At 40.9% G+C, this 144,179-nt stretch overlaps 5 protein-coding genes across 8 annotated transcripts in view; 2 read left to right on the top strand and 3 right to left on the bottom strand.

Annotated features, from left to right (window-relative positions):
* The first annotated feature begins 51,238 nt into the window (after positions 1–51,238).
* On the top strand, positions 51,239–53,112 carry svbp (small vasohibin binding protein). 2 transcript variants are annotated; one of them, XM_029432057.1, is made up of 3 exons: positions 51,239–51,355; positions 51,894–52,031; positions 52,159–53,112. In XM_029432057.1, exons 2-3 carry the CDS (start codon positions 51,918–51,920, stop codon positions 52,243–52,245), a joined length of 201 nt encoding a protein of 66 aa, XP_029287917.1. In that variant the 5' UTR covers positions 51,239–51,355; positions 51,894–51,917; the 3' UTR covers positions 52,246–53,112. The 2 variants fall into 2 exon arrangements, with proteins under 2 accessions (XP_029287917.1, XP_029287916.1); XM_029432056.1 differs by having other exon boundaries at positions 51,290–51,445.
* Positions 53,113–53,655: 543 nt separating this feature from the next.
* fbxo2 (F-box protein 2) lies at positions 53,656–62,762 on the bottom strand. The gene is made up of 6 exons (XM_029432046.1): positions 62,667–62,762; positions 61,706–61,771; positions 60,299–60,425; positions 55,409–55,501; positions 55,192–55,330; positions 53,656–54,245 (listed from the first exon to the last, which is right to left on the bottom strand). Exons 2-6 carry the CDS (start codon positions 61,740–61,742, stop codon positions 54,111–54,113), a joined length of 531 nt encoding a protein of 176 aa, XP_029287906.1. The 5' UTR covers positions 61,743–61,771; positions 62,667–62,762; the 3' UTR covers positions 53,656–54,110.
* Positions 62,763–65,352: 2,590 nt separating this feature from the next.
* Positions 65,353–122,975, bottom strand: LOC115008732 (integrin alpha-5-like). Its single transcript, XM_029432504.1, is given in 32 exon segments — positions 65,353–66,148; positions 66,820–66,942; positions 67,048–67,149; positions 68,333–68,404; positions 68,406–68,447; positions 70,954–71,061; positions 71,237–71,395; positions 72,388–72,493; positions 72,600–72,680; positions 73,329–73,408; positions 73,895–73,987; positions 75,009–75,110; positions 75,112–75,160; positions 80,560–80,627; positions 85,734–85,871; positions 87,572–87,729; positions 88,299–88,354; positions 90,214–90,327; positions 90,414–90,459; positions 90,667–90,858; positions 92,039–92,247; positions 93,646–93,698; positions 98,036–98,092; positions 98,208–98,251; positions 98,513–98,557; positions 100,860–100,985; positions 101,181–101,226; positions 101,396–101,457; positions 102,443–102,566; positions 107,147–107,247; positions 113,146–113,270; positions 122,523–122,975. Coding segments are annotated over 32 exon segments (3,165 nt in total). The 5' UTR covers positions 122,723–122,975; the 3' UTR covers positions 65,353–66,064.
* Positions 122,976–131,280: 8,305 nt separating this feature from the next.
* bin2b (bridging integrator 2b) lies at positions 131,281–140,098 on the bottom strand. 2 transcript variants are annotated; one of them, XM_029432763.1, is made up of 13 exons: positions 140,012–140,098; positions 139,449–139,623; positions 137,563–137,643; positions 136,615–136,669; positions 136,073–136,167; positions 135,238–135,333; positions 135,005–135,112; positions 134,810–134,895; positions 134,445–134,520; positions 134,226–134,308; positions 133,426–134,095; positions 132,568–132,660; positions 131,281–131,765 (listed from the first exon to the last, which is right to left on the bottom strand). In XM_029432763.1, the coding sequence occupies exons 2-13, from the start codon at positions 139,539–139,541 to the stop codon at positions 131,652–131,654; spliced, it is 1,650 nt and encodes a 549-aa protein (XP_029288623.1). In that variant the 5' UTR covers positions 139,542–139,623; positions 140,012–140,098; the 3' UTR covers positions 131,281–131,651. The 2 variants fall into 2 exon arrangements, with proteins under 2 accessions (XP_029288623.1, XP_029288624.1); XM_029432764.1 differs by lacking the exon at positions 140,012–140,098 and having other exon boundaries at positions 131,281–131,762; positions 139,449–140,004.
* A 2,544-nt stretch (positions 140,099–142,642) lies between these two features.
* Positions 142,643–144,179, top strand: part of txnrd3 (thioredoxin reductase 3) — a 15,264-nt gene continuing 13,727 nt past the window's right edge. Inside the window, exons 1-2 of one of the 2 annotated variants that reach the window (XM_029431645.1) lie at positions 142,643–143,003; positions 143,603–143,663. In XM_029431645.1, coding sequence (XP_029287505.1) covers positions 142,887–143,003; positions 143,603–143,663 — 178 coding nt within the window. In that variant the 5' untranslated portion in view covers positions 142,643–142,886. The remainder of the gene's footprint in view (positions 143,004–143,602; positions 143,664–144,179) is intronic. The other variant, XM_029431646.1, reaches the window with a different exon arrangement.

Genomic DNA, 144,179 nt, shown 5'->3' with positions numbered 1-144,179 from the left:
GAAAGTGTAATAAAAATATTGTGTCGCTAAAATCAATGAATAATCGTGATAAATAATCATGATCTCCATATTTATCGAAATAATTGGGATTTCTATTTTGGCTATAATTATGCAGACAAATGAAGTTCAGCTTGGCACGCTGTGAATTTAAATGACACATGTTGACTGTGACTTAACACTTTGAAATGTGGAAATAGAGGCTTTTGAATACTCTTACTCGTACACATGTACACAGCACAGCACACACAGTGAAATTAGACTCTGCATTCAACCCATCCTAGTATTAGTTTGCTCAAAGGTGCCTCGGCAGTGCCCAGGAAACGAAATGGCACCCCTCCGGTTCAAGTCCCCAAATGAACCCTTCGGTTCCCAACTCAAGTCCCTATGAACAGAGCTGCTGCCACCACTGTTAAAGTGATCATTGCACTAAAGGTAATTAAAGAGTGTTTTGATATGCAACACTAACGCCATGTAACTGGCTTAATTATTACGTGTACATATCAGGCTATAATTCTGCTATTGTATCTGCTATTGTATCTGCTATTTTATCTGCTATTCTATCTGCTATTTTATCTGCTATTTTATCTGCTATTTTATCTGCTATTCTATCTGCTATTTTATCTGCTATTCTATCTGCTATTTTATCTGCTATTTCATCTGCTATTCTATCTGCTATTTTATCTGCTATTCTATCTGCTATTTTATCTGCTATTTTATCTGCTATTTTATCTGCTATTCTATCTGCTATTCTATCTGCTATTCTATCTGCTATTCTATCTGCTATTCTATCTGCTATTTTATCTGCTATTCTATCTGCTATTTTATCTGCTATTCTATCTGCTATTTTATCTGCTATTCTATCTGCTATTTTATCTGCTATTCTATCTGCTATTTTATCTGCTATTTTATCTGCTATTCTATCTGCTATTCTATCTGCTATTCTATCTGCTATTTTATCTGCTATTTTATCTGCTATTTTATCTGCTATTCTATCTGCTATTCTATCTGCTATTTTATCTGCTATTTTATCTGCTATTTTATCTGCTATTATATACTATTTTAATTCGGCTATTTTTATAATGGTACTTCAGACTCATTTACATCAACACTGTGATTATTGTACTGTAAATATTCGGTCTATTTTTGTACTAATTGTTGTGTTTTTGCTGTGAAGCACTTTGGGCTGCAATTCTTGTATGAAAGGTGCTATACAAATAATGCTTATTATTATTATTATTATTATTATTATTATTATTATTATTATTATTATTATTATTATAACATCATCTGATCTAATCAACAGCTGTGGCAGCGACGCTGGTTTTCACCTTGTCAGTCTGTGTGTCTGTTGTAGCGGGAACTACCACAGAGGCGGTTTTGAGTACTTTGCCAGGTTTATATCTCTGTCTGGATGTGGACAGATTTTGTCGACGCAATAGTGTCGCAACCGTGCTCGATGCAGTCACAAAACTTGAAAGTCAAGTTCGAAGATGGCTCCTGAGCAAGTAGTAGTAGCAGAGCAGGGGCGCAGTAGTTGATCAAGACGAAGGCCGAGTATGAAGATGGGTGTGGTCCATGTGAGGGCGCCGGAAGTAGATGTCTCGTGTGATCCCATCGCAAGATGGTGTCTAGTTCCTCTTCATATTTGTTATTTGGAATATGGGGTTGGGCGAATATGAAAATGGAATACATTTAAACTCTGTGGTTATGCTCTGCATCTTTAAAAAGCCCTCAAAGTCCAATAAATAAAACCAGTCCATATGCAAAATATCAATACTTATTAATTCATTCCTTTTTTATGATTAAACAAATGGGGTATGGAGAAGCACACAAGGTCAAAGCTAAATCCATGTGTCTGTGGAAAGATTTAAATAATGAATGAAGGAGCGCTGGATTTTGTAGAGTTCTGAGGTCTCTGATCTTCTGCCAAGGTGGTCTGAGGCGGAGGAAACACAGCTGAACATAATCCACTGAAAACATTGAGGGTGCTTCTGCCTGGAATAAAGAAGTCCTCTAACTGTATCTGTAATCACTCATTTTAAATATCCATATATCTCACAGCTGTTGTCATTTACCTGTATTTATTCTTGATTTTGTCAGGACTATAAAATAATGATTTGCAGCAGCGCAGCAGCAAGCTGTAAATACCTATGTGATTCCGAGATGCCTGATAAATTCTGTCTGGGCTAAAATTCAGTTATCTTTTTTTTCTCCTTTTTTCTTCATCTCTAGTGTAGGCTTTCATATTTCAGCGAGTTGGAGGGTTTTACACACAATGTGATTGTTTTCTTAGTCATGTATTTTACTTTGTTGTAAATTAAATGATTAAAATGTGTTCCATTCTAAGCAAATGTTCACAGTTGAGGATTCGTCCACATAAATGTTTAAATCCACCCCCCAAAAAAAGCTTCTGCGACAAAATAACATTTTTGTAAAAATGTAAAATCCTGCCCTGCTGAGTAAGAAATCTATAAAAAGCTTTTATTTAATGATCATGAAGTTGTCTGACAAATGAAACAGTGAGTTAATACCAGCAGCTGTACTGTGTGATCAGAGACGTTCACAGAGAAGTTATCAGTGTGCGCCACCATCATTGTGAGCATATGTTAGAGAGAAGACGAACCTCTGTTGTGAGAATACAGAGATTCATTCAAACCATCCCTCAGACATTCTCTACAGGCGGTGAACATTTCCAAGACAAAAGAGAGGCTCCAGGTGTGAATGTGAGTCTCTTTGTCCCTGATGGTGCGGACGCACTCTCACAGTTTCTTCATGAATAAACACTTCCCACTACTTTTGCGTCAGATTCCAGGATGCAGATTAAAGCCCATGTAAGACATATAAACCAGCGACCCCGATGTTGAACTCAGAAGTCAACCACAGTCTGGAGCGACCACGCACCAATCCGACAAATGAGACCGCACATTCGAATACAGTAACACACAACAATCACAGTGAAATGCTATCATTCAATCGACCCAGCTCACCACATGTGCCGGTTGTTTGTGGCTCTGAGTGTAATCTGCACTCTTCCCCTCAGACCTTTTCTACTTTTCTTCTCAGCTGTCAAACTCTAAGCTCCTTTCAGATGTCAGGGCGGACATCTGACACCCTAGCAAGGAAATCCTTTTGTTTATGTATACACATTGTCATTTCTTTGGTCGCGTAAAGGTTTAAGCATAGGTTCATCTTCTCTAAGGCTCCCTTTTTTTCCAGAGTCTGTTACAACACCCACATTACTGGAGAGGCCCCACCAACCCATCTGCCCATTTCATGCAGCATGATGCCTTCACATGTTAATAACATATCCACATACTTGAACTTCTTTACTTGGGGCAGTAACTCACTTTCCAGCAGAGTACCGTACGATAGCCTCAGACATAGAGGTGCAAGCTCATTCATGTTAGAGTAACACTGAGGTTTAATACATTGCAACACTATGACTTTCATTAAAATATGGGAGACTTGAAAACATGGCCTATTTCTTGGTAACATGTTCATTACCAGGCCCAGTCCACCCCTAGCTGAGTAGCCTTGATTTAGGAAGGTAATAAAATGCATGCCAATCATTGTGACATTGTTTCCTTTATCTATTCCAGGACATGCTCTGTATTTGCTGCCCCCTCCACTTACATTTTAAACTGAGCGTCTCTGCCAGGTACAACTTCGGATCACTCCATCACATCACACAAACATATGGCTTACCATCTGACTCACTCAGACTTTAATTACTTTTTCAGGAGTCCCGAAGGTTGATGAGCTTGCAAACCACATACTCTGTATATCTTTAGCAAATACAGACGATAACGATGACTCTTTTATATCTTTGGAAGAGGTTAGTGTAATATGCCGGGCTGTAATATGTCAGGTTATCACCATTAACAAGGTTGTAAAACACTATCATGATCCTATCATGCCGCTTCTAAATCATTGCATGGGAGTCATGAGAGGAGTTGGAGAGAGATGGACTGACTCAACCCAAAAAACAATTAAAAGTTGGAGAACGAGAGCGAAGAAAAATAATTCTGTCATCTGAATGTGCGTGTGTAAAAATGATTCACCTCCCTTTAACAACTGGCCCATGTTTAGTACCTTTGTGCATTAGCTTGATTATAGCAAAGTAGTCCTTTTCCAATGCACATAGAAATGTTATATAAAATGTGAACACTTTTATAGTTCAGGAAAATATGCAAAAAGTCAGAAGAGGATTACCAAAGGCTGGGATAGTAGTTGCAGTTTTATGGTACATCCTCTGGGAACCATGAATATCTGTACAAAATGTCACGGCAGATATTTCAGCCTGGACCAAAGTGGTGGACTGAATGACAGATAGACCAAACGGCAGACTGACATTGGCTTCCCCAAAGCTTTTCTGGCTAAAAGTCTTTCAAGATCTTCAGTGATGTCCACTGCACACATTGTCCAATGTGTCCAACATGATGCCTTAAAGATGTCAGAGGCAAGGCATGTTTATCTGTAATAACACAGATGTCTATATCTTGTATTTAATAAAATAAAATCTCTGATTTAATTTAGAATAAAGTGGTTATGTGTTTACTGTCAACCATTTCTCATCCTATGAGGTCATGCCTTTATGTGGTTAACGTTATGCTCTCTGTAGACCTGCATCAGTCAAAACCTCTCCCGATTACAGATCAACATTTAACCAGCGCCACATGCAGTAACCACATCAGCCCTATTTTAAGATGTTTATGTTAGTTATTACAGAGAGCACAGATTGAAGTCAAGTCAAATGATGCTGTCTAACATCACATGGCAAGGCTGTTCTTTCCAAAAAGTATTCTGCACATTTGTTTGACCTTAAGGATAAAAGAACGGTTAGCAGCTAATGAAGCATGAAGTTTGTCTCCATGTAAATATAACAAGCGACAATCTCTGGGTCTGAAAAGTGAACCTTTTCCTGGATTCATCCAAACTTTCTCTTTTTCAACACAACATCATTCTCTGTCAAATGTTGTATTTGTACTATGTTGTTTATCCTGTACACACGACATCTATTACAGTCTGTCCGTCCTGGGAGAGGGATCCCTCCTCAGTCTCTCCCTGAGGTTTCTTCCATTTTCCCCCTTTAATTATGGGGTTTCTTTTAGGAAGTTTTTCTTTGTGCGATGCGAGGGTCTAAGGACAGAGGGTTTACAGAGGGTGTCGTAACCTGTACAATCTGTAAAGCACACTGAGACAAATGTATAATTTGTGATATTGGGCTATATAAATACATTTGATTTGATTGATTTGATTTGAAGCCAAGTTTAAGTGCCTTAAACTTGCATTCTTTCTAATGGCCAGGAGGGGACGATTCCAACAGTTGCAAAAAGAATAGAAGCCTAAGAGAAAATGACCCTACTTCTCACTGGATTTATTACCTCAATAAACATTTATTAGTTAATGGTCTCATTTGCTAGTTTCACGTGGTGGTCATTTAGTAAATGATGGTCCCATTTAGAGTAAAATAGATGATGGTATTCTTTAGGTCCAGGCTACCTTGTGATTGACAGGTTGCTACCACAGTGTTGTCAGATGTGGGTGTTGTCCAGGTTTTTGTTTTAGAACTTTAACTCTTTATACCGTTTGTTTTCATTTCATGAAAGTTAATTGTAACATTTTGGTTGCCTAAATATGTAGTGTTTGGATGTACTTAGTTTCACCCTCTCGTCCAAATATTATTACTTCTGGTTCCAGAAAACTAAGATGCAAAACCAGAGAATACAAAATTGGAGTCAACAAGCCAATGGGAGATGTGAAGGTGGCTACGTCCACTTCTTCAATGTACAATAAAGATGAAGGCCTGTTTCCTTTTTGTAAACGCGTAGGAAAAAGAAATGTATGGTTTAGAAGGGATAACTGCTCTGTTCAATTTAAGCCCACATATTGCAAAATGCACAGGGCTCATAATTCTTAACTACTCCCCTGCTGCTAATGCCACCAACAGTATGTTTAGTTTTTTTGTTTTAAAACTCAACTTCTAATATCTGGTGATATTACACTGCACGAGGCACCATCTACTAAACCCCTGGATAAACTCGACCTAAAATAATATGTGACCACAACTGCTAACACAGCTAGCAGGCAGCTCATAATTCAATAGCCTAATGTTTGTCATGGCTGCCTGCTTAGTTTAGACATACAGAGACCTGATCCCCCTGGGACGTAACAGTAAAGTTACACACAGGCACACACATGCTCGCAGTCATATCTTAGCAGAGGTGGCATGGGTTTGCATGCAACTCAAGACAGATGATTTTAAATGATCCTCATAAATACCTCTGTACCTCAGATGATTTTAAATGATCCTCATAAATACCTCTGTGCTCGTCCCCGCGTGCACACACACACACACACACACACACACACACACACACACACACACACACACACACACACACACACACACACACACACACACGCACACACACACCCAGAGCCTGACAAGGTGAGAGAGAGAGAGAGAGAGACATTCCAAGTATAAGTGTGTGTGTATGTGGGTAACTCCTGCAGGAGTCCCACTTTAAATCAGGCCTTACTAAAACAGCCTTATTTCAGCCACATTCAACCACTGCTGGACTCCCAGGTTATCACAATAACAATAAATCCCATTCACTCTCTGCCTCTACAGACGGCTGTGTGTGTGGGCGTGTGTGTGTAAGTGATATAGTGTCTCTGGCTGTGGAAACTCATTAGGAGTTTCCCAATGCTGTCCACTGGAGGGAGGTGAATAGGGTTGCCACAGCAACAAGTCATTTGGAGACTGGAACCAGTGATCTATCCCATCGTGAGACTGTGTGTCTTAAGTATTGATCATCTACTCTCAGATGTCCATTGGGCCTCATCACAATCAAAAGCTGCCCTGAACAGCTTGGTGGTCATTATATAAGTTTGTAACAAGCAGAATCACAAACGTGTCTTATTACATAAAAATAATCAAAAAGGAAACTTAGCTAGTTTTTGGTAAAAAGCTTAGCATACATTCAGTAGAAGATATTAACGTCAGCCTGCTCACATGCTGACAGTGACAATGCTTACATGGTGTATGTCAAGCAGGTATAATGTTTATTATGTTCACCATATTTGTTTAGCACAATGCATTGCTGATAAGGATAATTTTGACCTGATGGTGGCGCATAGTTATTACAATTCATCTAAATGGGAACATGAACCATGGATATCTATAGCACAGTTTGTGCCAATCTATCCAACAGATATTTCACAGGATAATTAAATATGATCTATTAGTTAACCTGCTGACTAAAATACTATGGCAATCCATCTGAAAGTTGAGATGAGTCTGGTCATCATACAGTCATCATACAGTGCCTACATACTGTACATGAAATTATTTATTTTTTGAAATCACGATATTCAGAAGTGGCATATTTATGAATAACATAAGGCAAGTAGGAGCCAGTTGAGGTGGTTCGGGCATCTAGTAAGGATGCCACCTTACTGGGAGCCTCCCTAGGTCGGTGTTCCAGGCACGTTCAGCTGGGAGGAGACCGTCCTCGGTAGAGAGATTATATCTCCTCACTGGCCTGGGAAAGCCTCGGGATCCCCCAGTCGGAGCTGGCAGATGTTGCTTGGAAAAGGGAAGTTTAGAGTTTCTTACTGGAGCTGCTGCCCCCGCGACCCGACCCCGGATAAGCGGTAGACGATGGATGGATGGATGGATGGATAAGCCAAGTGTAACATAAATTGATAATTTATGGTAATAATAATATATAAATGTATTGTTAAGTCACGTACGATATGAATAAATGATTGCTCTTTCAGCCATTCAGCCCCAGATACATACACCAATGTTTCCATGGGACTGGACGAGCACAGGAGTGGGTTTCTTATCTTACACCTCTTGTCACTACTGACCAAAGGTCTGTTCTGGCACCTGTTGCACACCATCAATTCTGTTTGTCACAAAAGTGTTATCTTCCATCGGGTTCTCAGGTTGGTGGAGCATGTTCGGCTAGACCAGGGGTCGGAAATCTGCGGCTCAGGAGCCACATGCGGCTCTTTAATCCATCTGCAGTGGCTCCCTGAAGCTTTGATAAAAAAAAGAGTTTAATTCTGCGTGGACAGATACATTTACTTTTACTGCCAACGATGCTGACTTACCTGTCTGCTTGATATGTGGCGAGAAATTAGCTAACAACAAAAAATGTAATGTCGAAAGAAATTTCAAGAACAGACACATGAGTATTTGCCGGAAAGTACCAAACTGGAGATGCGCGAAAAAAAGCGATTTCTGAACTTCTGCTGAAAGCGGAGCAGAGCAGATATTCTTTCAAGAAATGGATGAAATCTTCAAACTCATCTACTGCTGCTAGTTTTGTGGCCTCTCAGGAGATAGTACAGCGTGGAAAGCCGTTCAGATGGAGAATACATGAAAGAAGCATAAAAATATCAGAACATATATTTTCGGACTTCAAAAACAAAGATGAAATTGTTCAGAAAATTATAGATGTCTCTCTCTGCAAAAACCGTCAAAGACCGGGCCATTTAAATGGCAACAGACATCACCAGACAGCAAATTGAGGACATCAATTCAGCTGAAGCATATTCAATCGCCTGTGATGAGTCAAGTGATGTAAATGATGTTGAACAGACAGCGCTGTTATGCAGGTATGTGAACTCTGATGGGGTGCAGGAAGAAATAATTGAGTTGATACCGCTAAAAGAGTTTGGTGTTGTCCTAATAACAATATAATCTCAACAGTTTCCTTTGTATTTCTGTAATTTAATAAATGCAACAAATATAGTATAACTATATATAGTATTTACAACTTAAGCTGTGTTGTGAAATATGTGTTGCGGCTCCAGACACATTTTATTTGGTGGAAGAGGTGGCAAAATGGCTCTTTTGATAGTAAAGGTTGCCGACCCCTGGGTTAGACTCAAGAAGGTAGCATAGGCCTAGCTCACCAGAGCTGTACATTGGTGTCTGTTTTGGTTGACAGTAACGGGCAGGCTGAGCACCGGCAAGGTAACAAGAGACAAAGTAAACAAACTTGCGCTGTAGCCTGCATGTCGTGGGCAGACAGTGTGTTGTTAGTAGTATTGAAGAGTAGGGAGCAAACCAGCATATAACCAGACCCAAGTGACTTATGCAGGTGCTGAATGTGCTGCAGCAGAGCAGCTAGCTAGCTATCTAGCCTGCAAACTGACATTGGCAGTGCACTTTTCCGAGGTGAATGTTTGTTTGATGGCTGTTGTGGGATTCTGTTTCTATACCAATGTACAGTATATACATGAACATGTGTGAATGGGTTCACATGTGTGTTTCCACATAGCCTATGTGTGTCATGTGCTAGCCCATGTGATTTTGTATATGTGATCACATGCATGTGTGTGTGCCTGTGTGTGTGTCTGTGTATGTCTGTGTGTCTGTGTGTCTGTCTGTGTGTCTGTCTGTCTGTCTGTCTGTCCGTCCGTCCGTCCAATCTATTTCAGAATCAGTGTCCATTGTTCCGTCTGGAGCTAATTAAATAACCTGAACGTAGCACAGACACAATGTTTTGATACAGACAAGCTCTGTCCTTTTGGTGTCAATGATGATATTCCTGAAGAATGTACACCCACACACACACACACGAAAAGGCACATGATTATAAATTCCTCATAACTCTGTCGCTAAATCATACTATCATTCTGTCACGCATCAACCCTCTTTGTCCTGATCCACCCATACACACACACACAGACATATAAATGTGGTGTTGGCGTAGGTACTGATGATGTTATTTGACAGAGTTCTGATCTGTGTCTGCCACACGCAAACGTCTGTGGTCCAAATCAAATAATGTATCAAACATGTGTCCAGAGCAGAGAAGAAGGCCCCTCACGTACACACACACACACACACACACACACACACACACACACGCACCACAGTCCTAAGCATAGATGATATCAATCACTTCATTGGCATTCTTACTCTATAAAATACTCTCCCACAATAAAACTCTATGTGCGGCTGACCACAGATTCTGTTGGCCAGAGACTCAGAGGAATGTGACAATATCCCAGGGAAATGCATTCAGGCCTGAACACATAGCCAGCGACCGACTCTAGTTAACCCTCCTATTATGTTACAGGTCAAGTTGACCCATTTTTGTTTTTCACTTGTCTCAAATACGGGTACATTTTTATTTTATTCTCCGTTATCCTTTGACTTTTTTCTTAATTTGAGGTCATGACCTTATATGTAAAATGTGGACACACATGTTGTGACTTTGAATACGATGATAATGTTGTGGATCAATTTGACCCCGATGCCTTTCTGTACGTAAACAGTTGGACAGATACAAATTAAAATTAATTTTGTTTCTATGATTGGTTTTATTGTTTTGACTGGTTCTGATTGACCTGTCAGACCAGAATGAGATGTCTCACACCCTTCACTGCTGCAACACAGTTCGCCAAAGCCAGAGGCTTAACAATGCTCCCAGAGGCTGAAGGCTGAGACACACATTATGAAAATGTGCTATGTGGGGGGTTGTTTGGATGTTGTTGGCTGTTTATTCTACACTGTTTTAAAAAGGATGGATGAAATCATTTCCAAAATTCATAACATGTTTTTATCTAACAAGATATTCTGCTTCAATCCATATTTCAAGCAGGTAGGGTGACTACTGTGATTTGTGTTACCTGGCGTTTGGGTGCTGCTTTTTATTTTCACTCTCCGCTGTCAGCTTTAAACACTTGCTATGCTCCGCTGGGTTCTTCTTGCGTCCTTCAAGTGCCTTATTTCATTTTGTGTTGAATTATATAACTTGCTTGCCCCACAAGATATTTTATCCCGGCATACGCTGCAGATGTTCCACACCGCTGACTGCTGCAAAAATGATGAGCACGTGTTTTTTAAAAGCAGATTATTAGTAAATAAAATCATGTAGCATCAGTAAAGAGAAACACATTATCTTGTTGCACATTATCTGATGTTGAATAATTCTGTTATTATATAATCAGACACTAACACGCACTCAAAAACACACACACTTGTATCTGTGTGTGCAGATACATGATTACACACGTATGCGCAATCATGCACGCACAGATGCGAGTATTCACCCCGAGAAAATTGCAACTGCTCGCTCACGTCAGAGGTGTTTATGCTGGCATGATTGGTGCCCGCAGAGCCGCAGGCCCTTACTGCTGTTTCTCCACCCAATAAAACACAGATCTGTTGACATGGATCAGGACTTAAGTGCCCCAATGGAATGTATACAGACAAACTATATACAGTATACATGGAGACCACAGTAGTTTCTGTTTAATATTTCTATATGCAAACAGACTATAGTTTAGTAGAATCTGTAAGAAAATACATTTATTGATGTGTTCAGTGTTTGGACAAAATGTGTCATTCATAATATTAATTTAATGAGTTAACATATTATTCCTTATTAATGTCGATATTTATTTTTCTTTCTCATCACTTTATTCAACCAATAGTTCCTCAACCTAATAGCCACAAAACAAAGAGTTAACAGTTTTAGGAAGGTCTTTCCGGACAAAAGGACAAAGTATTTCCTCAATGTTGGTTTGTTTGAACACCAGAGGCTGTTAGCTGTTAGCATGATCAGTTAGCGTCAGCAGCGTAAGCCAACACACTCAAACTCCAAATTTCATCAACACAAAATCCAAAGAAAGAGATGACACAATTGACACAACACATTTGAGGTGAGCAGTGAGCACTGATGAGATGTGACACTTTCACAGAAGAGCAGTTGTAGTTGCAATGATTTAGTTTTCTTGGTTTAGTACCATATTAATTATCTCATTATCAGAAAGTAGCAAAGTTGTTTTCTCCTTATTACGAGGTAACTATCCTGTTATCTCAAGAAGAGAATTACCACATTTTATTTCATCATAGAAAATTGTATTGCCCTTTTGCAAAATTCAGTTTTTATTTCACTATACCATGTTTCCCCATAACACTTTGATTTGAATGCCACTTTTTATTATTTCGTAATGTCACTTTTCATGACAGTTGTGTTGTCACCTTTCAGACAATCACTCGCCTCAAGCAAGCTGGCTCTACAACTGCTACCAGAATGAACTAGTTAGCTCCTGTTAGGTGGAACCACAACAAAGTCACAATAAAAACACTACACAGAAACCAACATCTACTTTTATTTATTTAGCTTAACAAAAGTATATTTTAATTTAGTTTATTTTTTATTTACTTTGAAAAATAAGCATAACCTATGAACTTTATGTATCATCAATGCCAAACGTGATCCTTCCTCTGAAACGAATCCAACGTGTTTCCGAGGTAGTACTCCCTCCATGGCTAATGGTTGTCATGGGGACAAGAGTACCAGCCTGCCTGAGACTGACTGACACCCCGACGCACACACACCAGCTCTTGCAGCTATTGCCAGCCAGCCATCTGAGGAGATTCAGATAGCCGCTGGCCTGTCCTGGTTTCCCATGGTTTAGTGTTTTTTACGAGCAACTGGAAGCCATTATGGAGATGAGGTTGCTGAGCAGAGCGGAGTGGTCCTCTCCCAGTGATGACAGGACTCTCAGTCTGGGTCCCCTTCCCTCCCAACGTAAATTAAACACAAATGGCCTCTGTGCTGTCACACATACATTCTCTGTACACAGTTATGTGCACATATATTCACACACGAAACATGCACAGTGCCACATTACCAGGCACACACTCCGTCCACATGTACTGTAAGCAGATCTACAGCGCCCATACGGATTTCCTCAACAACTTTTAATTATTGCATTTACATTATGTTAGGTTTCACTGGTGGTTTGTCTGCCAAGTAACCATGGTCGGTTCAACATTACTGTCCTGCCGGAGCGCATCAGTATGAGGAGAACTCATATACATTTGTTTAGGTGCTGGAAGATCCAATCATCACTAAAGCGTATGACATGCAATTAAGCCAATACATTTTTTGTCATTTGTCATTTTGATATTTAATGTGTGTTTATTGAGTCACAACGTAAACTCATTGTAGCTGCCGGTAGCCTTGAATTAAATAATTGTTCTCCTTGCCTGTACCTAGCTAACTGCCACCAAAACTTTAAAAGAAAATTGGAACAGCCTTACGGTAAAAGTTTACGATGATGTAACGTTAGTTAAACAATGATAAAACCAGGCCCACCCTGGGCTAGCCGATGGCTTCTAATGCTAGCTAGCTAACTAGCATTCATGACCATAACGTAGGCACAGTTCAAGGACAAACTGCATCTGAAAATTAGTGGAGGTGCACTACTAGCATAACAAGACGTAAAATAGACGTCCTGAACGATACCATTCACCTATATTGCTTAATGCCACGCTAATTCCAACCTACATCCATGCTATCGCTATATACTACTTACTACCTAGCTAAATGTTTGGCTGACTCCTGCGTAATATTCTCCCCCTTCGGCCAGGAGCAGAGCTTTGCCTATAGTAGCTGCTACGTCCGGTCCCGGCTGAACACTTCCCCACTCAGTCCTGGTTCTGGTTCTCCCTTCCTTGGAGTCGTTTACTTATGTAGGTCATTGAGAGGTATCAGTCTTGCATTGAGATGGACGCCTGGCTAATCCTCACACTTGAATGCTACACAGGGTTATTCTTGTCAAGAAAAGCAGTGGGATTCATAATTACGCTGCTTTGACCCTTGGGTTCTGACTGGAAGTCACCTAAAATATTTCTAGAGAGAAGGCACAAGTTTAGTTACGGAGCGCAAAATTTTCTCGATGGAAAGCAAAAGTATTTACTTATTTCTTTGACTCAATCTATTATTTTCTTTTTAATTTCTTTCCAACCTTCTATCTTTTTCCCTCGAAGTCCCTCAGTATAAACCAAAGCATTGGAAATGTTTACATTTTGACCTGATGATGTCGCCAGATGAAACTAATCACAAAGTTGTTGTCTTGTATAGATGAGCTATCCACGTCCATTGATGGTGAACTTCTATACTGCCATCATTGAGTCCAGCAAAGGACCAGGGCAGGCTGCAGCGTGCCAGTGAGTGTGTCCTGCACTCACACAGTTAGAAATGAAGGAAGGAGAGAGTTTGAGTGCAAACAAACTTTTAATGCTTATTAGCCTTCCAGGTATTCCAGGCAGCATCCGCCACAACTTAAAGTGCCCGTCTGCTGCTCTGCTCACACCGACTGTGTCGACTGGACCCAGCCTACTGCAAGAGACCAGAACCAGGTTACCACCATGCTTATATCTTTTGACTGATTACCTGATTCTGTCAAGCTGTCTGATCCCCAGCTGAGACACTCCCACTCCTCACGCCTCCCTACCACAGCATCATTCTCTCTGCAGAAGAAGGTGATTGGTTGCAAACTGCTGTCCCTCCAGGTCCCGTATGTCTCCAGGACCCTGAGGTGGGCAGGAAAGATCGTGTCTGTCCCCGCCCACCCTGGACTCAAACTGTTTGAATTGCTCCCCTCTGGCAGGAGGCTGCGGTCCATCAGGACCAAAACCTCACGCCACAAAAACGGTTTCTTCCCGTCAGCTACTGGCCCAGGACCCCCCCTGATAGACTCTTATCTGCTCCCATAGAGACTACATGTTACACTAATGTATGCGTTACATTGCGATCTTTGTGATCATACATCTGTACTCGACAAACTCTTTGCACATTCCTCTGACTATTTTGCACCTTTCTGCTACCACGACTACTGCACAGTAATTGTCATATTCTTATTGTATTTCCATTTTTGTATATTTATATTTCTTGTTCACAATTTTTATTTTATAAAAGCTTATTTTTATAATATTTTTGTATGTGCTCTTATTTTTCATTTTAATTTCTCCTACTGTGTTTATGTATGCACCATTATTCACCAAGGCAAATTCCTTCCGTATGTGAAAACCAAATTCTAATTCTGATTCTGATGTCATACAGTAAGTAGGAAATATCCCCTGGGTGCACAGAAAGCTGCGTGCTCAAAGAGGTATGATATTTGTATTTATTTGATTGAAGTCTCTCAGAGCCTCTGACTCTGGAACAGGAGGATTCACACCACTTACATGTCTGCCATACAGACAGATTCATTTGATTATTTTATTTTTTACTCGAAAACCCAAACTATTCCGGCTGTTTTACAGGCATCTAGCCTCTGGGTGGAAATATCCCACGGCGGAACATAAATCTACCAGTACTTCATTATGTCCTTTATATACTTGGAAAGCATTATGGCTGTCCAAAATGCACTCTTCTTAACTCTGATGTGTTACTGGGCTGTCGCGAAGCCCAACGAAGCTGAGTCCATCCTGCCATCAGTAAAACATCAGTATACATCTGAGAACAGCTGTAGTCATGTTGGCTGCTGAAGATAGTTACAGCCTTACATACAGCACTATGAAGTGGTTTCAATGTTACATACATGCCAAACCTATAACTGCGAAATATTTGATAGGATAGGGGAGAAGACGAGGAAATTAGAGAGGAAGTGGCAGGACAAGAAGAAAGCAAAGGAAAGGAGAGGAGAGGTGAAGGGAAAAGGGAGGAGAGAAAATAGAAGAAGAGGGGAGGAGAGAAGACAGAACAGGAGAAAGATGAAGGGATGAGAGGAGAAGACATAAAAGAAGTTGAGAAAAGTGGGGTGTAGAGGAGATAAAAGAAGAGGGCACAGGAGAAGAGATGAGAGAAGGAGAGAGGAGGAAGTGACAGAACAAGAGGAGTGGAAAGAAGAAGGGATGGAGAGAGATAAGACTAAGAGAAGAAGACAGGAGGAGAGTAGATACATATGAGCAGCAAGAGGGGACAAACAGAGAAATAGGCCGAGAGAGGACAAAAAAAGGTAAAACGCTGCACAAAGGAAGGAGTGAGTAAGTAAGAAGAAGGTTGGACATTTGAAAGAAATCTTATAAACAAAGTAAAGCTGCTCCTTCAGTCATTGTTCAAACAAGCAGCATCGCGGCTGCTGCCTCCAGTCCTGCTGTGCTAAAACATGTTGAGGTGTTCCAGACCTCTTTAATATCCTGCCTGAAAGAGGCAATGGGCACTACGCCACACACACACTTCTTATTACTCCTCACGCACACTCAGAGTCAGTTTTATTAGCACCTTCTTAAGGAGATAAGGCATTCCAGGCTGAAGAGCAGGAGTGAGGAGACGAGGGGGAGGACAGGGCTGTATGCTAATAAAGATGTTTCTCGTGTCTCGTGATGGATTATGCAGGAATGTTCAGCTATTCTGGTTTAAAAAAGCAAACAGAATCTGCTCGGTGATGAATAATCAGGACGCAGACATCAAATGTTCCCTTCAAACCACCTCTGCGATGTCTCAGCTGTCCTGGAAGTCTGTACTGCCCCGACTTCATGACTTTATTTAAGTTCAGACCTGTGGACTGTGCGTCTCATTCACTGTCCTTTATAGGTGTGACTCAGCTCATCACTACAACACATAAAGAATAATGGAGACTTTTCTTATTAATACAAATGTAATGTTTGCACAGTTTCTGCTTCTCAGATTTCAAGCTTAAAGCTGCAGGTATCAATATATTGATATTACAAATCATTATGTGTAATGTGAAAGATGCCACTCATATTGCCATCACAGAATTATCACCCGACTGCACTTTCTCTCAGCTCGACAGTGTTTTAGCGTTTTTAAGCTCATTGATTTGGATTTCTACTTTGCTCTTCACTGCTCTTATCAAACTTCACTGTCATCATGAAGCAAGAAGCTGCTGAATCCACTGTGTGCATATGCCCTGCATCAACTGCAAGACAAAGTGAGCAGCTTAGTGGTTAAGAAAGTTGAACATATATCGCGGTTCATCACCAGAAACACATGTCTTAATGAATGCTAATGTGCCTCTGTAGTGGATGTGTAGATAAGAAGTAGTTTGACAGTGTTTTATCTACCGTAATTTTCGGACTATAAGACGCACCTGAATATAAGCCGCAGAAGCTAAATTGACTGATGTGTACATATATAAACCGCACTGGACTATAAGCCGCAGGTTTTTTAATATTTAATTACCATATGTAAGGGTTTGTGCACAGAGGGGATGCTTCTTCCTGCGTACTAAAACCACCAAAGTCCTCATCTTCAGTGTCGGAAACGAACAGGCTCAGGGTGGCTTCGTCAGCCACTCGCCTCTCTCTTTCGATGTCGCTCTCAAAACCAACAAACTCCTCTTCGTCACTGTCGGAATCGAACAGCCTCTGAAAGGCCTCAGCTTGTGGCTTTGTGTCTCACAAACTGTCTCGCTCTCGTAATGTCCGTCTGTCTCTCGTACCACTCGCGGTTCCACTTTTAATTTTGCGCGCTCTTTTCCGGCATCCGGTGGACTGTAACCTGTAAAATCCATAGATTTAGGAATTCCCCTAGTGGCCGTTAGCTGTAAAAGTCCATAGATTAGCCGCACCGTTATATAAACCGCAGGGTCGAAAAATGGGGAAAAAGTTGCGGTTTATAGTCCGTAAATTACGGTAATTAATTCAGCTCTAATGTAGATATAGGAATGTTGTATTGTTACAAAACCTTTCATTTATATGTCACTTGCATTATAGAAACCCTCTCTAATCTTTAACATTCACATAACAGTAGTGGATGGAAACGCACATTATTTCACATTGTCTATTAAGATTTTCTGTAAATTTAGAAACATGATTCAATCTATGTTATGATGATCTAAACCGTTGCTACAAAACTCATTATTGCAAACCAAAAATGAAGTAATGTGTGTGTTTGCACGTATAGTTGAACTTCTCTATTTAAAAAAAAAAATGAAATCAATTATATATAAATAAGTGCTAAATGCTGCAACTTAATCAAACTAGTATCAACGTGTAGTTCACATTTAACAGTGTAACACATTTGCTTGATAAGGGAAATAACTACAACTTACTTACAGAAGTACAATACGGATGAGAGTAAAAAGTGTCTCAGAGAAACCATATCGCTGTGTCACTATGTTTTCCAGGCACTGAGAGGCAGATGTGAATAAAGATAGAAAATGAGATGAAATAAAAGACAAAAACAAGTGATGAAAGGATGGATGTTGGACAGTATCATGAAAGACCCTGCGTGTCATGGTCCCAAAGCGTGGTGAATTTAACCCAGCAGGGAAAGTAAACGCTGGCTTCGATTCCACTGTGAAGCAACAGAGCCACATGTTGCAAAACATCGAGTCAGAACAAAAACAAACTACTGTGTAGATCTGACGGTTTACAGAGCAGAAATTAAAAGTTTTAAATATTTTTTTACCTGGAAGACTATGTGTGTACGTGTTTAAACCCAATTTACGACCTCTTAAGGGCCACACACAGTCGGGCCTGCACTTTCCTCAGACAGAACTGAGTACTGCGTGTATATCTGCGTCTGTGCATGTGATGTGACATTCGGAGCCCATTAAGCTTGTCATCGCATCCCATTCATCTCTCTGCGTCCGTGTGATTCTTTCTCTCCGCAGCATGACCTACTGTCATCATGGATGGAGCTGTGATTGGACAGAGACCAGGAAGTCCTCGGGAAGGTCATTAGTGAAACGATGTTCATGGGAACTTATTAAAATGAGCGTGGTGCCGTGAGATCTGCAAAACCTCACTGGAACCAGTTTCAACCCGTCCGCACGAGTGTTCCCAAAGTCTCTGTGATTTGTTATTCATCCTGCATCTCTGCTGCCTGCAATGATGACGAGAGAGGCCACAGTGAGGAGGACAAATAATCCAAGACGACAAGAACCGCACACACACACACATAATGGCATACTGCACACACACACACACACACACACACACACAAACACACACACACGCACACACGCGCACACACACACACACACACACGCACACAAACACACACACACTAAGGCTTTGCATTTATACACACAACTCAGCATGAAGCCTCAGTTCATTGTGTGGATTCAATGTAGTGTAATGTACTGTAGCTTTCTTCTGCAAACACGTATGAAAACAGGAGGTCAGTCAATGTGAACAGGCCTAAAGCATGAGACCAGCATGAGGGGAAAAAGCTCTGATTGCTACTTATTCTGGCTGCACGACATCCAGGGTGAAACAACCTTGCTACATTTGCTACATTTGCTACATAAACTATGAAATTAGAGAGTGACAATCTGATGTGTTAACTTCTGAGTGAAAATATTATCAACGGCAAATTTGCTAGCGAATAAAAAAAGGTGTTTAGGTAAAAGTAGTAATACTAGCGTGCACACAAGTCCTGCATTCAAAACTAGTGTAAGTAAAAGTACAAAAGTATGAGCATCAAAATATACTTAAAGAGCAAAAAGTAAAAGTACTCATTATGGACAACTGCACATTTCCGAATAATATATGTTATATTATTGGATTGTAAATGATTAATGCTAAAATTAACTTTCATGAACTGAACACACAAGGATTAAAGTTCTGAGAAGAAAACATTGACAAAACCCAAACCGGACCACACTGTGGTAGCAACCTGTCAATCACAAGGTAGCCCCACCCTAAAGCATACTCTGCTTTATCGTCTATTTAACTCTAAATGGGAACATAATTTACTAAATGAATATCATGCTGTATTGAAGAAGACTTGAAATTAGCGATTGAGACGTAAACTCATCAGGAAAATGTTTACTGAGGTAATAAATCAAGTGGTCGGGTCATTCTCTCATAGACTTAGAACTCTATTATATGAGAGTGATCAATATTCTCATCTAACTCTTGGCAAGAAAACTATTATGCTCATTTCACAAAAACAATTTACCCTCTAAAGTTGATTTTAGAAGTAGCATTTGGACACTTTAGATGTCTGGCATAATCTGTTTGTGTTGCATGTTTTTTTCTAAGGGACTTTGAGTCTGACAATAAAGATGAACCGAAGTGAAAGCAACTGCAACAGTTGTGACATTGAGATGCCGTGTCTATAACTAGAGGAGATATGAACATATGCTGTAAATAAACACATTGCAGGAGCAGATGATGGATCACACCACCCCCAGTGCTGCAGGCTACAGGAGGCTCTTCTTGATCCCGGCCCAGCTGTGTAGGCGAGATGTTTTATAAACTGATAATCCTCTTATCTGGGTCATCTACTGTGCTGCTATGCTCTCTTCACGCTACCCTACACCTGAGATACACACACGCCTCACCTGTGTAGAAACGTGCACCCTCCAGCACCTCTGTTATCTGATGGTGCTGCGCTTTCTCTCTGTCCTTGACACACAGGTGGTGAGGAACCCTAGTATGTGAGTAAGTATGTCTACATATCATACCTTAGTCCAAATAGAAAAATGTACCAAACGATCAAAATTATTTTTTGTTCTTTTTGTGCCTAAAATGGAAAGCAAAGATCAAGTAAGATACCCGTACATTTGACATGGACTGCATGCTAAAACTTCAGTACTGGAAACATTTGCTCAAGTACTGTACATTTTTGTACTTGAGTTACTCCATTTTGTGGTACTTTATACGTCAACTGCAATACATTTTAGGGAGAATTATTGTACTCTTTACCCCAGAACTTGTATTTAACAGCTACGTTGCCGTGTGAGATAGTTACTTTGATAATACATACAAAACATATACTCTCAAACGGACGCATACACGGACAGCTGCATACACCACGGAGGCGTATTAGTTCTGTTTATACATCAGCTATGTGAACATACACAGCAGACAGCTTTTCTACCACTTGAGGCGTAGTGGCTGTGCGGACAGTCCGATGAAATTTACGTCACGCCGACCCAAGTGGGCTTTCCGCATACTCGCAGATGCGGAAAGCATAACTTGGACTTAGATTTTTTTCACCAGTTGTTCTGTTAAAGCTAAGATCCTAGTTGATGACTTTGAATTATTGTTTTGTTATCTATCCTGTTAAGTTACCCTCTTCAAGTGCGACCTATGTTTATTTTTTCTTGACAAGAGACCTCTTGAGGTCTTGTGAATAATGACGGTGCTCTCTTAAAGGCAAAGGTGGAATTAACCTGACTTTTTATATCTGAGGGAGAGGAGTTGTGGTGCATGCTTTCTTCACCCAACCAACAGTCACCAATTGTTGTTTTTAACCATGAATGGATTATTTTCCTTTACCAGGACAGACAGCATTTTCTTGACCATAACCATTAGTTTTAGTAACGTAAAAGTAACCATATTATTACTGAACTCCATTTGTAGTCACACTCACATCTGAATGAAGCAATCTTCTTTAAGGCGTCGGGTAAAATACAGCGGCAAGCTTAGGGATGAAATTCCCTCTTTCAGGCAGAAATGGGAACTGTTGTAACTTTTCATAACCATGGTTTCGAATCAGCTTCTTCAGAAGAGGCAACCTGAGCATTTGGAGAAAAATAAAACTCCCAAGCTTTTTCTCTAATGTTTATGAGCTGCTTGGTTTTTGCAACATGTAAACATACAACACTTAACAGTCAAACGTAGTGAAAGTCTGTTGAAGGAGGGTGTAGGGACTGGACTGGAATTGTGCCAGAGATGTCATTAGTTTTGAAGATGTTTGGTATCAAAGTATGGAACAATTTAAAACTTTGATCTAACGCAGGTGATCCAACTGATTACAATTCATGCTGAGAACTAAATTTCATGGCAATCCATGAAATAGTTTTACACAAAACCACAAATGTCAAACTCATGGTGGCGCCAGCGGGGATCACTAAAGTCATTGGGATTCTTTTTTTGGAGGATCATGATTGTCTGAACAAGATTTCATAGGAATCCATCCAAAAGATGTTGAGATATTCAGCAAAAATTAAAATGTTAACCAGCTGGTGACAGTAGAGGAATAGTCAGGGGACAAAGTTGTTAGGCTTCATTGTCTTGGGACCATGAATGTATAACAGTTTTTTTTCAATCCATCCACTAGTTATATTTTGTGTCTGGAGAAAAGTGATGAATAAAAGGTGATAATACCCACTATGCATAACGGCAAGCAAGTTTTCATGTTGATGCTGACAGTACAATGATCCAAGAGCTTCCTTGTCATGTAGAGATAAATATTATAGCATATATATATATATAACATATAGCCGGCTAATCACAGAGTGATAAGAAAATAGGCCTGATTAAACCACCTGACTTTGCTTTTGTGAGGAGATGCACATGTAATTAAAGGGACGTCATGGTGTAAATATCTTAGGCGGTACATAAGAAGTGGATGTAGTAACTGTGACGTCACCCATTGGTTTGAAGTGACAGGAAAGGGCGGAGCAAAGAAAAACCAAACGCTGAACAAGACATTTTTAGGTAACCAAAATGTTAAATCAAACTTTCATGAACTGAAAACACACTGCGGAAGAGTTAAAGCTCTAAGATGAAAACACGGACAACACCCAAACAGGACAACACCGTGGTAGATGCCTGTCAATCACAAAGTAGCCACGCCCTAAAGCATACGCTGCTATCGAAGAAGACTTGAAACTAGCGATTGAGACCATAAACTTAGGTTGACGATGTTTACTTAGATAATAAATCAAGTGAGAAGTCGGGTCATTTTCTCATAGACTTCTATACAATCAGACTTCTTTTTGCAACCGTAGGAGTCGCCCCCTTCTGGCCATTACAAAGAATGCAAGTTTAAGGCACTTCTGCATTAACTTTACTTTTTAGAACCGGAGGTTGCGGATTGGTAAAAACATCTAACATTAAATTTCAGGAATATTTTGGACCAATGAGAGATGTACTCATGGCAGGGAAAGTATGGGGAAATGTTTTGGATGTTTTGAATGTTTTATGATGGAGCTTCGGGGAAAAGTGAAGAAATTCCCAAGGAACCTTGGACTAATGGCATCAAACTGTTGCTCCTTCATCGCTGTTGTGAAGAGTGAAGGATCAGAGCTGTGAAATGTCAGTGTCTGACCTGGATGTGCAGTTCTTCACCTGCTCAGTGAAGAAATGACAAGTGAAAGGAGAGGTGAAAGGCCCTGCAGCTCTTTGCATTATCACACTCATCAGATGCTCTATGATTTGAAGTGGAGAATGTAGCCCTCATGTTGAATATCGCCTTACTGTAAACTACATGATAAATGCACAGGAGAGCAGAGGGGGGGAGCACCACTTTATTCAGAACAGGTGGTCATGCGTGCTCAGGTCCAAATGACAAGCAGCTGTGCTAGTGTGCTTGCGCCAACTCACACATGCACACACTTTCTCCTGAAATCCCAACACGATTGTCTGTCAGCATTTTTCTGGCTTTCGAGATGCTCAGACTCTTTTTATCCAGCCAGCATATCGCTCAACCCTGCAGGACACAGACTGGAATCTGCAGTTGTCACTCTCATCAACAAATTGTCCACAAACTGCATCAGTGTGTAAATATCATAGAATAAATGAATAATGCTAATCCAGTGAAGTCTGCCTGCTTGTACAAATTGGTAAAATAGAGACAATATTATTGGTTCATGAAAATTTTTAACGCACAATATGTAACTTTCTGCTGATCATTGTTCAGGAGGTTTTTACCCGGAGCCTTTACAAAATATTTAACATAGGGCTAGTCGTTTTTAGACGCGGAGTTCTGCATCAAAATGAAACAGATTTGAGAAGCTGGTTTCAGAGAGCTGAATCTCCCCACGGCTCTACAGAGCTCTGTAGTGAGTTTCAGCTCATTGTTTGGCCCACAACTTTATTGTTTTGGTTCAGTCTCACCGCTCTCACAGCGTCTATTTTAGCCACAGCAGGCAACTGTTTTTTCAGAGAAAATGTCTAGTGTACATACACTACCTGCACAGCAGCAAACAGCAGACAGATACAGTTAGAGGCCAGCTGGTCAATATAGTGGAGCATTTCTCAGCTAAAGAGCAACATATTTCCCTCAGGAGTTGGGTTGGAGAGAACTTTGCCAGTGAACCTCATTATGCTTCATCGAAATGTATTTGGCAAAACAAATCAGCAGTTCAGAAACATATTTTGAAGGAGATAGGGTTGCTGAGTTAATAGGATGCTCTGCAAAAATAATATAGCAACTGCATAAGCAGCACTCACACAGCACAGACAAATCTCTCAACAATCTGGTCTAAGTCTGCCAAAAAAATAGGTCAACTAAGGCCAGAGTACTGAGAGATGTTTGTGCTTTGGAGTGCTACTATCCTCCTATGAAACCAACTGTCTTCACCAAATCTCTCAAGGGGCTAAGACTGCTCAAGACTCTCTGTGGTGTCTTTGTTGGGAGTTTTGTATATATCTTTTTGGTGTACATTTTTGTGTGTCTTATGCTTGTATACGCTGTTGATTAAGTGACTGATATCCCCTACACTGAGCCAAGCAGGCCCCATGTTGCAGTCACCTATGGTTTTTGGAGATCTGAGAGCTCTTATCTCTTGCAGCTAGAGCATGACACTAGGGGCTAAGGGCACAGATTGATGCCAAGTCGCCCTCTCTTTTCCCACCACCCTGAACCTGTATGAGTGTGTGTGTGTTTATGAATTTCAGATTGAATGAGTGGCATGCCTGTCTCGCACGAAGGACCTCCGAGTGCCAGTTTCACGCTAAAGCCCTATTCCAACATCAATTCACTCGGTCAGTCAATTTGCTTAATGGACCCCCTCACCTTTGATGTCGAGTTGTTTATCTGGCTCTCGCCCAGCCATCTCTGTTCTTCCATGGCCTAGAGAAGCAGACAGCCAGCAGAAAGTCCCACATATAAACTGCTTAGAAAAGTTATGGGTACACTGCAAATGATAAGCTTTCATCTGTATCTACATCACATCTTTATTCATAATTATGTTTTCCACCTGGTACTGAAAATCAACAGCTGGTCATGTCAATAAACCCTTTTCAGTAAATACGCACATAGATAGACAGGCAGAGACAAATAAACCATCAGCTTTGTGAATGCATGTCCAAAGACTTGATATCCGGCTCGTGTCCTGAACTTTCAATCAGGTCTCTGGTCCAGTCTGAAGCCGGGCCAAGAGTAACTCTCTGTGGCTGCTCTGAGGAAGCCGGGCCGTGACTAACATGAACCACCGTCACCATCACTAAGCTGCCAGCCAGGAAACAAATACAGCTGGACAGGGCCGTGGACCAACACGTCCCAGGTGAACCTTCACAGAACGGGGAGCAAGTAGATCAACACAAAAACTTCTGACAGGCTTTTAGAGAGGGTGACAAAATCTCAAACACATTATATCACTCAGCGACTGTATGTTAACATAACTAGAAAAATAATTGTGTTATGAAACTTGCAGACGCATGTAATCAGTCAAATCAGCTTCTGACACAACAGAACAGAGTAACATCGAGCCAGCTGCTGTCACTCAGAACAAGCAATGACTCATCTTTCTTTGCTATAAACTTCATAATGCAGCAGAAATACCATAAGACACACCATGAAGACAAATCTATACATTATGAGGAGTCCTGCTGACCTCGTGAGAACAAGTGTATAATGTCTTCTGCGGCTCTAGAAGAGCTTTGCAGAGTTTGAGAAAATAACCATAGTGATGTCATCGGGGTTACTTCGGCTTGAAGACTGCACGTGCGTGTGTTATAAACTAAGGGGTGTTGAGTTCAAGGACATGGACAAAAAAATTAAACAGTATTGCATTGTGGGAATTTTTCACTACAGGTCAGCATTTTATGCCTCCACTGTAACAAATGTGTTTTTTTTGTGAATCAAATCCTCAGGGTGTGTATCTATCATTGTTAAATAATTCAGTTCCTACAACATGCATTATGTCTGTTGCCACTGTGTCTGTTGTTGTATCATGAGTGAGTCAGAAATCTGTACGATGTCATTATATGATGCCTTGTGATGTTTGAATTGTAAAAAAATATATCTTTTAATAAAAAGTCAAATAAGTATTTAGTTTGACAATAACAAACTGAATAAAATGGTAGCTGCATGTTATTGCTGTTCTAGGTTGTAATGTTAACTTTAGTTGTTGTGGCTAGATGGATGGATGCTAACAGGAGTTTTGGTAACAATACATTAAACATCTGTATTTTACACATTTTAACCACCTGCCATTCACGAAGGTTTGCTATGCCATGGGCACCCCGCACTAGTTCCGTGTCCCACCCAAGACAAAATGTCCTGGATACGCCTCTGCCTACTGGGCCTGTTGCCAAAAGAGCAGCTCAAACCCAGTTGATCACACATTTGCATTTCTTCCTGTCAATCATGAAAAAATAGTAAGAACTAGAACAGTACTAGTGCAGGTCTCAGCCAGGTGTGTCTCCCTCTCCCCTTCCAAACAAACAATAGTTGAATCTCACTCAAATGTCCCTCCCGGCTGCCTTACAGTCAAGATGCTGTAGTTCAAAATGAGACAAACAACCCTAACCTTTTTCAGTTTTTGAGTTACGAAAAAGTCCAAAAGTAATTCTTTTTTTTGCCTAGTTGATTGCCATAAATGCCATCTGCTACTGAAGCAGTTGTTGCTCATGTGCAGCCCCTACCTGTCGGTTAAGAAGAGTGAGGAGTCAGCAGTTAATGATGGAATATAACAGTCAATAAAATAGTTTATTTCTAAAATTGTGAATCACCACAACCACATCAGGTCCTTGAGCGTCATAAATGTGCACAAAAAATATTAGCGTGAAGGGTCCAGCTGTGTGCGAGATTAGTTGCGGACAGACGGATACACACACACACACACACACGATAGAACGCATGATCCCCTCCAAACTAACTGGTATAATAATTATAGAATTACTGTATATTTATAAATCCAACAAAAAAATGTGTGAAAGTTAAGAATAGATGCAAACGTTCTGCAGGACATTTACAATATACAATCCATGGCAGCATCTGTAGCCACATTGGGAAGGAGCCCCTCTCATCCACGGCCCATTTGATCTGCGTGGTGGAACCGTGCAGCCCGGGCCTGTGTAACTGTAGTGCTGTTGTGACCCATGTCCCGTTCTCTGTGGGCAGAGGAGAGGCATTCCAGCAGCTGTCACGCTCCCATCCTTAAGTAAACCCTGCTGGCGTAATCGTCCGAGGGAAGCAGCCAGAGGAGTTGCTAAAACTCTGGAATCACGCACTCACTTAACAGTGCCCGCATTGAGCGAGGCTTAGCGAGCAAGACGGCCCAGAGCAGATCTGCAACACCTGCAACACCTGCCAAATTTAACGCGCCATTCACGTCATGTGGGAGAGACAGCAGATATGACATTCCTGCTTGAAGAAGCTGCTCACATTAGATTTCAGCCAAGAAATATCTTTGAACTCAGTTTTCTGGAGGGAACTATAACAAGTTGGATCTGGCAGTGGGCCCACACCGCTCTGATTTAACACATTTGAACGTGACCTACTGTAGGTGAAGGGAAGGATCTGCAGGGTGTGTTCACTTCAAATAAACCAAAGATGGACAGCTTTCATCACACATGCATGGTATTCTATCTGCAAGTCACACTACAAATGTAAACTGGATTTATTGCACCATATAACAAAACAGTTACATCTTTTGTTCAGATTTTCATTTTAACATTTGGTTATATATGAAAGAGCTGACGAGGAATCACAGCATATGTTTTGTAAATGTGTGGATTAAGGCAGAAAGTAGTTCCAGTGAAAGCTGTCATCAGTGGAGTCTGTGGATTAATCCAGACTAATCTGGACGTTCTTTCTGACACATCTGTGTTGATTTTTTATTTTCTATTGCATTTTTCAATGCTTTGATCATCATGAATGACATTCCATTCAGCGCATTTGTATTTGGGTGGAGGCAGAAATCATCATTAGTATGTTTCGTACGGGCCGTCCATCATCAAGAACGCCTGGAGGGAATTTCTTCAAATTTGGACTCAAGGAGGAACTGATTACGGTGATCATAGGTCAAAGTCACTGTGACCTCTTTGTTGACCATAACTAAATAATTGATATGCTAATTATGACCAAGAGACGTGCATGTAAACTGTAACATGACTGGTTGGTGGAGGCATACAACTGTAAGGTTTAAAACCATGAGATGTGAATGGAAGTTTTGGAAAAGTTATTGTAAATCGACCTTTAAATTATGACTATTTCACTCCACCATGTTTCCTTTTCTTTTCTTTTTTTTGCATTATATATGAAGGCCCACTCACATACAGTTTGTACACACTCCCTGGCTTTCATTATAAGTTACAGAGCATGATGCATAGCCGATATTGCATGCCATTCAAATCCCAATAGATTAGTGAAATGCTGGTATCTGGAGGCTGTCATAGAGAACAGTGAATGCTTACACTTCATTTGGCTTCTTGACATCATTAAATTGCCACAAAAAGGGCAGAAAGGGCCACTGATGCATTTGCCCCTGTGTTATTTGCCTCTGCAGGTCTGCTGTGTTCTTCTCGTTCCTTACCTCCTTGTCTAACTCACACTTTCTCCCTCTCTCTCTGACACACACACACACACAGAGGAGGGCCTGTAAGCGTCCTCCTCAATTAGGAGTGTTTAGCTTTAACAGTGCGCCGGCGTCGGCTAAGCCAAGGCTCCCTGGAGACCAAGCCGCCAATCTCACTGAGTCAACACACGCGTACATACAGTACCCTGACTGCCCTACGAAAAGAGTCAGAAACACACGCACACACACACACACACACACACACAGAATCTCACACACAATTTGCTACTAGCTGTAATTGGTCTACCTAGTAGTTTGCTACTTCAACACAGACAGCGCCCCCTCTTGAGGCCACTCTACATACATACACAATGCTGATACACAGTTCAGGTCATCAGCCTCACCTGTCTGAGCTGTGGTTATATGCTGAATTAGTGTGACAGTGTGTATGTGTACAGGTGGTATACACTACATTCATTCATACAGAGACACCTGGTTGTCTTGGAGTGCATATTTCTTTGTGTGTGTGTTTTGACAGCTGGGTGTAACCAGGCTGCGCAGTGTCCTCAGACGTCCCACAGAAACCTTAACCCTTTGACCTGGCACCTCAATTGCCACCACATGCCACCATCGACACACTGCTGCTCAATTCAACTGCAGCAACATTTATTCAGTGCCAGAGTCCTGTTCAGAAAACTCTGTTTTGACAGTTTACAGACCAGCTGGTTTCAGAGCGCTATCACTGAAAATGCACTTTTTGTTTTGCATTAGAAAAGCTGCATGGAAACGGAGAAATGTGATAAAACTTCCTCAATTGCGCAAAAAGGGTTTTACGCTGGCTGGATGGTTTTTCCATTTGCTCAAAAAAGAGTTGACGCACTAATTCGGAATTGGAAATCCCTTTGTTTGATAGGTCTGACATAGCAAATATTTAACTCCTATGACTGATCAGCTGTCTTCGTCTCCGGACAGCATGAAAAATGGACGATACATGCTGACATGAAAGAGCAAGTAAAACGTACCCAATTGAAACAGATTCCTGACGACATCTCCTCACTTTTTCTCTCGTACAGTAGGTTAGATGGACAAGGCCATTTCCTGTTCGCAACCTCTACTTCTTCTACTCTGTTTACTGGCTGATTACAGCCATGCTTAAAGCGTAGCCTTTACTGCCAACTTCTGGCAAAACTACGTGCGTAGCAGCTTATTCGCTCCAAACTAGTTGATGGTAATGCAGCTAATTCGTGTTTCTTTTCAGCAAGATATAAAAAGTTTGCCTAAAATGAGCTTTACAATTAAATAATTTAAATAAGTTTATAGACATCTGACTCTGAAGCTGTTTTCACACCATTAATAATAGGATATATGTATACATAATAATGTAATACCCATTGGCCCTTTGTTACTGCTAAAGTAGTTGCGTTGTGAATATTCTGCTGACACATTATCATCTGTGACAGCTGAGTGGCAAACACATTTCTTGCCCTTTATTTGGAGAAGCATTCATATAAAATCCAAACTGTCCATTTATAACGTGAGAAAGAGAAGCTACATATAAATGCAATAACAGTAACAGATACATATCATCAAGATATTATAGAACAGCGAAGCTGGAGGTTGTAACTGTATATTAGTAAAAAGAAAAAGAAAAGAAAATCCTAAAGGGTTGTAATTCTAATAGCAAGTGCTTTAGTAGGTACTCGTTTATTTTAGAATATGGATATTAAACCCAATGAATACGTTTAATTATTTCAGAGAGGCAGATTTAGGAAATTCTTTACGAGAGTTTGCATTGAGTTACCAAGGCAGAGTGTCAGGACTTTGGTTCTTGCCGTTAAGAACAAAACACTGTGTCATAGTTGATACATTCATCCAACATTGACTGAGAATCGAAATGTTGTTCGCTTCAGCCTACTTGAAACAGAATTTTAAGCTCTTTATTGGATATTTCAGATTAAAATTCTCATTGCGTGTCATCGTTGACTTGAGGTTTGTACCTTTGACTTTCTATCAAAGTCAACATAGATATTTTCTCATTTGAACAATACTTTTCCAAACCCTAGATGCCCAAAATAGCTAATTCTACCTTGCAACTTAAATTTATTAGAATATTTCTTCGGATTTATATGATTTAACCAGAGCGGCAATCTTAGAAAGAAATAATAATATATAATATAATAAACTGCACTGCAAACTGAGAGTTTATGTTTCAGAATTGAGTATTTTTCTTTTTCACACAGTTGATATTGTAACATGAATTATATGCATGTCAAGTTGTGAATGTTCCTGTATGCCTGACTTGCAATAATGTCATTTTTTTGCCAACAGTGTACTTTTTTCAGGCGTTAACGTTGCATAAGATCTCCATTTTCCATAGAAAAGAGTGACTGTTGGTTTTAATCCAACATCATTCTGTAACATTTTGACCACAGGGCTGCAGTGTGCCAGTTGGGAAACACTCTGCTCTGGAGAATGTTCACTGAATCGAGTGTGTGTTCACAGTCCTGCTGTGTGTAAAAGAGACCATGGGGTTTTAACCTATGTACAATAGTTTTTATAACTGCTGCAGGGCACAGCCAGAACTGTCTGTAAGTGTGTGTTTACATATATGTCGTGCTGCATGCATGTCTACGTGTGTGCACGTGTATGTGTGTGCGTGCGCATGATCCTAAGAATGCATGTATTGTTTATCACATTCCTGGTGTGTGTAGGGAAACCTAAACCTAACAGGGCTGTACGCTCGCTGCTCTCCACAGCCCGTCCACAGGCTGTCCCAGACAGAAAATTGGGAGGGTTGGGGTCCAAATTACACTTGGTGAGAGAAGAGAACGCTGCGTTTGTTTCCTGCTCAGTGTGTGCAGCATGTATACAGTGACAGGAGTGTGTGTTGTGGAGAGTAATGGCTGTGTGGCATGTGTTTTTCTCTGGCTTGGCCCACTGTGGGCGAGTACAGCCTAACTGTGACGGACTCTTTAAGGAGTATTATCGATTCTATCTAAACTAAGCGGGTGTCAGTGTCCAGCAAAACATAAGCACAAGAAACACTGCCACTGCGTGTGTGCGTGTGCGTGTGCGTGGGCGTGTGCGCGCGCGCGCGCGTGTGTGTGTGTGTGTGTGTGTGTGTGTGTGTGTGTGTGTGTGTGTGTGTGTGTGTGTGCACTTATGAGCATTGAGTATGAGTTGGTGGTTTACTGGCAGTGTTTTGGGGGTTTTGTTTAGGGACTATGACTAACTATGACAGTGGTGAGAGTGAACTAAAATAGTCAAGTTAACCAGTATTAAAGGTTAAAGATGAATAGTTTACTTTAAAACTTAAATAATCAGCTGTAATCTTCTAATATTATTTAAATATAATATTTATTAAAAAATAAATAAACAAATAAAAATCTTCAAGGTGACGTATTGTTTTGTCTGAACCCAAAGAATGAGGAGGGCAATATTTAGACTTTTTTGTCATTTCCGGTGATTCCACTTTTTAAAGGTGGATTAGAAGAGTTGTGGAACCCGCTCATATGTTTTTATTTCCTGTCCACAGTGTGCTTATGCTGCATGTGAAGCGTTTCTGCTTCATGCAGAAGAAGAAGCTGAGCGACTCGGTCCTACAGAGAGCTGATGGTGACCTCCAGCCAGGTGAGGAATAACAAACATTTTGTCTGTGTGTACTGGTGTGTGTGTGTGTGTGTAGAATGATGGCTGGTACAGCCTGGTGAGCATCATCAGCCACTTGGCCTCCGGAGTAAACAGTGGTAAGATGATCACACACTGAGGTCAGACCTTGACATTCTGTAGTCCTCAATCAGGTCCTCAGACACATTATACACATTTTCTCTTTAACACACCTGATCCAACAGTAATTTGTCTCCTGTCAGGACACTACTTCAGCGATGGAATGCATCCAGATGCGAAGCTGGATGACCCCGCTGACCGCTGGCTGACCTTCAATGATGCAGAGGTCACACACTCTGTGAGCGTCAGCTTACCACCTTCATCCTCTTCTACCAAAGAAGACAGAGTCAAACCGAATCTGATATTGTTTACATTTAACTATTTATCCAGAAATCCTACAACTCTGTACTGACTCTAAGGGTTTCATGTGATCTCAGATGTCGACACGATGGAGGACTTTGGGCAGCGGGCTGAATAGGAGCCCAGGGAGCGGCTACGGGGGACTGCAGAGGTAAGTATGTTATTTCTCTCACTGTGTTCTTTCCACAGGTGCTGAAGGTGAACACCAAGGAGCAGGACAGACTACCAGCTCAGCTAAGTTTTGTACATGTTTTAGATGCCTGTGTAATTTTTCTTGTGTTTTGGATTCCTGGCAGCTTTAGACTTTGTTAAATCAACTAAATGATAGGTCAGGTATAAACCGTCAAGCTAGCTAAAAATAATAAATGTATTATAACATTTAGATGCGTTTTCTGAAACGTTTTTCAGTAGAACAAGATTGTTTTTTTTCCAATGTTTGTTAGCTAACCTGAGCTGGCTAGAAAGTAATGAAGATATTAAGTTTAGCTGAAATGTTTTTCATTTGAACAACCTTGATTTCTTGCTACTTGCTTGCTAGCTAACATGAGTAGGATTGCAAGCATCATTTATAATTTATAAAAAGCTAGCTTTGCTTGTTAACTAGCTAACAATGTTATCTTGCAACATTACATTTTAGCTTTGATGTATTGTTTTAAAAGACCTGGAAGATACAAATAATATTTCATGTTATGTTTTCCGGCCAATATTAAAATGTATTTTGAAGCAGCCTATGCTGCACCAGGACCATCTACCACAGGGGTCGGGAACCTATGGCTCGCGAGCCATATATGGCTCTTTCAATGACACAATATGGCTCGCAGACAATTTTGAGCTGACATTTTTAGTAATCAAGTAATAAATAATTATACTGTGTCATTTTAAAGTAAAAAAAAGTAAAAAAAAAAAAAGTTTAGTTCTCCTCTCTCCTTTTCTCTGCCCTGTCTCTGACTGTCGGTGTGTTCGCACATGTGTATGTGTCAGCAGTGAAACGCCGCCCTTCGCGAAACCGAGCAGAGGAGAAACTGCACAAAGCAAGCAGCCAGGGGTGTCAAACTCAATCACAGAAAGGGCCAAAATTAAAAACTGGGACTACGTCGAGGGCCAAACACGGTCCACATTTATTGAACAGGATACACATAAAGTGCAAAAAGATATGGAACATATTTAAGTCAACTGCAAACGGATTGCTGAGCAGTTAAATTTAAATTTCTGAGCTGCAAAGTCGGCAAATACGAAATGCTGTCGGGAACACAGCGGTGGAGATGGTTTGTCAGATTTTGGAAACACGTAGTGACAAAAGTTTCTTTGCTGCATCAGAGTCTCCCACAGGCAGCTCAGCTTGGAACGCTCTCACTGTATCATACATGTCCGTGATCACACGGCCCTGAAGCTGGAGGTTTAACAGTGAGATGCTTTGTTATGTCGCACAAACAGTCCAGCTCACATCGTCCCAGAGATCTGTGGTGTGTTTCCCTTTACTTTCCAAAAACTGGCAGCTTTCCTCACACATCTCGAGATATCTATTCAGCACCTCTCCAGGAACCATCACCTTAGCGTGGTGGAGAGGTTTGTGTGTCCCTATGAACCTGAGAGCTGTGTTGTCTGGAGCCTTGTGCTCCTGGTAGGGTCTCCCAAGGCAAATTGGTCTCAGGCGAGGGGCCAGACGGAATGGTTCAAAACGACCTCATGAAAAAAAGGGAAAGAGAAGGAGAGACCCTGCCCGGAGGAAGCCCGGCTGAACGCCGCTACGTTGGAGTTCACCCCAGTGGACGAGTAGGGTAGTCTTGCTGGGAGACTTTAACGCGCACGTGGGAAACGATGGAGACACCTGGAGAGGCGTGATTGGGAGGAACGGCCTCCCTGATCTAAACCCGAACGGTTGTTTGTTGTTGGACTTCTGTGCTAGTCATGGAATGGCCATAACAAACACCATGTTCAAACATAACGATGCTCATAAGTGTACGTGGTAACAGAGCACCCTAGGCCAAAGGTCAATGATCGATTTTGTGATCGTATCATCTGATCTGAGGCAGCATGTTTTGGGGTGAAGAGAGGGGCGGAGCTGTCAACTGATCACCATCTGGTGGTGAGTTGGATTAAGGGCTAGGGGAAGACTCTGGACAGACCTGGTAAACCCAAACGGGTAGTGCGGGTGAACTGGGAATGCCGGGAGGACTCTGGAAACAGTTACAGGGTACCGACGAACTCGAAGGGCAGCAGCCTCTGCCGTGGCAGAGGCAAAGCAGCGGGTGTGGGAGCAGTTCGGAGACGCTATGGAGAAGGACTTTTGGTCGGCACCAAGGTGCTTCTGGAAAACCGTCCGGAACCTCAGGAGGGGGAAGCGGGGAACCATCCAAGCTGTGTACAGCAAGAGTGGGACCCTGCTGACTTCGACTGAGAAGGTTATCGGGCGGTGGAAGGAGCACTTTGAGGAACTCCTGAATCCGACTAACACGCCCTCTATGGTAGAGGCAGAGCAGGAAGCTGATGGGGACCATCCTCAATTTCCCTGTTGGAAGTCACTGAGGTAGTCAAACAACTCCACAGTGGCAAAGCCGCAGGGGTTGATGAGATCCGTCCAGAAATGCTGAAGGCTTTGGGTGTTGAGGGGCTGTCTTGGTTGCCTCGTCAACATTGCGTGGAAGTCTGGGACAGTGCCTAAGTGGTGGCAGACCGGGGTGGTGGTTCCCCTATTCAAAAAGGGGGACCAGAGAGTGTGTGCCAACTACAGGGGTATCATACTTACATACATCTCAGCATCCCCGGTAAAGTCTACTCCAAGGTGCTGGAAAGGAGGGTTCGGCCGATAGTCGAACCTCTGATTGAAGAGGAACAATGCGGATTCTGTCCTGGTCGTGGAACAACGGACCAACTCTTCACTCTCGCAAGGATCCTGGAGGGGGCCTGGGAGTACGCCCAACCGGTCTACATGTGTTTTGTGGATCTGGAGAAGGCATATGACCGGGTCCCCCGGATGATACTGTGGGAGGTGCTGCGGGAGTATGGGGTGAGGGGGTCACTTCTGAGGGCCATCAAATCCCTGTACACCCAAAGCGAGAGTTGTGTCCGGATACTCGGCAGTAAGTCGGACTCGTTCCCAGTGAATGTTGGCCTCCGCCAGGGCTGCGCTTTATCACCAATCCTGTTTGTAGTTTTCATGGACAGGATATCGAGGCGTAGTCGTGGAGGAGAGGGGTTGCAGTTCGGTGGCCTGAGGATCTCATCGCTGCTCTTTGCAGATGATGTAGTCCTGATGGCTTTATCGGTCTGTGACCTTCAGCAGTCACTGGATCGGTTCGCAGCCGAGTGTGAAGCGGTTGGGATGAGGATCAGCACCTCAAAATCTGAGGGCATGGCTCTCAGCAGGAAACCGGTGGATTGCCTACTCCGGGCGATCTTCGTTCCTACCCTCACCTATGGTCATGAAGGCTGGGTCATGACCGAAAGAACGAGATCACGGGTACAAGTGGCCAAAATGGGTTTTCTCAGACCCTGTGGCTGGCGTCTCCCTTAGAGATAGGGTGAGAAGCTCAGCCATCCGTGAGAGACTCGGAGTAGAGCCGCTGCTCCTTTGCGTTGAAAGGAGCCAGTTAAGGTGGTTCGGGCATCTAGTAAGGATGTCACCTGGCCGCCTCCCTAGGGAGGTGTTCCAGGCAAGTCCAGCTGGGAAGAGACCCCAGGGAAGACCCAGGACTCGGTGGAGAGATTATATCTCCTCACTGGCCTGGGAACGCCTCGGGATCCCCCAGTTGGAGCTGGCGGATGTGGCCCGGAGAAGGGAAGTTTGGGGTTCCTTACTGGAGCTGCTGTCCCCGCGACCCGACCCCGGATAAGCGGTAGACGATGGATGGATGGATGGCCTTTCCTCGACTCAGCCATGGCACCGTCATGTTCAGAAAAGACTTAAACTGACTCTTATAAAGTTTCCTTTCTGTGTTACGGTGCTTATTACATGTTCCATCTCCAGAGCTTTACAACACAGCGCTTCCTGGTGTAAGATGCAGCTGACGGTGTTTTGATAGACATGATATTTTCTCGCGGGCTGCATATAATTGCCTTGAGTTTGACACCCGTGCAGTAAACACTGAAACGTGCTCATAAATGAGATAAATAACATAAGTGTTTAGTTTATTTAATAAAAGAGCACCTGTTCAATGAAACACTGATACCGCTATTAGTACTCGGAGACATGTTATTCTTAAAAATGCACACATAAATTTGCATTCAATTTTAGTAAATATATGGCTCTCAAGGAAATACATTTAAAAATATTTGAAACTAAATAATCCTATTATTGTTTCATACTATTAATTTAAAGTCAATGTTACAAGGACTCCTGGGGTTATTTGAAGAGTAAGGTCATGCTTACAGGGGGTGAAAATGGATAGTATATTAATTCCTGGTATACATATTTATCACACATTCTGTATGTATGGTTAGACGTGTGAATGATCGAGGGGGGTATGTGTCCACGCTCGGCAAAAGTAAACACGGTTGTGTGTTCGCCTGATCGTTGGCGTTTAGAGGCTTTACTAAGTGGCACCTAGTCACTGCCAAAACAAACAACACTCACTGTGTGTGTGTGTGTGTGTGTGGGTGTGTGTGTGTGTGTGTGTGTGTGCGTGTGTGTGTGCGTGTGTGTGTGTGTGTGTGTGGGTGCGTGTGTGCGTGTGTGTGTGTGTGTGTGTGTGTGTGTCTGTCTGTGCGCACACGTGGGTGAGCGTGTTGCTGCTAAGTGCCACTGTGTGTCGGCCAAAAGAAATAGGCTTAATGAGAAGCAGCTCCTGGGACAGAGACAGAGAGAGACAGAGAGAGACAGAGAGAGACAGAGAGAGACAGAGAGAGCGCGATGGAGAGAGAGAGAGAGAGAGAGAGAGAGAGAGAGAGAGAGAGAGAGAGGAGACCCGTCCAGGCCAAACACACTGACCCTGCTGTCTCTCTCACGTGGACTTACAGCAGACACTGTTCCCCTCTGTCCTCCTATAGCAGGACCATCACCTTCATCAGCCTCAGCCCTCTCACTCCTCCACACTCCTTCCTGTTCCCAACTCTCACCCCTCTATTCACAGCTGAGGTGTGAGGGTGAAGGGGGTGATAGGGGAAGAAGGGGGGTGTATGAGGTGAGTGATGGCAATTAGAAGTACATTAGTAACTGTGTGAGGTAGTGCTGCTGAACCAGCTTGTCCATGGACGCTCAGCAGCTGTGTAAGGAGCGAATACTTTTTAGAACTCATATTTCACATTTAAAGGCTGATAACACAGTTGTTGCGCAAAATAAATATCCATGGTGGCCGATAGGGTTGATGATCACCATCATCAGCCTACAGGCTACGCAATAAAATGTTTTTTTTCTTTGCTCTCCCATTAATTATCTCATGGCCGCTCAAATTCATCGTGCAACCCTTTAGAGCAGCAATAGACGGGCGATTTACTGTTTTTCCTAGCCAAGGTCAGGGTCCTTGAACACAACACAAGCGGAACGTGCCATCACGTGGTCACGTCATGTCAAAAAGCGTAACATACAAACATGGAAAGATAGATAGGTAAACCACCACACCAAGAACAGACTATTCCACCACTGCTGTGCATACCTGTCAACATTGGAATTTCAAAATAAGGGAAATCTTCTGGTGGACTCCGTCCATACCTTAACAGCTCTTAGCCACCAGCACCCATATAATGTAAACGTAAACAAATAAGGGTTAGGGTATATACATTCAGGAAATACATGTTTATTTAAAGTATGTATTACTTGTACAGACATGTTTATAAGATTTATGTATTTGATTTATTAGTTATTATCATCAATTTATTTGATGATTGATGAGTTGTGTGGCTTTTGTTTTCCCTGACAAGGACTTCCTTGCGAAGGCAGAGTCGGGAAACATTGCACACATTACACTGCGACTGAAATCATTGCAGAAGCTGAAGGCTACATTATTTTTAATCGCAAAGCATCAACATCTTTAACTCAGCTTTGGTCACTTGGTTTGCCTCTGAAACAGTTCTTGTCACACATGAAGTCATTGACAGTGTATGTTTTTGTGCCTAGTTTTTAGTTTTCCCGACTCTGCTTTTATTAAATAAGGGAAGGTCTCCTCCCATTTGGCAGGTACTTGCATAAAGTTTTAACTTTTTTGGCAGGTACAACTGCGTCTCTATCTATCTCCCGTTAACTGTGACTCTCATCCATATGTTTTCGTCTTCTGTGTTATTGTTCCTGTTTTCTTCTTCTGTGTGTTTAGTGGCGGACAGTGGCGGGCCGTGCATTTCCTACCTAGGCCTTCAGTGATGTCCTACACAGTCCTACCTGAATTATTCCACCTCTTAATACCATCTTTATGACGCCATGGCTCTAGAAACTATACATTTAGACAGAAACGCAGTATAACCGGGCGTTGCATCACCTTAACATAGTCAAGTACAACAGAGTTATATTAATATTTCTGAAGCATTTATAATCAATAAATCCACATTTCCCTATTTTTGTTCACCCTTTCGTTGTGGAGCTCCGTTTCCCTGTGCACTTGTTCGTTGAGCTGTAGATCCACTCGGGTGTCCCAAAGGTTTTCAAAAGCACCGTTGCTTGTAAGTGCCCAGCCTTGCTTTGGTGTCTCGTTGCTGCCTCGGTTAGACAACTCAAGTTTCCAAACCCAGTGTGGCTCCAAACACCAAATCGCATGACATGACATTGTAATGATAAATATTTATATATACCCTTGAAAATTTTGTCTGGCACAATAGCATAAAAAAACAACTTGTGCTGTAGATTAATTATATTCAGTGTTGAGTGCAGAGATAGTGTTCAGCGGGATGACGTTGATACATTTGTGCGTACCGGTACCGCTCGTAGTTAGTGATTTGAAAGTGGCGGACAAACCCTGTGATAGGCTCGCTAGCATCGTTGTTGGCCATTCTCTTCTGTAGAGTAAGTTTGTAAGTTTGTATTGAAAATGGCGTTGTAATTATATCTGTGACCAAATCGATCTCTTGTCCTCCTTCAGCCATTGTGGGTTGAAAAAAAACAGTTTGTAGAAATGTAAATTAGCTCGTTCAAGTTCAGTTTGCTAGCTCTGCATAGCTCTGCCTCTCAATAGTGCGTATCCAATCAAAAGGTGTGCACGTGCTGACGTTATCGTACGCCTGCTAGCTGGCCCCGGCGTCGCCAACTCGAAATCTGATTGGTTAATGCCACAGTTTTGTCTCCGTTCACTTTAAGCGACAGGCGCCCGCACTGTTGATTCTGAAGGCCTCAAGGCAGATTTCTTGCACCCTGGCAACACATTATGGCTGAAATATGATTGGATAAAAGCTCTAACATAAAGGCCAGCCCTCCAAATCTCGATCTTAGGCTGAAAGCAGCGCAACCAAGAGGAAAGCTATGAAATGAAGAGAATAGACTATGGGGAATAAAAAAAACGGGAGGGTATGCTGCTGTGCAATATTCACTGCCATTTACAATACTCACTTTTTATAATTTGTGCAATTATCTGCCATGTGCAATATTCACTTTATTTTCTATCAACCACTTGGTACTTATATTATTTTTTATCCTATTTAATTATTGTGTACTGCCTTTTTACTTCATATGTTCTTTTGCTGTGACAAGATACATTTCCCCGTTGTGGGACTAATAAAGGATTTCTGATAAAACAGAAAGATACATGGATAAAAAAAAGTGGCTTTTTTGCACAGCATATAAGAAAAGTGAAATGAATGGGCTGCGCCTTAAAAAAGATTTGCAGAGGTTATGAATTCAATAATTAGTATGGCCCTCGAAGGATGTTGTTAAATAAGAAATGGCCCTTGACATAAAAAAAGTTCCCCACCCCTGCTTTAGAGGGGTCATTTCCGTGCACTATCCCATATAAAGGAACACAATAAAGTGAACATGACCCAGAGTCACAATGGCAACATTGGTGGGAAACACACAAGGTTGAAATATATTTTACTTTAATGCCCATTATAAAGTGGGGATGGGATTTTATCAATAAATATCCATCCATCCATCCATCGTCTACCGCTTATCCGGGATCGGGTCGCGGGGGCAGCAGCTCCAGTAAGGAACCCCAATCTTCCCTTCTCCGGGCCACATCCTCCAGCTCCGACTGGGGGATCCTGAGGCGTTCCCAGGCCAGAGAGGAGATATAATCTCTCCACCGAGTCCTGGGTCTTCCCCGGGGTCTCCTCCCAGCTGGACGTGCCTGGAACACCTCCCTAGGGAGGCGCCCAGGTGGCATCCTTACTAGATGCCCGAACCACCTCAACTGGCTCCTTTCCTTTCTTTCGGTCATGACCCAGCCTTCATGACCATAGGTGAGGGTAGGAACGAAGATCGAGCGGTATATTGAGAGCTTTGCCTTCTGGCTCAGCTCTCTTTTCGTCACAACGGTGCGGTAAAGTGACTGTAATACCGCCCCCGCTGCTCCGATTCTCCGGCCAATCTCTCGCTCCATTGTCCCCTCACTCGCAAACAAGACCCCGAGGTACTTGAACTCTTCACTTGGGGTAATGGCTCATTCCCTACCCGGAGTAGGCAATCCACCGGTTTCCTGCTGAGAGCCATGGCCTCAGATTTGGAGGTGCTGATCCTCATCCCAACCGCTTCACACTCGGCTGTGAAACCGATCCAGTGACTGTTGAAGGTCACAGACCGATGATGCCATAAGGACCACATCATCTGCAAAGAGCAGCGATGAGATCCTCATGTCACCGAACTGCAATCCCTCTCCTCCACGACTACGCCTCGATATCCTATCCATGAAAATCACGAACAGGATTGGTGATAAAGCGCAGCCCTGGCGGAGGCTAACATTCACTGGAAACGAGTCCGACTTACTGCCGAGTATCCGGACACAACTCTCGCTTTGGGCGTACAGGGATTGGATGGCCCTCAAAAGTGACCCCCTCACCCCATACTCCCGCAGCACCTCCCACAGTATCACCCGGGGGACCCGGTCATACGCCTTCTCCAGATCCACAAAACACATGTAGACCGGATGGGCGTACTCCCAGGCCCCCTCCAGGATCCTTGCGAGAGTGAAGAGTTGGTCTGTTGTTCCACGACCAGGACGGAATCCGCATTGTTCCTCTTCAATCAGAGGTTCGACTACCGGCCGAACCCTCCTTTCCAGTACCTTGGAGTAGACTTTACCAGGGAGGCTGAGAAGTGTGATACCCCTGTAGTTGGCACACACTCTCTGGTCCCCCTTTTTAAATAGGGGAACCACCACCCCGGTCTGCCAACCCCTAGGCACTGTCCCAGACTTCCACGCAATGTTACGAGGCGTGTCAACCAAGACAGCCCCTCAACACCCAAAGCCTTCAGCATTTCTGGACGGATCTCATCAACCCCTGCAGCTTTGCCACTGTGGAGTTGTTTGACTACCTCAGTGACTTCCATCAGGGAAATTGACGATGATCCCCCATCAGCTTCCAGCTCTGCCTCAACCATAGAGGGCGTGTTAGTCGGATTCAGGAGTTCCTCAAAGTGCTTCCTTCCACCGGCCGATAACCTTCTCAGTTGAAGTCAGCAGGGTCCCACCCTTGCTGTACACAGCTTGGATGGTTCCTCGCTTCCCCCTCCTGAGGTGCCGGATGGTTTTCCAGAAGCACCTTGGTGCCGACCGAAAGTCCTTCTCCATAGCTTCTCCGAACTTCTCCCACACCCGCTGCTTTGCCTCTGACACGGCAGAAGCTGCCGCCCTTCTAGTCCTTCGATACCCTGCAACTGTTTCCGGAGTCCTCCCGGATAACATAACCCGGAAGGACTCCTTCTTCAGTCGGACGGCTTCCCTGACCACCGGGGTCCACCACGGTGTTCGAGGGTTACCGCCCCTTGAGGCACCTAAGACCTTGAGACCACAGCTCATCACCGCAGCTTCAGCAATAGAGGTTTTGAACATCGCCCACTCAGGTTCAATGCCCCCAACCTCCACAGGGATGGCTGAAAAGCTCCGCCGGAGGTGTGCGTTAAAGATCCCCAGGACAGGGGCTTCCTCCAGACGTTCCAAGTTCACCCGCACTACCCGTTTGGGTTTACCAGGTCTGTCCAGAGTCTTCCCCCACCCCTTGATCCAACTCACCACCAGATGGTGATCAGTCGACAGCTCCGCCCCTCTCTTCACCCGAGTGTCCAAAACATGCGGCCTCAGATCAGATGATACGATTACGAAATCGATCATTGACCTTTGGCCTAGGGTGCTCTGGTACCACGTGCACTTATGAGCATCCTTATGTTCGAACATGGTGTTTGTTATGGCCATTCCATGGCTAGCACAGAAGTCCAATAACAAACGACCGTTCGGGTTTAGATCAGGGAGGCCCTTCCTCCCAATCACGCCTCTCCAGGTGTCTCCATCGTTTCCCACGTGTGCGTTGAAGTCTCCCAGCAAGACTACGGAGTCCCCTACTGGAGCCCCCTGCAGGGCTCCATTCAGGGTCTCCAAGAAGGCCGAATACTCAGAACTGCGGTTTGGGGCATAGGCACAAACAACAGTCAGAGTTTTCCCCCCCATAACCCGAAGGCGTAGGGAGGCGACCCTCTCGTCCACCGGGATAAACTCCAACATAGCGGTGCTCAGCCGGGGGCTAGTGAGTATCCCCACCCCGGCCCGACGCCTCACACCTTGGGCAACTCCGGAGAAGAATAGAGTCCAACCCCTATCCAGGAGTACGGTTCCAGAGCCAAGACTGTGCGTGGAGGTAAGCCCCATCAGATCCAACTGGTAGCGCTCCACCTCCCGCACTAGTTCCGGCTCCTTCCCCCACAAAGAGGTTTACATTCCACATCCCCAGAGCCAGCCTCTGCTGCCCGGGTCTGGTCCGTCGAGGTCCCTGACCATCACTGCCACCCATGTGACAGCGCACCCGACCCCAGCAGGTTTTTCCCATGAGTGGTGGGCCCACAGGATGGATGGATGGGAGGCACCACGTAGCTTCTTCGGGCTGTGCCAGGCGCTCGCTGTCGGGCCCTCCCTCTGGGCCTGGCTCCAGACGGGGGCCCCGGGCTTCCTCCGGGCAGGGTCTCTCCTTTCCTTTTCCTTTCTTTCATGAAGTCGTTTTTGAACCATTCTTAGTCTGGCCCCTCACCTGAGACCAATTTGCCTTGGGAGTCCCTACCAGGAGCACTAGGCTCCAGACAACACAGCTCTCAGGTTCATAGGGACACACAAACCTCTCCACCACGATAAGGTGATGGTTCCCAGAGAGGATCAATAAATATGTTAATTATAATTGAAATAATACTTTTCAGTACTCTTATAGATACCTATCCATACTAAAACATATAAAGCTAGAAGTACCCGTTTTTCCAGATTGAGGCTCACGTAAGACCATTCTATGTGTTCAGGGAGGTAGGTGCTTTTAACACAGGTAACACATCTGGAGGGACTACACACACACCCACAACATAGTCACACAACACCGATGATTGCATCATCACTAGGAGATTGAAGAAGAGAGCTTTTATGGATAAGAAAATACTTCACAAAATCATTGTTTAACTTCACAAGAACATGCATTTGTTCAGAAAAACTGATGAAAGAAATGTTCAATGAGAGGTTGTATTGAATTACAGAAGCTAGTGGAACGGATTTTATTTCTGGTTAAAAGCATAAAAACAGCAGTCAAACTAATCATCTTCTAACCAGCTGATATTGCCTGTTGACTGATTCCACTTAAGTAGCTCAGTGTGTCATGGGCTGTTTTCTCAACATAATGCTCTCATGCCAAGCCTGCTACGAGAAGAGTCCGAATCATTCTGCCTACCTGAGTCTCAACTCTGATATTAACTGAACGCCATGTTGCATAGATTCAATAATGAATAGATAGATTAATCAATCATTAAGCTGGTGCCCTTTTTCTTAGTTTTTTTGCCCCTGCCCCATTTTTCCATTTGTTAAAAGGAGAAAGCAATTTACAAAAGCACAGTGTGTAAGTGTACATGAGAGCAGTTACAACACAAACAGAGTGTGTCTGCTTTGTTATGTGAGAGGCTGGAAGAGGAGACAGGAGATTAAAGTCTAAAGTCCCTCAGGCTCCAGGAGGATCCTGATGCTTAGAGGGGGGCGGCCCGAAGCTGGTTGCTGAACACAGATGTTTTGGGATTTAGCAGACATAAAGACTTTGTTTGTGTTTGCAAGGAGTCGCTATTACCTTTGAAATAGAGTTGGGTGATATGACAGTATATACCACGCCATGGTAGACATGTGTACACCGGTAGAGATTTGACTATACCGTTTGCAATTATTTTTCATGGGTTGGCAAAGGCATGACCTGCTCTACTCTGCCTCTGATGGCTGAGCCGTTGGAGGCAGGGCTGTGTCCGTTTATAGAAGAGAGATTGAGACTGAATCTCTCTTTTTACTATACTGTGAGAAATATTAATATTTGAGGTAGGTCTGCTTTAAAGAAATAAATAATATCAATCGTGTGATCTTGCTTGATCAAAGCTGCCCCGCAAGGTAACGTGATTTGGGCAGACATGGAGGAGGAGGGTGAAGTTGTAAAGACATAACAGGAGGAGGCATCCCAACCAACGCAAGACAAGGAATAGATGATGACTTTTTACACATCATTCACAGCAGAGAAAATCTTAACAATACTCAAATTCAATTTTTCTTGATGTCTGAAGTTGTTTATGCCATTGTTCAGACGGCTCATTATTCCAAAACCCCAACGTCCCAAAAGTCCATTTGTCCGTCAGCACGTTCTCCAGAAAACAAATGGCAATTGTTCCGACCAACAAACAGAAGCACATGCCTAGTAATTATGCAGAATGACATCAGACCTTCCCACAATATACTTTATACTTTATACCCTACACTGCCACTGGTTGGCATACCCTCACTTTCTTACCCTAACCCTAACCAATCTCAGTCCTCATGCCTAAAACTAACCAACCCATCCAACAAAGGCACAAGTACTAGCCAATCAGAGGCAGAGTAGGGCGGGTCATGCCTTTGCCAGTAAGGAATACAAATTGGGAAAGTCCAATGTCATTTTGCATAATAATTTGCTTCTGTTTGTTGCAGGGAACGTGTGTATTTTTAGAGAAATTGGCTTTTGGCCGGATAACAGGCCGTTGGACAAATGCTCTTTCGGAATAATGGGAAGTTGGGACAATGGGTAATCCCCGTACCACCATCATTTTATGTAACTTGAAATTTGAATCTGTGGTATCAGTTCAAACTGTTTTCAAATCAATCTACTGTACCATACCACACTGACTTGGCATATCACCAGAGCTGCAGGCTTGAAAATCAAATGGACTCGACATGAGTCACAAAAATCGACTTGGACTTTATTGCTGTGATAATTGGTTTAGTTGAGAGTTGAATCCCCAAAGACTAGAAGTTTTGATGTGGTAAAATCCCAGACAAAGAAAGATAAGACCAGGCAGGTCATAGCCACACATCCTGAATATTTGATTATTAGGCCGATACATCAAAATCTATGAAATAAAAATTGTAAAATGCCATTTAATTTTAAAGAAGCAGTAATAAGGACTGAAAAACGGAAATGACTTGTGATTTGCTTACAAAACTTTTGATTTGATTTGACTTCACCTCAAGGACTCAAGACGAGTCGAGAACTTCACTTGGACTTGACCTAAAGGATTTCACGTGGACGTGGCTTCAAGGACTCAAGACTTGACTTGTGACTTGACTTGGACTCTGTCTTAAGGTCTTGAGACTTGATTTGGGATTTGTTCCAATAGACTTGAGACTTGCCCCGAAACTGCTCTGCATGTCACAACCTATTAAATACTTGGTGGGATGTTTGTTCTCAGGAATAGTAACCACATCAACAACGTCCGCTTTCTTTTTTGTACAATTTCCCAATGAAAGACATGAAGTTTATTTACCGTAATTCCTCCCATCTCTTCACCAAACACCCTACAGATACTGTTGAGGTGCCCTTGGGCAAGGCACTCATCTCTCTCCATCCTCCGCTGGACCAGGCAGCTACCTGTAGCTGTATATGTGTAGCAGAGTGGTATTAAGAAGGCATACAATCTGAAAACCTCTCCAGCTTCAGAAGAGAAACCTCAAATACAAGCTGACAGGGTTCAGAGTGTGTGTGTGTGTGTACGTGTGTGTGTGTGTGTGTGTGTGTGTGTGTGTGTGTGTGTGTGTGTGTGTGTGTGTGTGTGTGTGTGACCCCTGCTTGTCAGGTCATATCCTGTCCATTTCTTTTTCCTTTTTTCCCTGCTGGTTGCTGGTTGCTGTTTGCTTTGGCGGCTGCAGGTCTATCGGGGTTCAGGTGTGAAGAGAGCAACAGAGCGTGTGTGCATTCGTGAAGGCTTTTGTGTATGCGTGTACAGTAATCGCATGTGTGTGCATGTGTTTGTGTGCTTGTCCAGTTATTTTAGGCACAGTCACCGTGGTTGTTTATTTTTAGTTCTGAAAGACTTTGTGTGTATGCATTATGTACACGTCTATGGGGATTTGTACACAGCGTGCTTACGTGTGTGCACGCTGTGTATGTGTGTGTGTTTTTTGGCAGTGGACTGGCGAGCCGGGTTAGGAGGTTGTGGTGAGTTTGTGTGTTCAGGGCCGGTGGTGTGAAAGAGCAGTCAGAGCTGCGCTTCCCCCTGGAGAGAGAGTTTAATTTAGAAGAACAAGGCTCCTAACACACACTTGTGCCACTGCCGTCTCCTTGGCCCGTCTCTCCACACCTCATCCCTCCCCTCCCCAGCCCTCTCTGCCACTCTATTAAACTTTAACCATCTCTCCATCTTCTCTTCCCTTACTTCTTAACCTTTTCACTTTTCCTCCTCTGTCTTCCACTCCTTCCCTCTGCTCTACATCTGACAACAGATGGAGAACCTTTAAAACTGAAAGGTTGCCTTTGCAACTGGTTAATATAATGAAGTTATGTGTAACTTTGTTTTTTGCACGTGTTTGGTCCTTTGGTGGTGAATCATGACTACTCCTCAGTGGACTGGACTATACAAAGGGGGGGTATCAAGGTCAAGGTCCATCCACCTGCTTTTATGTGCAGCATTAAAAAGACTTGGGTGAAAATGGCAAAAGAATGTAATGCATGGCTGAGGTGGAAAAGTTGGAAAAATGCGTCAAAAGTGCAATAAGAAACAGATTGAGGGAATAAATGAAGATGCACATGAAGCATGTGACTTCAACGTGCACTGAAGCTTCTGATTGGCTGAAGAGAAAAAAAATAAAACAGCCACCTCATCACTCCACACAGATTTGATGTAACCTTTCTCACATAAAAACATTAAACAAACCGTTTTTTACATTGTTTTTCACTGCTTAGGGTTGGACTTGACTCTTGAACTAATGAAGCAGTACAGCGTACTTGGCTCACACCAAGCCCCCAAATCATAACCCGTTTCTGCAACCTCACTGTTATATACCATCAGATCCTACACACTGCTCTTGAACGCAACTTTACACAGTGCAACAACAACAATCGTATGTATTTATTACATGTCACTCTGTGTGAGATGGGTCTAATAAAATATGTGTCAGAATGTACGATATCAAATGGAGGCATGTCAGAGTGTTGGATGAATGTGTGGTGAACTGTGGCGCTACGATTTATACAGAAAATTGTTTATGAGAGCAGAGGCATGTCATCAGCTCGCACCATCAATCTGTGCCACCCTTATGTTTTGAAAATGCAGCAAAACAAACAAGCTCTGGAAATAGGGCTTACACTTTATTCAGTGAAAACCCTCAGAGGAGGCGGAAAAGTAAAGTGTGGGGAATGTTTCTTTTCCCTAAGCTTAATTCGAAAAATGGCACTTAGAAATAGAAAACATAGCTTTATGGTCAAATGATTTCCTAACTGTTAACATTTATCTAATTTTCAGACCATTATCCTGGTTCACCTTTGACCTTGCATACTTGATGTAGTTGTGCGCATACACACAGATTTCCTGTGCAATAAATGAACATTTTGAGTATATCCACTTTCTTCTTTATTTCCAAATAAAGTGGTTTAGATTATCTGGAGGAACTTGTTCTAACCTGTAAGATCTTCTGGTCTTCATGGCCTTCACTGTAAGCTCTGATATCCCAGCAATTACTCAAATTAAGATCCGACAAAAGAAAAAATTGTTTTTTATAAGATGAAATCAACCTTGAATGCTTGCACTTATTTTCATGTATAGCATGTACTGTACCATACTCTACGTTTAACTAAGTGTGTTTTTTGTTCTCAGCTTTAGCTTGTGTATTCAGTTACAAATAATTCATGTTTTTGAGAAATACAAAACATGTGCATGTCTGACACTTCCAAGCTATTTTAACACCATCTGCACAATATAAATGACAACTCAGCAGCTTGATTAAGGCGCCCTGTGGTCCCTTGTTGCACCTGAAACATATTTTCCTGTGATTTGCTGCTAAGTTTGGTTCAGTCATCACTGTGGGTGTTTGTGCTTTGCTCTTCCCAGAAATTGCTTGTCAATCAAACAGCGTGGTCAGCACTGTGACGTCTTTCAGCAGAATGTCTCTGGGTGGCGCACTTCTATGACACCTATGATGACTTCTTAACTGCCCAGTTTGTTTTTTTTCCTTTAGATGAACTTTGCTACATGAGATCATTTGCATCCTCCTCCAACTGTAGAACTCTGGGGGTTGGTGTCAGTAAATCTCATGAACTTTTTTCAAGGCTGAATAACTAGTGTGTTATAACAACTGCTGACAGAGAGCTACACAAAAACTGACAAAAAGTTTTACATTATTACTTAAATTCCTGGAAATGTAACTTCTGAAAGTGTTTTCACCAAAAGGCAATGTTTGTACGTTGAGGGACCTGCTGCTGATTCCCAAGCTTTATAAAAGTGTTTTTCCTTTATGCTTCTGTGCATATGGAGCAGCAGGTCTGTTGTCTGCAGCATTCAGTAGAAGTAGTTCTTGGCAGGATATTATTTTGCTCTCCTGTAGTTGGAGGATAAATCCAGGTAAACCGTTGGTATGCCGTGCGATAAATCTCTATGGCGTAGCACTGCCAGAGGGCACACATTCTGACTCGGGTTCACAACAACACTAGAGACTACCAGTGATGTCGGGCAGTTGGGTCTGAGAGGACGATTTCCTCGTTTCATATGTGAGAGTGTTTAGTGATTCTGTCCCTTCGTAATGACTGTTTTTGTTTCTGAGGTGATAAATGTGTTCTGGACCTCCCCTCAGCTGGAGTCAGGCTCACTCCTCACCCAGCTGATTTATGCACTGAAGAGGTGCCCTGAGGGGAGTCAGTACGTGTGTGTGTGTGTGTGTGTGTGTGTGTGTGTGTGTGTGTGTGTGTGTGTGTGTGTGTGTGTGTGTGCGTGTGTCCGAAACACTGTTGAATTATCTAAATGTTCATGAACAGGTGTAAGAGGATCAGGCTTAGTGACACTAAAGGCTTCAACAGGACCAGTTATTGCCACACCACAGACTTTGCTCATCATTACAATATATTTTTGAAATTATACAAAAACAAATTGTAAAAGATAAGAAAAAGTACAAAGCAAAATAAAACATATGAACAAACAGGAAAAACTAAATAAAGAAAAGCGGGAAAATGTTGATGAAGATGTTGTAAAAAGACTTTAATGAAGACAACTTAACAGCTGTAAAAACATTCTAAATGAAATTTCAAATGTATTGATTTCATTGAAATGGCAAATTATTTAATTTATTATTTACAAATATAGGCAGTTTGGGCTGTAAACATTTTTTTGTTATAGTTTTCTATAATAATATTATTTATGTCTAACTAAAGTCATGTTTGCAGGTAGTAGACCTAGGTATAGTATATCAAACCGAATATTAACATCAGGACCAATTCATTGTTGGCTCTCCTTTCAAACTCTTCTTTCCAAATGTACCACCTCAGTCAGATACACACATCAGGTCAGTGTTGAATGATGTCACATGCCCGAAATATTTGTGTTAATGCCAACTCATGCACGCGCTAATGAATAGAACTGCACTGTTAGACAAGAGCGACATCTTGTGGTCAGACCTATTTGGAGAGGAGTAGACATGAAGTAGTATCCACGGTACAGTTTCACTCTTTCCTGGCGATGCTTTTGTTGGCAGTATTTTATCCTGCTGTTTTGTCCAGTTTTTATACATCACATTTAGCATGTTCAGATACATATTATCGGCTTGTATAAATATTGAAAGCATTGTTTATTATCTTACATGGAATGTCAAACCTGTCCACATTTGATACAATGGTACAAAGTTACACCTCGTATTAAGCCATGCAAATCGTAGTTTGAATCGATTGGTTTTGAGCGATTTACCTCTGAGATTTGTGCCACCTCCTTAATACAATGGAGGTGAGTGGAATTCCATGTGCAGTGCTCCCAGCAATGAAGTTTGACTTAGCGGCAACATTCTTTCCCAAAAATAACGCCTTAGTTGCGTAGAGTCCACAGAGTTTACTGTGTACAGTTGTCATTGCTTTTCTAAGATAAACCAAAGTTTGCTCATTGTTTAAACTAATTTACCCATTAATGTTTGCTATTGTACCTTTATTGTAAAGTTAAGAACATGCAGGCTTTTATGGGATTTCTTTCCAGGATATTGCAACACACAATGGATGAATGTTCAAAAAGCATTCATTCATTGTTTGCTATGTGTGGTCAGTAAAGCACATGTGTTTGATACTGTGGTAAAAACAAACAAGGAAATCTAGAAATGTAGCCTAATACTGTTTATATTGGGCCTAGAGAATAGTTAAACAGCAAATAACTATGTTCTATTTACAAAACATAGATTGCTGATTTTTCTTTTTAAATGTTTGAAATGTCAATACATGAGATAGGATTACTAGTAGTGGAGACGTTAAAATTGGTACAAACATGAAACTGAGGAGAAACATGCAGATAAGGTTAGTCCTTTTATTAATCAATCTTTTTGTTTATCTTCTTTCCTTTTTATAAATCCTATTCTATGGGTATTATTTTAAAGGCAAAGGCGCTGAATGGCGGTAATGCGCAGTAACGTTTTTAGTTGTCCACCATAAAAGACAGAAAAGGAAAAACGGAACCAATGTCACACAACCGGAACCTTTGAACAAGCGCTTCACTTGCTGAGAAACTCGGATTTGTTTATTGGTGACAATTGGGGAACAGCTGTTTTGATCGGCAAGTCGCTAGCTACAGCAAATTTAGTGGCTAACTTAACGTGAATCTAAATTATATCACTGTTTTCTGCCTTTTATATTTCACGGTTAGGTAAGATATTAACTGGAATAAAAATGCTGTTGTTGGTTAGCATATTATTCTATAAAAAGTAAACGATAGCTGGTAAGCTATCATTAGATAAATAGCTAACGTTAGCTGTGTGATTGTATTGTCTAGCTAACGGTTAACTTAATGGCACGTTAGCTTAAATATCCTGCAAGTAACGTTACGGTACATTCAACGGAAAGAAAAACATGTTGGCTGCCTGTAGGCCTGTATAGAACAAGATTTAAGACCTTCTGAACTGTTGATCTCCTAGTCAACACACATCAACACTACACTAACGTACGACTTGCTGGCGATATGCAAGTTATGTTATTAAACGTGGGAGTGTGTCCGTTTTACCTTAAACAAAAACAAATTAAATCTCAAAGTTGTTTTTATTTGTACAGATAACCAAGACTCTTAACTAAAGATTGTCAAATATTAAACCTCCCAGGTTGATTGGAGTTGATCCGTCGTCATGGAGCCTGCCTGCCGTAAAGACAAGCCAAAGCTGAACTCCACCCCGACCAGAGGAGACCGAGCCAAGCAGAAGTCTGCACAGCAAGAGCTAAAACAGCGACAGAGAGCAGAGGTGACCTAATATCACCATTTTTAAACCTGGCACAGATTGTATTCTAGTAGTATGCCAAATGTCACATTGCTTCTCACTCCTGTATAATCATGTGTCGGCTTTGTTTTTTCTCTTTTTTTATTTGCAGATTTATGCCTTGAACAAGGTGATGACCGAGTTGGAACAGCAGCAGTTTGAGGCCTTTTGTAAACAGATGCAGTCACAAGGAGAATGACGAGTCCTGCCTTCCTCTTTCTTCTGGACCAGGACCTCACACCATGCTAAACCACTATGTACTATTAACGACACACAATCACACCCTTACACTTACACTGATGTTCAATATGACAATCTTTGCTCTTTGATGTTTTACTGACTGAAATTCCTGACTCCTTCCTGAATATGCCGGAGAGTATTGTTATAATAGACCGATCGGATTGTAGAAAACATTGTAGGTAAAATGTGTCCAAAAAAAGCTTCCAAAAAGCTGGAAGCAGAGTTGCATATTTCCTACAGACACATCAGGTCTCCAACATTTCCAACAAATATTAATCTTTCTTAAATGTATGTAATGGTTGAAGTGAGGGTGCGTGCTCTTTTTTTCAATACTGTAAAAATTAAGATTTTGACCAGGTCAAACTTAGACAAGCTTTAAGTTAACTCACCCAAGAGGCACCAGTGTCGATAGCTCTGGAAGGGCAAAGGTTATGAATACTTTTGTATCATCCGTCCATCACTAGTAGTTGTTTAAAGCTTGTTGGAGGAACAAGTTTTCTCTGAGAAACATCTAATGTGCTTCAGACTTCCAACTACCAACAGAAGAACAAGACGTTGTTTTCCAGTGGTTCATAAACATCGCTTCATGTAGCTTTGAAATACACGATGCCCTTAATATGCCAGTGTTAATGGTGCTCACTTTGAACACTTGATGTGTGATTGACATTGTATGCAGTGCCAACTGGCCTGTCCATGTATAATATTGCATTTTATTGATACAGGTTTTGCAATCTATACAACTTCTATTTATGTCTTATGTCTCGTCCACTACTAAGTTAAGTTATACAATTTTGATTCAATGAAAAATAAAAGTGACCTTTTTTTACATGTGTGTTTTTATTTGATTTTAAGTCAAACAGACGATAATGGTTGTGACTGTACACATCTAATCGTATCTTCCTTTGTAACTCCTGGGCCCTGTTCTTCCAATGTGATTTAACTAATTCAGGCAAACGTGAAGTTATCAGAGTACACTGTGTGCACAATTATTAGGCAAGTGAGTATAAGGTGTTCAGTGCTCAGTTTAGGGGCAGTGGTAACAATATTTACTAAAGAACTATACCTAATTATACTTTTTAAGTACTTGAATTTTCCTTGAGTATATAATATTTCACTCTGAAGTAGTGAAGTAGAAGTAAAATAAAATGGGGATATTCAAGTATATTATTATTATTATTATTATTATTATTATTATTATTATTATACTTGAGCATGTAATACCAGTCTGCATATCCTCTGCCTCACATGTTGAACCACCTACGGACCGTACACCAGTGAATATGACCATTTACAGTAAAAATTCAACTATCTTGGGATGAAGTAAGATGACATTCAGTCGTTAAGATCTTAAAAAGAATGGTAAACGTGACAAAACAGGAAATTATGTGTTAACCATTTATTTTATCATTTAATTCAAACTTGAATGTCAAACCTCTCTCAACAACTCCACCCACTAAACACGTCCTTGAGTTTAACAGCAGGGTAAGTCACTGTGCAGAGGTAGCAGTTAACAGATCATATTAATGTCTGTGTTGCAAGCACTCATTTTAATATTTTAAAGTTAGTAAAGCCGCTGTGCCACCATGATAGTGTTTCACAAGTTAGTTGTAAGTACAGTCTTCATAGCAGCAGTATGTTTCCACAGCATGAACAGCATTACTAAGCTATGCGTACGAGGCAAAGCCGGTCCTCTTGAAACCTTGAAACCTCCACTCCACCCTGCAGTCCGTACATGACTCCAGTTCTCTGTCCCCGCCTTCCTCCTTTACCTTTCAGTGTTAAAACTACTTGGTTTCCTTCTCCTTTCTCTCTTTTTCCTCTCCTTCAGATCTCCACAGTCACGGAGCTCCCAGTGACCCGAACTCCAAACCAACCGTCCCAGAACTTGGTGTCCTGTCCTCCATGTTCAAAGGTGATGAAACGCATTCCAGGGCCATAGTCAGCAAATGTGTGGCTGACCTGGAGTTCAAACAGAGAGAGAAACCCACTGTGATCCGTACAGTGTAAAGTGTGTGGACAAGAGAGAACAGCAACATCAGTCGCGCTTATGTGCGCGTGACAGCGCCCTGTCGTGGCCGAAGTAATTATGATGGAAGCAAAGGAGGAAGTCAGGTGACGTTATAGAGTCCACATAAGGATGAGGTCAGGGTGGACGGGGGAACAAGACATCGCACTTCAACACAAAGACATCTGTTAGTCAACAGTCAGCATTGCCTTTTTTTTTAACCATGACCACGATCATTCCCTAAACTTAAAGTAATAATCTTGAGGATTTTAATTTAAGTCTGTTAAGTCTCTATCTATTGCCGAATGAGGCAACACAATGGTGATTGAGACTATGGCCCACTGATGACAGCACCTTGCATTTGCAGTTCTACAAACTGTTGAGACGATGTTTGACCTTATCTAAGGCCGCATTCAGACCCTCCCATTCATTTCAATAGAGCCGGTCCGGCCGGGGTGTCAATGGAGGGTCATCTGGCAACATGGTTGAACCTGGTTCAATTGTTGCATTGTAGCATCACATTTCCGTAGGATTCATTTGTAACGAGGACTGCAATTTGTTACATACTAATTTCAACCAGAACCATGATCTTTCCCTAAACCTAACTAAGTAATTTGTGTTGCCTAAAGCTTACCAAACCTTTGTTGTGTAAGAGTTTTGGAAGGCACAGATAAATGCTGTCCTGCTGATAATCATCAGATCAGCTCCTATGTGTTGTTACAAAGGTGAGTGTCAGAGGGCCTGGGCTAAGAGCATGTGTGTGACCTCAAGTGGAGTCATGGAATTTGAATGTGTAGACAAACAGAACATGTAGTAATGAATGTGAACCTCTTTGACCATCATTTGTTCGATGTAGAATCACACACGAGCGACTGAATGTACAGAGCGTACTCTCCGTACCTGCTTCCATGAGCAGTCGTCACTGTCGGGGTCAAGAGTCACTGGCTCAGGTTTGAACTCCTGCATAATCTCCTGGTTCTCGTCCAGCAGTGTCACGGTCATCTGGTAGGTGCAGCCACAATCCGACCTCCCGCAGTACCTGCAGGACGAGGCGCTCATTAATCGGTGACATTACCCACTTACAGCAGGAGGGCATGTGCATGTCAGTCTGTCGTACCAGTCGTCCACTGTGACGGGAGGCTGAGCGTCCAGCTGTTCACTAGAGTAATCCTCCGCTAACAAGTCGATCACCTGTCTCTTCAGACACAACCTAGGACACACATTTTTTTCAGAAATAAATAATTAAACATATGTGTATATATGTGTATGTATATATATATATACTGTTAGGTCCATAAATATTTGGACATTGACACAATTTTCATCATTTTGGCTCTGTACACCACCACAATGGACTTGGACTTGGAATGGAAATTAAACAATCAATATGTGCTTTAAGTGCAGATTTTCAGCTTTAATTTGAGGGTATTTAAGGGACCAAAAGTAATTGGACAAAGTAACATAATCATAAATTAAATTGTCACTTTTTCTATTTGGTTAGAAATCCTTTGCAGTCAATAACAGCCCGAAGTCTGGAACCCATAGACTTCACCAGACGCGGTTTGGTCCCTGGTGAGGCTCTGCCAGGCCTTTACTGCAGCTGTCTTCACTTCCTGCTTGTTCTTTGGGCAGTTTCCCTTCAGTTTTGTCTTCAGCAAGTGAAATGCATGCTCAGTTGGATTCAGGTCAGGTGACTGACTTGGCCATTGCAGAACATTCCACTTCTTTGCCTTAAAAAACTCTTTGGTTGCTTTTGCAGTATGCTTTGGGTCATTGTCCATCTGCACTGTGAAGCGCCGTCCAATGAGTTCTGAAGCATTTGGCTGAATATGAGCAGATAATATTGCCAGAAACACTTTAGAGTTCATCCTGCTGCTTTTGTCAGCAGTCACATCATCAATAAATACAAGGGAACCAGTTCCATTGGCAGCCATACATGCTCACACCATAACACGACCACCACCATGCTTCACTGATGAGGTGGTGTGCTTTGAATCATGAGCAGTTCCTTCCCTTCTCCATACTCTTCTCTTCCCATCATTCTACAAGTTGATCTTTGTCTCATCTGTCCACAGGATGTTATTCCAGAACCTTACAGGCTTTTGTAGATGCGTTTTAGCAAACTCTAATCTGGTCTTCCTGTGTTTGAGGCTCACCAATGGTTTACATTGTGTGGTGAACACTCTGTATTTACTCTGGTGAAGTCTTCTCTTGATAGTTGACTTTGACACAGATACACCCACTGTACCTCCTGGAGAGTGTTCTTGATCTGGCCAACTGTTGTGAAGGGCTCTTTCTTCACCAGGAGAATAATTCTTCTGACATCCACCACAGTTGTCTTCCATGGTCTTCAAGAGGTTTTGGTGTTGCTGAGCTCACCAGTGCGTTCTTTCTTTTTAAGAATGTACCAAACACTTGATTTGGCCACACCTAATGTTTTTGCCATTTCTCTGATGGGTTTGTTTTGATGTTTCAGCCTAATGATGACTTGCTTCACTGATAGTGACAGCTCTTTAGACTTCATATTGAGAGTTGACCTCAACAAATTCCAAAAGCAAATACCACACTTGAAATTAACTCTAGACCTTTTATCTGCTCCTTGTAAATGAACTAACGAGGAAACAACACACACATGGCCATGGAACAGCTGAGCAGCCAATTGTCCAATTACTTTTGGTCCCTTAAAAAGGGGATACCACGTATAAAATGTGTTGTAATTCCTCCACCATTCATCTGATCTGGATGTAAATACCCTCAAATTAAAGCTGAAAGTCTGCACTTAAAGCACATATTGATTGTTTAATTTCAAGTCCATTGTCAAATCAAATCAAATCAAATTTATTTGTATAGCCCAATATCACAAATTATACATTTGTCTCAGTGTGCTTTACAGACTGTACAGGTTACGACATCCTCTGTCCTTAGACCCTCGCATCGCACAAGGAAAAACTTCCTAAAAGAAACCCCAAAATTAAAGGGGGAAAAATGGAAGAAACCTCAGGGAGAGCAACTGAGGAGGGATCCCTCTCCCAGGACGGACAGACGTGCAATAGATGTCGTGTGTACAGGATAAATAACATAGTACAAATACAACATTTGACAGAAATTATGTTGTGTTGGAAAAAAAAAATAAAAAGTATGGATGAATCCAGGAAAATGTCAATAAGGCTTCCCGGTGTCCAGCAGGACCAGGTCAGCAGGCGCTGTCACGATTCATGATCCTGACGTAAACTTTATCAGTGGCAACCTGCCACATGAGAGACAAACACTCTGGGGATGACACCCCGGATGGTGAGTTAGTAAAATACATTTACATAAATGCATACAGATAGAGAGGGAGAAGAAGAGAGGGAGGGGAGGAGAGAGGAAGAGAAGGAAGAGAGCAGGGAGGTGTCCCCCGGCAGTCTAAGCCTATAGCAGCATAACTAGGGGCTGATCCAGGGCAAACCTGAGCCAGCTCTAACTATAAGCTTTATCAAAAAGGAAAGTCTTTAGCCTACTCTTAAATGTGGAGAGTGTGTCTGTCCTCCCGAACACAAACTGGAAGCTGGTTCCACTGGAGAGGAGCTTGATAGCTGAAGGCTCTGGCTCCCATTGTACTCTTAGAGACTCTAGGAACCACAAATAACCCTACAGTCTGGGAGCGTAATGCTCTAGTTGGTTTATAAGGTACTATGAGATCTTTAAGATATGCTGGAGCCTGACCATTAATTGATTTGTAAGTCAGGAGAAGGATTTTGAATTCTATTCTGTATTTTACCGGGAGCCAGTGCAGTGCAGCTAATACAGGAGTAATATGATCCCGTTTCCTTGTTCTTGTCAATACACGTGCCGCTGCATTTTGGATCAACTGAAGAGTCTTAAGCGACTTTTTGGGACAACCTGATAACAATGAGTTGCAGTAATCCAGCCTTGAAGTAACAAATGCATGGACTAGTTTTTCTGCATCATTTTGTGACAGGATGTGTCTTATTTTTGCAATGTTACGTAGATGAAAGAAGGCAGTCCTTGAGATTTGTTTTATGTGGGAGTTAAACGACAGATCTTGATCAAAGATGACGCCAAGATTCCTTACAGTGGTGCTGGAGGCCAAGTTAATGCCATCCAGAGCTTCTATGTCATTAGAAAATGCGTTTCGGAGGCGTTTAGGACTAAGTATAATAACTTCAGTTTTGTCTGTGTTTAACATCAAAAAGTTGATAGACATCCAAGTTTTTATGTCCTTAAGGCATGCTTGAAGTTTAGCCAATTGATTGGTTTCATCTGGTTTAATTGATAGATATAATTGGGTATCATCCGCATAACAATGAAAGTTTATAGAGTGGTTCCTTATAATATTGCCCAAAGGAAGCATATATATAAGGTGAATAGAATTGGTCCAAGTACAGAACCCTGCGGAACTCCAAGACTGACTTTGGCTGTCATGGAGGATTTATCGTTAACAAGTACAAATTGAGATCGCTCAGATAAATAGGACTTGAACCAGCTTAGTGCGGTTCCTTTTATGCCAACACAATGTTCCAGTCTCTGTAGTAGAATGTCATGATCAACAGTGTCGAAAGCAGCACTGAGGTCTAACAAGACTTTTCGTTGATAAAGATCTGATGTTTAAGAGCCCACATTTAATTTTTCGATTTAGTTGCACTTTTGCAGCGGTGGTGTTTATTTTAATTAGGTTTTCATGTATAACTTCTCTTCTGTTAACCATAGACTTGATTAGTTTCAGTGGTGGTGTACAGAGCCAAAATGATGGACATTGTGTCAATGTTCAAATATTTATGGACCTAACTGTGTATATATATATACACAGTATATACATACGTTGCATTCAAATGACAGATATTTTTTTATTTCTTTATATACATAACCTTTCATTGGAATTTGTAAAAAAAACCAGATGAGCTGAAAAAACATTATTTGTAACAATATAAGCAAGCTCAAAACTGGCCTTTTATGAAAACATAAATATATATATGTATATATATATATACATATATATATATATATATATATATACATATATATATATATATATATATATATATATATATATATATATATATATATATATGTGTTTTCCATCTTCTTTCAGTTACTTGTAACTTCGCTCTCAACTTGCATGTCATTTTCTCCACGATTTGAATTCTCCCTTTTATTTATTTCATAAATGCATGAACATGATTTCTGTCACTATAATTAAGTTTTAACTCTCAAAGCAGAAATCCTTCAAATTTAAACTAAACATATATCATATATTCAAAATGTCAGTTGGCTATCTACAGAGTATTACCAATTCTCCAAAATAAGTGCCTTTCCAATAAATTATTGGACATTTCTTCACACAACATCTTGGCCAACATTGGGCAAAAACAAAACATGACTGTATGAAGCATGTTTTCCCCACATCCTCCTACTGATACATTATAGATTGTTGAAGGGGAGTGATCAAATGTATTTGTATGTATTTACTGGACGCAGTAGTTGTATGTGTTGTTCTACGTACAGTATCTCTCCCCATTGTTACATTAGTTGTTTCATAGTATTTCCATAGATATTGTATAAATGTATGTATGTAAGGACATGTATTGACTTCCCTCTAAATTCAGGATTATGTAAATAGCTTCTAATTTGGAGATACCAAAAAATAAATCTTTTTTCATTGATGTATTTAAATTCCCCAGACTTTTTCAAATGGATGATTTATTCTCAATAGTTGATTAATCTGAGGGCAAAATATCAATATCTTTATCAAGTTGTTTTCCTGTAGCTCAACTAATCCTCATAATTTGAATGTAAACACCATAATTATAATTCTGGAGATTGGATCCCAATTATTTTGGGGTTATAGTTCCCAAGTAACCCATTGATATTCCACTTACCTATGTCTTAAAGCTGAGCGTACTAAGAATGTAGCTTATAAACATGAGACATGAGACATGAGCAATGCATTGATTTTCTAATATTTAAATAGAGTCACTTGACCATATATACAGTAATACACACTCACTCAAAGGAGGTCGCAAAGTATTTGGTCACTCCGTCGAGGCAGAAGTCGAAGCCACAGTCTCCCGGCATTTCCTCCACCTTCCACTGACTCCCACCATTCTCTGTCAGCTCCCAGAATTCAAAAAGCTCTGGAAGGGAAATGCACAGTCTCAGGCTGCCAACAGCAGTACTGTATATGTTCTGCTGTCTACACATCAAATCAAGCTCAATTCCATGAGCAGGTTGAGTTAAATTTGACCTGCAACAAAAGAGGCTTGAGTGACAGAGATTATTCTGGACCTTGAAAATGGTACTGGCTTTCTCAGAGCATCAACCACATCTCAAGAGGCTGCTGCTGAAGATCATGATACAGTTGAGCTCATTTGTGTTGACATTATTTAGTCAGTATGCTGCGTACATCAGCTTTACAGGTGCTGGTTGGCAGATATTGTTACTTTTGAACAGAGCCAGGCTAGCTGTTTCCAATTGTTTCCTGTTGTGCTAAGCTAAGCTATATAGCCTTGTATTTACTATATAGACATGTAGAGAATGGTATTAATCTTCTCATCTAAGTCACGGCAAGAATGTGAATAAGCGTCGTTCCCAAAATGTTGTACGATTCCTTTAAGAATGAGCTCAGATTTAGCTCTGTGTGCTGCTCAGCGTGGTTGATTCAGTAAAGTACAGTCAATAACAAACAGTGAGGGATATTCAGATCATGGCTGAGCTGTTTCCAGCCTGACAGTCTTGTGAGCAGACGCATGTGCTCAGATTAGCAGATGGATTGTTGGCCACTTTTAAATATATGTATTTGCTAAGCAAATATAAATAGTCGACCTTTTGGCAAAGACACCGCTTTTACTGACCGCTCTAGAACCCGAGCCCCTTTTGGGGACTGTGTCATCCACTGCAGGGATTCTCAGATTCTCCCCTTAAAAAAAACAACCAGTTATTCTTCATTGTTTTAGTTTTTACTCTTGAAAAATACTGTTCACTTTTGATAAATCATAAATCTCACTTTAGTGTTGCTTGCAAGTTTGGAATGGGCTCATTGTTGCCCCTTGTGGCCGTTGGAGGTAAACACACCTACTGCAGACCTTTATTCATCATGGTAGGAAAAACACAGGTGTTACTAACAACACTAACAGTGAGCGGGCACTAACAATACCAGGAACCTGAAAGTATAGCAGCTAAATGAAATACAGCCATCATTCATTTCATTATTTACACCTGTGCTTTTTTTACTGTGACAAGTCAAAATATGTGCTGTGAGAAAAGCTTTTCTGGCCTCCACACCACAATATAAACTTCCATGGATATAGGAACCAAGTTCCTCTCCTTTCTACCCAGGGTGTCAGGCCACAGAGTAGATCCACCTCTGATCCAATTACATAGTTTCAGATCCTCTGTGAAGAAAATGACCTCTTACCTTCCCCACTGGGGTTCTTCAGCAGGTTTTTGGCCATGACTACAGCGTTTACAGAGAAGGCAGGGCCTACAGAAAAAAGAAACAGCAACTTAGATCAATAATGGTCGCTGCTGCAGTTTGTATCGAGCTGTCCGGATCCCATCCAACCGCTCCAATGAGGCATCGGTTTGTTCCAAACTGCATCTGCGTCCTCTCCAGAGGAGGATGCTGCCATATCCTCATACTGATGTCTCAAACAGAGTGCCAAACCGGGCCGGGTCACCTCCACAGATTTCAAACCACAACACTAATACCCTGTGTGCTGACTCACAGCACAGCAGACGGGGCAAAGCCTCTCTCTTTACATGCTGAATAGGAGGTATCACAGAGGATCAACCAGTCATCAAACAGACATCAGTCAGCAGGAAAACAACCAGGGATAGCATGTTGCCATAGAAACTATCGAAACCTCTGGTTTAAGGGCCTGTTTTGGGGTTGTTTTGAGGATGTCACCCTAAAATGTACTTGAAAGTATTTAGAATGACTATAGTAATGTATTATTTTTAACTTTTGTTAACCAGTATGACCTCATGTGTACATACCAGATCAGAAACCCTAAAATATTCTTTCATATTTGGTGATCCACATTGTGCCAAATGTTTGTTTACTTCAGGGTTTGTAACGTTAAAACAAGTCACAAAACAAACAATACAAACGATCTAAGAAAGAAGCAGGTTTGGGTCTTTGTTAGAGATGAGGTCAGAAAAGCTTTACCTGGAGTTAGTCTACCAGATGTGTGTGTGCATTAAACACTCTTTAGATCTCCAAACACAGCTCCAAACACAAACAGCTGAGTCATCTGCCCCTGCAGACTCAAAGTCACAGGCATAAAAGATGCAGTACTTGCACATTAATGTCATGCTTTACTCTTAATGACACACTGCTCGCTTTAAACAGATAAGGCAGCAAACATGTTACTCACAGCGAGGGAGGCAAGTGCAGTCTTCTCTTTCGTCTGGCTCTTTCTCTCTCTTACACTTGAGCTCCTCTGCAGGGTAGCGCCCTCGTGACAGTGTGGCTTTTATAGCGAGGGAGCACACACACACACACACACACACACATATGCAGTGAGAGAGGGGAAGGGAGGGAGAGCCGAGGAGAGACATAAAAACACTCAATCTGCAGGTTAGGGAAAGCATCCACCCAGCAGAACCACACATACACACACTCAGCACTAATGTCAGTTAAACACATAAAACATTCAGCGCTCTTCTTTAACGCAACAACACAACAAATACAGAAGTAGAAACATGTCAAATGCTCAGCAAGAAGCAAGAACATAGAGGGTCTCAGGACAGGGGTTTAGGGCCTATACCTAAATATAAAACAAATGCATGAATCAAAATGTATTTAAACTTTGTTTTTACTGTTTTTATGGAAATGAGAAGAGAAGATATTACATAGTTGACAAAGATTTGACATATAACAATCCCCTCCTCCCTCCCACTAACCTGAGCAGATACACTAGATACCATCTCAACAGAAAACAAACACACACTTCAAGCAAAACTAAACCCACAAACGTATCTCTGAGTATTGGTATAAGGTTGGTTATGTTCTTGTGGATAGTTGAGAGCAGGTCAAACGGCGCTGAGAGACCGATGGGTCCCAGATAAAAAGACATTTCTCTGCATTGTCTTGTTGTGTGTAACTTATCTTTTCAACATGAAAGCAACTGATTAAATCTATCATCCAGTGTATTTGAAAAGGTGGTTGAGTGACTTCCAGCCCATGTGAAATCAACTATTTGTCGATTAGGTATTAGGTAGATTAAGTATTTTTAGGTCAAGGCCAATGAGAGCAATGATGGGGGAAGGATCAATGATGGCTTTAAATGCTTTAGAAATAGAGTCAAACATTGACGTGCAGAAGGTAAAAAATGTGCATCAATGAAACAGGAGTCTGCTAATAAACGGTCGATGTCAGGATTAATTTTAGAAAGCCTGACCTTGGTCCAGTAGATGCAACGAATGAGGTTCAGTTAGATCAGACTGTGACGGGTGTAGAGGGAGGAGGAGTGGATGTCTCCGTCCCACTCATCATCCTGAAACTCATCTATATCAGTCTCTCACTGCTGTCTTACAAATAGATCTTGAGATGATGTGACGTTTGTGATAAGGCTGTATGGATGGGAAACAACCCCGAGGTACATCGCCACTTAACCAGCAACAAATCATTACTTCATTATTACCCACTTATTAGTTTCAATGTTTCTGTCTCCTCAAGTGTTGTCATCATTAGCCTGTGTCTGTGGTGCATCATAAAGAGTTGTTACAGAGTATTGAATCATTACTTCTTCAGTATCTGTGTATTAGTTATCAGGTCTCCATGTCCTGCCCCTGTGTGAAGTAGTGCATCATCCTTACTGTCAAGTAATGTGATGAGGAAGTTATGATACCCAGTAACAACTCAGTCCTCACAAGGATTTTCATTCTGCTGTTTTGGTTAAAAAATGTTTAACTAAGTACATTTACCCAAATAGTGTCAATCCATCCATCCATTACTACTAAGGCAACAAAGTTGTCTCCGTGGTTAATGACAATGTCCTGTTATATTTAATTTAATTTAATTAGGTACACCTTAGTCTTCAGTTATGAATACCCATTACTGTATTGGTTTATTTTTATATTTGAGTAGATATACACAATGGTGGACATTATGTTTACTCAAGTACTGTACTTAAGCACAATTTTGAAGTACTTGTTCTGTACCTGAGTATTTCCATTTTCTGCTACTTCATCCATTCCAATACTCAGAGGGAAATATCGCACTTTTTACAGCACTACATTTATCTGACAGTTTTAGTAACTCTGAAGATTCAGATTCAGATTAATAATTAAAAATATAATCATCAAATAATTGATTATATATGATTATAGGTTAAGAGGAACCCAGCAGTACAGTATATATATAATAAAAACAAAAACAAAAGCTCCTTCTTCACCAGCTGCTACATTAAAGTGACAAACACATTAATGCATCAATAACTATTCTCCAATAATATAACATGTATTATTCTGATATGGTCTGCTGTGCCTAACAAGTATTTCAACTTTTAGTACTTTAAGTACCTTTTAATGCTAAAACCTTTAATATTTTACTGAAGTAAAAGTTATAATGCAGGAATTATATTTGTAACACAGTATTTCTACAATGTTTTTACTTAAGTTAAGGATCTGAGTACTTTGTCCAACAATGCTTCACCTTAGTATCCTGTTATCAAAGTTTGGAGAGTTTGCAGAAAATGAGCCAAAGATTCAGAGAAATTAGTTTAACGATTGTAAAAAAAACTGTAAAGTACTAGAAATCTGTGAAAGCACATGAAGGCATCCGTATAGTGGCAGTAACATGCATCACCAGCAGAGGGAGCTATTGTCGAAGAGAAATGCAGTTTTGTGTAGTTCTAATTTTGCAGAACTGGCATCTGACAAGAAAGTATTGGATGTTAATTCCCGACTACAATGATGTTGTTGTTATTGTCAAATGGTGAAAAAATACAAATTCTGAAAGAAAACTGAATCTACCTGCTGTTACTGAATGCTTTTCAATGGTTATTACACTCTTCATGCCCAACATACTCACGACTAGCACATTGATAACATTCTGGGTGGGTATATAAAATGAGGCTTTATTCTGGGCCACAACACCGATGGGTCATAACACAATGAATACATTACATACATTACAACATACACAACATACCTCCCAATATGGGAGAGGGATAATTCAAGTTAAAAATTGCAGTTTCATCAGGATTGTCGTGCAGACAGTACAGTACAACATTCAACAACCAATAGGAACAACACTGTGCCATAAATAAAGAGTGGTGTATAAATCATACAAAGGCAGGGATTGCAAACATGGCTTAAAACACACCTTTTAGGAATGAAGAAATACTGTAGCATTAGTGCCTTTTGTAGGAGGTGCATTTTTGTCCTGTACTGATATGGGCTGTGAAGTTCTAATCTTTTCCTGGTCAACACATTGAGTGCGAGGTGTATTTTCCAACGAAGGTTTTTCCCGCAGGGATTACCTTCTGAAGAGCAAACTCTTATTGCTGCTCTTTCTGAAGAAGCTTCATAAACCGTGCCCTGATTGTACAAATGCACGTCCAAAACAGCAGTGCATTATTCAACTGCATGACCCTTGTAGTCTTTCCTGCTTTTGGCATTTTAGTGCAGGTCCAGTGATACAGCAGCCATAACTGTCCCTTCATAAATGGGTTTCCTGCTCATCATTAGCAAGTTTCCATATTTGTTTGGGCACGTGACGGTGATTCCAGTTCTGTGGAACAGCTGCAGGGGAGGCTCCTTCTTGGATCTAAGCTTCAGAGGACGCCTGGGGTTTGAGCTGGGCCTTCTCCATGGTCGTACCGTACGGATCTGACCTTTTAAAGAAGCCCATCTGGAGGAAAATGTGGAGAGAGGGAGATCAGATACAAATACATCCGACACAAAGGGGGGACAGTTTGTGTATCCTTGTGATTGTTTGTGTTAGTGTGTGGTTTTGCATCTCTTTGTGGTGGTTTTGCATCTCTTTGTGGTGGTTTTGCATCTCTTTGTGGTGGTTTTGTGTCTCTTTGTGGTGGTTTTGTGTCTCTTCTTTGTGGTGGTTTTGTGTCTCTTTGTGGTGGTTTTGTGTCTCTTCTTTGTGGTGGTTTTGTGTCTCTTTGTGGTGGTTTTGTGTCTCTTTGTGGTGGTTTTGTGTCTCTTCTTTGTGGTGGTTTTGTGTCTCTTTGTGGTGGTTTTGTGTCTCTTCTTTGTGGTGGTTTTGTGTCTCTTTGTGGTGGTTTTGTGTCTCTTTGTGGTGGTTTTGTGTCTCTTCTTTGTGGTGGTTTTGTGTCTCTTCTTTGTGGTGGTTTTGTGTCTCTTTGTGGTGGTTTTGTGTCTCTTCTTTGTGGTGGTTTTGCATTCCTGTGTGGCTGTTTTGTGTATTTTGTAGTAGGTCTGTCGCAAAACCAACAAACCCACATTTGAACTGTACCAGAAGTGTCTTAAAATGATATTTTAACACATGCCAGCCAGTCAGAAACTGGTATTATCTTGTATAAGCAGGGTTATTTATCAGCTTGTTACCTTGTATAGTAGATATATGAGCAGGGAGAGTAATAGCAATCCAGCTAGAATAGCCAGGATGATGATCCAGACTGGAACAGGGAAAGGGGTTTCCGGCTTGTTCCACATCACAGCTATCACCACCTGAACAACAGGAGACCACAGCTTTCAGTTGAGATTCTGCCAATTTATCATTTCACTGACATTCTCATGTAAATATCCAATAAAAAATGTCTAATTTCCAATTACCTTTTTGGATCCTAATGGCTTGAATTTGGGAGGAATAGAATAAGGCATCTTGTCCACCTTGTACTGAACAGAGCACTCCAGAACATACTGCTTATAGACCCTCTGTGGACAGGAAAACAAGGACATTTTAACAAGGGCTGGACTAAGGCTGCCAATATCTGATATTGTGTAGCACTGTTCAGTATCTTAAAAGTTTACCCATATTAAGCCAAATAATCCCTAAAAATAACAGATATTCAATAATTATCCCCAAATGTTTAATCACATAAAATAGAATTCAGACTTTCAGACATCAGAGAATCTTTATACGACATTCAGAACCACTAATGTCACACTACAGTACCAGCACCTAAGACCAAAACAAAAGTCAGCCTTCGTTCACATTTTGTTGGTTGGAGTATTACATTTCACAGTCTAGAGTTATTTTATTAACATTAGTAACATACTTAAGCTTGTTAATGAGCTTTTTCTTCGATCTGCCGAGTGACTTAAATCCATGTAACGTAATTATTAGCCTGCTAGCTATCCTGCTAATGCTAGCTACCGAAAACATCAAGTAAAATATTACTTAAGTATGTGAGGTCACTCTCTTAGTCTCTTTATAAACCTGTTTCCTGGGCCAACAGTTTCAAAGGAAGGCACCCACATGCACTAACATGTACACACGGTCGGCATTGTTAACAAAACAAAGTACAAAGAAGCTCGGGCATAAACAAACACCGAGGGAGCCCAGAATGCTAACGGTATCCAACTACGTACTGTTAGGTCAATTCAGAGTGATAGCTACCACAACACTAGGGTAGAACTGATAAAATCATAACATATACATAAAAACATATTCAATCATCCTATCTCAAGCCCCATACTGTTTGCTATATATTAATTCTACCCAGGAAGATGCCAAAAAACAAAAAAAAACTAGTAGTCTTTGGGAAACCATTTTGCTTTGTCCTTGTTTTTTCTTTTGATGTATATTATTTTCTTTTTTGATATATGGACATGCTGTATTGTTTGCTGGTAATACAACTGCTAAAATATACTATGAAAGTAGGTATATAAAGTAGTAATTAGAATCAGCATGTGGTATGGAGTTGGGACACACATTTGAAATTGTTGTTTGATGAAGTGCCTGGCAGAGGGCAGTATAGGAACACAGGTTGTTTGACTTTATGTTGCTTTTTTATCATCCAGCCTGTATTTCCCTCTTGAGTTTCCTGTACTAACAGATTACACATGACCAACTGTGCAGAGCAGCACCGTGCAGCAGTGTGTCCTGTAGTCTCACCTCGATGAAGGTTTCAGCCCACAGTCTGGAGCGTAACATCAGGATAACGCTGGCACCTCTCTCCAGCAGTCCCGACATCACACTGCAGCTGCCAGCACTCCACTGTAGAGCACGTCTATGGAGGGACAGAGCCAGTCAAACACAGCAACGCAGCTTCCAACACCATTTATGACATTCACGACTGGATTGCAAGTCTCAAACCAAAATGATTTGTTGCAGCTTATTCTGCAGAACCATAAAATGTTAAATTATTATTTTCTTAAATAGAGCGAGACACAACATTCAAAACATACATAACTTTAAAGGCATTTTTCTGAAAAGTGAGTTTTTCCTCAGACTTTGAGCCAGAAGTCTCCATTTAGCAGCACTTACATACACCAAACCTTCCAGTTGTATTCCTCTCTATAATCTGAAGGGATTTTTACAGAGGGGTTAGTTTCTATATCATTCATAGCCGGAACATTTTATTCTATTGCTGCCATTTTTTTTAAAGGGCTGTTGACAGTGCTTTCTGATTTATAGTGTGATACAAAGAGATATCCAAAATTCCCTCAGTAAAAAACTTTTACTCCAATATGTCAACAACATGAAAATAAGAATTTTGAGCCTGGCTTTATCCAATGTTCAGATTTCTGTTCCGAAAATGTATGCAAATGACCACATATTTAATAAGATAAGGCATCATTTGCAATTTCAGAAAACTTGTAATATAAAAAATATTTGTCATAATTAAAGTAATCAACTGGGGAAGTTTCATGGTGATATCTAAAGTTAAAATGTTTACTCCTTCACACGTGTCTCCCCTTAAAGAATAGTATATATAATATAATAGCTATTTGAAAGCATTACACATGGCGATCCATTTTTAAAAGAGAAATCCATACTGCATCTTTCTTATTAAAATGTATGTTAATTAGCCTACAAAGCCTGAAAGAGTAGTTAAGATGGGTAGACAGTTAGACAGTATGTGATAAATGGGCCAGACCAAAGTTAGCTTACTACAGATATGTTGGTATTGTTTTATATGTCGGACGATAAGTGGCAAGAAATTGACATAAAGATGCCAAGCTAGGTTTGAGGTCATTTGAACAGAATCAACATTTCATAGTTTTTTAATCACCAGAGCGCTGGTGTCAGTGTCGTGGTGTCGTGGTGGGGAATAAACTGTGACATCAACCTCACTGTGACTATACTTTTAATTTCCGCAACAGTGATCAACACAACCTCACGATGCCACGGCCGAGCAACGTTGTTATCTAATCTTCTGTCCATCCTATTGTCTCCTTCTGGAGATGCTTCTCCCTGCAGCTGCTAACTGTCGTCAGTGTCCTCAGTTGTCTCACAGTTTTTCCTTGTTTAAAGTTTAAAAGGGACTTTGTTTGTTTGCTTCATGTTTGTTGTTGTATGAAGCTCGCAGGTTATGGAGGGACAGCAAGCAAGTCATTTGCTCCAATTTAAAGAAGGTTTATTTGAACACCATAAGAGATTAGCTGTTAAACATACAGCAGTCAGTGGATGCAAGACGCACAAAAGGAACCCAGCAAATCCCAAACCTAATTAACTTAATCTCCCAAACAATTAGAGCAAGCAGCAGGAGATGTTGACCAGAGCTCATTATATCTAGTCCCATTTCCTCTGTTGAAAGAAATAATCTCATTATAATTCAAATTGTGTTCAAGTTCAGAGGCAGAGCTACCTCTTCCTACAATTTGATTGGACTATTTTGGTCTAAATGTACTTCATGAATGTGCACAGCCCACACAAGACTGAAAAAAGTCGCTTCACGTCACACTAATGATAACACACTCCCATGTGAAACCCTGTGGGACTGAACACCCAACACAAGAGCCATTGACTCAATTGAAGAGCGTCTGTTGTGGTATGTTGGTGAGTGAACAGCGTCACCATGATTCCCTCCACATGCTGGCTCATGGAGGAAAGAGGAGGAGAAAAACAAACACCTCCTGGGGGTCTTTATTGGACACATGGAGTCAACTCTTTTATCCTAATAAGGAACAACTGTTCTCAGGAAGTTAGAAAAGAAAAGGTAAATCCACCCAAAATTGGTTATTTTGTCACTTTACACTTCTAAATTGGCTAGATCTGCCAGCAAGTAAAATATATATAAAGATACAGCATCACATACTGCAGCTTTTGTGATTCTGAAAAGCACATTGTTGCCTTAGCTAGGCTAACAATTGCACCTTGCTTACAGTCTTTGTGCTAGGCTAAACACAACTATTTCTGGACACACAAATATGAAATTGATATCAATATTTTGTCGTTTTATGTCAGAGTAAATGTTAGGCGTGTAGAGGAACGTAGAGAGGAAATCTGCAAAAAAGGCTTTTTGAGGCTCCACAGTGAGCTGTGTGAAGTCTGATGAATTGCCTGAGTGGGGTGTGGAGTTAGAAAGAAGACCTCTGTAGCCCGCTCTTCATCTCAGCTACATGCTTGATACTTGAGGTTATATTACTACCAGTGTAACCATGGATGTATTGTAAGAACTGGATACCGGAAGAGGTCAATAGAAATATGTTATGTAAATGCATGTGTACCAGTAAATGACTATGTTCCTGTGTACACGGAACAGTATTTATTATTCTTTCATGTTGTCTCACCAGGTTTCCTTGTTCAGACAGAAGATCTCTGTACACCTCCCTCCTCCGGATGTGGTGCTCAGGGCTGGATATCAGTGACGTGGGCCCCTGTGCTGCTGCAGGCTGGAGCTGCAGACATAAAGACATCCACAGAGTCATTTACAAACACAAACTAATGATGAAGGCTCAGAATATATTAAGGGTAATGGTCTCACAATGCCAACCAAGCTGTGTGTGTGTGTGTGTGTGTGTGTGTGTGTGTGTGTGTGTGTGTGTGTGTGTGTGTGTGTGTGTGTGTCCTCACCTTGAGTTTCAGTGCATTGAAGGTGTGTTTGGAGGAGCAGCTGAGCGGCCCCTCAGTGACCACCTCCACAGGGTAGAGCAGCTCATGGCCGTGCGCCCTCAGAGGACACCTCACCTCTAAAGTGGACAGGCTGACCACACTGGGACCATTATTCACCAACTGAAAGAGACATTGAGGTTGAACTTTTGCTTTGTTTGCTGTTTGGGCAAACACCTGCTTCAGAGGGGGCAAAGGGCTTTTTGGAGGGAAATAAATCTTGTTGAAGGACAGCTGCATTGCACGTCTGATGGAGGTTATATAAAGATAATCAGGCTACATATACTGTAGTTGTGTACATGGACTGTACGAACGTTATTGGGGTGGAGAGGGTTTCATAGCAAGACCCTTATTACAAAAAAAACTTATATTAAACAATATATTTATCAAGGAGCCCTAAAATGTTTAATATTGCATGAATAAATAATATTGTAATAGAAATTATAAAAGAAATAATTATAAAAAGAAATTCAGTAAAATATATAAATAAACCAATATTTTGATAAGTTATTTAAAGAAACTATTAAAACACATCTAATAATAATTAAATGTTGTATTTATACTGTTTAATACCACTTTTGTTTCATGTAAGTTTTTATTTCATAAAGTCACATTTTCTTTTATTTCTTAATGTTACTTTCAATGACAGCAGTGTTGTCACTACCTGCTCACCCTTCAGCCAATCACAGGCATGTTACTATGCTAGCGATAACGTTCACCCAGTAGTCACTAACGAGCTCCACATGCATGTGTTTCTCAATACAGACATGTTGAACCTACTACTTGTTTAACTGTGGTGAGAGGAGATTAAGCCCTGCTACAGTGACACGTGTGTTGACTTCTGAATATGGCAAAACACATGAAAGACATATTTTTGATCTCTTTTTATATAATACATCTCACAAGGGAAAGCCAAAATAATATCTAAATATGAGGTAAAACAATTTATAAAAAAAATAACCTAATAAAAGTTACAATAATTATTATTATAATTATCATACAGTCCCTTAATAATCATTCAACAGAAATTGTACCTATCTTTTAATTTACAACTGAAAGCAGATATGTGAGAGCAGTATGAATTGTGATAATGCATAAAGGACATGTGGGCGTACCTCATAGACCTGCTGCAGCTCGGGGCCGATGTCCTGCTCCTCCCTCAGACTCTGACTAACCTTCCAGTTGGGCGGGGGAAAGATGACTTTGTCTGGACGAGAAACACTGCAACAGAAAAACACAAAGGGTTTTTTGGGCAGGAACCACAATGATGATTATTATATAATGGTAATGTAATGATGTAGAGGAAGGATTGGTAATGAAGCCTCACCCTTGCAGAATGACGTCAGCCACAGCAGCCACCTCCAGCTCAAACAGCACCACTTCACTCTCCGAGTTATTTGCATTTTTACTACAACAGAAATAAAAGGTTGTTTCAGAAACAACATTTAGTCATCGGCTGACAAAACAGTGTAAAACTATTTCCTAAAACATACTCTTGTCAAAATATACTTATTTCTGGAATTACTTTAAACATAAAATAACTAATATTGATAACTACACATATTAAAAATGTTCATTTAATACTTGTTTGTAAGGAAACTGAATTTTAAGACTTAAAAAAAACCCCAAACAAACATATACTTGCATAACGTGGGAACATCAACACATGTTCGGACGTTTAAAGGGATAGTTCGGATCTTTTGAAGCAACCTAAAAGAAAGGCCTACCTAAAAACAGATTTCTTTAGGAGGGTCTTTCTTTTAGGTCTAAAATGCGTTTAGCTGCTGCCCCCGTCCACAGCAGTACATCGTTTAGCTTCTGTGCTGCTACTTCTGAATGTTTCTCCAAACTGGGCCATCTACAGTAGGTAACACACTGACTATGGATAAGTACCTCATACAACCCCACTTCTAAGAACCCAAACTATCCCTTTAAGATAGTTGTAGATATTTCACCACACATTACATTACATTACAGTTCATTTAGCTAACGCTTTCGTCCACAGCAACTTACAATAAGTACCATACAGTACTGGACTGTCTGAAAAGTGACCTACCTTCGTATTTGGAGCTCAAACTGTACAGTATTGTGAGTGTCCTTCAGTCTGGGCACAGTGAACCGAAGGCCGGCCCATAACTAGGAAATGACACACAGAAAATGTATAAAATGAATCAAAAGGAACAAGAGAAATTAATAAAAATGAAAGAGATTTCTTGCATTTCATTTAGCTTGTTTAGTTGTTTTTTTTACCATGCACTCAATCATATCCTACATTCCCTACAGCTTAAGGAGATCTAACAATGGCTTCATTAACATATTGAAGTCCAGCTGATTCTACTGGTGGCAATGAATGGTTCTACATTTAACTCACTATAAACAGATAATAAATAGTCAAACAGAGCATGGACTCCTATTCTGGTCAGAAATGTTCAACTGCTTTTAGAGACTGGGAACTCTTTCCACATGATTTATGTTTTGTATGTTTTATCAGGTCAATTCAAAAGCTTTTTGAGTTTGTCTATGCAATACTCTATGCCAGAACAGTTTGACTCGACTTAATTGTCCTGAAACACACAAACTGAAAAAGGCCAAAGACAACATGTGGGCTGTGCTGGCTCTTACACTGGTACCAGACTTCATGGGGTTTCCCAGATCACACACGAGGTAGCGGGTCTGGTTTTCTGCCTCATAGCTGCATGTCAGCTGAGTCAAGCTCTGAAGAGGACACAAACACATCAAATACTGTCAGCTCGGATATTAACGTTATCAGATAAACACCAAACCAAGATAGTATTATATGTTACAATATATAGATTGAGATGTTTTCTGCCACGTACAACAGGATTCCTGTTTTGTTAGTTTTTTTGACAGATTTCTTATTCTGTGCTTTTATTCTGCTCAGATACTGTTGGGAATGCAAACAATGTGGGTTTTCCACATCAGATGCTGAAAAGTTAAAGGGGTAATTACCGTACCTACTCGCCCCCAGTTTGGAGTAACAGGAGTACCAGCACAAACGCTAAGCAATGAGCTGCTGTGGACGGGGGCAGCAGCTAAACATGTTTAAGCCACCTAAAAAAGGCCCACCAAAAAACATCAATATCAATATAAGTGTACGTTATATATATATATATATATATATGTGTATATATATATATATATATATATATATATATATATATATATATATATATATATATACACATATATATATATATATATATATATATATATATGTGTATATATATATATATATATATATATACACATATATATATATATATATATATACACACATATATATATATATATATATATATATATATGTGTATATATATATATATATATATACGTATATATATATATATATATACACATATATATATATATACACACATATATATATATATATATACATATATATATGTGTATATATATATATATATATATATATTATATATACACACGCCGCCAGACTTAAACTGATATTGATTTTATTGAATTTTTTTAGGTGGATTTTATTTTAGATGTTTTCCTCTGCTGCCCCCGTCCACAGCAGTACATTTCTTATCTTCCGTGCCGTAACTTCTGTCTGTTTCTCCAAACTGAGGACGAGCTGACACTGCATGTAATACACCGACTGTGGATAAGTACCTCATACAACACCACTTCAAAAAATCTGAACTATCCCTTTAATAGTTAATGGTATAGTTACAGTGACAGTTGTCTGCCTCACCACATTGTTGCGCGCTATCCCGCTGTAGTCGGCCTCTGGGGGAAGCACCACATAGAGCTCGGCCTCGTACGCCCCTCCCTCTCCCTCGTTCCTGGCATTGAACTGTCAGGCTCAAGGAGTTTTCGTCTCCCAGGTAAACCTCTGCTCTGTCACTGGGAGAGGACAAGGTTGTTGGCAAAAAAAAAGGTAAAATAATTACCTTTTAAGCATGTCCATGCATACAAATTTGCAAATTGCAGAAACATCTGCACAATGAATGATATGTAATAGGTTAAAAAGAGGTAACGCACTGCGCGAGTTACAGAAAAGGTAATTGTAAGTCCAGTTAGTGAGTCCAGTGAGACCTCAACATGCTCCCAGTCCACTAATGTCATAATGTTTAATGACTTAAACATATAGTGTTATGTTAGCAAACAGTTTCATATTTACATGAACATTAGCATGCTGTCGTGTCTCTGTCAACCTGAGAAATTAATACATGTATTATGTGCATATTTACTCTTGTTCTTAGTTACGTCTCCATCAACTCCTGGGATTAAATATCTGACTCTTAGCTAAATGCTTCACGATGTTCACCAGCTATAGTTTCTAACTGTGTCTGTCTGCTGTGTGGTGATGGGCAGGTAGTGGAGATGTTTCAGACCTTTTTTGCTGCCTGTGACTGAACAGCAACGAGACTGAACCAAAACAGTAAAATCAAGGACCATAAAAACAAAAACAATGAGTTAAATGCTCCATAGAGCTGAGGGAAACTGCAGTAATCGGGTAATAATTCTATTTCATCACTACAAGCGACCCCTTTCAGGTTACACATGAACACTTGATGTATTGCTCACATAATAATATTGATAAATGCAGGTTTAAAGTCCTGAAAATGGGACAAAGAGGTTCAGATGTGTCTTGAAACTCCAGTGTGAAGGATTTGTTCCAAACACAGCAAGTGGAAAAGTGACTTAGAAAACAAATAGTTCATAGTTCAAGAACGCTATCAACACCCCTAATACATAGTGGCCATTTTGAACTTCCTTCACATCCATTATTTGAGCAGTTACTTGAGAAAAGACCTCCTTCATTGCAGCAATAATTGAGGAGTCACACAAGCTTGTACAATTGTGTAGTAGATGCAATTCTATCTTAAATCCTTTATGAGTTTTTGAAAACATATTTGATTATAATATCTTACAAATAACTCTGATGGTATGGTTGTGTTAATTTAAAAAACAGACAGAGAGCCAGTGGTGATGGTTTAGTCCAGGTTGTGCTTCAAGCCCTTCAATCTCACTGTCCCTTTGTCATGTTGGGTTGAATGTTTATTTGTTCATTTAAACGCAGATGTAGTAAAAAGATTAAGAAATCAATGTATATAGAAGTAAAAACTTTCAAATAAAACAAACATTATACCAATGCTGCGCCTTGATTCAAGTATTTAGTCATGCTAGCTGTGTGGCTGTAGGATGGTGAAGTTGGTCTGTCGATCCAAATTGAAATATCTCAATCTATCTATTAGAAAGCTTACCACGACATTCTGAACAGACGTCCCTCAGAGGACCTTCTGAAATCAGCAGGTCAACCTTTTAAATTATTATGTGAAATATCGCAACATCTACCAGATGGATCGCCACAAACGTTTGTACAGATATTCATGCTTATAAATCCTTGGCGATCCTTCACTTTTCCTCGAGCGATGATGCTCCGTCTGGTTGCAATTTCCCATTTAAAAGAAGAAGAAGAAGATGAAGAACAAGAAGCGGTCAAAGTTGCAAATGTCATTTGTCAAGTGCAAAACATCCGTATTGGATTTGAGACGACACCACGCTGTTGTTCACGCAATATGCAAGTAAGTAAACAGTGTACTACATGGAAGTGTACTAACTCAAGTAACCAAATTGAGACACACACATTTGTCTTTATTGCTAATTAGTAAACACTAATATGGTAACATGGTAAACTTTTGGTATACTTGCTCAACATCAGAATGGTAGCATGTTATTACAAGAATGCTAACATTAGATTTAGCTCAGAGCAAAACCAGGCACAATAACAGCTTCACAGAGCCTCTACGTGTACATGGCTGGAGACTTTTTTTAAAGTTGAATTTTACAATAGTATCTATTACACAGCTATTACTTTTTTCCAGTCGTGAAAAGGCCAGAAATGGCCATTTTTATCGAATGCAATCAAAATGACTGAAAATAGCCGCTTCCATTTAAAGCCTCTATTTGCTGGCAGCATTTAGTTTGTGCTACCTCTGGTGCCGTGTTCATTGTAAGTGACTCGGTGCAGGGCATGACCAAGATGCCAGGGAAGCAATTGTAAAACTTAATGAAAAGCAGGGACATGAAGTCTTTCCAGACAATGCATCTCTATTTTAGAAAGTCCCCAAAGGCCATTTTCGCCGGCATATCTGTCCATGACTGACCTGGGAAATGACCCAAATCTGATCACTGTGATTTGTCTCAGGAAACAGACCCCCACCTTATTCTGCATGTTCACAGTGACGCCCCTCTGTGCAAACACACTTTCAGTGTAGTGATAAATCCTTACGACACTCTCCAACTCCAGCCCTCCCCCAACAGCTAAACTTTGTGGCAGTAAATTCATGTTTCTATTGAGCAGAAAGAGGAGAAAGGAGTCTGGCTGAGGGTCAGAATCAGGGTTCTTCTTTCACTCCCTGTTTCCTCCTCCCCTCCCCCTGTTTTCGGAGGGTCTGGACGCAGTGACCCCTTGCTAGGTAAAACAACCACCAGATGATTTTAATTAGGCCTGGGCACGTTTAGCGAAGGCAGAAGAAGCAACACTGATACCCTAACACCAACACTCAGCAGATGCTGCTGACAACACACAGAAATCTGCAGCGTATGGTTGAGATGTTAACAACACTGAGTTTCATTCTTTGGGAAAATGTAACAATGGATCATAAAGATCAGAAAAGCATAATTGAAGCCAGAGGATCGAACTCAAACACCGGGGTTGTGAATGCTAAACATCCCACTGTTTGCAAATTCTTGGCTAGCGAGAGAGGAATGCTGAGTCTCGTAGCATCTCGGTGAAGGGAAATTGTGTTTAGTGAAAATGCTGAATCATTCGAGTTTGGTCCTGTGGCATAACGGCAAATGCAGATCTTTGAGTTTTCATGGGAGACTTTCTGCACTGATTGCATTTCTGCAGCTCGGAGAAATCACATGGCTGTGTAATACAAAACACTCCTCATTACAGAGCTGGCTGAGAGGGAAGAGTCTGAGCATGTGTGTTAGCTTTGTGAGACGTAGGATACATGATTAAATAATATGTGGGAATCTTTCCTCTGCATCTGTACTCCAGTGTACGCATGTTATGAGCTGTAAACTATGTCTAATCTATTGTGTGTTAAACGTGAGTCAATGAATCATGTTAATTCTTTTGAAGTATAATTCATATGCTTCTTCTCTTTGATTATCTTTCAGCGAATCACTGATATGAAACAGATTCAGAATGTGTAGGTAATGGGACAAGCTTTTGGTATCTGAACTGTTGTGGTTGCCATTTGTAGTCTGAGTAGTATTGACTAATCATGTTTGAGCAGGCTTTGTTTGAATTCAGGTAAAAAGAGGAGAAATGCAATCTTGGAACCCATCAGCCATCGTTTGAGCTTAAAATGAGCTTGTAAACTGGTTGCTTGTGAAACAATCCAGTCGTAGGCGTCGACTCTCAACTCTAACTCTGGACTGCATCTGGCATCTGGCTTCACCAGAACCCCCGAAATATTGCCCTTCCCCGAGAAGCTTATCGATAGCTGATTGCTCCAATACTGTCAAACTCACTGTCTCTCGCTCCAGATAAGGGAAGCTGCAGATAACCATGGCAACAATACCTATGCTTTTGTCACCCAAACACAATGTATGCATCATTGAGGCTGTAGTAGAAATATGTTTCAATGCATTTATTTCCTCATAAAACATTTGAAAAACCTGAAAAATGTTAAATGTTCTATTTTAATTATATGCATTTATAGATTGTGTCTGAATCAGTGGGATAACATGGAACCATCCACAGAACTGTTGATGGTGTCGCCCACGTGCTAATGCACACATACGTACATACCTCCAGATGCACGTACACGTGATACATAAAAGTGCTAATAAAAACGCTGCTCCATAGCACAACTGCTCCCAGGGTACCTCTAACTGCTTAGAAATAAATAACCTTTTTAAGATTTACGTCGAGCCTTCTTATGAGACTTGTAAAAGCAGTGATAACTGGGCTGACCTGGTAGCCTAATGGGAAAAAAGATTAACGACTGTGTTAGAAAATATCTGGTTCTTTAAAAAAGTCAAACGTGCCTGTGTACATGAACACTTCTATATTGACATAGAAGTTAACTTCCACTGTCCAGGTGTATTTTGGAAGGAAATATCCAATCACTGAGCTTCAGATTCTGTTACGCATGCCGCTAACTGCATGATAAGATGTGAGGTGTGCTGAGAGCTGAAAACACAAACTGCAGCTCAAATCAATTCAGTTTAACATTCTGCTCCGATTTTTGAGAAATTCTACTACCATGGCACGATGCTTTGTTCTGAACTGCACACACAAAGCATTTGGAATTTGCTACCGCTCTGATTTTGCACCACTGATGGGCATCTTGTTCACAGCAACAGTGGCTGAGGCTCATGGGTATGGTGATAGCAGACAAAACATTATCTGGAGAACCCAGATACAGAGGTACAGTTATCCATTTTCTTTTTTTTATTTAAGCATGAATTTAAATATTTTGTATGGAGCATTTTAGCACCTCTCAGATCATTGTTTTGGTTTTACGACCGGCAACTTTATTGTTTTGGTTCACTCTCACGGCTCTCATCAACCTCATTTTCAGTTGCAGAAGGCAGCTGTCTTGAACCTACCCAGCACCAAACAGCACGAGGATAAAGTTAGCAACTAGCTAGTGAACATAGTGAAGCATTTAGCAGCTAAAGAGGCAAATATTTAGCAAAACCATAGCTAAAGGAGAGTGAATATTGGACTTATATTCATTTGGTGGTGAGACACATGACTCCTAATGAATGCTTATGTTGCTCTGTGTGTGCCGAATGTGTTAAAAACTGTTTGCTAACATCATAGCCAGTCAACTTCATTTCAACTTCACAGTTTGTTCTGCTTCCCTCAAGTGGCCAAATAACTCAATTAAAACTGCTTTAAACTCTACGGTCTGTGCTGTGGACTTTATTTGTGTGTGGTTCCAGCATGTCGTGTTGTTTACTTTGTATATTCAGCCAAGACTGCGACTGCTGCTCATGCTAGCTACGCAGTTCTTCCAGTGTTCTTTCAACACTAACCAGAAACATAAAACGCATCTCTTCAAGTGCAACAGAGGAAAGATCCAGCAGACACATTAGGAGCTTCACATGGCAAATGTAACAGCTTTCCTCATTATTATAAATTCAATTTACGTTGTGTTTACATTCAGCCATAGACGGAAAAAACACTGGGGCAGATTAGCAAAGCATGACTGGAGGGTTTAAGTTTTGTTTGTTGAATCAGGTAAAGTAATAGAACCGTGACTTCCTCTCACCCATAAACAGCCAGCTTGAGGTCAGGGACGCAGATGTTGTCCTCTCCACAATCCAGTTGAATCTGGGCCTGGGAGAGAAAGAAGGATAGATATAAATGGAGAGAAGAGGGAGGAGGGAGGGATGGTTATGATGGGTGAAAGAGAGAGAGAGGTATCCAGGGAGTCCAAAGGTATGGAGAGAGAAAAGCTTTTGAGGAAGTGGATGTTTACATTAGCCAGAACACTAGATTTGTGATTTAATGAAAGAATAAGAGAGGATACAGACTATACATCGCTTCCATATATGCACAAAACTGCAACAATATTTGTAAACTAGATGCCAGGAAGTTGTGTGGAAGCATCATCCTTTCATGTTTGCAAGATAAAAGTAATATGTGTGCTTTACATGTGGCCACGAAGAAAAGGAAGAATAGAGCAAACATGGTGAAGGTTTAGCAGAATGAAAGGGATGATGGATTCCATCTAAACAAGTATTACATTTTTGCGGAAAAGCCTCGATCACAAAGAGTGAAAACCTCACATTTAAAAGGGAACAGGGCTTAATCTGCTCTTCAGTCTTTCGTGACATATGACTTGGTAAAAACCACCGAAGAAGATAAATGTGATTTGATTCGGCTGCATTGTTTTTTCAAGTGTCGCCCTTCAGTTTTTTCTTTATTCTCTCTTTTCTCCTTCGCTGTCTCCACCATTTCTCTCATGTAGCTCCATATTGTCATTGTTGCCGTGCCCTCATCCCTCCAACATATGGGAAACATTAGATTCCAAAAGAATGCTACAGAGAGCAAAGAATCAGCCTGGCAATGGTTAACAGTCTCAGTGGAGAGTCCCTGGTTTCACATCCACTCCAGGACACGACAGGCTATCGGTCATTTAACACCAAACAGACAGGAGCACACACTCTGTAATAGACTTAAGATCAAGATGATGACTCCCAACTTATCTTCCCTTCTAACCACTTTTCATCTCTTTTTCACTTTCATCTCTATGAAGATGAGATCCGTGTTTCCCTCCAGCTCTTAGAGGAATACAGCCCACTGTTGGCCTGTTGGTCAACTTCAAAATATGAAAGATGAAAACACAGGCATCAGAATCATACCAGGTAGACCACTGCCTGTGGCATTGCATGGTGAAACATGTCAAATGCTCATTGACTGCCGGGCAAAATAAGAATCTAAATAGTTAGATGTTTACAATAACCGCTTGGGAATGGTTTTATCAAATGTTTCCGCACTAATAATAAAACTCCTGCACTGTATGAAATCACGTATCTAATGAGCAGTGATTAGTCTGAAGTTATTATCTTTCAATAGAAACAGATGACAGAATCCCTTCTGGTTTATATTGTTACTTGTTGTATTTTAAACATTTTAGTATTTTTTTTTTTTTTAAAGCAAACTTTTATTTAACATTGGGCCTCATGAAAGAACCATTTGTATGTATAATCTGAAGTGTGGATTAAAGTTGCCCACACACTGAGTAAAACACGTTGGCTTTCATGACAATGATAGGAGCATTGTTTACACCACTGATTAAATCTCATGAACGCACACCTCTTCATAGACGGGTTGCAATCATCAATTTTAAACAAGCAATTTCCGAAAATGTTTGTGCGGTTAAGTTTTAGGATAAGAACACAAACATTGCATTACGCCCCCATGTGCCTACTAACATCAGATATCTTACGCAGATATTTAACTCCTAATTCATCTTTGACCTCTAATGATTACATTCGCTGGGACAGAAAGAGTACAATGGGGCTCAGTGGAGAATTTGTAAAATGTGCTTTATAAGCTTCATTTGTTGATTGAATTTTTTGCGAGTACTGTTGACTAACTGTGATTGTCAGACTTTGGTAAAACCTCCACAGTGAACTTTTGCAATTTTGACCACTGACACCTGAATTCCTTATTGCTGGTAGAAACAGAGCTATCTGTGCTCACAGTGTTGCCAACTGTTTTCATTGGAATGTATCTAAAGCCTGTTGGAACAGTTGTTGGATGTCACTAGATTATTCACACGCTAATTTGCATATCTGTGACCACATTTACATATTTGAAAGTGATATGCTGTGATGGCTCAGGCTTATCCAGGATCCAGGACATGATTAGACTGTACACACTTTACACCCCAGTGCATCCACGCCGCTCTGCTACAGCCAATCGGCTCGCTACGCCCTTCATGTGAAGGGGGCCCGGCTACCGCTCATCAAGGTCAAGGCTGCTTGCTGTTCCTGCCCCACAATGGTGGAACGCACTCCTCATTCACATGTGGACAGCAGAAACCTTTCACATCTTCCATCGCAGGATGAAAACTGTTCAGACTGCACCTTGGCCCATGAAAACATTTTTTTTTAAACTGTCTCTTATCGTCTTTAAATGCAGCACTGGACACTGGTTCAGCATATGTGATGGATAGGTGTATTTCCATGATTTTTGAATGCACTAATTGAAAGTCACTTTGGATAGAAGTGTCAGCTAAATAAATGTAATGAAAGATTTTTAAGAAGTTAAAATTAAAAGAAAAAGCCTAAAAAGTCAAGCTTCACTTAGGTGACTCTTTACAAGTGAAGAAATCAAGTCAAGTCAAATCATTTAGAACAAAAAACAAAAGAGAAGGTAAACTCGTTCTCCCTCCTCTGTGTTCTTATGTTGTGTGCACATGTGTGGTCACAAGCTATCATATATGTCCTGAAACGATGAGCAATGAGCAATACTTTCTGAGAATTGAGTGCAGAAAGAATTGCCCTAAAGCTACAACAAAACGTCCAACATCTATGTTGTTGCCCCCTGAACCACTGAAATAACACACTGAACATGTGATGCGTACTCCTTCCCTGTATATTACCAAGAAGTCATCATTTCAAATCAGTCGAAAACCTTCAGCTTGAATCCTGTAGAGAAAGACTACCAGCAACATTAAAACCGACCATATAAAGAGACAATTACAGAATCCATTAAATAGCTATAAGTGGAAAACCATTAATGGGGTTTGACATTATAGAAATCTTAAGCAGCATCATCTGAACTGTAGGTGTGGTCAGAATTGTGGCCTGTTGCACTGAGACCACACCCAGCAACGATTTAACATTACACTGCATCGTTACATCACTGCCTCAATATAAAAAAGTAACAGCGTCATAGCAGCAAAACAGTGACTTGCTGTTATTCATTTCCTAAAATCCTTTATTTTACTGTGATGATCTCTTGATTGGCTACAAAAAGTCAAATCTACTCCATTTAAATGGGTTCATACGACAGGAGAGACAGTATGCTGAATTGTTAGCATGGAGCCTAGTTTCACTTCATACAATGTGAACTCAAGTGTTAGTATAAAATAGGGGTCCACAGTCTACTGGGAACATGGATGATGTTCTCATCTCTTAAAGGTAAATTACGTCCTTGTCCTCAGTCTTCCATTCATTGTCTATGAAGCAGTCCCAGACTTTATACCACAAGTTTAAGACTTTCTTCTCTTGTTTCTGGATTTGAGTAGCGAATATGTTTACAAATATGGATTGAACTGTCCTAGGCCATGGAAGTAACACATTGGAATTCCCTTTAAGCTCACGGATTCATTTCACATAAGAAGAAGCGAAAACAACAACAGATGACATCGAGTGTTGCCTTCAAAGTTTGTAGGCTGAAAAAAGTTGGTGTATTCTGTTAAAAACAAGTACATGATGTGCACACTCACGCACCCACATCACACTCACTTCACCTTATATCAATCACATAAACATGTGCACGTTTTCAGGCTCTGGCTCTGTTCTGGTGGAGGAGACCACTGGTAACATACATAAACAAACCACAACCAGATGTCTGAGAGCGGCGCGGCCCCACCCAGACGGAGCTGTCAGTCCTCCCTCTGTGTTTTTGCACAGCCATGACTCGCCGGTCCTCCATAAACCTTCCAACTCTTCATGTAGGAAACAAAAAACGCCACCAATGGAGACCAGAGTGCAAGTAATCAGCTCAAGCTCTACCAGGGCTGACCCTCAACCTCTAACCATAAGGGGTCCGGCACTATAGAGGGGCTTTACATTTGATATCAGTTTTACAATGGCTGTAATCTTTGTCTTTGTCATTCAAATAAATCCCCAGCATGCAAAATGTAAACAGTAGGAGATGTGCTGTGGTACAGAGGGTGAAGTTACATAGTGTGTATGTGAACGCCATTTGTACATGAGTTTAGATTGTTTGGGAAGGTTTACTGAAAATGTTGATCATGCCAGCTGTTCTGCTCTCTTTCCTCTGGTAAGCTTTGTGGTGACTATATCTTCAGTTCGTAACATGCAAGGCGTGGGGCCATATAAGTGGTGTGGTCTAGATGTTCAGTGTGGTAATGTGAAGTATAGATACAGTTTACAACTCTATGCAGACACACTTCATATCTTTGGGAGTTCAAGAAGAATTGAAATAGACAGGGCTTCATGGATTTCCAGGTTGGATATTTAGGGAGGATTTCTCAACCTAGATATTTCTGACATGTACTTATTGCACATCATGTTTAAGTAGCCCACACTGTAAATGCTAAACAATAGCACTACCTGAACTTTTACCTACAGGTGCTATTGTACGATGCCGTATTAGGGTCATTGCAGATGAAAGAATACCTTTTTACGGAGCTGGGGGAGTAGGCTATTAAAAAATAATTCTTATCTAATCTACTCTAAGATTAAAGTGGTAAATATACAAGAAAAAACTCACAAACATGATTATTCTCTGAGTGGTAAATTTGAGAATGTACCACTCTAATCTCAGAGTATATCCAAATTTCTCATAAATGTAAGACTTTTATCTCAGAAAGAAGAAGAAGTTTTTTTCTCTGAATATTACTGTAAATATCTAGTGCTGTATCTTTAAAAATATACGGCACTAATACGCCGTTGTAATATTGACCTAGTCAACCTTGAACTTTTTCAATTTGCCAATACAGAAAGAATCACACAACAGGTAACTACACTATGGGCTAAATAAAGGGCCAGGCTCCATGTGCAAAATTTAAGGCAAAAGTTAGAAAACAATGAAACTGTTAACTATGCCATGAAAAACCACCTTTATGAAATGTTTTTTTAAAAGGTTGGAGCCCACTGATCTATATGCGTAAAGTACTGCATGACCCTTTTGTGGCCAGAGTTTTATGAGTTATTTTGTATCATGAGTTAATATACATACCTTCTGCTGTATACGCTGTTCTGTCTCATAATTCAGGATTGGTCTGAGGCCATGCTGGTCCACTGGGGCATGAGCATCCAGACTGAAGTTCAGGCTGATGAAAATAGGAGAGAGTTTGTCCCGAAACTCCTCTTCACCCTGCAAAAGAGAGAGACGCCACTATGTGAGTACCTGATGTGAATGACACCGATCAATGTGTGATTGATTAACCTTTTTCTGGTGTACTAATGTCTGTTCCTCAATACTCTGAAACAAGCTGGCACTTTCAATGAGGGGCAAAAAGATGGTCAGAAATGTGTCATCACGGTGGGAATTTCCAGCCTTTTAGGGCCGATTATTGTGAAACCTTCCAAGAACATATACAAAAGTTGTCCCACTATACAAAATCAAAAGCAGATGTTACAGCTGTTACAGTAACTATTGGCTAGATGTAGGATTTAGTCTGTTTTAAGTTTCTCTAACATGTGACATGAATACTGTTTAACCAGTCACAGTGATGTGGCCCCTCTAAAGGAAGAAATGGTGTTCAGACAGATACGTGTTGACTGACAGGTGAGTGGATGGTCGGCAGGTTCTACTCAAACCATCTCTTATCCTGTCAAAGAGCAATGTGCTCTGATCATTACGTCCTTACAAACATGTACACATATGACTAAAGGGTTTTTGGCAGCCATTTACTTTGATCTGGTCACCATTGAGTGATGAGAAGATTGGTACTATAGTAGTTTCACCTCAAATAGCACTTCAAAAAGCAACTTCAAACCCCGTCTATTAGGAAATTACTTTAACCTCTGTCCCGTCAGAGAGTTAATTACATTCACCTGGTGCTGCAGGTGCAGCAGAGTCTGTGATTAGATGCGTCCCCCCGGCTCCTGAGGGCCGGGATTAAGAACCGGAAAATTTGTAAAAAATATAAACATCTTGAGATGATTAGCCTGAGAAATAGTAAGAGCACAATACTTTTAAGTTCATAAATGATCAGTCTTTGTTTTCTACGACAACATATTAGGGCCATTGTGGATGAAAGCCATTTTAAAAACGAAGCCAATTTTTGAGAAAAAAAACCATAAGTGGTAAAGGCCCTGTCACACATATCTGTATGACAGAAACGTATGCCGGCGTATATGAAAATTTGTCAGAGTCCAAATACGTCCAACTTTTCATCGGATCGGAAAAGTGAACATATACAGATACGCATGTCTAATCTGTTGATATCGTATCACTTACTTATACAAAATGTATCAGACGAATGCCCAACAAATGCATAACGTATACAAAAATATGGCGTATACAAAATATCAGCAACACGCTGGTGTACGTAGATATAAGGGAAGGTATAAGTAGTATTCGTTAAGAGCTCACTGTGTTACGCTGGGGTGCGTTGTTGAATGCTGATGTTTTGAGCATGTTCAAAATTACCGGAGTTATGCAGACGTTACGTTACGTTAGACATACGTGAATACGGAATACTTACGTGAATACTTACCTACGTAAATATAGTACGTAAATACTTACCTACGTAAATATAGTACGTAAATACATACGCGAATACCTACGTGACTACGTTAGAGGTACGTTAGATATAGGATACGTCGGCTGACGGTGAATCCTACAGCCAATTTATTGATAAATAAATATCAACCTATTGCCGATATTTCGTATGCGCCGGCATACGTTTCTGTCATACGGAACTGTGACAGGGCCTTCAAATTACAAGAAAAAAAGCTTGAATATTGTCTTGGCCTTTGTCTATAATATTGTATTATAAAGTCAAACATTGAGACTTGAGGTGATATAAAGACATTGCATATCTCTGAGAGACAGCTGGTGTGACTGACCCGCAGATAGATCTTGGTGTCATGGCACAGGCGTTCTCCGTTTGCGAGGCTGATGGTCTTCAGCAGACTGGGCTGCTGGCTGTCCAGGAACAGAGTCCTCCTGATGGACTCCTTCTGGTTCTGCTTCACACTGTCCAACTGAACCTCCACCACAAAGCCTTGAAAATACACACATATAAAGACACACAAGGTAAGAAAACAGTGAATATGCACTGTACGTCTATATGGCCGACACAAAAAAGCATGTAAATGTATGCGGATGCACACAACCCAGATTTTTGCGTAGACATATTACATTTATTCCTCACCACATGCAAATGCACACACATACAGTGGTAAACATTATTATGGCAAAGTGCCTCCAAGTGCTATTTTGCTGACTGTACAGCAAACAGAAAGAGGGCATTGCTGCAGCCCACATGACAACGACTATAGAGAGAACGGAGACAATACACACCGGTGCACTTAAAATAAACACACACACACTTTTCTAAACTGCCAGAGCCCACCAAGTTACCCTGTGTTTACAGGATTGTTCTTTTATCTTGATCCTAACTGCCAAATTGACCACAGTGAAGTCCAGCATACTTGTGGCTACACAAAGAAAGCAAGGTAATAGGGACCATATGTGTGTGTGTGTGTGTGTGTGTGTGTGTGTGTGTGTGTGTGTGTGTGTGTGTGTGTGTGTGTGTGTGTGTGTGTGTGTGTGTGTGTGTGTGTGTCTCACCTAGATGAGAGGGGAGGTGCTTCCCATTAGTCAGCAGGCAGAAACCAATGCTGACACTGGAGGTTGAACAAAGACAAAAATATGGAAAGAAAACTTAACACTGATCTTACACAGATGTGTTTACACTGATTTGAGGTTCTTTTGTATATTCATTTTTATTTACATTTATAATGTTTTTATAAAATCAAACCCCATGTTCTATATGATTCATGCACAACATTTGGCCATTCAAAGTATTTACACTCAGTACCTACATGTCTATATAGCAGTTTTCATAGGTAGTGGCAGGGGTCCGCCATTCACACAAAAACAATGAAGCATTTAATCCAGTTTTTAAATTATTTTATCTCACTGATATCAGCCTCACTGATTTCTGTTCACACGCTCTAAAGCTTTGTTCATACTTCCATACGCACATGGATGTGCACAGCGCAGTGCACAGAGCTACTTGGTTATGTGGCCCACTCCAAAACTGTGCAACCATTTTGTGTTTACTTAATTTAGGTAGCTGAACAGTCAATTTCCCAGGTCTAATATTATCCCTAATAATGTAGGTGACAATCGTGTAATTTGACTTGTTCATATGTATTGTTAAGAGATGTTAAATGTAAGCAGTTGTCTCAGGGGGAAACTTCCGCCCACTCCTCAGATGCAGTCTGTATGACAAACTGAATGCGCTGTGTCTTCACTGCTGCTGTACTCTGTCTGTGTTTTACAGGTTAATAGTTGGTGAAAATAATCAATGTCAACTTCTTTAAGGTGAGCTTCATTTGGGCGATTTATCAAGATATCTTTCGTTTATATCGTTTTAAGCAGTTCTATTGAACTGTAGAAACTCTCTGATGCTCTCTGAAAAACAGGATGTGGTTGGACATTTCACACAGGAGTAAGACTAAATCAAAAGTGAACAAAATGAACACAGTCACAGTGAGCTGCTGTATCAAGAGTCACCAAGGTAACCAGCTTCACTATGTCCTGCACTCGCAGCGTGTGCAGCGTAAGGTCAGATCGCTTGAATTGAATCTTGACTGACTTCTAACCCAACGTGAGTTTGATACAACAGATACACTCGCTGTTCCTCTGTTGCATCTGAGAAAGTAGAAAAGAGCATTTGCTTTAGTATTAAACCACAATTGCTGTTACCGCGGTAACCACGTGTGTGAGCAAAACGACCAGGACTTAAATCTTAAAGAATACAACTTTGAAGTATCAAACGCTTAAAACAATCAGTAGACACATGTATGGAAATGTGTTTGTAGTCGTATAAACGTTCACTAACAAAAAAGAAAGTTACAACCATTTTCCAACCTTTTCAATGTTAATAATAACTCAACACTCCATCATTTCGACTTTCCATATAACACTAGAGAACTACTCCACCTTTCTACCACTTCCTCTCCTCCGTTCCCTTCAGCCCTTGTTGTTACCACAGCAGCAAAAACATCAATAAACAAGTCTTACTTGTATCAACCTACAGGCAGATACTGAAACGTCAGGCAGTTTGGCCTCTCTCGCCAGTCTAAATATGTTCCGTTGGTTAAACTGAATCTTTGGAAAGAGCTTCATTGAGATTGAGAGCTGGGTACATTTTCCCTTTTTTTCTTCAGTGGCTCTAAGAAGTGTGTAGTTCAGAGCAGCTTGGACAGGAAACTCGCATTAGTCATTTGACATTCTCGTGAGGCCAAGTTTAGAAAGCTGAAACTGAACTAAGATGTGTGTTACATAACATTTGCAAGACTTTCCATGTTCTGTTAATGTCGAGAGCTCTTTAACCATTCGTAAACTCGTAAGCTTTTCGTTAAACCATTAAAGATATTTCTGCTACGATGACAAATACTGTATGTTGGATCAAACAGTGTATAATCTTCCTATTAAGATATAAGTGGAGCTGAACTTTTTTAAGGAAAATAGTTACCAAGACACAGCAACGGTTTCATTCCCTGTGATCAGCTCACAAGTCTTCTCCTCGTGGTTGAGCATGGTCGGCTGCACTGTAAGAGACGCACTGGCGCTCACTATTGGCCGAGCCCTGATTGAAGGGACAGACCGTGAAATAATTAGAATAAAAGAAAGGTTAACATATGTGTTACTACACTCCTACATGTTTCAACATACCTGTATAGCACTGCTTTATCAATCCCAAAAGCACCAACAATCAGATCTGCAAGAAGGGAAAATGAGTTACACGAAGATATCAGAGAAGAGGAGAAAGTGTTGAAGGGATAGTTCGGATTGTTTGAAGTGAGGTAACATGGGGCAGTGGGTGACAACTGCTGTCTACTGTAGGTAATGAGTACCTCATACAACCCCAGTTCATAACATCTGTACAATCCATCTAAAAAATGCCTGTTGGCTGTTTCTGCAGTACCTGGATAGCCGTTTTGATCCAGATCCCTGTTTCCTCGCAGGGAAAAGCCAAAACTGGCTGGGAAAGAGCTGGAAGCCCATTGGCCAGAGAGAGTCTGAGTGGGCGTTTCCATCAGTCCTCCGGCACAGCCATTATAAATGAGAACCAATCCGTGCTGCTCCTCTCCTCCATAGGGACAGCCAATGGCCATGTCTGATTGTAAACAGCAACAACATGTGAAGAATTCCATGATTTATCAAATACTGTATACAAACCACATAATGCATGTATCTACATTGTAGGCCTGTAGCTGAAGCTTGGAAGCAGGGCAGCTTACAGTGAGTCCAGCTTAATGAACTGGAATTGCTAGATCAGAATCAACAATTGCCACAGGCCTTGGCAGGACTAATCTCTATAAACTGGATTCTGTATTCATAGCCATACAATCTCGGAACCCATCGGCTATCGTCTGACAACAATTTATTTTAAAATGATCTTGTTAACTGGCTACTAACAAGCTGGTTGTAGACGGCGTCTCTCAATTCCAACTCAAAATGTGTTTCACATTCAGAATAGTATCTGAGATACTTTAAACGGGGGCTAAAAAATTAATCAAAAACTGTTTTGATCATTGATTCAGATATTATCAAAACATTGTTTAAAAAGCAAAACATTAGTTCCAACTTCTCTGAATTGCTTTTCCCTGCTTTGTCATTGTAAATTAAATAATGTCTCTATTAAGTAGCAATAACTTTGCTATAGATCACAACTATCAATTAGGACTGTAAATAAGGATTATTTCCATTATTGATTATTCTGCTGTTATTTTCTTGATTAATTAATTATTAATTTTGTCAATAAATGTCAGCAAACAGTTTTAAATATGTGTTATCATTTCCCACAGCACAAGATGATGTCCAATAAACAGTATACAACCCAAAATATTCCATTTACTGTCCTGTAAGACAAAGAAAAGCAATAAATGCTCACATTTGAGAGGCTGGAACCAGCAAATGTTGATGTTGAAAAATTAATAATTACTCAAGTATATAATTATTTGGTGATTAAGCTTTTGTTAATCAACTAATTGATTAATTGACTAACTGTTGCAGCTGTACTATCACTCAATCAATGGAAAAAAAACTAATTGATTACTATTAGAACATAATTGTTATTTGCAGACCTAATTTAAACCATACTGCTTCGCTAAAACTCTCCAGTGAGCTTGAAACGTTTCACTTTTAACACAGGTTGGCCTCGCCTCCCTTGTAGTATAAGAAACTTTTGAGACACATTCAAGCTTCAAGATTCAAAAAATAGTTAAATAAATGGTCAAATATCATACAAATCACAGCTTTAAAATGATTGCTATTGTTGTATGTAGCACACCTACCGTTGAATCCATCCTGGTTGAGATCTCCCAGCGGAGCCAGCGAGGTGCCGAAGCGGCTAAAGGCCTGTTTACCCAGGAGATGGGACTGGCTTGGCTCCAGCAGCAGAGGGCCTCTCTGGAGGTACACGTACACTTTACCCAGCTCCTCCAGACGCCCATTGAACCCTCGACGCATGAACATTGGAGCTCCCACCACCAGGTCATCCAAACTGGAGAGGAAAGCAAAGACAGGAGACAAATAATGAGGATGAAGACGGAAGTAGAAGGGGAAGCTTTGGGATAACGATACACACAAGACAAAAAGCGATATTTAAACTAGATTTTTTAGAACCCTTTTAGTATTCAGCCTTAAAGTTACTACAAGTTACTACAAGCAGTCACAATTTATTACTGACGACTGAATTTGACCTACAGAAGCAAACAAGACTTTCAGCGATAAGATTGGCTATTACTATATAGTTATTGTTAATGTCTGTCACCGGGTCCAATTCCTCGCAGGTGAAACGATTTACGTGAAAGCCGGAAGAGCCTGAGTTTACATTTCACAGGCAAAATTTCGCAGTCAGTAGAACATTAGCCAGTTAAAAGGGAGCAGGAAGATATATTTTATTGTGTGGTTATAGTTGATACAGGGGCAGCATCAGAAAAGAGAAAAAGAAAATAATTGGTAAACAGATGGAGAGAACTGTAGGATTTGAAAGAATTCAAAACCGATCATGAATTGGCCCTCTTCCTTCTTAACTAGATATGTAATATGCCGATTTTATTAATTAAATACATTGTGTGACAGGGTTTTACATCAATATGTGAATTTAGGTTGGTGGCTTGAACAAAGCTAGCTAACAGTTTGGCTAGCATTAGTTAAATGTAGCTAGCGTTAGCTGCATGAGTCGAGATAAGCAAACAACACATTATGAGCGTGATAACCGACATGCACTGTCAATCAATAGTTTGTATCGCTATGCATCCTGCAAACAGCTGTGTATTATATTGTTGTTGTTTTTTACACGTTTCCTCTTTATACAGCTAGACATAATTGGTATCTGTAAAAAACTTAAGGATTTCCACTAGTATTTACAGTAAAATAATATTTTCAACACAGCAGGAGTCTGTAATAACAGTGGGATTTTAGAGGTTGAAACGGGGAAATGAGCTGAAAGTTGACTAAGTAAAGAAGATGAGTGTTTCCTTTTGAAAGTTGTGTTGTGTAACTAAAGTGACTAAAAATCATGTGTGTCCATCTGACTCACTGATACTAAATGAATAGCAATATAAAAAGACTGAATAAAATTATAGTCAAAAACAACACTGAAACTTTTAAATATATTTTTTAGTTGTGTGCCTCTGCCAGGCTTAGGGAAGTGAAATTGACTAAAGGAGAACTAAACACTGAGAGGAACTCCAGACAGACTGAGAGTATTTTCAGAAAGTGACAGGGTGAATAACTGAAGTGTGTGAGAAAGGTCACATTTTATTTCCGTTTGACTTCATCTTTTACTCTTAGTCTAATTGTTTTAGCAACTCTCAATTTCCTGTCATTTCACCCATTTTGTCTCCCTTTCCCCAGCTTTGAAATCGTCTTTCACGCCATCACTCCATCCACTCACCCATCGTTGTTGATGTCGGTGGCTGCCACTGCGTAGCCGAAGTAGGACCCCATCTGGAACGCATTACAAACAAGACCCAGTTAGCCTGTAATCACACCAACGTGCATAGGTCCCTTTCTTTTCCTTCATTTTCTTTCTCCACGCCCTTTTTTCTCTTTTATACCCTCCATCACCAACCCCAGAAGCTTTCCTCTTCAATCTCTCAATCCCACAATCCCCTGGGGTCTCCTCTTCTCCCTTTTCATGGAGCTCAGTGTTCGAGCTTCTGTAAGCTTGAGGAGAGGTAGGGGGTCTTAGGATCAGGGACTCAAACCCATTTAAAACTCACAGAATAAGCATGGGCCTCGGGTTTTTCCGGTTTAATTTCATACCATGTATGATAAATTAGGGTCACGTTACATCCTTGGGTGACTCATTTCAAAGTGATATGTAGCTACACAGAAAGGAGTTTGAAGACTCTTGTGAAAGTTCAAATTATTTTAGGAGCAATGCTTTGCCAGATAAATTCACACTCTTAGAAATATGATCAACACTTCCTGTAGAGCTGAACCACCAGGAATGTTCATCTGAGGTGAAATCAGCGAGCTAAGAAATGTTGCCCATAGATCCATTTTCATAGCCATGAGCTGGATTACTTACATTTTAGTAGTAATAGTAGTTAGGCCTTAAACAAGTGTTTTTTTTAGGCCACTTGGGGGCTGTGAAAGCACATTTTTGAACACACCTTTAAATTGATATAATGAACGAAGGGAAGTGCAGATTCAGGTGATATTCTCTGTAGGTTCATCACTACGAGGGACCCCTTTCACATTGCTATGTGGTAAATGGATGAACTTGCATTTTTATAACACCTTTCTAGACTTCCAACCATTCAAAGCGCTTTTACACTACATGTCATTTACCCATTCACACAGACATTCATACACTGATGGCAGGGCTGCTCATCATCTAATCTAATGCTCACACACACACACACAAACACACACACACACACACACACACACACACACACACACACACACACACACACACACACACACACACACACACACACTGATGGCTGTGCCTTCAGGAGCAATTTTGGGTTTAGTATCTCGCTAAAGGAAACTTCATTCTTCTGATGAATGGAGGACCGTCTCTAGCCACAGACCGATATAAGAATTTATTATTATAAGAATATAAATTATAGCCGCTTTGAGTAGGTTTGTCTGAAGGCCTCCAGGAATAAATCACCTGCTTCCATTTTTTATTTCCACTGCATGGGAGTCACGGCTCTACTCAACTCGACTTTTATAACTTTTTTGGTTTTCCATTAGCAAAAGTTGTGGATAGTACCTGGTACTTTGTTTTGGTACCGCCTCAATCGAGGTTCCAAGCGGGCTGAGTAGATATTAGAAGGTGGAGAGCAAAGTCAATAGCAACCGCAATTTCTTCATCACTCGACCCAGATTTATTTTTAAATGGCAGTCGTCAAAACTAGGCTGTACACTATGGTGTACAATTGTGTACGTAGTATTCCTCTGTTTGGTTAAAAACTATTTAAAAAGTGAGTGTCGCACTAAAGAGTATAGCTGAGAATCACGCTACACTGAGGGGTACTACCCGCAGTGGGAAACGAAATAGAGAAAAGCACCTGCTACAAAAAGTTAGTCAAGTCACTATTTCATACTACTAAATTAGCATACAAAAAAATGAATGCACTGTATCATTTTATAATAGGAGGAAATGATCCAGCATCCAACATTTTTTACTGAGGAAGGATTTATAGATGGATGGAAATGGTATTTAAATACCTTGAAAATCAAGACACTACACATTAAAAATCCTCAAATTCAATAGAACCAGAACTACTTTACCCATCATAGTCTGATCCCTCGAGAGATATTAGACGGAAAGCTAGCTTGGTATAAACAGTATGGCAAAATCACTGACGCTTGACAATTATTTCTGCAATTTGGGTTGTTAATCAAATGAAACTTGGCTGAACAGAGAACGTTTTGTTGACTGGAATAATAAATGACAACATTTGAGGTTTCATTCATCAAACAACAGGGCCTCTTGCACAAAGAACCCTCTGGGGTGTTTTTGCAGCTGACTTTGGCGACACAGTCCAAGAACCCACAGAGAGCAGAGAGTCCATGAGCAAGGAGTTCACCTCAGATCACTCTGACTTAACAGTTTACTCAGCGCCCTCCACCCTGAGACTGACACCTCTGAGCAATCGCTGATGACCTCCCACACACACACACACACACACACACACACACACACACACACACAATTTGGATGGTGAATGGTCACATGCTCTTACATCCTGCAATACCTTCACAATGAAGCCTTGTTAAATTACACAATAAAGTTTTGTGGTGTAGCTGGCATGTCCCAACTTAAAGGGTATCTTCGCATTTTTTCAATGTTGTCTTAAAACAATATTCAAATGTACATTGAAAGAGTTTCCGTAATCATGCCTCCTCTCTATGCTGGCTGTGAAAAAACCCTACCTAAAGCAATTTCACTTTAAGTCTTAGTTTTGTGTAAGAATATATTACAAAGTTGAACAAAAGCTCATATGAAGCTCCCGCAGTCTGAGACAAACCAAGTGGGTTACTTCCAAAGCTTTAGCCACTGAAGCCAAATTCCCACTTTGTGTTACAGTCTGTTTTCCACAGTTCAAAGTACGGTTTCCATCCACCAGTTTTTATGTTAATTTGCAGTTGAAAATGTGAGCGGATTACAAAAACACTTGAAATATTTCAATAAAGTTTTCACGCTTTCCTGAGGTGGAAAAGATGGTGTATCGATAAAGAAAAAATGCAACAAAGGGCAATGGAAACTTATACTAAGCGAATAAATCCTGATGTACATGAAGCATGTGACTTGAACGTCCACTGAAGCTTCGGGCAGATGAGAACAGATGTGTGTGGAGCATTGAGGGGACTGTAACCTTCCTCAAATGAATACATGAAACAAACTGTAATTACATATTTCCCTCCGTCAAAGGAGGTTGTTTATTTGTTGGTCTGTCTGTCAACAGGATTATGGAAAAACTACCGGCCCAATTTTCATAAAACTTGGAAGAAGAATGTAACATGGGCCAAGGAAGAACCGAATACATTTTGGAGTGGATCCGAAACACGGGGCGCATACAAACATTATTATAAAACTTATGGAAACGGACTTGGTGAAGGTCTGCGCTCTCCGAGTGCTCTTATGGTTCCATCATGTTGAGTTTGAGCTTTTTAAATACCCTCTTCTTCTGCAATACTTTAATGGCAGCCAAATGGAGAACTAGCTTCACCAACTGTTTATCTTTACGTGTCCAACTCCTAATACTCACATGATGGATGAAAACGTGCATTTATTTGCCTTTTTTTTTGCCAACTTTCGGGAAATTCTTTTAAAATTTGCACTACTGAAAACTGACTACTGACTATGGAAGCACAAAGAGAGAATTTCATACTAAGGCCTTTGTAACTTTGAAAGATACCCACTTCTGACTAACTCACTGTTGGAGCCCAGTGTTTTCCCTGTATTCAGAATGATCCATCCCCTATATATTTATAAATCCGCTGCTGCAGAATAATGAGGGCTACTGTGTTTTTGTGTGTTTAGCTGAGCTAGACTAGAGAACATTCGGTTAAAACAAGTCGGTGATGCTCTTTTGCCTTCATTGTTCGCCGTGAAGTTAGCTGGAAGTGATGTAACGTAGCCCCGGGGTGTTTAATGTGGAATGAGCACTGCACCGGACTCCGATAAAAGAAATAGCTTTTTAAATGCTACTTTGTTTGCCAGCAACTGGCTTTGTGTACTCATTTGGAACACACCAGTCATTATGTTTTAATGAAAACTCAACTCCTGGTTGTTTGGAAGACGGAAATAACAGAGTAATAGGTGAACCAGCTTTAAAAGTGACATATTTTCTTTTTAAATGAGTGCCCTCCCTGTCCGCCCCAAAGCAGTCAACCAAAGGAAGCCTAGTTTCAGCTGAACTTTAGAAAGCAATTTTCCGTTACAGTGTGGGAGTTAGGGACATTTTGTTTCAGAAATAATTAATCTTTGGGATATATTTTAAGAACTATGACTAACAGCTCAGCTAGTGTCTGACTGACAAATGCTGCCACGCTTCAGTACTTCCCATTTCAAAAGGTCATGCTGAATCAATGCAGTGACAACATGGATGCTATCCTGCTCTGCTGTTTACAGCTTTTAGTATGCACTTGAGCTGTGCATACTGTAAGCTCAAACTCTGACCCCGGTATAGGCCTTCTCTCCACGGGGCAAATTCCTTCATCTCCAGCCCTCCATTACACATGCCACTTTACATGTGTACCCACATATGAAAATAGGTCCTAGGATATTACAGAAAATCTCCAGCCAGATGTGCACATACCTGCTCCCCTGTCAAGTTGAGCAGAGACTTCAGATCCCTTCCATTTAATATGGACACCTATATTGAGACGGAAACAAGTAATTATCTAGATATAGTACATGAATATACTTTTTCTGTAGTGTACTGTTTTCTCTGTAAAATGGTGTAAAATGAAAATGCTGGGACTCCTTACTACACCATACAGCATGAGTCCTTTTGGAACTCCTGTGATGAAATCTGCAACAAGAAGAGCAAAGGGCCAAAAGGTTAGGAGGGGTCATTTCAAAACACTGATAACTAGAACTGTGGTGAACAATGAACAAAAACTTGTTTTTGGATTATTATGTTTTTGGGCCTCTAAATGCTTCCTGAAAGACTTAATAATCCTTTTCCATCACAACACAATCATGTGTGTTAAGACAGTTAAATATTAGACAGAGCTTGACCCTGAACTCAGCCATGCATTTTGGCTCTCTGTACTGTAAATATGACCCTCACCTTCCTCATCATCCCCACTGAACTCGCCACCAGCCACAGAGTAACCTGCAGGAGAAATGTCGATTAAAGATACAGTGTGAATGAGAGGAAACAGCTGAGGAGAAACAATGAAACGTTTTATGATACATAATCTGTTTGAACTTGAAGTGGGTTATAATGATAATTATTATGTAGCAATAGTGTGTTTTTGTTTAGCAAACAAACTCTTTTTGAACGACTCTTAAAGAGTAACAAGTTAACTCGGTTTGAGTGCAAAATCCTGCTTCTATATAGTGACTGTTGTGCATAAGAGCCACGTTAACCTCCGAGAGCACCTGCTCCAGACTCTCGTTGAGACTCTTGTTCAGTACACATCCCCTGAGCCAAGGAAACGAGTGAGAGCTGCTTCTCAGCTACAGTACCTTGTTCAGCGAGCTAACCCAGTAGCACAAAGCACACCCACTGAGCTGAAGAACGACAGCCAATTCAGACCTGAAATCGCAAAAGGTACGTTTGACCGGTATTTTGCTTGTGTTTACTTGTGGTATGTAGCAAACTCGCCACTCACACACATCTCCCAGATGTATTAGTATTGGTGGTTACTAGTAAAATAAAAACAATTCACACATTGCCGATGTCACGTAGACTGACAATCTTAAAAGAGTACTAATTACAGTTTAACATCTTACAATGTCTATAACTGTGTTATTCACTATTGACAGATCAAATCTTGCTTGTCAAAACCTGGGGCCTACATTACCCAAAATGCAACTCAACCGCTGACAGTTCAGTCAGAGATTCAGGTGTGTATGCTAGTAGCAGCTAATGTAGCTTTGAGCCGCTAGCCTCACGCAGAGATGAGAAGCGGGCTGCAGAGGTCTGGTAAACTCACTTCATTTTAAATCCAAATCCAAAACTGCCAGCGGTTGAGATGCATTATCTTACCCATAATGCAACTAGCTAGTTTCACTGCTTTGTCTACGCTACAAGCAAGATAACTCTGGCCTTCAAGAAGGCTTAGGGCGATGATTTTAGGTCCCACCCCTTATAAATCTAAACGTGATTGGTTAATTCACTTTCTAAACAAACGGAAAGTGATGGTGAAGTCCTAAGCAATGAGTGAGCCAGCTAAACTTCTTGCTGTGTAGAGACAACAAATAAAGAAATCTGATTGGATTACTCTATTTTCACTGTTTTAGGTCAGTAACCCTTTAATTTCCAAAGCAAACTTAATAGAAAATTAGGCTTAAATGAGTATAAGAAGAGAGTAATTATTAAATACAAGAGATATAACATTTAAATTGTTGATATGTTGAAATGGTTCCCCTCAAGAGGCCCCAGATTTAACTTTATTGAAGTGCAATGCTAAATCAATCGGGTACTATTTTAAATCTAAAATGTTGAGGGTAACAAAGACTGGCAGAGGTGAGGTGTAACTTATACTAAATTTATTTTAAAAAGTATCTTGATATAAATATTCCTCAGCCATCTAGATGGGGGGAGGGCATCCTCCCACAACCCTACAGTATTTCCCGATAGTGTGGCCCTTAAACCTCAGGACCCTCAGTATGAACATTTGGAAGAAGTTAATGACGGTTGATCGATATTGTTAATTAAAAGGCAAAACAAATTGCAAAACCTGTGTCCTGAGGGTAGCACTTCAGAAAGAGTCATCAAGTTGTAAAAAGTTGATATCCCCTTGGGTGCATGACTGCGCTCAGTCTATTTATTGGCAATTTTCCAATTAGATTACAACATACAGTATCTTGAGTCATGTCACGAGTCATAATTTGCTGATATTTTGGGCTGTAAGTGGCTAAGAGGAAAAGTCAAGAGACTGAATGTCGACAGCAAATGTATTGCAATCCAACTGCTATTTTTCAGTTTTCTGTGTACGAAGTTGAAAATTTGATATGAGGGTGGTGTCGGTGGAAAGCTCATGAAGTGACCAGAATGGAAAGAATTCTTCCTCGGGGGGGGATATGAATGTGATGAGAGAATTTTAGGAAGATCTTCATTTAGAATTATTTTTAATGTTGCTCTGATGATGGCACTCGAGGTAAAGCCAGGAGGTTCTAATCATCTGCAGACTGAAATGAAAACCCAATCATTAGTTTTCAAGGTGGGTGTTTGAGTTTGCTGCAGGGAGGGTGTTTTCGGAGCAATGGGCCTTTGGGAAAATGGCTTTCGGTCCAACTGGACTATTAGAGTTTCCAAATAATGGGCCGTCCGTACAATGTCATGGCATGAGATAAACATAGTTGTTGCAGTCTGACAGCAGTAGTATACATAGTGTTTGTTATATCGGTAGCAGTACCGTTAGGGTTAGTACACTAATAATACATCTATTTGAAGTGTACGTCCTCACCCAGGTAACTGTCATCGTAGTTCCCCTGCACCTGTCGTGTCTGAATCTGCCCGGCGACTGACAGCAGAAAGTAAGACGGGTAGTAAGCCTTAACAATCTCCTCTGTGGTGGCTGAGATCAGCTGGCCTGTGGGATGGATAGTTAACACAGGGTTCAAAAGTTCAGAGGTTAAAATAAGACATGTGACTTTTGAACTCTGGCTCCTGAGTTGTCTCACTGAAGGTTGTTTTCAGACAGATGAGGGATTGATTGTATTACTCATTCAAAGGAAAAATCTATTCAAAGAAAAATCCATGCTGTTCCACATTCTTGTGAGCTCACCTTGCCAGTAAAAGCTGCCTGGTCCTCCAAGCACAACCTTCCCATCCTGTAACACACAACAGTTGCCAGAGCTGAGAAGTCTGTGTGTCACCAGTTACATCATGAGTTTCAAACAAACTCCGCAAATCTGATCTCCACTGCTTACATAAACCTAAACAGAGCAACTATTTGATTATGGACAAAACAGCAAGAATTCCAACAAATATTTCTCTTACCTTGGTGAAGTCTGCGCTGAATCCCCCTTGACAAAAGCCCTGTCCAACAGGTCCATGTCTTTCTGCAACGCACAGCAACAAACATATGAAACATTAGTACCCTTTCTGTTTCATGAAACCTAAAAAACTAAACATCCTGCTGTGTTGAGGGTAGGAAAACAACAGAAGAAAACACAAAAAAGGACAAAGTTTCTGGGTAAATTTGTAGCGTTAGCTTTATGTTGTAACAGTTTTGGCTATCTGGTTCAGTTGATAAGTTTAAAAAGCTGACCTAAACTGTAGACAGAACCTTTTATAAGCTATGCAGGTAACTGTATTCTGAATTTTTAACTGTAAAAAATGCCAGAAAATAAATGAAAAAAGACTCATTCTGATCTAGAGGTTTTTCTTTTCATCTATATGTCCACAGGTTCGCAACACAGGACAAATATCTGCACACTCTCCTCTATACATTCAGATGGATAGAGTCAGTGATCCAGGAATATGACAACTGTGTGGTTGGGACATTCAGAACCTTTGTATCATTGTATACACGAGAAGAGCAAGTCCTATAATTATTTTTTCATGCTCTAAGTTATGGAATGATTTGGGGTCTTTGAGGGAACTAAACAGGAAGTATAATGTTGCCATGGACTCAGTGAGACTCAACACAAGTCCCGTATATTTAAGTATAAGTATGACGAATTAGCTAACAGCAGTGCCTGTTTGCAATGTCCCCATGTGTAACAACTATCATTGGATTACTTTGATTCTGATGAAAACTTAAAAACTTGATTAATAAGAAGATTTTTAGGAAGACTTATGGAAATTGGAGAATGCTATCCTCGGGGAGCTGTGAGACACACAGAATCTATAACCTGCCCCTTTCACCTTGCAGTATCTTTGCCTCACGTCTCAGTTTGTGCAAACCAAAACAGAGCTAAAAGGAGATTCAATACATTGGAGAGGTGGACAGAAAGATGATAACCAGTGAACGCTAATGTTGCTCCGTGTTTGTTGGATTAGGTTACCCACACATTGGCCAGTACCTTCATTGCAGTAGCTTACCTGTTCGGCACGGGGCATACTCCACAAAGGTTTTGAGACTGTCTACAGAGAGGTAGCAGGTTCCTGTGACATCTGCAAAGGGTTCGTCATGTTCAGTCCTCCAGTAATACCTGGGAGCACAAGCCTGCCAAGCACAGAGAGACCACTCAATGACAAAAGAAAAACAACAAACAAACATTTTCTAGCTGAGACCCTGAACTCCTCCCTCGAACATCATAGTTTAACAACTGTAACTACAGACAGAAAGTCTGTCAAGCTTTAGAGCCTTCAAAATAATATAGTAAGAACGATATTCGGTATCATAAAAGTTTGGAGGGCGGGGTCATTTTCTGACCAAAAACACTCGAGCAACTACTCGAAAAAATTCATTTCACTTCATTGGCCAAAGGGATACATTATTTTAGCCAACTAGACTTTGTGGGATAACAAGTTGTTAAAAATAGAATAGCCCAGGAACGTCTCCAACTCTCAAATGTTAACTATACATTAGCCAACGTCTAAGCAGCAGCTTTGCAATGCTCTGTATTTTATTTGCAGAATTGTATATGATTTAATTTGCCATATTCATGGTTTATTGCACATTTTGTAACCCTTCATCCTTGTAAAAGTGCGGCATAAAATGTTTGAAAATAAACCCTCAAACTGTTAGTATCTCAAGTAAGGTTATGGTACTAGCACCAACTAGTCTACCCTGCAATACAAGAACAATACTGTTCCTTTATTTCCATGTGTTCTACATGAATTATCAATGCTGTGTTTGCCTGGGACCTGTACATTCTGTTTTAGAGTCCAGTAAGTTAGCATGACATCATGAATACAGGTATTATCATTACTTTTCAGCATTTTCTGCACAGTGGAGATATTATTAGATATTAGATCCCCTTGTGCCTCACTAGGGCCATTTTTACTGTGTTAATGCATATGGCATACATTGGGTGTGAGTTTTAATTTTTAATTTTGGAAGTTCAACCTCAGATCCAATCCATCCATCCATCGTCTACCGCTTATCCGGGATCGGGTCACGGGGGCAGCAGCTCCAGTAAGGAACCCCAATCTTCCCTTCTCCGTGCCACATCCTCCAGCTCCGACTGGGGGATCCTGAGGCGTTCCCAGGCCAGTGAGGAGATATAATCTCTCCACCGAGTCCTGGGTCTTCCCCGGGGTCTCCTCCCAGCTGCACGTGCCTGGAACACCTCCCTAGGGAGGCGCCCAGGTGGCATCCTTACTAGATGCCCGAACCACCTCAACTGGCTCCTTTCAACGTAAAGGAGCAGCGGCTCTACTCCGAGTCCCTCACGGATGGCTGAGCTTCTCACCCTATCTCTAAGGGAGACGCCAGCCACCCGTCTGAGAAAACACATTTCGGCCGCTTGTACCCGTGATCTCGTTCTTTCGGTCATGACCCAGCCTTCATGACCATAGGTGAGGGTAGGAACGAAGATCGAGCGGTATATTGAGAGCTTTGCCTTCTGGCTCAGCTCTCTTTTCGTCACAACGGTGCGGTAAAGTGACTGTAATACCGCCCCCGCTGCTCCGATTCTCCGGCCAAACTCTCGTTCCATTGTCCCCTCACTCGCAAACAAGACCCCGAGGTACTTGAACTCCTTCACTTGGGGTAATGGCTCATTCCCTACCCGGAGTAGGCAATCCACCGGTTTCCTGCTGAGAGCCATGGCCTCAGATTTGGAGGTGCTAATCCTCATCCCAACCGCTGCACACTCGGCTGCGAACCGATCCAGTGACTGTTGAAGGTCACAGACCGATGATGCCATAAGGACCACATCATCTGCAAAGAGCAGCGATGAGATCCTCATGTCACCGAACTGCAACCCCTCTCCTCCACGACTACGCCTCGATATCCTATCCATGAAAATCACGAACAGGATTGGTGATAAAGCGCAGCCCTGGCGGAGGCCAACATTCACTGGAAACGAGTTCGACTTACTGCCGAGTATCCGGACACAACTCTCGCTTTGGGCGTACAGGGATTGGATGGCCCTCAAAAGTGACCCCCTCACCCCATACTCCCGCAGCACCTCCCAAAGTATCACCCGGGGGACCCGGTCATACGCCTTCTCCAGATCCACAAAACACATGTAGACCGGATGGGCGTACTCCCAGGCCCCCTCCAGGATCCTTGCAAGAGTAAAGAGTTGGTCTGTTGTTCCACGACCAGGACGGAATCCGCATTGTTCCTCTTCAATCAGAGGTTCGACTACCGGCCGAACCCTCCTTTCCAGTACCTTGGAGTAGACTTTACCAGAGAGGCTGAGAAGTGTGATACCCCTGTAGTTGGCACACACTCTCTGGTCCCCCTTTTTATATAGGGGAACCACCGACCCCGGTCTGCCAACCCCTAGGCACTGTCCCAGACTTCCATGCAATGTTGACGAGGCGTGTCAACCAAGACAGCCCCTCAACACCCAAAGCCTTCAGCATTTCTGGACGGATCTCATCAACCCCTGCGGCTTTGCCACTGTGGAGTTGTTTGACTACCTCAGTGACTTCCATCAGGGAAATTGACGATGATCCCCCATCAGCTTCCAGCTCTGCCTCAACCATAGAAGGCGTGTTAGTCGGATTCAGGAGTTCCTCAAAGAGCTCCTTCCAGCGGCCAATAACCTTCTCAGTTGAAATCAGCACTGGTCCCACCCTTGCTGTACACAGCTTGGATGGTTCCTCGCTTCCCCCTCTTGAGGTGCCGGATGGTTTTCCAGAAGCACCTTGGTGCCGACCGAAAGTCCTTCTCCATAGCTTCTCCGAACTTCTCCCACACCCGCTGCTTTGCCTCTGACACGGCAGAAGCTGCCGCCCTTCTAGTCCTTCGATACCCTGCAACTGTTTCCGGACTCCTTCTTCAGTCGAACGGCTTCCCTGACCACCGGGGTCCACCACGGTGTTCAGAGGGTTACCGCCCCTTGAGGCACCTAAGACCTTGAGACCACAGTTCATCACCGCAGCTTTAACAATAGAGGTTTTGAACATCGCCCACTCAGGTTCAATGCCCCCAACCTCCATAGGGATGGCTGAAAAGCTCCGTCGGAGGTGTGAGTTAAAGATCCCCAGGACAGGGGCTTCCTCCAGACGTTCCAAGTTCACCCGCACTACCCGTTTGGGTTTACCAGGTCTGTCCAGAGTCTTCCCCCACCCCTTGATCCAACTCACCACCAGATGGTGATCAGTCGACAGCTCCGCCCCTCTCTTCACCCGAGTGTCCAAAACATGCGGCCTCAGATCAGATGATACGATTACGAAATCGATCATTGACCTTTGGCCTAGGGTGCTCTGGTACCACGTGCCCTTATGAGCATCCTTATGTTCGAACATGGTGTTTGTTAGGGCCATTCCATGACTAGCACAGAAGTCCAACAACAAACGACCGTTCGGGTTTAGATCAGGGAGGCCCTTCCTCCCAATCACGCCTCTCCAGGTGTCTCCATCGTTTCCCACGTGTGCGTTGAAGTCTCCCAGCAAGACTACGGAGTCCCCTACTGGAGCCCCCTGCAGGGCTCCATTCAGGGTCTCCAAGAAGGCCGAATACTCAGAACTGCGGTTTGGGGCATAGGCACAAACAACAGTCAGAGTTTTCCCCCCCATAACCCGAAGGCGTAGGGAGGCGACCCTCTCGTCCATAAACTCCAACGTAGCGGCGCTCAGCCGGGGGCTAGTGAGTATCCCCACCCCGGCCCGACGCCTCACACCTTGGGCAACTCCGGAGAAGAATAGAGTCCAACCCCTATCCAGGAGTACGGTTCCAGAGCCAAGACTGTGCGTGCAGGTAAGCCCCACCAGATCCAACTGGTAGCGATCCACCTCCCGCACTAGTTCCGGCTGCTTCCCCCACAAAGAGGTGACGTTCCACATCCCCAGAGCCAGCCTCTGCTGCCCGGGTCTGGTCCGTCGAGGTCCCTGACCATCGCTGCCACCCGTGTGACAGCGCACCCGACCCCAGCGGTTTTTCCCATGAGTGGTGGGCCCACAGGATGGATGGATGGGAGGCACCACGTAGCTTCTTCGGGCTGTGCCCGACCGGGCTCCGTGGCAAACCCGGCCACCAGGCGCTCGCTGTCGGGCCCTCCCTCTGGGCCTGGATCCAGACGGGGGCCCCGGGCTTCCTCCGGGCAGGGTCTCTCCTTTCCTTTCCCTTTCTTTCATGAAGTCGTTTTTGAACCATTCTTAGTCTGGCCCCTCACCTGAGACCAATTTGCCTTGGGAGACCCTACCAGGAGCACTAGGCTCCAGACAACACAGCTCTCAGGTTCATAGGGACACACAAACCTCTCCACCACGATAAGGTGATGGTTCCCAGAGAAGTTTTTAGGATTCCCAGAGAGGTATATAATAATAATATATCCTATAATAAGCCTATAATAAACGGTGTAGCCACTCACACCCTGAAGGACAAAAATGTATCCCCATTGAAACACATTCTTTTCAACAGTGGCACAATGTAAACAAACTGGAATATTAAGGGTTAAAATTCTAAACATTAATACATATTTGGTAGTTCAGGACTGAAGTTGGTTAAAAGATTTAACTTAGTGAAAATAAAATGTATATGTATTTATAATGTTATGGCTGTTTTTTGATGCAAACATTTTGGTCCTCTGAGGACAGCAAGCAACTATTTTAAAGTGAGGCTCAAGGGTTACGTACTGTGAATGTCATCTCTCAACAGACCAACCAACCCTGACCTATTCTTACCAGGATGCTGTTTCCATGGGAACGCACAGTAGCTCCAAACCACTGGTGGGACTTGAACTCAACCTGAGTGTTCACATCGTTTATATAAAAATATCGATCACCTAGAAGAACGTAGAGGAGAACAACATATGTAAAAGCATATTCAAGCAGAGTTGTACGTAGATCTTCTATGAACAAATAACTAATACCTGTTTCACTTTCCTCAGAAACTATGACTTGGAAGAAACTTCATTGATGTCAGGAGTTGCTACTTTAACGTTGTCAAATATCCCCCTGTCATCAGTGTTTGATTTCTGTGCCGTCAGGGCTTCATTTGAGAGTGTTCCCCACATGTTCCTGGCTTTTTACATGGATATTTAATGGCCTTGTTCCCGGGGTCTGCAGTCTTAATCCATCCTCCATGCTATGGCAAACATTAAACAGCTCCAAGGGACTTGGACTTTGTTGTTACTGTAACCCAAACGGCTGTACTTCATTGTCAGGATCTGTTTTAAGAAGAGGCCCTGGCAGTATGAATGCAAAGAGCAGTGATGAGGGACGGGGGGGTGGAGTGCTCGGGGTGTGTGTGTGTGTGTGTGTGTGTGTGTGTGTGTGTGTGTGTGTGTGTGTGTGTGTGTGTGTGTGTGTGTGGTTCCCTGCCAAATGTTTCACTTTTGCAGCCTCAGCAGCATTACACCTCCTTGAGTTTTGCTTTCAACAACAACGCATTCTTATAATGATTAATTTGGAAAAGTAGGACTAATACTTCTTCTTGGATTGTTATGTCTGGTCCACAAAACATTTGAGCCAGCCAGGTAGGTGAGCCCAGTTGCCTTTATGTCCTTTGGAACCCAGAAAAGACAAGTTCCTGACTCAGAAAGACTGTTCACATCCCTCTGGACCGATCAGACAGAGCACTTTTTTAGCAGTCTGGCGGAGCTTTTTGTGATTGTTTTCAATGAGAATGAAGTGTTTTGCTCACTAGTTTAGCACCCTAAATGCCTCGAGTAAAGAAATACTCAAACTATGCCTAACGTCATTGCTGTTTTTTTGTCCAATTTGATGAATTAAGAGCTGCTATATGACTTTACCAACTGTAGTTACCATCATCTAAACAGAAAACATCCTGGAAATCTTCAAAAACAATAAAGACAGTGTGGTGTCTGATTGGGGCCTTCTTTGAATACTAAAGAGAAGTTTGTGATTTTGGGGTTTTCTGTCAGATCCTAATTTCTTCTACATGCAGGAATTCTTTGTCACACCTACTGTACAGTTAAAAATAGATTTTTTTTTTTCATTCAGCATCCTTGAAAAGTAATTTAACAAAACCTGACACCTTAAATCATACTTATATATGCCTGTAACTGTGTAAGCTTTACTGTGGTCTGTTTTCTAATATATTTGCCTGCTGTGTGTAGCAGAGTGGTGATATTAAACTCTCCTGGCTGCAATTCAGAGTGCCTGTTTGGTTTATGGAGTCTGGGCTGTGTCCTTAAACACACCGTGAATCCTGAGGCCTATAATGGGAAATTCAAGAAACCAAAAGCATGAGCATGTGCGTGTTAGATATGTGCGTGTTAGATATGTGCGTGTTAGATATGTGTGTGTAGATATGTGCGTGTTAGATATGTGCGTGTTAGATATGTGTGTGTAGAGATGTACGTGTTAGATATGTGTGTAGATATGTGGGTGTAGATATGTGCATGTTAGATATATGCGTGTAGATATGTGCGTGTAGATATGTGCATGTAGATAAGTGCGTGTTAGATATGTGTGTGTAGATATGTGCGTGTTAGATATGTGCGTGTTAGATATGTGTGTGTAGATATGTGCGTGTAGATATGTGCATGTTAGATATGTGAGAGTAGATATGTGTGTGTAGATATGTGTGTGTAGATACGTGCGTGTTAGATATGTGTGTGTAGACATGTATGTGTTAGATATGTGTGTAGATATGTGGGTGTAGATATGCGCATGTTAGATATGTGCGTGTAGATATGTGCATGTAGATATGTGCATGTAGATAAGTGCGTGTTAGATATGTGTGTGTAGATATGTGCGTGTTAGATATGTGTGTAGATATGCGTGTGTAGATAGATGCGTGTTAGATATGTATGTGTAGATATGTGCGTGTTAGATATGTGCGTGTAGATATGTGCGTGTTAGATATGTGCGTGTTAGATATGTGTGTGTAGATATGTGCGTGTAGATATGTGCGTGTTAGATATGTGTGTGTAGATATGTGCGTGTAGATATGTGCGTGTTAGATATGTGTGTGTAGATATGTGCGTGTTAGATATGTGTGTGTAGATATGTGCGTGTAGATATGTGCGTGTTAGATATGTGTGTGTAGATATGTGTGTGTAGATACGTGCGTGTTAGATATGTGTGTGTAGATATGTGTGTGTAGATATGTGTGTAGATATGTGCGTGTAGATATGTGCGTGTTAGAAATGTGTGTAGATATGTGCGTGTAGATATGTGTGTAGATATGTGCGTGTAGATATGTGCGTGTTATAAATGTGTGTAGATATGTGCGTGTAGATATGTGCGTGTTAGAAATGTGTGTAGATATGTGCGTGTAGATATGTGTGTAGATATGTGCGTGTAGATATGTGCGTGTAGATATGTGCGTGTAGATATGTGTGTAGATATGTGTGTAGATATGTGCGTGTAGATATGTGCGTGTAGATATGTGCGTGTTAGAAATGTGTGTAGATATGTGCGTGTAGATATGTGCGTGTTAGAAATGTGTGTAGATATGTGTGTTTAGATATGTGCGTGTTAGATATGTGCGTGTTAGATATGTGCGTGTAGATATGTGCGTGTTAGATATGTGTGTGTAGATATGTGCGTGTTAGAAATGTGTGTGTAGATATGTCCGTGTAGATATGTGCATGTTAGATATGTGTGAGTAGATATGTGTGTGTAGATATGTGTGTGTAGATACGTGCGTGTTAGATATGTGTGTGTAGACATGTACGTGTTAGATATGTGTGTAGATATGTGGGTGTAGATATGTGCATGTTAGATATGTGCGTGTAGATATGTGCATGTAGATATGTGCATGTAGATAAGTGCGTGTTAGATATGTGTGTGTAGATATGTGTGTGTAGATATGTGCGTGTAGATATGTGCGTGTTAGAAATGTGTGTAGATATGTGCGTGTAGATATGTGTGTGTAGATATGTGTGTGTAGATACGTGCGTGTTAGATATGTGTGTGTAGACATGTATGTGTTAGATATGTGTGTAGATATGTGGGTGTAGATATGCGCATGTTAGATATGTGCATGTAGATATGTGCATGTAGATAAGTGCGTGTTAGATATGTGTGTGTAGATATGTGCGTGTTAGATATGTGTGTAGATATGCGTGTGTAGATAGATGCGTGTTAGATATGTATGTGTAGATATGTGCGTGTTAGATATGTGCGTGTAGATATGTGCGTGTTAGATATGTGCGTGTTAGATATGTGTGTGTAGATATGTGCGTGTAGATATGTGCGTGTTAGATATGTGTGTGTAGATATGTGCGTGTAGATATGTGCGTGTTAGATATGTGTGTGTAGATATGTGCGTGTTAGATATGTGTGTGTAGATATGTGCGTGTAGATATGTGCGTGTTAGATATGTGTGTGTAGATATGTGTGTGTAGATACGTGCGTGTTAGATATGTGTGTGTAGATATGTGTGTGTAGATATGTGTGTAGATATGTGCGTGTAGATATGTGCGTGTTAGAAATGTGTGTAGATATGTGCGTGTAGATATGTGTGTAGATATGTGCGTGTAGATATGTGCGTGTTATAAATGTGTGTAGATATGTGCGTGTAGATATGTGCGTGTTAGAAATGTGTGTAGATATGTGCGTGTAGATATGTGTGTAGATATGTGCGTGTAGATATGTGCGTGTAGATATGTGCGTGTAGATATGTGTGTAGATATGTGTGTAGATATGTGCGTGTAGATATGTGCGTGTAGATATGTGCGTGTTAGAAATGTGTGTAGATATGTGCGTGTAGATATGTGCGTGTTAGAAATGTGTGTAGATATGTGTGTTTAGATATGTGCGTGTTAGATATGTGCGTGTTAGATATGTGCGTGTAGATATGTGCGTGTTAGATATGTGTGTGTAGATATGTGCGTGTTAGAAATGTGTGTGTAGATATGTCCGTGTAGATATGTGCATGTTAGATATGTGTGAGTAGATATGTGTGTGTAGATATGTGTGTGTAGATACGTGCGTGTTAGATATGTGTGTGTAGACATGTACGTGTTAGATATGTGTGTAGATATGTGGGTGTAGATATGTGCATGTTAGATATGTGCGTGTAGATATGTGCATGTAGATATGTGCATGTAGATAAGTGCGTGTTAGATATGTGTGTGTAGATATGTGTGTGTAGATATGTGCGTGTAGATATGTGCGTGTTAGAAATGTGTGTAGATATGTGCGTGTAGATATGTGTGTAGATATGTGCGTGTAGATATGTGCGTGTAGATATGTGTGTGTAGATATGTGTGTAGATATGTGTGTAGATATGTGCGTGTAGATATGTGCGTGTAGATATGTGCGTGTTAGAAATGTGTGTAGATATGTGCGTGTAGATATGTGCGTGTTAGAAATGTGTGTAGATATGTGCGTGTAGATATGTGTGTAGATATGTGCGTGTAGATATGTGCGTGTAGATATGTGTGTGTAGATATGTGTGTAGATATGTGTGTAGATATGTGCGTGTAGATATGTGCGTGTAGATATGTGCGTGTTAGAAATGTGTGTAGATATGTGCGTGTAGATATGTGCGTGTTAGAAATGTGTGTAGATATGTGTGTTTAGATATGTGCGTGTTAGATATGTGCGTGTTAGATATGTGCGTGTAGATATGTGCGTGTTAGAAATGTGTGTGTAGATATGTGTGTTTAGATATGTGCGTGTTAGATATGTGCGTGTTAGATATGTGCGTGTTAGAAATGTGTGTAGATATGTGTGTTTAGATATGTGCGTGTTAGATATGTGCGTGTTAGATATGTGCGTGTAGATATGTGCGTGTTAGATATGTGTGTGTGTAGATATGTGCGTGTTAGAAATGTGTGTGTAGATATGTGCATATTAGATATGTGTGTGTAGATATGTGCGTGTTAGATATGTGCGTGTTAGATATGTGCGTGTTAGATATGTGTGTGTAGATATGTGTGTGTAGAAATGTGCGTCTAGATGTGTGCGTGTGTGTGTGTGTGTATGTGTGTGTGTGAGTGAGTGGTTTTTTTTCAGAGGCTGTCGGCAGAGAGAGTTTGTAAACACTGCAGGTATGTATTTGTGTACACAGAGTTTGCATATTCGTAGCTCTCAGTCCTCGTAAACCGCCATCCGATATCAGCATGCGAAAGCGTACGATAAGTTCGACCCTGTGATCCTCAAACGGTGGTCCTTATCACTTCCTGCATTTCTGATGTAGGTGATTATATTTCTGGCAGAGCTGGGGTCCTCTGGGGTCCTTGTCCTCGTAATGACTCAGCCCTAATTAAAGAGCGCTCACAACACTGGGCCCGAGTCCAACAGGAAATCAAAGCTCTGTGAAAACACTGCAAAATACAGGCCATGTTCCAAAATGGAGACCTTAGTGAGGGGTGGCCTCCATAAAAGCCTCAGTCACAATTAAAACGCCCGAGAGATATTAAAAGCTTGTTTAAATCCAAACAGAGAAGCGTTGGATTAGGAGCTGTCAGATGGCAGGGAGCCGCTCTTCTGACCTCAGGGTCAAGCACAGTTAACTTGGGATACTACCTTTAGCTTCTCTCAGCCACTTTTATGGATGGTTAGAGACAGCTGAGAGTTTACTACACAGTCCTGTCTCAACTGTTTAATGGTGCTGTTGGGGAAAGTGACATTTTAACATCCTGGAGCAATGTGAGTTATTAACTACTGCTGTGATTATCTTGTAGGGAAAATTCTCTCCCCTGGATTTTGAATATTGACCTTGATTTTTTTACAGATCAAATTTTAATTTACAAGAAACCTACCTTGCTTGTCAAAGTTGATCATGCTGCAGTTAGCTTGGGTCCAGGGGCACAAGTACACGGCTCCTCCTTCAGTGATGTCGGGCTGGCTGGTGTTGGCTTTCGGGGCGCCGATCAAAACACTGATACTAGACAGCAGAAAGGAAAACAAAATCTTAAACTGTGTTGATGGGACTGTGTCCAGGAAAAGTCCAAGATTACACCAAGAAACAATTGTTTTATGTTAAAGAATGTGTATTTAACTTGTCGAGCTTACATATGACAAGGATTAGTCAAAATAATTATTTTTGATTGCTTTCCTGCTGATGAGTTAGATGAGAATATATCGTCTTGTGGTCTCCGCCAACCAGTCAAGTTGTAGTTTACTAGAGCTGGACCCGAATATTCCGATATTTGTTTGGTGTTTAGATATGTTTAGGTATATTAGGTATTAGGGTTTTGGTTTTCGGATTCGGATATTCATGGGAACTCTTCAAACTGAACCATGACTAGACAAAAGCAATGTGTATAATATGGGATTTAATTCATCCATGATAAGAAAAATTGTCACACGCTGTTATGTCAAAAAGAAAGTGCATAGTTTGGACATCATTCAACCAAACCCCTCGGGATTTCAAACATGCTTTTGAAACACAACAAACCTTTTAAAAAATAAATGTTTTATTCAACAACAGATTATACAAACAAGAATCCAGAATGCTTAAAAGTTAATGTCTCAAATTAGACCGAAAGACACGTATTGCATCTCAGCCGAGAACTGAGAAAGGTCTCTTGGTCACCGCTGCCGCCCATCCCCTGTAGTCCGTTTAGAAAGCAAGCCATGAAGGTAATTGAGAAGTCACATTAAGCACTACCATAAAGAAGTGGTACTAAAGCTGGCTTCTCCCTTATTATGCCGGCTGCAGTTTATGGGAGCTTTTGCACAGCACATGGGTTTCACGTACGTACATTTACAGATCAGTTTACAGCCATTAACTCAGTGGCTGTATTCCTGCAATCCCTGTCATTATCACCAACAGTTGGTCATGGAGGTTCTTAAATGTCCGATACAGTAAAAACACTGTGTCCAGCATTGATGCCCGGAAGGTTAAACATCTGTCTCTAATCAACAATGTCACATTTTGTCACATCAAGTTAAACTAAAGCTCTGTAACCTCAGCGTGAGATCAAAGTCAGCATTGAAATCCTTCATCCTCTGTTAATGTATGAATCCTAATCCAGTGCAGCTAGAGGAGCCTTGTGAAAAAGCCAAAAATACTGTGTAGTTTTTGCATCAAGCCAAAAAAGTAGCAGTTTATGCAGAAAATAAATTCTGGGATTAACATGCACTAATGAGGTTTTCTTCGAAAATGAAATTTGAAATTAAAAACTTTTTATAATGAGATATTATCACTTTATAAAGTTGATATAGCACTATCTAATCTCTAACTGTGTCTGCCTGCTGTTTGGTGCTGAGCAGGTACAGGGGGCTTATCAGGATTTGTCAGCTGCTGCAAGAAACAATACTGACAAAAGCCGTGACAGTGAACCAAAACAGAGAAGTTAAGGGCCATAAAACAGAAACAATGAGCTGATAGACGCTGAAAAACTAAGTAGAGCTGCGGGGAACTGTAGCACCGGGTGAAAAATATTTTTGGTTTTGTCATTTTCAACCTCTTTTACATTTATGTCATTCATTGTTACTCTAAAAATATTGAATAGAGAAACTTTGAAGTTATCTTGCATAATGTACCTGTATATTGAAACATCAACAAGTTGAGTAATGATTACAAGTCATAGTGGGCCAACATGATATTGAGTGAAACTCTTTTTAGCGTATTGAATGACAATCATTCATTGTAACTCCATGTTTGGTTAATTTGTGTTTAGTTTCAGCCTGGTCTGCTAAAAAATGACATTTCCATATACGAGGTGAAAGAGGTTGGGGTGGATGGATGGATGGAACAAACACAGGACTGACAAGTCAACGTTGACTTATTTTAATTTACGTCAGTAATTTAACAAATGTGACAAGTGTAGCCGACTTATTTTAACCCATATCGTGATCTTTTACTAAACTTACCCAGGTAGTTTTGTTGACTTTTTGTTTGGTTTTGTTTGTATTTACAATGGGTTTAAAACTGCTGTCGTAATCTGGGAGATAATGTGTTTCCCTCAAAACCTAATTGAGAATGAAGTTTAGATGTATGTAATATAATTTTGTAGGAGACAGGGTTGTTAGTTTACAGACAAAGATGTGATAATTTGAGTGTTTTTCTTACAATCAAGAGAGACTCTTACAATGAAAGGCAGTCCAGCAACTGCACCACAAATACACAGTGTACCAAACACGTCACGTTTTTCAAAAATGTGCATTTCATAACTGCAATTGCCATGATAGTTATCAGCAAGTTGGCAAGGAAAGTGGTTTTAAGCACTTAAGCATATCTCCAAAATGTTTCAGCCTGGAAATGATGAATGGCATTAACATACGAGAGAGATACAGCGAGATGTATGTGAGAATATCACGCACGCACTCCCACATGCAAATGTACACGAGCAAGTGTGTGTGTATCCTGCATTACAAATCAGCTAGGCCTTCAATGTTTTCAGACAGCCCTGCTAAAAAGGTCTGGCCCTGAGCTAAAGGCACGGCTTAAGACATTGGTGACTGATGACATTAGCAGAGATGAGACAAACTCCCCCCATCCCCCAAAACGTCTGGAGAGCACAAGAGGAATATTTACATGGCTGGATAAGCGTTTCTTATGAACCGCTCACTCCACAGCCACTTAGCCGAGCGGGGTGCAGGCTTTCAAGGGCCTTCTCTTACAAAGGTGCAGGACTTCTAACCACTACCCCCCTCTGGGATCTCCACATGTGTGGGTTTTTAAGAGTCAATTAAAAGCACTTGTAATGAAAACTTAACAGGAAACAATAGTCTCCTTGACAACATGATGTGTATTAGTTGAATGATGAATGTTTTTGTCGTGACCTGAAATAAGGATTCCTTTCCTTTAACTCACGTTCAACAGGAACATCTGCAAACAAGGGAAATGGCTTAGAGGCATTTCCACGTCAGTGATGCAACATGTAGTTTTTACTAGATTTATGAGCTCCAGTGAACACATTTACAAAGGCACATTATTCTGAAACAAGTCATACCCTAATGGGGTTCCTGTGCATCATAACCTACTCAAAGCATGCCTTCTACACAAAATTGTGTTGATCTTTTCTTACTCGAACAACTAATTTTCCATAAATGATTGAATAGTTTTACCCTTTTAGGCCTCTACAGGTACTTCAATGAAACAATTTAAGACAATGCTTCATTTTAAGGGGCACAAGCCAAACGAGGTATAATGATATGACTTTCCATTACATTCAGTAATGAACTAAATATTTGCCCATGGAACCAACAGAGCCTCTGTTTCCCAGCTCCCCCTGGTGAGGTTTCTCAAGATCTTATCTGGGTTGTTATAATAAACAGGATATGATACTTATATGAGCCCAAACCCCAACCCCAATATCTGTTTTGTTTGGTTAGCATATAAATACATTCATTAAACTCATACAGAAGTGGGTGGCCCAGAATAATCTGACACAATACTCAATGTGTGTGTTTTCTTGTAGTATTTTACTCAAATGTGCTTAACCTACTTTATAGCTGTACTAAAATAGGCTGCAGTAGTCAAATTCCCAACTGTTCTGGGCTGTACATTTGCTCAATTGAGCAAATTAAATCTGGTTCTAATATCAATATAAGAACAAGTTTAAAATAGTCTTGAAATATAAGAATAAAACCCAACAAAGCTGTGACTGTGACTGGCTGTGCAGTAACATTGTGCAAACAACATCACCCATTTGGTGGCCTTTAATGTTGAGCACACAGACAGGTTGGTAAACATAAAGAAGTTCAGTGACATCAGGTCACAGGACTTCCATACTGCAGACTCATTCTATAGCTGTTGTGGGTTGTTGCCAACGGGAAAGTGCCAAAAATCAATAACACTAAAACCAGACTTAGGCCTAGTCCACCCGTACACATGTATTTTTTTTAAACATAGCTTTTTCTATGTGTTTTGGCCTTTTGTCTACAAGCAAACTGCATCTTAGGTCACTGAAAACAGACCTTTTGTAAAACTCATTCCAGGATGAAGATTAACAGAAACTTCCGATTTCAGTGTTGATGTGTCGACAGGGAAAACTTAGTTTTTGGCTTCTTACGTCAGAGTGTGCGCTGTTATCTCCTCTCCCTGTCACATTTCATGCAAAGTTTTAACCTTGCTAACAGGACTTTTTACATGTTTAAAAATGCAGTAAATTAACAGTTACTCTTCCAATATATTGAAGAGTAGAGGCGTCAGAATGTGCATTTACAAGAATGGTGTGATGAATGTGGTTTCCCAGCAGGAGGGTCGTTAAGTACGGCACAGATAGGGAAACTAGGCATGATTTCCAATGCTATTTTATACTATTTTAATTCTGCTATTTCCTACTATTTTTAATGCTACTTCACACTCATTTACATCAACACTGTGATTATTGTACTGTAAAGGCTCTGTCTAATCTTGTACTAATTGTTATGTTTTTGCTGTGAAGCACTTTGGGCTGCAATTCTTATATGGAAGGTGATATACAAATAAAGCTTATTATTATTATTACTGAGGTCACGTACTGCTACATTATCCAACATTCCAGCCATGACACACAATGACAATCTTAGCATGTTGATGTTTAGCAGGTATCATAATCATGTACTAATTAGCACTAAACACAAGTACTGTACAGGTGAGTCTGGTGGGAATGTCATTAGTATTGCAGGTATTTGGTCAAACCAAAGTATTGGACAGACAGAAACATTTACCTAATGGTTGTGCTAAAGGAAAAGTCAGGGGATCACCAAAGTGAGTAGGATTCAACTTGAGGGGTACATACATGTCTGCACCAAATTCCACGACAATCTATCCAATACCTGCCCAGACTCTGAATCCAAAATGTCAACCGGATGGTGGAACTACAGGAAAAGTTAAAGGATCACCAAAGTCAGCACGATTCATCTTCTAGGAAACATGAATGTATGTACAAAACGTCATGGCAACTCATCCAAATATTGTCACATTATTTTAGTCTGGACCAAAGCAGTGGAACAAATGACCGATATTGCCATCCCGAGAGCCATGAAGCCAGTTTATTGTAACAAACTATTGAACAATCTCCACGGACAAACTTGATGCCTGCCTCCTAAACTCGACTTATTGACTCAAACAGGACATGTGTGCTGAGACAGTGAAAACAGAGATGGCATGGTGAGCAACAGGAGCAACTCTTAACAAGGCTCCTTTGAGCCGAACACTGGGGTAATTGTATGAATGCATGACAACCAGCAGAAACCATCCCATCAGCAGAAAGAAAACATCATCCATGTCCTGCTGTGTTGTTTTACCACCGCAAAACAAGTTTTGAGCTGTCAAAATACATGAATTTGGTCAAAAACAAATGTTGTATTGTTCAGTGTAGGCAAAACTATTGCAGGCATAAGGTGGGCTTAGTCTGTACAACTTGGTCTAAATCGACATCTCAGTAATGACTCAACAACATGCCCTCTAACTGCCAGAAGTTTAGTTAAGCAAACTGAGAGAATCTTAACCAATTTCCTCAAAGGTAAATATCTACATTCATTAAAGCAACATTGCTTTTACTCTGCGAGCCCTCGATGATGTTAGGGAGGGATAGTGTTGGGAGAAGTATTCTAACTGAAGTAAAAGTAGCAATAACACAATGTAGAAATGTATGCAAAAGTATTGGGATCAAAATATACTTAGGGTACCAAATGGTTAATTTCAGAATAATGTCCATTATTGGTTTGCAATTATGATGCAGTCATGTGTTCATCACTTTAACGTTACAGCTGGTAAAGGTGAGCATCATTTTCTAATTACTTTCTATACTGCTGGGTAGCTTATGAATGTATCCCCTGAGGATCAATAAAGTCTTAAAATATTCTAACCAATCCACAAAGTCATTAGTAACTGAAGATATTAAATATTTTTAGTGGAGAGAGTATAAAGTAGCAGAAGATTCCTCAAAATGATTTTTTAAAATTAGTTTCCATCACTGGTCAGTGAATACTGAGACTCAGAGCTGATAAGGTGTAACGGAGATTTATATGCTAAGATCTTTGCACTTTTTACAGAAGCAGCTACCAAATATTGTCCAGATTAACAGCTGATATGCACTACATTTCTGTCACCTAAAAAGGGCTTCCAGATGATGTAACACATTTTACAGAGCTCTTCAGCTCTTCAGCTCTTCAGCGACAGCAGCTGTGAACAGCTGGATAACAGGGTGTTTTGGCTGGACAAGCCTAATGTATTTGACTGTCTCTAAAAGTGATCTATTGATTGTTCTGTCTTTCACTCAACTTGTTAACTGGTTCACTGTAAATATACTGTAGCATGGTCAGCTCACCATCAATGGCTTCAAGTGGTGAAAATGTTCATATCAATAGGCTACTATGGAAGAAAGACTTTACTCCAAGTATCAAAAGAGTGTTAAAATCTTTATGTGTTAACTTGTAATCAGTCCAGGTGACGTTGTGTCGAACTGCTCCATTATACTGATGACTACATCAGCTTTCGCAAAGCATATTTTATAAACTTAGGCTATCTCTTCACTGGAGTAAAATTTAAAACTGCCATAAAGTTAAAATGTAAATAGCCTACATGTGTGTGCTAGCTAGCCAGCAAGCTCGCTTAGCAAACAACCACCAGTAATGCTAGCTGCAACCTGTTAGCATGAATCAGATGTTTGTTCAGTTTAAAATTAGACTATTGTTATCGTTGAACAGCCACAGTGGCAACAAGTGACAATTACGGTATGAAGGTAAATAGCTAAACATAGTGTAACCGTAGTACAAGTAGAGAAGTGTAGTAAAATCAGCTTACTGTCTCACAGCAAAGTATCCATCTAAAGTGTGCTAACATTAGCCACCAAAAGCTTCTTCCCAGACCAAGGCTATAGCAGTAAAACCCCTGTCTGTATTGAATTGAGAAAAGGTGCGTTGTGTTGCATATTAATTCAAATTCATAAGCAAGGAATTATTTTCTCTTTTTATTACATAGTCTCACTTTAACTGTTTTCTCTAATCTTCAATTCAGAGTGGAAACTTTTAAGTGACAGTTTACAGTCAAAAATAATAAATAATTCCTCTTACCTGTAGGCTAGTGCTATTTATCAATCTAGTATGCAGGGATCAGGAGTGGACATTTGCACGCAATGTTTTGTAAGTTATTAATAACTTATTTGAAATGCTGTTTGTCACTTTATGACACACCCACCCTTTTTTAGTTTAGAGAGTTGGAGATATTGACTGTAGAGATACAGTATCTTCCTTCTCTCGAACATAATGGAACTAAATAATGATCCAGTTAAGCTATTCAAGATAGGCCTAATCCACATACCTTTTGTGAGCAGTTTCATGTAGGAGCTATTTTCCTTCTAACTAACTACACCCGCCAGCACTATCACCGCGCAGAAGGAAGTTAACCAGTAGCCTACTGCTAGCTCACCTAGCACCACTGAGCTAGCTAACGTCACAGCTCAGCTGAGGGGGACACCATTGATGTTTCAGTTTTGCGCTGTCACAAGCAGAAGCCTCTGGTCAATGAGTAGATGCACACATCCTTCTGCGCTGTGATACGGTTGGCGGGTGTAGAAAGAAAATAGTTACTAAATTAAACTGCTCACAACAAGGTCTGTGTATTATCTCAAGTACCCGGGTCCTGGTTTCTGGAAATAGACATTTCTGTTGAGTTTTTAAAAAAAAAATTTTTGGTGCTTTGAGCACCACAAGCCGAGTGCCATCGAGTTCTATTGTATTGGAGAGAAAGCAGACATCTCTACGGCTGATATGTCAACACTCGGCAACTCACACCAACACATTCTAGATAGATAAATAGCTCTGCATGGAAGGTAAACATATGTAGGCCTATTTTTGTTTCTGGGGTGAACCGTCCCTTTAACGTAACAACAGGGAAATGTAAGATGTAAAATATTGGAATGTAACATCAATATATACCAATATAACTAGTAGATTGCTGGGTATACATTTTTGTAAGACACGCATAGCTCTGTAACTCGAATGTAATAATAATACATGAGAGGTACAAAACGTATGTGCAGCTAATTATTGGAGAACCACAAAGCCATTGGCCTTCATTCATATCCAAGTTGGATTATGACCGTGTGTGTGTTCCACCCTGGTGTCCAGAGGAGAGTTTTCTCAATGAGCCAAAACAGGTTATGGTACATACTGTGTGTGTAAAGAAATAAGAACATATTTGATCTTTAACTTTATCTCACTCAGTAGTTCCTCCTCTGTCAACAGAAACATCAGCAGGAATCCCCTACCGTCCCTTTAGTATATATTCAGAAGAAGATTAGCATATTTCTTACTTTGCTGTAGGTTAACCCCCCTCCCCTCTGAATCAAACACAGACTTGGATGTCTGTTTCCAATCACACTTGGGATGGAATCCAGTGTGTGTGTGTGTGTGTGTGTGTGTGTGTGTGTGTGTGTGTGTGTGTGTGTGTGTGTGTGTGTGTGTGAGAGAGTGTGTGTGTGTGTGGAGGGGGGGGAGAGAGAGAGAGAGTGAGAGAGAGAGAGAGAGAGAGAGAGAGAGTGAGAGAGAGAGAGAGTATTAAATTGTATTTGATCTATATTGTGTTATTGCTAATATAATAATGATAATATTACAGTTTTTGTGAATTGTATAAATATTTAATCCATTTGTACTTTGATGCTTTGGCAAAATGGTTTAAAAAACTTCCATCGCAATAAAGCCATTGCATTTAATTAAATTGAATTGAATTGAAATGTGCTTCTATTGAGTGACATTTAACTTTGTACCCTGACCAAGTCCATCACTGTGTCACATGGAATATATTTCACAAACTAATGTTAAAGTGTTGAAGTCTCTAAAATGTTTTCTCAAAAGTTTTGTAATGAGTCAAAAATATACATTTAACTTATAAAACAATGTAGGCTGCTGTGCAGATTAAGGTATAATTAATATACCTTATAAAAACCATATTATGATAAGTTCATATAAGAACAAGATCACTTTAACCTGAAGTACATAAAAACATTACACATTGTATAGGAATACTATTAGGATCGCCAAGGCTACAGTGTGATGTTGGATACAATACAAAATAAGAAATATGTCTGCAGAACTGACTCTCTGAAGCCCAGACACAACTAGAATATTGACCAGAATATTGTAGCATGCAAATGGCCTAGTATATTATGAGGATACCATTAAGAATACAAATGAAAGGTCACTTTGTATGGTAGTGATCAAGACATAAATACTTTGTGATGCTGCATAAAGACTTTACCTGGATGAGTTGCTGAAGAACTCCACTGAATACCCAAAATAACTTCCCCGCTGTCCGGTGAAAACGACGCGTTTGTCCGTGTCCAAGTTAAAAGCAGCGCCAAGCTGCACCAAAACCGCCACTACAGGTACAACCAACACGGCGTAATGACAACATTTTCCCCATGACCGGGTAGGTGAAAGTCCAGGAACGGTGCCCATCTCTTCTTTTGCGCGTCTCTTCTTTCATTGAATAGCTGAAGCGCAAAACGCATCATCCGTGCTGTTCCTTATGTAGTATTCATAAAGTGGTGTCCTGAATAATCCCTTCAGCTCCAACAGGTCCGGTGTACTGATCCAGAGAGCATAGTGAAATGTAAAGAAAGGCAAGACAGAGTCAGAGAGAGAAAGAGAGGGAAGGAGGGGGGAATGATTGCAACCTCATTTGGGGTGGAGCTTTACATATTACCAGGCAGTCTGGTCCCCAAAGAAATAAGACTGTGGTAATGTTGTAAAACACAAATCACAGAATCACGGATATCACAGCAAAATGTCAAACTATGATTAGACTATATATCAGAGATGGAAAATTACAATGGAATAAGATACAAACTCATAATTAAGTATTACAAACACATTTCTGGACTTACCGAATTCAAAACTGCTCTTAAAACTTTTAAAAGTGGCTAACTCACTGTAACTGCAACAACTGGCTTATTGTTTGTCTCATTGTTGATTTCATTGATGTTGTATTGCTGGTATTCTGTTGGTTATTGTATGTTTTGTTGCTGATCTTGTGATGTACGGTGACCTTGAGTGCCATGAAAGGCGCTGTTAAATGAAATGTATTGTCATTAGAAGATTACCATTTTTGCAGCTTTTTGTGATTTTGTTGATTACAGCGCAGTGTGGGAAAGGTGACGGCAACTTCCAGTGCGCTGGTATTGTGTTTGATGATGGATTATAATAGGACACTGAAAACAGCTGCCTGCCGTGAACCAGAACAGTAAAACTGCGGCCGAAAGCGGAGGAGAGCTACAGTTTCAGGTTATACAGGATAGTTATACAGGATACAGGGTTTTCACAGTTATATTTGATACATTGTTATTATAAACATATTGATTATAGCTGCTTTAAAGTAATAATGATGATCATAAATTTGATAAACTTGACTGGACAAAATCCAAGCAGATTTGCATCTCGATCTTGACTAACACCAATGTGTCATGACTTTACTTGGACTTTTCCTCCCCGAGCCCAAAGATGAAATCTCAGCTGTAAAATATATCGTGTTGCATTTTTTACTTTTCTGACAATATCACTCGGACAGCAGCTGGACAAGTTGCACAAGCAGGAGCTGCATGTCCGATGATACCTGATTATGATGTAAAAACTATGATGTGTTCAAGAGAAAATCGACAGAAACATACAACTTATACCTCATCATTTTAAATGTTATTTACTGGTTAGTTTGAAAGTAATAAATGTATATTATTTTATTATTAATATGACTCTGTTTGAACATTAAAATTGCATTAACTTTGGTGACGTTTTTAGGATTGACTTGGGACTTGTTGGTCTTGACCATGCAAGACACACAGACTTAATTGTTTTATCTCTTTTTGTAGTTGATTTGTGTCACTCTGTGGTCATTGTGAGTCTCTTTGTGTTTTTTTGTAGTTGTTTTATGTAATTTTGAGTCTCCTCCTGGTTGGTACGTGTCTCTTTGAGTTACATTTTGAAGGTGAAAGCCAGGAGGGCCCCTGACTCTTTGGGCCCCAGCTCCTGTGCCCAGTAGGCCCGTTCAGTAATCCAGCCATGGTCTTGACATACGGCTTCACTCAGGACATCATAGTCAAGACATGACACTTACTAGAAGTTGTGACCTTGTCTCTTGTGTGCCAATAACTGTATATAGCTTCTTACTTTCTTCAGTGGATTCACATCAGACCACTGTGATTACGGCAGCAGCAATGGATGCTTTTACTTTTGATATTCTGAGCAATTGGCATGTCATGTAGGTAAGTGTTAAACATGTTCAGTCTGTTTGATGCGAGTAGAATGAGAAGGAGTTAGTTACACTGATGATTGTAATGATTCAGCCTAATTTCTAAAAGACAAGAAATCTTCTCAAGGTGCTTACTGTCAGAAAGTTGTGCTTTGTTTTGAAATACTCTACATGTCAAGACATTCTTCAGTGTGAGTAAACCTGGAAAACGCCAACATCCATCTGTAGCTCTGTCTATCGTCACTCTGTTGGAACTGAACTTGCAATCATTACAGACTGACAGGCAGGCAAGCATACAGTGCGTGATTATTTGGAGGTCCTCTCATGGTTATGCGTGTGTGGCTGTATGTGTAGCTTAAAGGAAAAGAGGGTCCCACATTTGAAGAGCGGTGAGTCAAGATGTGTTACCTGCCAAAGGCAACAAGAACTTGGACGGAGAGTTTTCTCTCTGTGAAAACAGATTTTCACATGGTGCAGAGGCAGTATGCTCTGCCTTGTAGCAACTGATAATACAAGACTTTGTTCCCCTTATAAAGTAACAGATGCCAGCTGATGTAGTAATGTGCTGGAGGCTGGGTGTTACTCTATACACCACTTTATTACAAGAAGAAGTTAAAATAGCAACAATTATAATGGACACGTCTTCGCATTTTGACGAGTTATTATACACAGCACAGAATTATTATGATGGTCGTTACCTGCCCCACCATACACTGTGAAATCTAACCAATCAATTTAACTTAAGCGATCTTGATTACAAGACTTGTCAGATAGTTGTGACACAGATTCAGGGGAATAAGTTAACATATGAATTATACATTTGCCAAGGGTATAATTCAGATTAAAAAGAGATCAATCAATCTGTGATCTTTATTGACCTCTATTGGCATGAAGTATAAACTGCAACATGCCGAGCTGCAACAGTAAACAACCGTTCCTACAAGTTTTTAGCGCTGCCTTAGTTTTTTTAAATGGTTGAGAGCTGCATTCACAGACACCTTTATTATTTGGTTCGTAGACTAGAGAGCCACCTGTGTCTGCTGGATGTAGAAATATAGTTGCTAACATTCATTACAACAACTGTTTTGAGGTGCTAACAGGGCTCGAGACCAACGTCGTCCCGGGGACGGCAGAAAATGTGTTTGGGACGGAGAGAGATCTTCTCCGTGGTTTTGCCGATATAACTAGCACCGCTGCGTAGACCTATAGCAAATGACATGCTGACGAACCAACGTTTCACTCATGCTGTTACTATAGTTACTATCACGCTACTAAGAATATATGAAGATTCTGAAAGGTTCCCACGGTACACTCCGGTGGCACCGGTCCATCTACCCCTCAGTCACAGGCTAAGGTCAGAAGTCTGGACACATTTAATGGACAACTGTAGCTAAGGCGGCAAAGTCCTGCGGTGTATTTGGTTAGCAGAGCTAACAGCTAACGTAACAGAGCTAAACACAGAGGAAACAGCGAACTACAGTTTCGGCCGGGTGTGAAAGCCTTTTGTTTCTGACAGAAAAGTGCCGGCCCTGGGGAATGCTCCCCTCTTGGGTCAAAAATAGAGCATTTCTTGCAGAGAGCCCTGAAGGCTAACTTCTCCTATGTGCGCTTACAACGCATACGGAGGTAAAAGCATCGCTATCACCAGCAACATTCAGTGTCCGGCCGATCTGCCAAATAAGCTTTTCTGTCTCTGTTGTGATATTTGTTATGTGACATATCAAACAGGTCGGGACAGACAGACATGGCAAAAAAAATAATTTTCTTGGTAACCAGGATGACGAGTGTCGTCTCATAAAGTATAATTGGTTCCCTGAAAAGGAGTGACGGGGACGACACCAGCAACTTTGTGAACAGTTCAGAGATATATGGAGATGTTTCAGTTTAATACAAGTGCTTAAGTACGTCAGCTGTGTACAGTTTGGAGGTAAAAGTACTTTGAGTTTGGAGTAACAGAAACCTTACATCAGTGTTTACATTTTACCAGACTTCTGTCAGAGATGAAAGTAACCAGATACATCTACTCCTGTCCTGGACTGGAGGACACTGCTGAGGGATGAACCTGTATCTGCAACAAAAAGTGTATGAAGCTGTTATTGATTACAAAGTGCTTTACATAAACTACATATAAAACAATAAGATTCAGCAGTTGACTCAGTCTTTTTAATCAATCATGTCAATCCTTTATCTTTCAGTGTGAGATTTCTTTTAGCTAGGGCTATGACGCATAACGCAAGAAACAATTCTCGAATGGAAACAGGTGCTATTCATTCATGCAAAATAAATGCAATTATTTCCCAAACACTTTAATGGTGTTTTTATTTTATGCCGCAGCATTGTTGCAGCTAACAACTAACAAATATAGATGATAAAAACAAAGTAAAGACCAACATTTTGATTTTGGGAGCGGTTTACATTCACTTAGGGGCGGTTCAAATAGTTTTTCGGGACAATTCCAGGACGATGGTGAAAAAAGTTAGTCTGGAGCCCTGGATGATGTCAATGTGGTGTTTACAGCATCGACTGTACTTGTAGTGCATTCGCTAAAGCATCTAAAATAAAGACATCTGTCAATGTAATGGTCAACAGTGTAATTAAAATGTAACTTTTGTTTTTTTCTGTCTAGTTTTCAATATTGCAACATCACTGTAACTTAATAAAGCAGCAACAAGCTTGTTTGCCTCTTCAATCCTGAAAACTATGTTTCACTGTTGAGCTGTCTCTTCCTGCTTTATGTCTCAGTAGTATTACAGTAGCAATACACCAATCACACTCTGTTTTCTTATGACTTCAAAAACCGGGCTGTGTATTTAAACTTACTTATCAGATACAAATACTTCCCCTGGTCCAAATCAAGCATCCGGCTTTAATCTTGGTGGGACTTCAGGTTTGAAATTGGAAATGGAGACTCAGCTCAGAGGAAGCTTTAGCTTTGACTGGTATGAAGGACACGTGTAACCTCACAGAGGGTCAAACACTGGAGCTGAACATAAAGTCTGTGCAGTTTTGGCTCTCTAAATTTAGGAATTCATGACTTTGTTGTTTTACGTCATTTTCAAAGACAGACATGAGGACAAAGTGAACACGGATGAACTGAACTGATGAAAAAAGAGCATGTTCCAAGCTACACGGAGCACGCTGAAACTGCAAGAGCTCAAATACCTGCTGAGTTGGATCTGCAGGCTAATTGAAAAAGCCTGAGAGAAGAAGCACACTGGAACACCTATTTCTTTTGCTATGCGGAAGGCTTGTTAAGTTTAAAGGGTTTCATTTTCCACCGGTCACTTACCGCCCAACCCCCACACATGCTCACACACACTAGACTGTCTGCATTATGTCAGAGTAAAGGTGATAAGAGACATAACACACACCTACTTGGAGTGTCTGCATGTTGTCTCGAGCACTGAAAGATGGAGGCAAGAGCACTCTTCCCTCCACACACATATATGCACGAAGCCACCTAAACACACAGGAAGTCACAGGATTACCACAATTAAAAGAACATGGCTGCTAATGTGTGCCTCCAGAGGATCATACCTAGGACCGTGACTTTATGTCTATATTCGCTAAGGTAGGTAAGAGATCAATGTTAATTTATTCAGTGTTTCTGACCAAAATGCACTGTGTGGAGGTCTAACACGTGTTAAATGTATTTACTTGCATTGTTGATTTTTAAAAGTATTTTAAATCCAGCATTGTTTACATCCATGTTTGCTAGCTTGCAGTCTTTTCTGCCTCTTTAGTGCATTGCTGCATATCTTAGCGTGTTACCGCCAACTGCAGATCAGCGGTATCAAACATCAGAGGTGTCAGAGGTCACCCGCGTGCACGTCCTTCTGTGCGTGCACTGAACGAGATAAACATAGGAAAAAATCTCCAAGGCAATACTATAGATCAAAAGCTCCACAAGGAGCCATTAAACCTCCAACAATCAATATGTTTACTTTAACAATAGTTCAAATCACTATATTTAAAGCTGTGAAGGACATTTATAAATGAACGTCTGTTGCATTCAAGCCCTCGCCAGGAGTTCACACACTGCTGATTAAGCCTATCACTGCAGAGAAGGCTCTCTGTACTTCTCAGTACACCAGAGTTGTTGTGTGTCTGTAGTGACTTTCCCGTCCCGGAGTACATATACCTGCAGGTAAGCTCGTCGCATCCATATAGCTAACAGTTCGCCATCACTTTATGTGGATAATACAGCAATAATACAGTTTGTTACAAAATAAATATTAAAGGTGAAACATTTCAAAACAGATACAACATATAGAGATACATACAGACAGAAACAGAACAGCTGTGTGAGAGCTCAGTATTTCTCTAATTGACTTCATTTGTAAATACTGTTTTAAGATATTCTATATTTAAAGGAAGTGGAATGCAAACACAACGCCCAAAGTTTGAATACTGTTATTAAACTGAAGGACCTGTGATCAAACTTCCGTCAGCCTACAGTGTCCACAAGCATCCACCCTGATGAAGTGAAGCTGAGCACGGCCAGCCGCAAGGAGGTTTTAGTTTTGCTATTAAAAATGACCTCTGACCTTGTGGGTATCCTTACAGGAAGAAATTCAAATGAAAGATTTTCCCTCTCCTATTCCCGAGGCGTTATTCATTTACGGTTTTTACCCATGTCGTTGCTTTTCTATCTCAGTGCTGAAAATATTCAAACATACACAGCAGTATGAACTTGAACCGTAGAACCAGAAACGTATGCATCAGCATACACACAGCCGTGAAAGTTCTGCTGGTGAGGAATGTGAGCGAGCAGTGGTTGAAACTCCATAGCTCTCCAGGGGACCTTATCAAAGTTTATCTATCATCCGCCACGTCAACACAACACTGCTTGTGAATGGGCCCGAGTTAATACAGCAGTTAGCCCCGCGTAACCTGCACGCCTATTCCCCAGAGGAGCCTCGAGGAAAACTCGCCCCACAAACAAACGGGAGCAGCACGAGGCCAGCAGGGAAGAAGCAGGCCTCTGAGATGTTCTCGCCCAGATAAAGACCCCTCACTGAGAAAAAGACAAGTAACAATGCATTATATTCATATTGGAGCACAGCCCAGAGTCTTCCACTGTGAATATCACCTTTCAATGTTAACCTCTCAGTGACAGAGCAACGCTATAAATAACACAATCTCAGTTACTGTTGGATTTCTAACAAAAAAGGAAGTCTTGTGTGCGGTTGCCCTCGTCTTGATCTTTCATTGTGTAATCCCACAGGTTGCCTGAGAAATATTCCACCGACAAGTGCCTGCAGTCTGCTACAGTAATGTCTGCTTTTCTCTGTCAATCCCTCACAAGATTGTTTTTGTTAAAGAAGCTTAGAATGGAGTACGATATAGAAAGATTATATTATATTATATAATAACATTAGTTATTCAGGCTTTGCATTGGTTGGAAGTAATTAAGTATGAATACTGTACTTAGGTGCAATTTTTACTCACAAAGTTGAAATGTTGAGCACGGCAATCTCAATCTGACAATAAAAGCAATGAAATATAAACAAATGATACTGACAACTGTCATTCAAAAGTGATGTCACCTCCTTAATTCAGTTGAGAAGTAATTTGGGGACGCGTGTCAATACTGCAACTTCATGTATTTCTTCAGAATAAATAAATATTTTCAGTTAAAATATACAGACATACAGTATGATTATATTAGGAGCAATATTTTGGTATTAATTGTAATTTTTATTTGCTTTATATTCAATTAAAATGTAATAAATTGAGGTCTTAAAAATGAATTTTGTAGTATCCCTTGATTGAACATTTCTGAAGTAATTCCTGGGGGACTAAAAGGACACCTCATTCAGAGTCTCCCAAACATATTTATGAATATTATATTCAGTTTCTGCCAATTTATCCTCCTAAATCTTACACACTGGTCCTTTAATCAGTAAACAGCTTTTCATGGCACTTACAATACCCGTAGACATCAACAGCTCCCAATCAGCCACACAAAGTGAAAAGCTCTCGCTCCCGTCACAGATACTGTACGTCTGTGTCCACAATAACCACCAACCATAGTCAGTGCTCTAACATCCTGCGTGCTGCTCGCTCACTGGTGTTAAGCACCACAGGAATGGCTGTAAACTCTTTTTAGTCTCGTTTTCAGACTAAATGCGTCAGTTCTTCGGATAGAATGGATGGGAAATTGCATCTAAATGATGTTACTGGAGTGTGGGCATGTTGACAGTCCCAGCTGTTTGACCGTAACTGTAACCACACCAAACCCAAGCCGAAACCATAACAGCCAATCACAGCAATCTGTCTGAAAACCCATGAAACCCCCATGGCACAGGAATACATGTAGCTGCAGTTACCTGTATCCTGTCCTTTAACTCCCCCTTTTGGTGTTACCTCACCACCCAGCTGGCTGTGTCTATGGATGGTCTGCTGATCTGTAGGAACTAACTCACTTCAGGTTCTCATTTCCACACAGTAGAACCGTCTTAACTAGAAGGGAGCCCCAGCTCGTGTTTTTATACAACACAGACCTTTCTACCATAAAGTCTTCACAGTAAATGTGTCAGTGTGTCTCAGTTTCCAGGTCTTGACAATATTTTCACATTCCATTGTGGTGAATCATTGTAGTCCTCTCTGAAGCTCAGGCTGTTTATCTCAAGTCTTGCGCCGCCAATTTCCTTTATTTACAAAATGCAAATCCCTTTTACTGAATGTTATTGGAAATTCCCACAAATGGCTGGATGAGGAACCTTGCTATATTCAAATGTGCAGAGCTTCATATTAGAAGGACATCCTCTTCTCTTATTTAGAACTTTATTAGGACATTTTACACAAGATCACAGCATCAGTATAAAAAAAACATGTTTCACAGTGTTTCACAGAAAGACTTTAAAAAATACAATAAGAGCAACAATACTATAACATTTAACAATCCAAACATCTGTTACAAGATGTTCTAAAGCTCACTCTTGTTCCACAAGTTGCAACATCGTAGCATGCGAGGCCCCACGTGGGACCTGTGCTCATCTGTTTGTACAGCTTCTGCACCCACAACATATGGGTTCACTCCCTACGTGTGTGGGTGTGTGTGTGTGTGCGAATGTGTGTGCGTCACCGAACTGCTCGACGGAACAAGAAAGTATTACAGCTTGAGGAGTGACTATTGCTTCACTCTGCCTGCACAGGCTGGAGGAGTTTTTCCGAGAAGATCCCAGAATGATTTTGTAGATCCCTGTGCTGGTTCCAGCTCTCCTCCCTGATCCCCTTCAGCAGGCCTTCCTGCTGTGAGACACAAACATTAAACACATGGAACATTTTAAGGAAACATATCCAACCAAGTGTTAGGATTTACTTTTGGTGCGATTTCCTGCTTTCTAGGGGGCCGACAATGAATTCAGAGGATGTCTTTTTTTTTGCACCATCAGGACTCTGAATGGCACTAAAAAGGTTCCTGGCTAAGAGTTTCCTCTTGGGAGCAAATTCACCAAGCAGCTGAGACACTTTGCTGAGAGTCAGAGAGAACTGGCTAAAAAGGATCTGGATTGGATCAGATTAGATAAAAAACTACATTAAATAACAACGGTGTTTAATTAAATTATAAATCAAATTCAAGTTTACATTTTATTTAAATAAATATAACATTTAATGTAAAAATGTAATAAAATCATTTCAATAAGAATATTATAAAAAACTGATTTCATACATGAAACAAAATTATTGACTTGATTATTAGCGTACACTAATAATTAACTGCAAATTCATCTCCGGTGTTATTGATTGTCTTATTTAGTTGGATCCTTATAAACTGGAATGAAAAGGACATGCTGCTCATCTTCATGAGTTTCTTCTAAGCCTGAGGATGTTTTGTGAATACAGCCGCTGATGTTTAATTAAAAAACACTTCCTGCTCAGACCACTGACACCACTGAAGACGTATCATTCAACAAGAAAAAGAAGCCAGCACAATGCATACATGGCTCAAACTGAATATAATCCCATAATGTACTTGTCTAAACGCCATATTCAGGATCAGAAAGCGAGCAGCTCAGAGAGTGAGCTCTGCTGTACATGGATGCACACAAACCTCTCGAGTGTCAGCGAGCACCAGGATGACGTCTCCCTGTTCAAACTGCAGCAGGCCGTCTTCAGACGCTGCGTGGCTCTCTACCGCCACCCCCTGGTGTAAAACAGTTCGGTAAAGTCAGTTCACAAATTATTAAGAGATGTGAGATTTGTTCCAACCCAATTTCAAAGAGGTAAACATATGTTGTGTGTTCTGATCACAGACTGGACATTTTAAATGTTCAACAGCTCTGTGTGTACACACTGATTAAATCATATGAATGACGTGTGTGTTGTTTAATAGTATTATACATTAAAACTGAATTCTTTGGTGTTAAGAGGTCAAGTTAAAAAATATAATAAATATTTTACGCTGTAGTTTGATTTTCAGTTTTAAAGTTTTATTCGGATGTTAAGTATTTTGTGAAATGTAAATACATTTAAAATCATATATCGTAGTTTTCAAAAACATATGCTAATCCAAGTCTTTGTTCAGTCTGTTGAAGTGAGACTATGTACAATTTTAAAAGGAAGAAAATAGCATGTTTTCATGAGAACATGGCTCAATCTGGTGGGAAATAGTAAAAACTATGATTGTGAAGCTCTAGATTAAAAGTCTGATATAATAGAATTCATGATTTTATGCTCTAATGGCCCTGCGATCACAAATTGTGGTTTAAATGAGTTTCAAAGACATTTTTGTCTGTATTTTGGCTACACATTTTATTATAATCTTATTGTAGGAGCTGCGGTTGAACTTCCAAAATTGCCAAAATGTATGGACACAAACAAATTGATTGAAAAATTGGATATTAAAAAGCCGAAAGTGTCTCTTGTGAGGCATAAGGGTTAAATGCTTCCTTAAATCATCGTTATGTACCTTGTATAGGAAGCCTGGTGGATTGTGGGAAGTGGTATCATCTCCTGAGTCAGCCGTCTCCTGGTTGGCTGATGCTTTCTCCGTCTCCTCCTGGTCCTTAGTGGGTAAGAGGGGGGGTCTATCTGTGGCGCGGAAGGAGAGGCGAGGGGCGGGAACTGGTGCCGTTTTGAGCTCTACCTCCTCTGATGGTGGATCACTCACAGTCTCCTGCTCTGGACTCTGTGGGGCACTGTCTGCACAATCACAGGGATTGGACACCTCCTGACTTGCAGCCTCCGACTTTGGTACACCCACCCCAGAGTCTTCTGACTGGTTTGTAGCAAGCTCAGCTTCTGCATCTACCTGCACCTCCACCTCCACCTCCTCCTCCTCCTCCACCTCCACCTCCTCTGGATTTAGACTCCCTATGTCGCTGTTCTCTTGCTCACATACTGACTGCCTCTTAGGCGTGTTGGTGCCGACGGAGCTGAGATCAGAGTCTGACGAGTCTTTGGATGAGACGACGCTTCCCTCTGGTAGGCCGGCTCCCTGGACGGGGGAGGATGGTGCAGTGTCTTTTCCATTTTCGGTGGAAGAATGGATGGAGACGTGGTCTGTTGGGAATGCTGTATTGCAGGGGATGGGATTGGAGATAACCAGCGACTTTCTCTTCTTTGACCTGCTTGAGGCGCTTTTTGAAGAAAAAGTACATTTGTTATTTTTATCTCTACATGTGGCCTTTTATAAATCTACCTGAATAGTATTATTAGGACTCCAGCATATTGAACAGAAATGGCTGTTCACTGTAACCACTGCCTCACCTGCTCAGACCCTTGATGATGAAAGCTTTCCCCGAGTGTTGAGTCTCCAGTTTCTTCATCACATTGTACAGCTCATGGTTCAGCTGAAACATTGCAACGCAAAAACCAAACTTAAGTATCATATACCGATGCAGTTCAAAGAGTTCTCATTGTTTTACACATTTATTGACTTATTATTACTTATCATATTACTAGTATGAGAGTGAGGAAATAACTCACCACGCTCATTTCCTTATAGAAGACATCTCTCAGGTTGGATATGTTTTGGAACACCGTCACATAGCAACCTATCCGGCTACAGACACAAAGACAGGTTTAGGTTTATCCTTCACTTTATTCACATATACTTCTTGAATTAATAAAAAATCCCTAATTGGACTAATTGACCTACAGTTATTTAACTTTCAGTCAAGAAAGTACAGAAGCCCTGAGAGGCAACTGAAGAAGAAGAAAAAAAAAAAAAAGATTCTGGTGATCTGGTATAAATGATTTTCTCACCTGTGTTTATTATCTTATCATGATCCAAAGCTCCACTACGAGATTCCACTAAGTGTTATCTAGGACTGTGTTCATTTCAAACATACCTCTGATAGAGAACAGGCAGCTCCTCCCTCAGCTCGTTATTTATTTCTTCAAAGACATTCTGGGTTTTGTTGAACTCTTCTTCTGCCTGTTTGAAAGTAAATTTATTCATTTTATTTTTTTTATACCGTTGAAACCACTCTTATCAGCCAACACTACGCATGTCTGTGCTACGTGTACTGTACAACTAAAGCTACCTTTGTTATTTTGGCTTCATCCTTTTTCTTGGCACTCTGCAGCGCTTCCAGGTGGTGACGTGATGAGTCGTAGTCCACCAGCTTGCGACCACGTTTAGCAACTCGTTCCTGAAACACAGACCCGAGTTTCTTTAGTGAGAAGACGGATGAGCTCCACGTTTGCCATCAAAATCAGACTGGTGTTATGCAAGAGGCCCAAAGAACAGAGTCAAGGTTAAAAAGCCTCAGGTTACCTTGACCTCAGGGAACTGGCTTGTATAGTTCTCCATGGTGCGGACAATCTGGTCATTTAGTTTCTCTTCATAGTCGTTCCACAGCAAGTCTTCACTCTAAGAGACACACAGACAGACACACAGACAACACACACACACACTTAACCAAACAGCAAACATTATTTCAGCTAAGGAGGACATGAATATGTTGCACAATATGTCTAAGATAATAAAACGTGTCCTGAAGAGGAGATACTACAGGTGACGTTGGATAAAACCAGGTTCAAAATCCTTCCTTCATTTTGTTGATACAAAATAGTCAAACGTTTTTACAGAGGACATTTTCTTTTTTTTACTCTATAAATCAGAAAATACTGCCATCAGCGATCATTTGTCTTCTCTTTTTTTCCGTAAAATGTTGTATAAACCAGGCTATGAATGACGTATGAACAAACCCATCTGGAGAAACGTTCAGAATGTAGATGGGAATGAAACTGGAAGCTTGGTGTATGTAAGTGCTACTGAAGTGGAGACTTCTGGCTCAGAGTCTGAGAAGAATCTAAGGAAAACGATCCAGTTGTCTCTGCGCTGCGACTAGTAGAGGAAGTTAAAAGGTTGTCTGTTTCCACTTTAACTCGTACAAATTTGCCTGCTGGCTAAATGGGGCCTACTCAACCCTTAAAGTCTTTATGTTCATGCTAACTTAGATCAAGCTTTTTTAAATCTGCTTGGTGAAAACAAATTTCCTGGAGGTAAGCCTGACCTGCTGAAATAAAAGTGATTGTATCAAATGACCTGGCTTTGTGGAGCGGTGACTGTTCAAGCAAACATTGACAATAACACGTTCTGAACGTACCTCTGTAATGACAGCGAGATCCTCCACTCCGTTCCAGTCCGGCTCGTAGATGTCTCGCAACGTCTGGGACAGCCGCTTGGACGTCTCATGCACGGCTGTGGAAAGGAACGGGAAATTGTAGGACAAAAAAAGAAAGAAAGGTAATTATGACTCCATAAGGAACTTATCAGCTAACATCAGCAGCGCATTGTGGTGGTATTGTTTTTAGGGTTTGTGGCACTGCTGCTACACCCACACAGAGAAGGTCAGAACAACACTGGTTTCCTGACTGGAGCTCACCATGCAGGAGCTCACCATGCAGGAGCAAGAAACACAACACTTTCTTGCACATGAATCACATATGCAATGCTGCGTCTGCCATTTTCACTGCAGGATTTGTATTTGTGCTTGTACAACATAGCAACGCAGACACAACTGCCAGAGTCGACACAGGATCCAAGAATAGAAGGAATCCACTTCCCTGTTTTTCGCTAACTCCACTGGGCAAAGAGTGGTGTTCTGCTGGGGGGTCTGTGTGTGCAGTGAATGCTTTCATAACCTACCTTTCACTGCTGCGTGGTAGGCTTTGACATCTTTGAACAGCCTGCTTCCATCCATCTACATAGCAGAAACACAAAGAAGTCAAATTCAGTGACACCTTGTAACGGTATCTCTATGGCCGATCCGAGACGTTTATGAGTCATCATTTCCTTAACAACTCCAAATGTTGTAATCAGTGTGCTTCAGGCTGCATCAAGTCCCAAGCTGCATATGTCCGCGATCCTTGATTGTAGGACCACAATGTCGAGTTTAAATTAAATATCAAATCACAACATTCCATGTGGTGATGGCTGTGGTGAAGTGAAAGCAGCGTGCCTTGTCAGCATGTAGACTTCCTTCCTGTTGTCAGTCTCCCTGAATGAGCTTTGAGCAGTTTAAAAGTTAACCTTTTGCCTAACAGGACCAATAGTGGCCACAAGTGACTTACGGGATAATGATGAATGCTCAAACACAGTGTAACAGGAGCACAAGTAGAAATGAGACATAAAGGCAGTGTACCGATTCAGTCATTTCCAACATCTATCCAAAGTGTGCCAACATTAGCACACAAGCTAATGATGGCAACAAACCAACAAGAGTGTATTACACTGAGTGAGGGTGCATTTTATTGCTTTAAAATGTTGTTTTAAACTGTTACGGGGCAAGGTCATTAGTTCATAAGGGTGAGGGTAACCTCTTAAGTGTTTCCTGTTGTCATGGCCGAGCGGATTGTCTGAACGTGAAGGCTGGCATCTCAACACAACAGCAAAAACAAAACACTGTGGTTGTTTTTTAACTTCAGTGGTGCTCCATTTAACTGGAGATGTTTGGCTTTGCTTTATGCCCCTTTTTTGACCCCCTCAAAAAAGGGGCATAAAGCAAAAGCTTTACATGACCTTTATTTGAGTCTTGCCGTAAATAGCAAAAGACTAACATGTAGAGAGACCTTGTTCTCGCGTTGAAATGGTTACCTGTTGTTTGTTGAGGCTCTGGAAACACAGCTCGAACTGTTCGTCCTTTGTCTCCATGGTTTTGCCCAGTTTTTGAAGGACCTGAGAGAGGACGGCAGAGGCACAGTAAGTAACATTACATAGACATGGATTCCTAGCATAAATGATTACTAGAGCTAGACTAATTAAAGGGGACCTCCAACAATGTTACTTATTAATGTCAGTTTGTAGGGGTTAGGGAGTACTACTGCATATTTGGAAAGTGTTGTTTAAAACCTTTTGTGGATTCAGAGGGAGTTGCACACAATCTGGTAAATGTCCTCAAGGGACGTCACTTGAGACAGCGTCAGTTGGAGCTGAAGACTGCAAGTTTGAAAATGAAAAAAGTCTGGAGTTTGAGTTGGACAGAAGTGACCTTAAAAGTGAGTTCAGACCAAACTCAAGGTGTTAATCGCAAGACTGCAGTCGCTACAGTGTTTTTTGGAGTATTTCCCAACTTCCGAATATTCGCCCAGCCAATTGTAGTATCTTCCGGAAAGGAAGAGGGGCTTACCTCCATAAGTACCGTAGCAACGTTTATTTATGCCATCAACAAAGATCCAAATAACCACTATTGCTAGATGTTTTCCGAGACCTTTCCTTTTTTGAGTCGGACAGCATTATAGGAGTGCAATGCAAGTGGCTGCGTACTCTTTAATAATGGGCCAGGACAATATATTGGCTCTTATCAGCTCATTGAAGATATATTGGTATTGGTGTAAATGTCAGCCAATAGGAAGTTGCAGTACAGAAATGTCAAAGTAGATTATAGATCATTTAGAAACAGTGTAATCATTGTCAGGATACACAGGGATATATAGGCCCAGCGGGTTTAGCCGTCTAGAACTATTAATCCTAATTAGTCCTCCATACAGTACCACATACTCCTATGCTGCCCCTGAACTAGACACACATGGCTAACTATTACAGTGTCCTTCACAGTCCATTGCATGCAGCTGTTCGAAAGCCTGAATGCCGTTAACTTTAAATCTGCAACAAAAGGTTCTCATTTTTATGTCTATACTCCCATTTTTACTCAAAATAAATCCCTGACTCAACTCAACTTCAGGAGTCCATGCAAACTTGTGTAACTGCTGTTTTGAGGTGGAGCAGAGAAAACTAACAAGTCGACCACAAACTGAGTGAAAAAGGCTCTGCAAGCGAGAGGAAGTGCACAGTCAGGAAGTGGCAGCTTTTGTGTCCACACACAGCTGAACAACACTATGATGCTCAGATTGGGAGAGTCCATGCTACCGTTTTATTAATGCAATCATTCAAATATAGACCGTTCAAAATACTCAGACAGGGATTATGGAATGTGGTTAGACAGCTTTCCCTTTTTCTCTTATTGTCACTTTGTTAGGATATCAGCAAATAGGCGTGACATGATTGTATAGCCTAGTCTCACCTGGGAGCATTTCATTATGAGTTACAACTTGGTACAGAGACACAGAACGAAACAATACACTGAGAAGTAGCTACATATTTCATAAGCATACAGCCATTCTAACAAATCATTTGCCAATATCTACTAAAGTGAATAACCGCTACATCAAACCGATCCTCTGAAGGAGCAGCTCGTCACTGTTTGGGAGCCTTGTTGTAAATATTATACTATTAGATACACTCCTTTCAGACATGCCTCATATTCTGTTTCCAAAGAAACCCTTATTACGTTACATAAAAGGTCTGTTTACCATTACAGCAGGGTTTCTAATGAGTTAATACAAGCGCAGGATAAAGCTGGACGACAAAACAAGCTTGAATAAGTCTATGTTATACCAAACTAATGGCAGTGCTCCTACTGTACAGTTCTGAAGTTAAACGGACCCAAAGTAGCTTCAAAAAGTTAGATTTCCTTATCTCACCTTCTCCTGAGCTCGATTCAAAGACTTCTGGACCCGTTTGGCGAAGAATCCAGCTCCAGCCTGGAGGTTTGGACCCGTCTTGTTGTCTGCCATCGTGAAATGTTCTGTTCGGTTCTCCTCACTAAAAGCAATCCGCCTCCTGTCTGCTTCCTCTTGAGAAACTGCCTGACGGCGGCTGTATATGCGAATTTAATTCAAGGCGATGGAGGTGGAGCAACAATATAAGTGTCAAGACACAGACACGCACGCGCGCGCACACACACACATACACGCACGCACGCGCACACACACACATACACGCACGCACGCACGCGCACACACACACACACACACACACACCCTTGCACACAAACAGGCGGTGTTAAAGCCAGTTAGGAATGACGTGCTTTACATCATCAGCAGCCGCAGTCTGCTCCTGTTCAAACTTGTCGGAGGAATTATTGAGAAGTCTTTCTGCGTGTGCTGATGTGTCGAGCAAACATCGTGTACACTGTTGCAAAACTGCGCTCCGCTCCCATCGGCTATCTATCTGGTAAAGGTGGAAGTCATTCAACGACACTCACCTGAATATTATGTGGGTAGATTGGGCTTCTCAGATGATGCGTACTTGATTCAGCAGCGTGACGTGAACAGGCGAGCCGAGGGGTAGCGGTAGTGGCGAACTAAAGTAAAAATAAATAAATGAAAGAAATTCAATTAAATCCGTACAGCACCTTATCACATTGGTAATAAAAAATAAGTATTTATCCCATCTGTTTTAAAAACATGTACTTTGTCCTTATATTACTTTATTCTATTTAACTATTGTGTACTCGCCACTTTACTTCATATGTTCTTTTGCTGTGACAAGGCAAATGTCTCCGTTGTGGGACCAATAAAGGATTTCTGATTCTGATGTATTTTCTTAACATGTTTTGCTTAAATTTCTATTGAGTACACTTTCAAAAACTTGCCATTGGTGTAGGGTGAGTGGCAGTGGTTTTGATTAAAGATAAAGTCATCCATTATCACTTTATTTAAAACATATCTAGGTCTACATATCTATGACGCACACACGATCACATTATCCTGTCTGAATTTTGATTCATGTAATTTCTAATGAGCTATTTCATAACTCTGATACTAATATCAAATGACCTCATCAGCGTGTTGGTTACTGAGCTGCACTGTTTGCAGAGTTGGCTGTTGTTGACACATCTGTTCCTCACAATAGTAATATGACTAACATGTAGGCCTATGACCCAACCCAATGTGTCCTTCTTCACATTAAGGAAGCAAGACACTGCACATGTTGAAATGTTCAGTAATGTATCATAGAAAATGACTTGTGTCCTTAACCCTTAGCTCCCTAACCGCCTGATACAATTAACTTGAATATATAGACTAAAAACATGTGTAAATGTGTATGGAAAAGCCACTGATTTTGGTGTATAAATCCAAGGGGCCTCCTGGGCTTCACTCGCAAAATGTCACTGAAAGAGTCACAAAATGACTCGAAAATGTTGTGTCCCGCTTATAGTCGTATCTATGAGGGGTGGAGCTCCTTTTACTTTTCTATCAATGTCCAGCATTAACAGGGTTAGGTAGTAAAAAATGACATGTAATCGGGATTATTTAATCAGATTACAAAAATAAGTAAACATGATCATCACAGATTTCATTTGAAAAGATATGCAATCAGATTATAGTTACATTTTCTTAAGGATAACTTGATTATATTTTTGATAACGTCTTTATAATAAAGCAACTTTACAATTGTGAAACTTTTTTTCTGATAAGCCAATACTATTAACTCATGACTAGTCATTAAATTCTACTATTTCCAAAAATGGCCATGTAATTTGTATTTAGTAACTAATTACATTTTAAAGTAATCTGATACATCACGGCCTGAGGAGGAGATGCATGTAGGTAAAGGAAATGTACAGAAAATACAACTGAAAAGGTAAATGAGCAAAATAATGATTGTGAAATAATGTGAAAACATTTAAATGATGAATGGGGTTTTCCTAAGGGGATGGGCTGGAACTGGAGGGATATGGACTCATGACCATGGTATAAAGTCCTGACTAGAATCAAGATGTAAATATTAGGCTAATGCCATTATTTTATTGTTGTAATGTGTTTTATGTGGCTCTGAGGGAAGATATGTAAAGATTATTTAAAAAGAAGCCCTATTTGGGTCTAAAACTTCAAATTTTGAGGCTAGGCGTTTGACCCGTACTAGGGACTAAAAGTCAGGATATATCGGCCTAGGCTGCTTTACGATCATTTCTTTTTATTAACCTGTTTTAAAGTTGCAATACTAAAACGATGGAGGGCCCTCTTCTTAAATTAAAAACGTACTCAACTATTTGAATGGCATTGTTAACAGTGAACAGAAAGCATTATGCAACAACACTGATTTAAAGGGAAATTATTGGTAAACTTTAATTGTATAGTCTAACACTTCCCATCACTATTATATAAGTGGTCTGAGTCCTCCGGTAAATCTATGCAGTGTCTCTAGATCACAGTAGGTCCATATTCTGTTGAATCTGTTTATTATGTTAATGGAAATTTAAATACTGACATGATAACTGGAATAGCCTATGATGGGACATAAATACTTGGTTGTGGAGAAGAGGAGAGCCCTTGAGTAGAAGCTGTATGGGGATACACGTGCACCTGTTACTTGTCATAGACTATTTCCACCGGCAGATGGCGCTACATAACCGACTATTTGCTCATGGCTAACACTTATAACGTAATGTAGGAATAGAAATATGGAATGCTCAGAGCTACCACAATATCAATACTGGATTTACATTCCGTTACTATCAAATGTAGTCCTGTATACATGCTCCACGGTCTTCTTCACTTCATTTGTATCTTCATTTAGGATTAGCTGTCTTCCAGGGGTGCCTGTTAACCCGTTTATTTTTGTTATCGTCTTCCCAACTAGAATGAGGTCTTTATTTTTTTTATGCAAACACGTGTCCAATTAAATACTCTGGCTTCAATAAGAATATTTGGGGGGGGGGGGGGGGTAATAGTTGTGCTTTTACGGCATTAAAATAGGCAACCCTGTGACGTTTGTGTACGTATGCACGTTTTGAAGCACGGCGTTGGCCGTGTGGGTGGAGTTGTTCCTGTTGGCAATGATGGGCAACGCAATAGACGGTGAACACGCTGCAGCAGATCGAGCGCTCCCAAAGTAGCGAAACAAGAAATGGCAAAAGACGTTTGGCGCGGTCGGTAGACGAGCTGCTGACGGCAGAGAGACAGGAACCGAGGTCAACCCCGCGGGCCAGCTGCTTTCATATTTTGTCTTGGAGAAAGGGCCGCGAGACATTCGAGCATTTACTCAGAGAGTTGGTGCAGTTTAACTTTCCCTCTTTCTATCGTCAACCGTCTCTCGAGGCTTGCCCTGCGCAGGCAGACGGGAATACCTTGAAAATGCCTCCCATCGAAAAAGACACCGGGAAGAATGAACTCAAATCTCGGATACAGCTGCTTATTGACTCCAATCAAGTCATGGTTTTCAGTAAAAGCTACTGTCCGTATTGTGTCAAGGTAAGGCATACATTGTGTCGCAGAGGGGGACCTTGCTTACGCCGGTCGGAAACTTCCATCTTCTCCCTCGAAGTACACTGGCTTTGTCTAATTGCTGGCTACTCCATGTCACGTTATTGCAGCCAGCGACTTCGCTTCGTTGGAAGCTGAAAGTTTTTTTATTACTTTAAATCAGCCAAGTCACACAAAACAATTAACCATAAACCGCTAACCGTAGTTGGATATTTGGAGGAGATAATATCTAGTTACATCACAAACGTGTTAGCTGCTTATCTGAATGCGGTGGGACAAAACAAAGTTAGTTACATAATTTAGAGTTCATGGCTAATTTAACAATTAATTAGACTCCAGGTATAAGACTCAGTATCAATTAGTCACACACAAGTAACGTTAGTACTTATTTCTCTAAAGTTCTCACTTTTAGGTGATGAGTTAAGTGATTTAATCTAATGTAACCTTAGGTTAGCTAACTAGGGTTTTAATTAAACAAAGCAACGTTTTAAGTGTACCCTTGCTAATGTAATGGCTTTCTTGTGTATTTGGAGATCCTGTGTCATGTGAGGAAATTGATGTATATCTTTTCACATGTTTCTCTGTAGGTGAAAGACTTGTTCAAAGAGCTGAAAGTGGAGTGTAATGTGGTGGAGTTGGATCTAATAGGTAAGCTGGAGATGTTACAGTAGCTGACAAATACTGTACATTAGTAAACAGCAAGTTACTCATGTCCTCATATCTATATAGTGCTTATACATGCCAAATGTGAGGCTTAAAGTAAAGTGTTACCGGTGTTATCTTGCTTAATATGATGTAAATGTAAAATATATTTTGATGGTTTGAGTTTGAATCTACAGTTTTCTGCCAACAAAGTCGGAAATGATCCACCATGCTATATTAGAAATAGAAAAGTTGTTTCCCCAGACTGTGCTGTGGTTTACTTTGCAACAGCACAGAACATGCTGAGTCACTCACAGAAGATACCTTGGCCTCATGCCATTTCTCAGACAACTCTAAACTCTGCTCTGTCTGTAGAGTGACTGATGTCTCAGCTGTATGTTGAAGGAAGTATGTAGGGATGTTGATGATTAGTCAATCAATGATTGACCAACTTACTCACCATTAAGAATAAGATCAATCAGTTTAGGACATTTGCTTATCAAATGTATCACATACATATTG

The sequence above is a fragment of the Cottoperca gobio genome, chromosome 5 (genome assembly GCF_900634415.1).
Source record: "Cottoperca gobio chromosome 5, fCotGob3.1, whole genome shotgun sequence".
Lineage (NCBI taxonomy): Eukaryota > Metazoa > Chordata > Actinopteri > Perciformes > Bovichtidae > Cottoperca > Cottoperca gobio.
Note: the sequence above shows the minus strand (reverse complement) of the source record. Positions and strands in the feature narration are given on the sequence as shown.

What these genes read in the sequence shown, in the direction of transcription:
- svbp (XM_029432057.1), top strand. Translation starts at nt 51,918, where the DNA reads ATGGAGCCTGCCTGCCGTAAAGACAAGCCAAAGCTGAACTCCACCCCG. An exon ending in AACAGCGACAGAGAGCAGAG is followed by an intron (nt 52,032 to 52,158) that starts GTGACCTAATAT and finishes TTTTATTTGCAG; the next exon opens with ATTTATGCCTTGAACAAGGT.
- fbxo2 (XM_029432046.1), bottom strand. Translation starts at nt 61,742, where the DNA reads ATGGCCAAAAACCTGCTGAAGAACCCCAGTGGGGAAG. An exon ending in GAAGAACCCCAGTGGGGAAG is followed by an intron (nt 60,426 to 61,705) that starts GTAAGAGGTCAT and finishes TTTCCCTTCCAG; the next exon opens with AGCTTTTTGAATTCTGGGAG. An exon ending in TACTTTGCGACCTCCTTTGA is followed by an intron (nt 55,502 to 60,298) that starts GTGAGTGTGTAT and finishes TGTGTGTCCTAG; the next exon opens with GTTGTGTCTGAAGAGACAGG.
- bin2b (XM_029432763.1), bottom strand. Translation starts at nt 139,541, where the DNA reads ATGGCAGACAACAAGACGGGTCCAAACCTCCAGGCTGGAGCTGGATTC. An exon ending in ATCTCGCTGTCATTACAGAG is followed by an intron (nt 135,334 to 136,072) that starts GTACGTTCAGAA and finishes TGTGTCTCTTAG; the next exon opens with AGTGAAGACTTGCTGTGGAA. An exon ending in TGCTCGCTGACACTCGAGAG is followed by an intron (nt 131,766 to 132,567) that starts GTTTGTGTGCAT and finishes TGTGTCTCACAG; the next exon opens with CAGGAAGGCCTGCTGAAGGG.